Source organism: Phoenix dactylifera, chromosome 8, assembly GCF_009389715.1.
Source record: "Phoenix dactylifera cultivar Barhee BC4 chromosome 8, palm_55x_up_171113_PBpolish2nd_filt_p, whole genome shotgun sequence".
Classification (NCBI taxonomy): Eukaryota; Viridiplantae; Streptophyta; class Magnoliopsida; order Arecales; family Arecaceae; genus Phoenix; species Phoenix dactylifera.
In genome coordinates this window covers 16,641,480-16,781,818 of record NC_052399.1, presented here as the reverse complement: position 1 = coordinate 16,781,818, position 140,339 = coordinate 16,641,480, and the positions used below count along the sequence as shown (strand labels likewise).

Here is a 140,339-nt window from a genome sequence, read left to right as displayed (position 1 = left end):
GATGGCTGCATCACCTCAAATACACAGACTATGAAGATGTAAACAGAAATTATTTAAGTGATCTGTTGCCATTACAAGTTTTCCTCCATTCTTGTAAATGTCATTCCAATATTTCTTTTGACTTCTTTTCTAGTATTTACATACCCAATTCTTGTAAATCTAATCAAATTTTATGATATGTGTATGTGTATATCTCTACTATATAGGGAATAAATTTTGAAAATTGGGAATATTCCTTCCATAATCTGTTTGCTATTTTTTTGACTTCAAAAATACTCTTCCACTTTTTTCTAGACTATCTATACAATCCTCGCTATATACAAATAATGAAACAAAATTTAAATTTTGGTTTTAGACAAATAAAGAAATTTGACCTAATAACAGTCATAGCAATAAACAAATAAAAAAAATCAAAAATCTCAGTTTTCAACAAAATAAGGGAAAAAAAATAAAAAAGAAACAGTTATAAACATGCAAGGAAAGGATCGTACCAAAACAAATCATGATAGAGAACAAACTAGGAAAAATCGAAAGATACCAATTTTCTTTTTGGTATATTAATAAAATACTTTCTTTTTGGTGAGGTCATACAAAAAATTCCTTTCCTTGTTATTCTCCCATTGGCATTTTGTGAGAATGAATAGATAAAAAATTAAAATTATGTTGTAAGAAATTAGAGAAAATAACATAATAAATACTTATGGGAGTAAATAAATTAGAAAAAATAGAAATACCAGCTGTAGGTGGATAAGAAATATTTAGCTGCAGTATTTATGAGAGTAGATAAATATAGAAAAGTACAAAAAAGTCTGCAAAGAAATAAGAGAAAAATCTAATTATGTTTAATTTATGGATAGTATGATTCAAAGTTTTGAATTGTTTTCCCTCAAGCATGCATTTCATGTGCCATATACTTGTATATGTATGTATATATATTAAATATATTTGATCTTTGTCTTTCTGCCAAACGGCATCATCATGCACATATAGGACTGTGAAAGATTACTCTAGATGGTTCTGAATGCTGGGCTGCATTCTTTTTTCTTTCCCTTTTCTGTTTCAGAGAAAACAAAAATTTAACTGGTACTGCTCGCTATGCAAGTTGCAACACTCATTTGGGCATAGGTAAGTGATGACCTATCAAATGGTTATGACAGTATGATTAATTTTTCTTATCTGACTTACTCTAGCCTTTTGCAATTAGAACAAAGCCGTCGGGATGATTTGGAGTCTCTTGGTTATGTTCTTCTGTATTTTCTGAGAGGAAGGTACATCATTCCCAAAGATATCATTTTGTTATAATATTCCAAGAATAAAGTTGTTACTTATTTCTTAGTTCTTAAAAATCTTCTTGAAACTCAGGAATGGAACACCGGCAATTTTGAAAGTTATTATTTCTAGCTGTTTTCTTTTACATTTAGCTTGACATGTCCTGTTCTATTGTGGATAGAAGATCTTCATGTGTATATAATTAAGACAAATGAATAATGTTCATTGTTTTTTTGAGACTGTTTTTGATAGTCTTCCAGTCCAGTTATATTAGTGATAGTGGTTTTAAGTGATTTTACCTCTTTGTTGTCAAAAATGGAAAACAATATTGTCTTGTTATGTCAAAATAGTAATTATTGTCCCATGAATGCGTGCTAAAATCATTCTTGGAGCGCTCCATTTTCACTGTATTGTAACATTACTTTCCATCTGGTATCTCTGCCAACAGTGTAAGCTTACTTTTTAAGAATTTTTTTATGCATGTTGCTGTTTTTTTTATTGTTGTCTGATTTTCTTGCTGTTCTAATTGACTTGTTATATTATTATTGTATGAAGTCTTCCATGGCAGGGTCTAAAAGCCGCGACCAAAAAGCAGAAATACGATAAGATATGCGAGAAAAAGCTTTCAACTCCTATTGAGGTTTGTATTGACCACTTATATTTTTTTATTATATAAACCATAAAATTCGAGATGATATCTTGATGTATTGATCAAATGAGCTTTTCATAGGTTCTATGCAAGTCTCATCCAGTTGAGTTTGCATCCTACTTTCATTACTGTCATTCATTGACATTTGATCAACGACCTGATTATGGATTCCTGAAGCGCCTATTCCGGGATTTGTTTAGTCGTGAAGGTATGGCTTGACAAATCTTTTTATCATGGCAATTCGTGTTCTGAAACTCTTTCTTTTTATTTCTTCAGTTCTTTGTTTTGATGAATAGTATCCAACTTTGGATTTACTTTGCTTGCTTTTTCTTGGTCATTTTGATATATGATATTTTATTTGTAAATGAAAAGATGCATGCAAGAACTAATTAAATTAAGGGATATGGAAAGGAGTCTGCGTTTGTGAGTCATTTTCCTTAACTGGTATAGGATTCACAGTGTGAGATGCAAGTCTTGAAATTTTTATTTTCCTTGGGATCCATCTTGCATATTATGTTCTGGATCATAAATTGTATGGGATTTATCACCCACGTGTAATTGTGCCATGGTCTACTGAAACATTTGCCCTATTAGTTTGATTGAAATTGTTATTTCCTCTCATTTATGACAGGTTACGAGTTTGATTATATCTTCGACTGGACCATTTTGAAATACCAGCAGTCGCAAAGAACAAAAGCTCAGCCTCGATTTTCGGTTTGTATGCTAATCTCACTAGGGATTCATCTGTACAGCATCTGCTTCCCTTATATTTCTTTTTTACTTTTTCCTTGCTGGGGAACATTGTTCATTCACCTTAAATTTTACGAGCTAGTGTTCCTTTTTCCCCATGTTATTGTTAGGCTGACACTGTGCTTATCCACGAAGCAATTAATGTTGAAACCATCTAGCTTTCTTTCAATGTTAACAAAATATGCATGTATTTTTCAATCTTTCCTTGTAGTTGTCATGGTTGAGATGCCACTCTATGTTGGTACTGACTAAGTTTGATGTATAAAATGGCAGCCAGCCTCTGGTGGAATGACTAGCCGAGCAATCCCGATGGATGTCGACAAACATCAAGGTTGCCTCTATTTGCATGAAAGCTTCTAATTTACATATAGTACACCAGTGCAATATAAATGGAAGTGGTTTGACAATGATGATCATCAATAACTGATAGCAATGTGTTAGGAAATGTTCTTATTGTGAATATATATCTGTCATCTTTTGGGGTGAAAATTGCACAAATCTATAGTGTAGCATGGAGTTACTTGGTAAATAATGACCAATTTGATGTTTGAAGAATTTTGCCATCTTCAATTGAGCTCCTGTGTGTGAGACATGTCCTTCCAAATTAATTTGAGTTTAGCAATAGCAATAATTTATAACATAGAAAGTGCTCCCGTACGACGCGGTTCGGCTCGTACCGAGCCGATCCGGTGGGGAACTGGGTCGGTTCATCTATTAAATTCGGTTCCGGCCCTGAACTGGCCGGAACAGGTTCCGAACCGATTGGAACTGGCCGCAAAAGGCCGGAACTGTTCGAAACCGGCCGGTTCCGTTCGAACTCGGTACTGTATCGACCGGTACGGTCCCAGTACCGGTTCGGCGGACCTTGGTCTGGATAGGTTTCAGGAATAAAAAAAGTGGTCAATGCAGATTTAGTGAGATGTTTTTTCTATTCTTCCCTATGTTTGATCTGAGGAAAAAATATTGTAATGGTCGGTTACCGGATCATGCAAGAATGTCATCATAACAAATTACAAGTAATTGAGGATGTGAAATACATGTTTTAGGGAAAAAATGATAAACAGTACATAAATATAGACATTGTTATTATTTGAATTATTCCTCTTAAAATTATGATGTATTTATGTTGGATGCAAACAACAAAAATAAATTGAACGTATAAAGCTGTACGTATGACAAAAGTATAATGATTTGAGAATCAGTTGTGATATCTGGGTGTTCTGATTGGAACAAAGGGAGAGAACAAAGCATATCTTAGGTAAAAGTTGGACGCTCAAAATGGTATGTTGCACAAATTCAAAAATCCTGTTGTTTTAAAATACTATAGATATACATATCTAGTTCCATTTACTTTCATATGTGATTTATCAACCATCAATGCAGTTGGTCCTACATTTATGTTCAAAAAAAATGTAGACCAATATTTTCTAATCCTTAAAGGACTCTGAATCAACATTTTTAATCCAAAGGCTATGCAAATGGGTCTTATCAACTAAGTGATAAAGATTTTCTGAAATAATTTAGTGGGGACATACATCTTGGTGAAACGACTAATTACGAGTTTTTCTAGGCAGTACTACCTGGATTCTCATGTTCTTCCCAAGGTTGTTGAGTTGACTTGAACCTAATCTTGATTAGGGAATTAGAAACATCGTTCTGGACATACTCTTGAAAGACCTTGTTCAACCTCTGTTTACAAATGGATGGTTTTCTAAAAGAACAGCTACTTATGGTTGCGTTAGAAATTTTGTTAAACTGCTTGCTGTCAATGTATTCTTATTCACAATGTGACAGATACTATATTAAAGTTTTCACAAGGTAGTTTTTACTTTTTTAAAAAATTCATGAATGTTAAGAAATTTTGCATTTCTCTACTCCATGGTAGTAACATTTTTGTCTTGGTCAACTGCTCCAATTTAATGTGTAAATGATGTCGCTCATCCAGATGAAAATACAGAGCGCATTGGACCAAGTAATGCAGCACGTCCCACAGTTCGAATGCAGTTCAAATCACCAGCTGATAATAATCTGATTTCCGACAATCAGCGGCTTGAGAAGATGGTAAGTAATAAAGTTATCCATTTTCACAGCTTTGAATTTTTCTGTGAATGTTCAGAAAATAAATGAGTGTCACTCATTTATTTTTATTAGTTTAAAAAGGGCCTTAGTAGTAGTGTCATCATAATGTGCATATTAATTTGAAACTAGCACTGATTTACTAATTACCCTTGCTAAATTGATTAAGTATCCTAAATATAAAAAGGTAACAAATTCCATAAATTTACTTGAAAATTACAAATTATATAAATGGGAAATATTCATGCTGCCATTCACACCATTGACTTTTAGCATGTTTTCATATTCCTTATCATAAAGTTGCAGTCATTGTCTAAAATCACCATCTTGTTGTGTTAAGCCTTATTTTTTGTTTGGTATATGCTGTTTTGTGAATGAAGGTTTTAACAATCCCTTCTACTCGTTGAGGTTTCTCTGGCTCTGATAATATGCTAATTGGAGCTTAGTTTTTTTTAAAAGAAGCAAGCACTTCTTAAATTCCTTCAGCTGGTTAAAAATTAATTTGTGCTTGCCAGACAAAGAGCAAACATAAATTTTCTCAACCTTCTATGGAAGTACAATTTTGAAATTGTACTTCAGCGATTGTTATGGGAAATCTGAAGTGTATGTTAGCTGGACATGTTTTTCCATCTTAAATTATTCCATTGGTATTAAGACTTCATATGAAGAAGAATCTGGTTCTCTCCAGCTTCCTTGGAAGACAGAACGACATTTGATTTGCAATTTCAAAGAGAGATTTTTTGAGAAATTGGTGGAGATCATAAACAATACCAAAGAAACCATCTTAGTTGGGTCTCACTTTTCTACATGTAAGTATGAAGGTAAACTTTGAATAAGGGTGTAAGAGTGACATTTCATGTATGAACAAACCTTATTCCAATTTTTCTTTTTTTGTATTATTATGTTCCTAAGAGATTTCTGTTACCAACTAATAGATCTGTTTTGCATCTTAATCTTCTTTCATCTTGGGCCAAAACTGGTGTTTTTTGTGGTTGGGCCACCTTGTTCTTGTTTTTTATGCTCTTTGCTGTTGTTATTACCACTCTGGTTAACTAGTTAATGCGGACTTGTAATGGTAAGCATATTGATTTGACTGGAATTTTCTCTTATCATGGTCTTTGAATTTCAAGTTTCTTGCATAATAACTGGCCTGCACTTCTTGTTAAGTTTTTAAAAGTGATTGGAATTTATCTGTTTCAGAGAGTGGGAACAAGTGCTGAAAAAGCGCAGATGCCATCTACATCATTTTCTCTTCCAGGTGCTTCAAAGAGAAATGTTCTAAGCTCAAAACAATCTGGGCCAGCTGATACTTCACACCTAGGTCAGGGTTTGGGAAGCAACTTTGGTTCATCCAGCAGTTGGATTCCTACATTGCAGCGAAATGCTTCAGCCAAATGATTGGTAAGCTAGTATGCCTATCTGTTCACACAGAAGTATTATGCCTTGTATATAAATAACTTCGTCTAGTTGAGCCTGTTCTTGTTGGGTATTCAGGGGCTGATTCAGACAGGAAGGATCTGAAAAACAGTTTACATGTGCTGTTGAAGGTTGCGGCAAAGTCATTATTGCTCAAGTCACTTTCTGGATATCTGGATGCATACTGTATTTTTATTAAGGTGACTACAGACACATTGGATGATGCTAAATGCTGGTTTTCACAAAGCATGGTTGCTGTTGTGTTGAATACTACAACAGTTGACTCGCATTGGTCTAGCATTTTATCATTCCATTTAAGCTGGATAACATGTGAAATGTCTTTTTTCATTATCTTGTTAGTAGATTATATGGTTTTCATTGTGCTTGCTGTATGGATGTGTTGTAACAATTTCGGCTTCGTGGAGCTCATTGGTGCTGGGTTCTGTCAATTTGTATAATTTTGTGTTGCTGTATTCTTTGGTTCAAAACCCTGGACAGTCATCTGAAATAGTTTTAGCATTAGGTACTCAAGTTGCTCGGGATGTGAATAGAGCATCATAATCTAGTTTTCAGGTGCCAGTCTTCTATTCTTTTGTGTAAGAGGCTTTTATCAAGTAGCAGTACATCTTTACCTGTAAGTCGGTTACCACTATCTAGTCTTCTTCAGGTAGAGGTTTCAATTGTGAATTTTACACAATTTATTTCTCTATGAATTAACTTACAGGTGGTGGCTCATCTACTATGTTTTCTACTCTCCAGAGGACGATGCTGTAATGGTTGAAAAGCAGGAGATAGTTTTGAAGATCTCCAGATGGACTGAACGTGTATTATGTAGAGATCTGGCTTCTTTGGTAGCGCACCGTTCTCCCTGCACTATAATGAGCCAATCTTGATAATTCTCTGCAAATTCTGTGCATAGTTCTGCAGATTGAGAAATGTCATAGAATTCCATGCATTTCTGAAAGATCGCCATGGGGGATGAATGATAGTGATCAGGAAAGATTTTCTTGCTAGAAAAAAGATAAGTGAGAAAAGAAGCTAATGATTTGAAGGATTCTGTTCATAAATATCTTTCAAAATGGTCCAGAGAATTGAGGTTCTGCCAGATTTTGCTTTTGTGGAAGCATAATCATTTAGTCTCAGACGAGTCTTCAGGTGTGCCTGAAATTCATATAATTAAAATACTTTAATCTTGAACATATCAAACTCATATAATTAAAATGCTTTAATCTTGAACATATCAAACATGTTCTGTGGAGTTGGAATGCTATATATAATATATCCGTCATTTAATATCTCAACTTTTGTTTGAGGCTGTTGGCTCTCCACTCCAAGGGTTTTTTGCATGAGGGATGCTTGGGGTAGTTTCTTGTTTGCCTTGATTTTGTAGGTCTGTTCGTGACTCTTTTTATTCACCTCCTTTATTCTTGTCTCTGATGGTATGTGACAGCTGCTTGTCAAATTGCTAGTCAGTACTTTCTGATATTTTCTCTTTTGTATGCCAGAAGTTTGTGATGCATTATAAGGTTTTGTATAGTGATAAGTGATTAAAAAAGTTAGTGTCTGATTATGCAACCGTATTTACAGCTCTAAATATTTGTGTTGGAAAAGGTATAAATGCAGAACTGTGAATGCTGTGTGTGTGTTGCTGTAAATAAATACTACAATTATCAATGATTGTATTATTCGGCTGTCTTCTTTGCATGTGAACACGGTAGATAAGTAATTAGAAAAGGGTACTTATCTAATTATGCAGCAGCACTACTTTTCCAAGACATTGTGTTTGGAAAAGGCGTAAATTCAGACTTGTGGATGTGTGATGCTTCGAGGAAAATGCTGCAATAGTTTGATGATCACGTGGTTCTGCTGTCTTCTTTGCATGTGAACTTACCAGGTTCCTAGTTATTTGGTTTGAAGTTTGAATTCTAACATTATATATCCGTTCAACTGGTTTTACAAAGAGTTCAATTAACGTATTTCAGATTTATTACTTCTAAATCAGTTGTTGAATTTTGTGAATGTCAAATTGGGATTATCCTTCTATTATCATGCTGATGGATACGTATTCCTATGATAAATTTTCTTCACCAGCAAGCCAGAGACATTGTATATGTGCTTTTTATGCGTCCCATGTTTTGTCTATATGGCAGAGATGTTGCTAATTTATAATGATGTGACTTTAACTTGCTACTTTTTCACAATTATGAGGTCTAACATAACCCTAGGAGAGGTAAGTCAAAAACAATTATGAAGGTAGATATAAGCAGGTCTGCAGGGCTGTAGTATTTGTCTATCTTTTAAAGTTGGGCCATCTCATCGTAATGTATGCTCCCCCCCCCTCCCTTGTTGGAACTTAATACTAAAAATAGTAATAGTGCTAAAAATAGTAATATTGTTAATAATAGTAATACTACGAATGATAGTAATAGTAAAAATATTAGTAATGGTACTATAATACTAGGAATAGTAATGGTACTAAAAAGTAGTAATTTTTTTAAAAGTACTAATAGCACCAATAGTAGTAATAGTATTAATAGTATTAATATTACTAATAATAGTAATCATACTATAATATTGAAAATAGTAATAGTATTAAAAATAGCAATAGTACTGATAATACTAGTAATAGTAATAGTACCAAAAGTAGTAATAGTAATAAAAGTAGTAATAGCTCCAATAGTAGTAATACTGCTCATGGTAGTAAGAGCACCAATAGTAGTAATATTTCTAATAGTAATGGTAGTACTAAAAATAGTAATACTACTAAAAATAGTATTATTACTGCAATAGTAATGTGACCAATAATAGTCATACTACTAAAAATAGTAATATTACCAAAATAGTTATATTTATCTAACATAGTTATATTATAAAAATAGTGATATGATCCAACATAGTAATATCACCAAAAATAGTAATTTTATTAAAAGTAGTAATAATACTCACAATAGTCATAGTACCAAAAATAGCATACTACCAAAAATAGCAATATTACTCAAAACAGCAATATTATGAAAAATAGTAATGTGACTAAAAATAATAATATTACCAAAAATAATAATATTACCGAAAATAGTACTATTATCAGAAAATAACAATATTACTAAACATAGCAATATCACCAAAAATAGTAATGGGTGGTAAAAGAAGTAATGTTACTAAAATAGTAATATTATCAGAAATAATAATATTAATTAAAAATAGCAATATCACGAAAAATAGAAATATTACAGAAAATAGCTATATTATCAAAAAAAGCAACATCACCAAAAATAGTAATATTACTAAAAGTAGTAATAATACTCAAAATAGCTATAGTATCAAAAATAACAACATTACCAAAAATAGCAATATTGCCAAAAATAGTAATGGTGCTAAAATAGTAATATTACAAAATAGCATTATTACCAAAAATAGTAATATTGCCAAAAATAGCAATATTACTAAACATAGCATTATTACCAAAAATAGCAATATTACCAAAAATAGTAATGGTGGTAAAATGTAGTAATGTTACTTAAAATAGTATTGTTACTAAAAATAGTAATGTTACAAAAATAGTAATATTATCAGAAAATAACAATATTACTAAAAATAGCAATATCACCAAAAATAGTAATGGGTGGTGTTGCTGGTGGTCCAAACCGAGAACGATTGGCACAGCGGTGTGAACGGGGTTCCGTTTGAGTTGCCTTGGTTGGTGTTGATTGCGCTCCACCTTCCACCGGTAAACCTGCAAGCAAGCCTCGCACCACCACTGGGGTAGTGGGGGCCCTCCGACGATCAAGTCAGAGGAGATTGGAGGAGAAGGAGAGATAACTGTAGCAAGTAAGAGAATGCACTGGAAGTTCTTGCGTACCTCCCCCCTTCTCCCCCCAGCCGCATATATACCAGGCTGGGGGGTCCTTCTGGGGGGTTGGTCATCGTGTGGCACGATGGAGTTGCCACTGACATGGCTGTTACAGGGCGTCGTGGGGTAGCGCTGGGTACGGCCATGACAGGGCGTAGTGGAGCTCCGCTTTGTACGGCTGTTACAGGAGATCGTGGAGCAGCGCCGGATACGACCGTTGCAGGGAGTAGTGGAGCAGAGGGTCGCGGCGTGCTTCAGGGGAACAGCCTGTCGTTGTCGAGAGATTGCCGACTCGGGGTCGGATTGCTGGATCAAGGGGCAGCCGACTCGGGGTCGGGCTGCGAGGCCGAAGATATCCGACTCGGAGTCGGGTTACTGGATCAAGGGGCAGCCGACTCGGGGTCGGGCTGCGAGGCCGAAGATATCCGACTCGGAGTCGGGTTACTGGATCAAGGGGCAGCCGACTCGGGGTCGGGCTGCGAGGCCGAAGATATCCGACTCGGAGTCGGGTTACTGGATCAAGGGGCAGCCGACTCGGGGTCGGGCTGCGAGGCCGAAGATATCCGACTCGGGGTCGGGTTACTGGATCAAGGGGCAGCTGTAATCTTCTAGGGCGCGCGTGCCGGTCACGTGGGGCATGGTGGCTGAGTTCCCCCGTAACAGTAGCCCCCCACTTCCGAGCCTGGAACCAGAAGGGGAACGGGTGAAGGAAGTGATGCTTCGAGATTGTCGCCATCCCTCGGAGAGGCGCGCGCGCTTCGAGCTCCCCGCCTTCTTTATGGCGTATGGCGGTTGTTGCTGACCTGGCAGTCTGAGGATTTCGGCGGACATCCTTCCTTAATGGCGTCGATTCGCCTTTAGGGCGCGAGCGACCCTTCGACAGCCAGGCGTCCTCTGGCGTCACCGAGGTGTCACCCACCTTTCCGCCTATTTAGCCGAGGGTCCTCCTCCGTCCGCCTTTCTCTTTACAGACATCTTCGAGTTTCTCCTTTGCGCTGCCGTCGTTGCCGTCGGACTGTTCGCTTGCTCCTCCTTTGACGCTCTCGGAGCCGTTCTTCCTTCTCTCCCGGTGAGTTGCCCCATTCTTCTACTTAGGGCTCTCCATACTTTCTCCTTTTGTACTAGTGTACTCCAGTCGTTCTGGTCCTTTCCCCCTTCTTGACCCTGTCCTGACCGTAGATTCACTGGCCATTAGGTATGGGCGAAGTGAGAGCTGACCGCATTAAGTCGGAGTTGGTCGCCGAAGACCTAGATGGGTTCGTGGCTCGATACCACCTTCCCGAGGCCTGCAATGTTACGCTCCCGGGGCCTGAGGAGAGGATGTCCCATCCTCCTCCAGGGAAGGTCGCCATTAACGAGGGCATTCTTCAGGCCGGGTTCCGTTTTCCCCCCTCGGACTTAGTCGTTCAGGTGCTTCGGGGTTTAAGAGTGGCGCCGACGCAACTGGTGCCGAACTCGTGGCGCGCCCTAACAGCCTTCCAAGTTCTCTGCCGCATGCACGAGGTCCCCGCCACCCTGAATGTCTTTTGGGAATGCTATAGCCTGAGTGGCCACCCCCAGGACAAAGGGTGGTGGTGCTTTGCGGCGCGGCGAGGGTGCGGCCTCGTCAAGGAGGCTCCTTCCTCCATTCATGGCTGGAAGGAGCGTTTCTTTTTCATTGATGTGAATCCCTCTTGGGGAATCAGGGCGACCTGGGAGACGCCGATGAAGTCCCCGATCGGCCTATCGAGGCTGTCGAGGGAGGAATCCAATGGCGTCGCCGTCTTGAGGGAGTTGGTTGCCAAGGGCCGGCTCCCCCCGGTGGCCCGCCTTATTTCCGAGGATACCTTGGTGAATGTCGGTCTGAGCTCGGTCCCCGCCGACCGTGAGCCCGCCACCATTTCTTTTTTGACTCTTTCGTCTCGTTCTTCGGTTTCTCAGCCTCCGACCATCTCGTCCTTGTTGCAGAGATTGACGACGTCATGCGGTCGGACAAGAGACCGGCTGTTGGTAGGTCGTCCCTGCTGGAAGCGGTCCGGAGGAAGAAACGACCTCCTCCGAGCGGGGCCCCACCGGCGAAGAAGTCCCGCAAGGAGGAGACTCCGACGCCGACCAACGAGTCCGGGCCCACCGATCAGGGGGACGTCGCGGGCGCGGACCGGCAGCTGACGCTGTATCAGCCCTCCGATGGTGAGACTGCCGCTATTCCAGAGGTATCATCCGAGCCCGCTCGAGACGGACGGGTCGGACGTGATCGGTCCCCAGCCCGGCCTTCGACTCGGTCGGCTCCGGATGATACGAGGAGGGATGCGCCGAGGCCTCAGCCGAGCGGGACCCTGTCAATTCCTGGAGCGACCCCCGCCCCGAGCACGATCAGCAGGACTCTTCCCCAGGCGATGGATAAGGGTAAGGCTGCAGAACCATCGTCCGGCTCCGGGGAGAAGTCGGGGTCGGCCTTCACTTCCGACGGCGCCCGAAACCTTATCGAAACGGTGCTGCTGGAGAAGGACCGTAGGCGGGTCCGGGAGATGAGGGTCCCTGACGTCGGGGCTGCCAGCTGCGTCTGTCTTATGTCGGTGAGTGTTCTTCTGGCCGCTTTTCATCATTTATTGGCTCTGTTGATCTCCGCCTGACGCCCTTATTTTTCCTATCTCTTAGCTCGCCCAGTATATGATCCGTCTGGAGGAGTGCTATAAGGAACAGGCGGGGCTTCTGGCGAAGGCCGAGGACCGACTGAAAGCAATGGAAGAGGGAGGCCAAGCTGCGGCGGGGAGGACGACCGGAGATCTCGAGGCGAGGCTCCGGGAGGCCGAAGAGCGGGCACTCGGCTTCGCCACCCTCGAGAAGCAACTGTTGGAGGCTCAGGAGCAACTCAAGATTGCCTCGGGTCTCGAGGGCGAGATCAAGAAGGCGGAGGAGCGGGCCGAGAAGCAGTCTCGGAAGGCTGCGGATTATCGAGAAAGGTGGGAGAAGGCCCAGCGGTCTGCCGACAACGCCCGCAACCGAACCCGGTCTCTTGAGGTCAAACTGGGCGAATTGGAGTCGGCCCTGGAGAAGTCCCGCGCGAACGACCAAGAGCTTCGTTCGCGCCTGGAGGAAGCTGAGGCCGCCCGCACTGCTGCCGAGGCGAAGCACAAGGAGGCTCAGGCTAATCTGCTGAGAGTCTCCTCCGAGGCTGACGACCGGATTGTGGCGAAGGTCCTGGAGGCTAAAGCTCAGATTACGGAGCGAGCAGAGGCGGCGCTGGCCGAGAGGAGTGCGGAGATCGGGCGTCAGGCGGTGCAGGCTTATCGTCAGTCCGCCGAGTTCACCCGTGACATGTCGGAGGCGGTACGGGCCTATCGTCAGTCTGACGAGTTCGTCCGTGACATGTCGGACGCAGGGTCCGACTCCTTTGTTTTAGGCTTCGAGGAAGGCCTGGCAAGGGTGTCAGCTAAGTACCCCGAAGTTGACTTGAGTGGGATCTCCCTTCTCGACTCTTCTCCGGCGCCATTGCCTGCTGACTCTCCAACCGCCTCCCTACCTCCTGCAGACGTGCCCGTCGTTCCCGACCCGGAGGTTCCTCCAAGCTGACCTTCTGTACCCTCCGTTGTCCTTTTCTTTGTATGTCGGCGTTTTGCCAAGTTGTATGGGTCTCGGCCCTGAAACAACGAAAGTTAATGCAAGTTGAATGTTTCTTCATCTCGCTTTCGTCCTTTTTCTTTTTAACTCTTGGTAGCATCTCGCCGACTCCTGACTCTTGAAGTTCTTCCGGCGCTAGGCCAGGCATCCGAGGGTTAGGCCTCAGGAAATTCTTCCGGCGCTAAGCCAGGCATCCGAGGGTTAGGCCTCAGGAAATTCTTCCGGCGCTAGGCCAGGCATCCGAGGGTTAGGCCTCAGGAAATTCTTCCGGCGCTAGGCCAGGCATCCGAGGGTTAGGCCTCAGGAAATTCTTCCGGCGCTAGGCCAGGCATCCGAGGGTTAGGCCTCAGGAAATTCTTCCGGCACTAGGCCAGGCATCCGAGGGTTAGGCCTCAGGAAATTCTTCCGGCACTAGGCCAGGCATCCGAGGGCTAGGCCTCAGGAAATTCCGCTCGTTGGTCGGCCAAGGCTGGCGCAAGCCGAGGCGACCGGTCGGGGCTTCAGGCTAGTCTGCTCCCGGGATGATCATCGGGTTAGCCTGGCATCCGAGGGCCGAGCCTCGGGAAATTCCGCTCGTTGGTCGGCCAAGGCTGGCGCAAGCCGAGGCGACCGGTCGGGGCTTCAGGCTAGTCTGCTCCCGGGATGATCATCGGGTTAGCCTGGCATCCGAGGGCCCAGCCTCGGGAAATTCCGCTCGTTGGTCGGCCAAGGCTGGCGCAAGCCGAGGCGACCGGTCGGGGCTTCAGGCTAGTCTGCTCCCGGGATGATCATCGGGTTAGCCTGGCATCCGAGGGTTGTCAAGCCTCGGGAAATTCCGCTCGTTGGTCGGCCAAGGCTGGCGCAAGCCGAGGCGACCGGTCGGGGCTTCAGGCTAGTCTGCTCCCGGGATGATCATCGGGTTAGCCTGGCATCCGAGGGTTGTCAAGCCTCGGGAAATTCCGCTCGTTGGTCGGCCAAGGCTGGCGCAAGCCGAGGCGACCGGTCGGGGCTTCAGGCTAGTCTGCTCCCGGGATGATCATCGGGTTAGCCTGGCATCCGAGGGCCGAGCCTCGGAAAATTCCGCTCGTTGGTCGGCCAAGGCTGGCGCAAGCCGAGGCGACCGGTCGGGGCTTCAGGCTAGTCTGCTCCCGGGATGATCATCGGGTTAGCCTGGCATCCGAGGGCCGAGCCTCGGGAAATTCCGCTCGTTGGTCGCGCGCCTGTCGCTTGCCGCTCGACGGGGTTTCTCCGTGACAAGCTGCGATCGTGTTTCTCCTCCTCTCCAAGCATCGCTTGGGGAACACCAGAAGGGCATTAAATGCTAATTGAGGCGTTACCTGGGAAATCGGATCGCCTGTTGCTGCTTCAAGGAGTGTCAGTTAAGCGGCCGCGATACGCGCGTTCTTCGAGGCGGATGCGGCCTGGGCGCGAGCGGAGATACGTGGACCTAGGGGTACACGCCACCCGGAGTGTCCTGCACAAAGAATGCGACTAAGGAGAATGACGCTTAGGAAATCGCGGGAAGATACGCCTCGAGAGCTGGAACGGCTCCGGATTCGATGCGCCCGCATTTATTGGAGCCACCCGCATCAGGACGACCGGGGGGCCACAGTTCGGCTATAAATATAGGTGCAGGTACGGTGGAGCCTGCCAAGCTGGAGTTGTTCAGGTTGCCATGGATCGTGGACCTCCTCTCCGGCGCGTGGCTGAGAGACCCCTGCTGGAGGAACGGGAGGCGCGCCCTTCACGACTTCCGCCAACTAGCCGTTTCATCTGGGATCAACAAGGAGGTTCTCCCCGGCGGAACTCCGCTCTAGGCGTTTCATCCGGGATCACGTCTCCCCTCCTTGAAGTTCGGCCTCCCGATTGAGCTCCGCACCAGGCGCCTGATCCGGGACAGCGCCTCCATATGCTCTTCTCCCTTGGATTCCTTCTCTCCCCTAACACTGGGGAGGACCGGAATATCCCTTGGAGGTGGCGTTCCCCTGGAGGCAGCGGGAGCTTCGTCTGCGGCGGCTCCTTGTCTTTTTCGTGAGACGCCGATGGCACCTCCGGTTGGAAGCACCCACTTCCGGCGGGATTGCAGCCGCTTCAGATGGAGGTTTCGGGATCCCAGATCTTCAGCCCCTCGGAGTCTCCACCTCTTCTTTACTTTCTTTACACCCTAATTCCCCTCTGGGAATTCCTTGTAATCATACGAGCACGCCATTGTAACCAAAAATTATTGAAATGAAAAGTGTTGTACATTTTTGAACTGTCTTTCTGGCATTGTCGTTCTACTGGTAATACATCCGCAGGTTAGCGGAATTCAAGCTCCTTGGAATTTCTCGACCATCTAGGGCCTCCAACTGGTAGGAGCCAGGTCGGTTTACCCAGCGAACCCTATACGGGCCTTCCCAATTTGGCGCTAGCTTCCCACCTTCCGCAGGTTGAGATGCTTTAGCTCGCCTTAGCACCAGATCTCCGATTCTGAAAAGCTTCGGTCGGACCTTGGAGTCGTAATATCGGGCCACCCTCCGTTGATACATCGCCATCCGAACCTGCGCCATTTTCCTCGCTTCTTCCAAGAGATCCAGGTTCCCTCGGAGTTGCTCCGAATTGGCCTCGGGTCGGTGCGCGGCCACCCGAGGTGAGGGGAGTCCGAGCTCCACGGGGACAACGGCTTCCGTGCCATAGGTTAGGCTGAAAGGCGTCTCCCCGGTAGGGGTCCGATGCGTGGTCCGATACGCCCAAAGGACATTCTCGAGCTCTTCGACCCAAGCTTGCCCCGTCCGACCGATTCGCACTTTGATTCCTTGGAGGATTGTCCGATTCGTGACCTCGGCCTCGCCATTGGTTTGGGGATGCGACACAGATGTGAACCGATGCTCGATCCCGAACTCCTCGCAGAAGTCACGGAAATGCTTGTTGTCGAATTGTCGACCATTATCCGAGATGAGGACCCGAGGTACCCCAAATCGGACGATGATGTTCTTTTTCACGAACTTCCGGACTTGCGCCTCCGTGATAGTGGCCAGCGGCTCTGCCTCCACCCACTTGGTGAAGTAGTCGATTGCAACAATCAAAAATTTCCGCTGAGCTGAAGCGACGGGGAATGGTCCGAGGATATCCATTCCCCACTGGGCGAAGGGCCAGGGTGCAGTGATTGGTGCCAAGGGGACAGAAGGGACTCTCTGGACGTTGGCGTGGCGCTGGCAGGCGTCGCATTTCCGTACATGATCCTTTGAGTCCTCCAACAAGGTAGGCCAATAATAGCCTTGCCTCATGATCTTGTGCGCCAAGGACCTAGCCCCCAAGTGTGATCCGCAAACGCCTTCGTGGACTTCGCCGAGAACGTAGGCCGCTTCCGAGGGGCGGAGGCATCTTAAGAGGGGGGCGGTGAACGAGGTCCGATACAGCCTCCCTTCATGGAGTACGTAGTGGGCGGACTTCTTGACAAGTCGCCGAGCTTGATCTTCGTCTTCAGGGAGGATCCCTTCGGCGAGGTAGGCGACGAGCGGGTCCATCCAAGACGGCTCCGGATCCATCGCCATCACAGCTCCAGCCTCGCCGATGCTCGGGGCATCCAGGGTCTCCAGGTAGATCGCCCTCGACAAGTTGTGCGCGTCCGCGCCCACTAAGCGGGACAACCTGTCGGCCCTGGCATTTTCACTTCTTGGGACCTGCTGGATGTCGACACTGCCGAGGTCGGGAATGAGTGCTTGCACCTTCCGGACGTAATTCTGCATGGTCGGGTTCCGGGCCTCGAACTCCCCATGGACCTGCCCGACCACCAGCTGAGAGTCGGTGAAGACCTTCAGGCGCCGGATGCCGAGCTCCTTGGTGAGTTTGAGTCCCGTGACTAGGGCCTCGTACTCCGCCTCGTTGTTGGTCACCGGAAATCCGAACCTCAAGGCATACTCGGCTATCACTCCATCAGGACTGGTAAGGACCAGCCCGGCCCCTCCACCTTCTGGGTTCGACGATCCATCGATGTGAAGCGTCCAGATCGGGAGGTCGAGGCTGGGCATTTCCGGCGGTCTAGGTTCCACCTCCTGCATCGTGCACTCAGCGAGGAAGTCTGCGAGCACCTGGGCCTTGATGGCGGGTCGAGGCTGATAGCGGATGTCGAACTCACCAAGTTCTATTGCCCACTTCACCAGCCGTCCCGCATTCTCAGGATTACTGAGGATCTGTCGTAGTGGTTGATCGGTTAAGATGGTGACAGAATGGGCCTGGAAATAGGGGCGAAGCCTCCTGGTCGCGGTCAGCAGCGCGAAGGCGATCTTTTCAGCCTTCGTATACCGCGTCTCGGCATCCCGTAGGACCCGGCTGATGTAGTACACAGGCTTCTGGAGCTTTGCCTCTTCCCGAACCAGTACCGCACTGACTGCGGTTGGGGAGACCGCCAGATAGAGGTAGAGCATCTCCCCTCCTTGCGGCTTGGACAGCAGGGGAGGAGACGCCAAGTATTCTTTGAGCTGGTCGAACGCTGCTTGACATTCGGCCGTCCAGAGGAAGTCTTTCGGGCGTTTCAACACCTTGAAAAAAGGTTGGCAGCGTTCGGCCGACTTTGCCACAAATCGTCCGAGCGCGGCGACCCTCCCAGCGAGCTCCTGAACCTCCTTCACTTTGGTCGGAGGGGACATATCTTGGATGGCCTTGATTTTGTCCGGGTTGGCTTCGATCCCCCGCTGTTTGACAATGAAACCGAGGAACCTCCCGGCCGAAGCGCCAAAGGCGCACTTCGCTGGGTTCAGCTTCATGCGAAACTTCCGCAGGGTGGCGAAAGTCTCCTCCAGATCTGCGATGTGCTGGTCTGCATGGCGGCTCTTCACCAGCATATCGTCCACGTACACCTCCATGTTCCGGCCGATTTGCTCTTTGAAGATTTTGTTGACGAGGCGCTGGTAAGTGGCGCCAGCATTCTTCAGACCGAAGGGCATTACCTTGTAACAGTACAGCCCCCGGTCTGTTATAAAGGCAGTTTTCTCCTCGTCCTGTGGAGCCATCATTATCTGGTTGTAGCCGGAGAAGGCGTCCATGAAAGACAGCAGCTGATATCCGGAAGTCGCGTCGACCAGTTGGTCTATCCGCGGAAGCGGAAAGCTATCCTTGGGGCATGCCTTGTTCAGGTCGGTGTAGTCGACGCACATCCTCCACTTTCCGCTCGCCTTCCGGATAAGTACGACGTTTGCCAGCCATTCGGGGTAGCTGACCTCCCTTATGAATCCTGCCTCCAAGAGCTTGTCTACCTCCTGATCGACCACTCGGATCCGATCCGGGGCACAGTGTCTCTTCTTCTGTTTTACCGGTCGGTGGGTCGGGTCGACGTTGAGGGCGTGAGAAATGACCTCCGAGTCGATCCCAGGTACATCGGCCGCCGACCAGGCAAACACATCGACATTGGCCCGGAGGAATTCCACCAACCGGGCCCGAGCTCCCGGGTCGAGATTGGCGCCAACCCGGATCGTCTTGTCCGGGTGACCTTCCTCGAGGGGAACTTCGATCACACCCTCGGCCGGCTCCCCGTGCCGCAAGGCCACCTCGTCTCTGGCGTCGAGGGACTCGACGCTTAAGGCTTCTACGGGCTTCTTCCCTTTGAGAGTTACTAGGAAACATTGCCTTGCGGTCGGTTGGTTACCTCGGACCTCTCCAATCCCGGCCGCCGTGGAAAACCGCATGAGCAAGTGGTACGTAGAGACCACCGCGCGAAGGGCGTTCAGCCCGGGTCGTCCGAGGATAGCGTTGTAGGCCGAGGGAATACGGACGACCAAGAACCCGAGCCGCACCGTGGCTTCTGCGGGTGCAACGCCCGCAGTCACAGGCAGCTCAACGACACCTTCGGCCGAGATAGCGTCTCCAGTGAATCCTATGAGGGGGGTGGATGTTTTGTGCAACAATTGTCGAGACAAGCTCATCTTTTGGAAGGCCTCGTAAAACAAAATATCAGCTGAGCTTCCACTATCCACAAGAACGCGCCTTACATCATAGTTCGCCATAGTGAGGGAGATCACCATGGCGTCATCGTGGGGGGTCTGAACCCCCTTTACATCTTCATCACAAAAAGTGATTACATTTCCGACCCTCTGCCTCTTAGCGACGACTGTTGCTCCGGACGCCTCAGTCGAGCCCCCTGCATTCCTTTCGGGTCGGGGGCAGCCCCCAGTGATGGTGTGGATCACGCCCGCGACGGGTCGATTCTGCTCCCGAGGCTCCTGAGGGGCCGGGTCGGCCGGACGCGGGTCTGCGGGGGGACGTCGGTCGTTCACATATCGACCGAGACACCCTCGGCGGATGAGAGCCTCGATCTCGTCCCGAAGCTGGAAGCAGTCTTCGGTGTCGTGGCCGTGGTCCCGGTGGTACTCACAGTACGCCCGAGAGGGCCTCCTCCCAGGGATCTTCTTCATCTGTCTCGGGACCGGGAGGTTCTCCCGCCTCTTGATCTCCATGAGGATCTGGGCCCGGGGAGTTAGGAGAGGAGTGTACCGGTTGAAACGTCGGGGCAGAGAATGAGGGCGTGGGGCACCGTGGTTCCTCGCCGGCGACGGGCTTCTGCGCCGACGCTGGGGCGTCGGGCTCCTCCTCTGGGGTGCCTCTTTTCGCCTTTTCTTCCCGAGCTTTGGAGGGATCTCAGCGGCCTCCTTGCTCCGGTGGGCGGCCGCTTCCTCGGCGTCGGCATACTGGTTCGCCCGGGACAACAGCTCCGGGAAACTCCGCGGCAGGCGTTTGTCCAAGGAGAAGGTGAGTCTGCCCTTTCGGAAGCCACGCTTCAGGGCTGAAAGAGCCACCTCCTGGCTCAGGTTCCGGACTTCCAGGGTGGCCTTGTTGAAGCGGGTAAGATAATCCCGCAGGCTTTCTCCCTCGTTTTGCCGGACATCAAAGAGGGAGTCAGAGACCAGTCGCCGCCGGCTACTGACGGCGAAATGGGTGATGAAGAGGCGAGTAAACTGGTCGAAGGACTGGATTGAGTTAGCCTCCAGGCCGGCGAACCACGCCCTTGCCGGGCCACGGAGAGTCGCCGGGAAGGCCTTGCAGAGGAGAGGATCTGATGCTCCGTGGAGGAGCATAAGGGTCCTGAAACTCTCGACGTGATCTCGCGGGTCCGCCGCCCCGCGTAGGGCTCGATCGCCGGCATTTTGAACCCCGGCGGATTTGGGGTCCGCAGGATCCTCGAGGCAAGCGCCGGCTGGGAGGAGATCTCCAAATCGGCGAAGGGATCTTTGGAGTGGCCCTTCAGGACCTGGAGTTGCCTGTGGAGATCGTCCACCCGCCGGTCCAGGGAGCGCGACCGGTGGGTGGAAGACAAGGAGCGGCGTGAGGGGGATCGACTGGAGCGCGGGTTCCTGGAGGACTGGGGGGTCTGGGAACGCGCCCGGGCCCGCCTCTCGTACCCCGCGCAGCTCCGATGGGAAGGTCCCGGCAGGATGGACCGTGCTCGAGAATCTTCCTCGCGCCGGCGCTCTTCCCCATAGGAGAGGAAGGAGCGCGGGTTGAGGAGGACAGGTGAGCGCTCAGGGAGCAGCGGCTCCTGGGCCCGCTGCGGCGCCCGAGACATCACACCCTGCAGGTTCTGCACTGCCTCCGCGAGGGTGCGAACCTGCTGGGCTAACTGGTCGAACCGAGCGGCTTCGACCATCTGAATGGGAGGTGGAACGGTGGAGTGTTGCTGAGAATGTGTTGGAGACGCAGCGGCCTCCCGGCCGGAGGCGCGAGAGGCCCCGCGACCGGAGGCATTGGAAGCTCCACGACCACCTCGCCGTGCCATTACGATCGCTCTGAGATTCGTCCCTTCCTCTAGCGCCAACTGTTGCTGGTGGTCCAAACCGAGAACGATTGGCACAGCGGTGTGAACGGGGTTCCGTTTGAGTTGCCTTGGTTGGTGTTGATTGCGCTCCACCTTCCACCGGTAAACCTGCAAGCAAGCCTCGCACCACCACTGGGGTAGTGGGGGCCCTCCGACGATCAAGTCAGAGGAGATTGGAGGAGAAGGAGAGATAACTGTAGCAAGTAAGAGAATGCACTGGAAGTTCTTGCTTACCTCCCCCCTTCTCCCCCCAGCCGTATATATACCAGGCTGGGGGGTCCTTCTGGGGGGTTGGTCATCGTGTGGCACGATGGAGTTGCCACTGACATGGCCGTTACAGGGCGTCGTGGGGTAGCGCTGGGTACGGCCATGACAGAGCGTAGTGGAGCTCCGCTTTGTACGGCTGTTACAGGAGATCGTGGAGCAGCGCCGGATACGACCGTTGCAGGGAGTAGTGGAGCAGAGGGTCGCGGCGTGCTTCAGGGGAACAGCCTGTCGTTGTCGAGAGATTGCCGACTCGGGGTCGGATTGCTGGATCAAGGGGCAGCCGACTCGGGGTCGGGCTGCGAGGCCGAAGATATCCGACTCGGAGTCGGGCTACTGGATCAAGGGGCAGCCGACTCGGGGTCGGGCTGCGAGGCCGAAGATATCCGACTCGGGGTCGGGTTACTGGATCAAGGGGCAGCCGACTCGGGGTCGGGCTGCGAGGCCGAAGATATCTGACTCGGGGTCGGGTTACTGGATCAAGGGGCAGCCGACTCGGGGTCGGGCTGCGAGGCCGAAGATATCCGACTCGGAGTCGGGTTACTGGATCAAGGGGCAGCCGACTCGGGGTCGGGCTGCGAGGCCGAAGATATCCGACTCGGAGTCGGGTTACTGGATCAAGGGGCAGCCGACTCGGGGTCGGGCTGCGAGGCCGAAGATATCCGACTCGGGGTCGGGTTACTGGATCAAGGGGCAGCTGTAATCTTCTAGGGCGCGCGTGCCGGTCACGTGGGGCATGGTGGCTGAGTTCCCCCGTAACAGTAGCCCCCCACTTCCGAGCCTGGAACCAGAAGGGGAACGGGTGAAGGAAGTGATGCTTCGAGATTGTCGCCATCCCTCGGAGAGGCGCGCGCGCTTCGAGCTCCCCGCCTTCTTTATGGCGTATGGCGGTTGTTGCTGACCTGGCAGTCTGAGGATTTCGGCGGACATCCTTCCTTAATGGCGTCGATTCGCCTTTAGGGCGCGAGCGACCCTTCGACAGCCAGGCGTCACCGAGGTGTCACCCACCTTTCCGCCTATTTAGCCGAGAGTCCTCCTCCGTCCGCCTTTCTCTTTACAGACATCTTCGAGTTTCTTCTTTGCGCTGCCGTCGTTGCCGTCGGACTGTTCGCTTGCTCCTCCTTTGACGCTCTCGGAGCCGTTCTTCCTTCTCTCCCGGTGAGTTGCCCCATTCTTCTACTTAGGGCTCTCCATACTTTCTCCTTTTGTACTAGTGTACTCCAGTCGTTCTGGTCCTTTCCCCCTTCTTGACCCTGTCCTGACCGTAGATTCACTGGCCATTAGGTATGGGCGAAGTGAGAGCTGACCGCATTAAGTCGGAGTTGGTCGCCGAAGACCTAGATGGGTTCGTGGCTCGATACCACCTTCCCGAGGCCTGCAATGTTACGCTCCCGGGGCCTGAGGAGAGGATGTCCCATCCTCCTCCAGGGAAGGTCGCCATTAACGAGGGCATTCTTCAGGCCGGGTTCCGTTTTTCCCCCTCGGACTTAGTCGTTCAGGTGCTTCGGGGTTTAAGAGTGGCGCCGACGCAACTGGTGCCGAACTCGTGGCGCGCCCTAACAGCCTTCCAAGTTCTCTGCCGCATGCACGAGGTCCCCGCCACCCTGAATGTCTTTTGGGAATGCTATAGCCTGAGTGGCCACCCCCAGGACAAAGGGTGGTGGTGCTTTGCGGCGCGGCGAGGGTGCGGCCTCGTCAAGGAGGCTCCTTCCTCCATTCATGGCTGGAAGGAGCGTTTCTTTTTCATTGATGTGGATCCCTCTTGGGGAATCAGGGCGACCTGGGAGACGCCGATGAAGTCCCCGATCGGCCTATCGAGGCTGTCGAGGGAGGAATCCAATGGCGTCGCCGTCTTGAGGGAGTTGGTTGCCAAGGGCCGGCTCCCCCCGGTGGCCCGCCTTATTTCCGAGAATACCTTGGTGAATGTCGGTCTGAGCTCGGTCCCCGCCGACCGTGAGCCCGCCACCATTTCTTTTTTGACTCTTTCGTCTCGTTCTTCGGTGTCTCAGCCTCCGACCATCTCGTCCTTGTTGCAGAGATTGACGACGTCATGCGGTCGGACAAGAGACCGGCTGTTGGTAGGTCGTCCCTGCTGGAAGCGGTCCGGAGGAAGAAACGACCTCCTCCGAGCGGGGCCCCACCGGCGAAGAAGTCCCGCAAGGAGGAGACTCCGACGCCGACCAACGAGTCCAGGCCCACCAAAAATAGTAATATTATCAGAAGTAATAATATTAATTAAAAATAGCAATATCACGAAAATAGAAATATTACAGAAAATAGCTATATTATCAAAAAAGCAACATCACCAAAAATAGTAATATTACTAAAAGTAGTAATAATACTAAAAATAGCTATAGTATCAAAAATAACAACAGTATAAAAAATAGCAATATTGCCAAAAATAGTAATGGTGCTAAAAATAGTAATATTACAAAATAGCATTATTACGAAAATAGCAATCTTGCCAAAAATAGCAATGTTACCAATAATAGCAATGTTACCAAAACAGCAATATTACCAAAAATAGCATGATTACCAAAAATAGCATTATTACCAAAAATAGTAATGGTGGTAAAAAGTGGTAATGTTACTTAAAATAGTATTGTTACTAAAAATAGTAATGTTACAAAAATAGTAATGTTATCAGAAATAATAATATTACTAAAAATAGCAATATTACAAAAAAACAGTAATATTACCAAAAAAAATAGTAATGGTGGTAATAGTGGTAATACTACGGAATAGTAGTAATAGTACTAAATATAATAACCTTACTAAAAAACCTTACGGAGTGGTAGTAATAATAACCTTGCTACATAAAAAAAAACACAATGCTATGCTTCTTGGGTAGTTTTCTTTGCATCTTTGCTTGGTCCATTCAAACATCCAGACTGTTTTTTTCTTTCCTCCTGATTGCCTCGGTAATAACCTACAATCTGGATGTAAAGCCTGGGTGTGTGGTACCATGACCATCTCTCTCTTACCCTGTGTTTATTTATAGGCAGATTATTGATGACTGCCATTCATCAAATAATCCCCCCTTTTATGTTGTCACGTGCAATACATGTGCTGATTTTCAGTGGCTTGTTTGATGAAAATATCTAATTCTTATTTTTCTTTTGCATCGGTTAATGTATGTTTGTTTGATGCTAGTCCTCGCGCTGTATTAGAGTGTGGAATTTCCAAGGATTTGGATGCCCCATTGTCTTCATTGTGTCTGCAGTAATTAGAAAAAAGCATAACTGTGGTTTTAGATGGTTGGAAGTGATGTGCTATTTAGCAGAGAGTTTTTTTTTTTTCCTTCTTATATTCTTCGATTTTGGATTTCTTTGGCAACCTAAACTAATATGGGTACTGAATTTATTATTTCTTGAGTTATAGTGATTGAGGCCCTGTTTGGGAGAGCTTTTGGAGGGCCAAAAAGCACTTTCTGGCCCTCCAAAAGTACTTTTAGCTAAAAAAGAGTGTTTGGTAAATTTTTCGAAAAGCTGTTTCAGCTTTTGCGGGAAGCTGAAAACAGCTTTTGGGGGGAAGCTCCAATTTGGAGCTTTTCCAAAATGCTATTTTCAGCTTTTTCGGAAAGCTGTATTTTTGACCAAAATACCCCCATTTTAAAAAAAAAATTCCACCAAAAAACCTTTCTCTCACCGTCTCTTCCTCTCCCACCCAACCCCACTCCCTCTCCCCTGCCGCCGCACCCTCTCCCTCTGCCCCGCCATCGCACCCCCTCCCTCTCCCCTGCCCCCATGGTGGGGAGGTGCCGAAGAAGAGGAAGACAGGTCGTCTTCCCTTTTCCGCGGCCGCCGCCGGCGACGACCCGTCCCAGAAAGGGGCGGTGCCGAAGAACAGGAAGAAGAAGGGGCCGAAGAAGAAGGAGGTCCCACGGTGGGAGGGGCCGAAGAATAGGAAGAAGGGGGTTCCTGCGGCCGCCGGCGGTCACGACCCGCCCCCTTCCCGCATCCGCCACGGCCCGCCCGGCGCTGACGGCCTCACGGGAGGAGGGCACTTCCCACGGGGCCAGCCGCGGGCGCCCCCGGCCGCGGCCCGGTCCCCTCCCGCGGCCGCCGCCGGCCCCGACCTGGCACCCTCCCGCGGCCGCGGCGGCCTGGCCCCCTTCCGGTGCCGCCGGCCGCACGGGAGGAGAAGAAAGAAGAACAGAGGAGAGGAAGGAAGGAGAAGAAGAGAAGAAAAAAATATTATGTTATACTATAAATATTAATTTTATATCTTTATTATTATATTATACTATAAATATTATATTATATTACATTACATTATAATATATTAATATGTTATTTTTAATAATTTAATATTATGTTAGATTATGAAAAATTAATTTATACTAATAATTATAATATTTTATACCTTTATTATTGTATTATACTATAAATATAATATATATTACATTATATCATAATACATTAATATGTTATGTTAAATAATTTAATATTATGTTATATTACCAAATATTAATTTACTCTAATAATTATATTACTATTATGCTATATTATAATAATATTATTTTATATTACAATAATATTATACTATATCGTATATTTATGTACTAATATATGTTATATTTTATTATGTTCTGTTGTATAATACTATGAAATGTCCTTTATGGTAATTTTGTCATACAAAAGTACTTTCTTAGTTTGTTTACCAAACACAAAACAAAGTACCACAGCACTTTACGAATGTAGTTACCAAACAGCAAACAGTTTTTTATAATAACTCTACTTCAGACAGCTCTACTTCCAACAGCTCTACTGCCAACAGCTCCCCCAAACAGGGCCTGAGTCAGTAGTTGTTAAGTCTGAAACCAAGACAATTATTAATTCAAGATTCCCTAGTTGAGTCTCTAATTTGATCTGACTAGGTTGTCTTCCGGTGAGAACCTGATTCTGTAGGCCTCGCCACGGAACTGTTCGATTTAAACCAGTTGTACCTAGTGTTTTTTTTCCTTTTTTTTTTATTGACGTATTAGCCTATTAGGTGGTGGTTAACTAAGAGAGGCTCCAGTTACATCCTCTCCGGGTTTTATCTTTGAAGAGGCCAAAAAATAGAAAAGAACCGAGCTCATTTGGGTGAGACTCCGCCCATGCATATGATTCGCCTGGGGCCTCCCCCCGGTGACAGTCTAATCTGCCACGCAATTGGCTTCCAAAAGCATGTAACAGGGAACTTGTCCTCAATAACAATGTTAAAAATATAAAAATATATAAATAAATCTACGTCATTCTATAAATAACATAGCATCAGAGCAGAGGTCCTAAGTTCGAACTTTGTCTCCACACTTCTTAACTCCGTTATTAAAAAAATTTACATGATGGGCTTACCAATTTAAGAGGGGGAGTGTAGGAAAGTATACAAATATATAAATAAATTTGAGCTTAAGCTTTTAAAAAAAATGGTGATTTCAACAAACAGCTGAGTCTGGTGATTGGCACTGGCCATAATCAGAGTTTAGTTGTCACTCTCCAAACATACATTTGTATCAACTCTTTCTTTCTTTCTTTCTTATTTTTTTGATATGATATAAGCTCTTTCTTTAGCAACCGTCCGTGATTGCATCACATTGAGCAAAAGCTTGTCACGAAGAGCACAAGCTTCTGCTGCCACAGCCGATGTGGCGTAAACTGGGACCTCTTTAACAGCCAACGAACAAATACCGCAATCCCAGAAACCTGTTCCGTAGAAACAAAAGTATCCAAAGCAGGGACCTGCCATTTCATCGATTTATCCTCGGAAGACTAGCATGGAGAGACCTGGAATTGATAATAATCTATCATCATTACCCAAGCTTTATGAAAGAGGGGAAGAAGAAACATTCTCGAACATTACCCAAAAGCTAGATTTCTATATTTGATGTAGTTAATGTTTAAATAGATATAGGTTTGTCATTTCCTTTTATGTTATATTTTTATCTAACTTCTTGTATTATTAAGTCTTAGCAACCTTGATTCAAGTTTTGGGAAGAATGCTATATATCTTATATTTTCTTAATTTTTTACCTAATTTTGAAATATTTTTAGTGGACTTTGGAGTCCTATATTAGGTAGAGTTATTGAATCTCGGGCAAAAAATGCTATATGCTGTGAAGTTGTGTTTTTAAGTGATTTTTATGTATCTTTATATAAAATTTAAATGTATCATTATATAAAATTAATTAAAAATATGAATCTTACATTTGAATCAGGACTTGTTTCAATGGTGATGTTCTTATGCTTAGTAAAGAACTGATCTAGGTTTGAATCTTATGCAGCGCATCACTAAGTATTGAGGCCTGGATAAATATGGTGGAGATGAGTCTCCCTCCCTTTCTCTCCAAAAAAAAATAAATCTAAAAAGTATTTTTTTTGTCACAATGTTGAGTACTTTTAAAATACTAGAAGTGGGTGGCAGGCGAGTGCTTTATCTATGATGGGCAGAGTCACTCTTGTGCGGTTTGTTCTCAGTTCGATTCCGATTTATCTTCTGTCCAATATTATTGTGCCTCTTGCAGCGCTGAGGACTATAAAGCATCTGTTCAGGAGCTTCATATGGGGTTGGCAAGGGGGAGCGAGCGGCGTTCACCTGCTGGTGTTGGATGTGATCTGGCAGCCAACTCGTAACGGGAGGTTCGGTGTTCACTCTTTGATCAAGTAGCAAGAGGTTCTTGCTACCAGACATGCGGTCAGATATCTCCTACAACTAGAGAGCCTCCGGGGTACTCTGATGAGGCTTATCCAGGCCAAGTATGGAGCTTCGGCCGGTGTGCCCGTCTTTCACACTATGCGTCATAGCTCCTTCATCTGGAGAGAGATCCGCGCTCGTGCCCCATCGGTTTTTTCTGTGATCAGATGGGAGATGGGGACGGGCATGCTATTGACGTCCTGGAGGACAAATGGTTTTCTGAGCAGCCGTTAAGTGGGTGGCCCTCCTTGATTGACCCGAGGTGTCTGGATGGATGCAGAGTCTGTGATCTGATCATCCCAGGAGAGAGAAGGTGGAATGAGGGTCTCATTCGATAAGCTTTTGGAGAGTTGCTAGCTGAGAGAGTCGTGGCACTTCCGATACCCCCATGGGAGGCAGTGGACAAAAGGATTTGGAGTGGGACTGGGAAGTCGAAAGTGAACACCCGAGACTTACATGGCCTGGCTACAAGGGCTTCGATTCGACAGATTAATGGAAGCTGGATCTAAAGGTTGCGCATCCATCCCCATGTCGCCCTGTTCATCTAGAAGGTAACATGGGGGTGTCTGCCAACTAGAGGTGTGCTGGCCGATAGAGGTGTAAGAGTCTCCTTAGCTTGCGAGGTATATTCGGATGTGGAGGAGTCTATCTGTCATGTTCTTCTTAGATGCTTGCAGGTGGCCTAGATTTAGAGGTGCACTATGGTCTTCCCCGGCTCTTGACAGGATATGTCATCCATCAATTGAGGATTTTCTTGGCTTTTTGAAGAAATCCTCACAGAGGCCCAGCACCATGAAGTAGGGGATCAGATGTGCCTACCTGGTCTATCACATATGGCTAGATAGGAATTCTCGGATCTTCGAGGACAAAAGGGTGCACCCGAGGATAATGGTGGACAGGGCATTACTTTATACTGCAAAGATCATAAGTACCATTGGAGTGTTTTCTTTTGTGATAACTAGGGATATCTAGGACTTCCACTTAGTTTTTACAGTTATCAGGGTTGCTTTTGTCTCCTAGGAGTTCCCACACCCTAGTTTTCTTAAGGTGAACTTCAATGGCAGTGTTGTTGAGAGAAAAGATAGTGAGAGAGTGGGCTTTGTTATCAGATACCACAATGCCAGACTTGTGGCGACCGGAGGTGGCGGATCTTCGACACTATTGTTAGTGGAGTAAAGCTTAGAGCTGCGTGGGAGTGCATCACCTATACGAGGGTTGTTCTGGATACGGTCTGCATTCACCTTGAAGAGGATCAGCTATGGTGATCGAGTGGGTTCGAGACCGTCACAACGATGTTGGCGGGCAGTCGTTGCTTCACGACATATTAAGACTATTGAGAAGCTGTGGCTCCTTCCGAGCTACTCATGTCTACCGGGAGGCGAACAATGTTGCCGACTGGATCGCCTCCTTTGTAGCTCATCATTTTAGAGAGTTTTTTTGGGAGAACCAAGCGTCTGCTTCTTCTCTTTGCCAGCTTCTCTTTTATGATTTTGTTGGCTGCACTCATGCACGTTTTGTGTGAGGTGTCATTGTATCAAAAAAAAAATACTAGAAGTTTTTATCAATAAGTAATCTTATTTTTTTAATTAATTATTGATTCGAGTTCTTCATGCAACTTGGATGTCCATTTTTTATTAAAAATATTGCTTTATAGTTTTTAAGAATTTATGAATAGGCATCCACAAGATGTCGGGAGTTTTGTGTTAATCAATTGGTTATTTCAAAGTAGTAACTTTCTTCTTCAATGATATTTTTTTCTTCTAGTTATTCCTGGGAAAAACTAGGTTCAATCAGACCCTTGAGCTCTGGAAGTCAAAAGAGACAATCTACAGCATCTGGATTCAATCCAACTTTGAATGATCAACATGAACAAAGTAATTGCATTTATTGTTTCAACTCGAATCTTGCAAATGACATAGGTTCAGGGCTGCAAACGAAGTGCTTGGTCAGGGTGAGCTCAAGCCAGATCACTCTTAATATTTTAGCAACAATGGACAATGCAAAAGTAGGCTAGTGATGGTAGGATTTTGTATGGTTTACTACAGGCCTTAACCTACAGGATTAGACATAAATGCAATGATGACAAGGGACCGAGCATGTTCGGTGCTCCTGCATTAAAGTTGCAGAACTCTACTACAATAACCAAAGCTACTCTCTCTGTGCTTAGGAAAGTGGACATTGCACCAAGAACCGAGAAAGCCGGTTGGCAGCACAGCATGATTTGGTACCTTCCACCTGTGTTCTTTGTTATAGAATATGGATTGCAGATAGTACTCCATAAATGGATGCTAAAGTGTGCATACTTGGGACACAACTCTCATTGCTGAGTAAGAGTATCATATAAATGCCACCGCCTTGTGAAAACTAGAAGAAAGTAGGGCATACTAATCATGGCCTAGTAGTGCTAATACTTCATTTCTTGCAGTCCCACTTAGACTCTAGTCCAATATATGCATTGGAAACTATTTCATTCGGATGCTCGGTTATGTTCTCATCCTTGACAAGGGAAAAGGAAAAGAAGCCTTACACTGGTTAGCAATCATGGTGTAGGAGTAGTGCAGATACTTTATTATGTTCTCATCCCACTAATAGGACATTCCAAATCTTTTTGCAATCATGCACATTTGCATTAAAATGGTATACAAAATGCTCGAATATGCTAGAACTGATAGCCATGCATGATCATGTGATGTCTATACAAATAACGCCGACCAATGAGTGGGATTATGAGATGGCAACCTGTACGAGTATGGATTCTAGCCCTCATGCACTTGTAGGACATCCAAAAAAAAGAAGGGCCATGGCTTAGCCCCCAAGAGGTTTTGCTGTAGCCAAATGGAGCAGAAGCTTGACCGAGATGTACCTCCGAATGCAGCATAACCACAGCAACAATGAATTCGACTTTAGGTCTCTGGCACAAGCAATAAGAGCTCTCGATGTAGTTGGTTAATGAGCTAGAATGAATATCATGCCTCGATTTTGATTTTCTATCAAGCAAATAGCACACTGAGCGATTAGTTTCTACACACCTCTCTCTGTCTGTGCGTGTATGTGTTTGTGTGTATAGCTCTAAAATCCACAAGCAAATACAGCTGCAGGCCACCACCAGCTTGTGGATTGGATGCTCTAATGTGCCATCATCACAATTTCAAATTGAGGCATGGGAACAGACCTTAGGAGGCTGGAAGCACTGCTCTTGTGCTCCTCTAAATATTAGAATAGAGCATTCGTGTGCAAGACCATACAATTTGGATCTGCAGGTCCAGCAAACCAACAAATGATGGCGCACGCCGCTCAGGAAACTGGACCGAGCTCTTTAGCGGTTAAAAAAGGGTACATAAAGGGAGGGCCGGCAGACGGGCTTCAGCACCCACTCACCGCACGACCCAGCATATAATACTCCTCACTCCTCCATGCTTTCATCAGTCTCCGCTCATAAAAACCAAGTATTCGCTTCCCACACCCTCGTGCTTGTTCTCAACTTTGTGTTACAGTTTCAATCCGAGGGTGCAGATATAGGAGCATTTAAGCTGGTCGAAAGCCATGGATAGATGTGCATATCTTCGCCAGCATCTTCTCGAGTGCCCATCACAGCAGCTGGAGAACATCGAAGAGGAAGGCCCCTCCATATGCTGGCATTCGTCATCGCTGCGGGCTCCCGAGACTCCTACAGAGACCATGGAGTTCCTCGCAAGGTCATGGAGCCTATCTGCCATGGAGATCTCGAAAGCCCTTGCGATGCTCGAGAGTAAAGATCCTTCGGACTCCCCCTCATGCATGGAGAAACCAAACCATCGCTCCCCAGCTCGGCACTCAGCTGAGAACGTTCCAAGTGCACCCACGGTCACGGAAGACGAAAGTTCAGCAGAAAAACCGAATGTTACGCCACAAGCGCCGACCGAAGCAGTTGGCATCGGCCATCCCATTTCTCCACGAGATCATCATATCGATCTCAAGGTACACTAGCTAGCTAGCTAGCTTCTCGAGCTCTTCGAGCTGAAGTGAACTTCCTCATTTTTTTTCATTTTTAACTCTGTCCGAGGACATCCAGCTTCTTAGAGGATTGCCACCGCGAGGGAAAACGATGGGTGGATGGCTGAAGGATCACAAGGAGAAGAGAAGGGCAGAAGCTCGAACCCGCAATGCCGAAGTGTACGCCGCAACTTCGGTGGCAGGGGTAGCGGCTGCGGTTGCTGCTGTCGTAGCCAGCGCCGTCTTCTCGCCTGACGGGTCGAAGACCAGCTCTGGTTCAAAGATTACTGCAGCCATTGCTTCTGCTGCAGCACTGGTGGCATCGCACTGCGTGGAGATTGCTCGAGCATTTGGGGCCAGTCATGAGCAGATCTTAGCCGTCATCCACTCTGCCGTTACTGCACAAACTAGCGGAGATGTCATGGCGTTGACCGCTGGAGCTGCCACAGGTATGTTTTCTTCGAGCAAGTTTGCTCGCTCGCTCTAGGGTTTGATGCAGGATCGATCTAAACAAATAAATATAACCAGCAAGTCTTGCCCAAGCTCAAACTTAGAGATCAAAACATTAGTACTTGAGTAAGTTCGCTCGCTCGCTCAAACTTAGAAATATCATCCAATCACTTTGAAGAAGATGATATATGCTGCTTCTTTTATCTTGGCATCATCAAAAAATGATGCCAAAAACAGCTTACGCAGTTTAAACTTTCAAGTTAAGTCATTTGCATAATAACAAACAACTTAGTATTCTCTGAAATAATGTTTTAGTCCAGTATAGTGCACTAGTATGGTATGCACCCAGCAAACGAACGTTTGAAAATCCATGAATAGTTACTCATAAGCATCGCATAAGAGACCGGTAATGCAAGAACTGCAACTCTCAGGCATAATCTCTTTTAATGCAGCCTTAAGGGGAGCAGCAACACTGAGGGCAAGGCTATATAAGGAAATACAGAGTGCAGCATTAGCAGGAGAAAAGAACGAAACAGAGGGATCAGCTTTGACTTTCGTTTCCAGAGGGGGGGATCTTCTTAAACGTACAAGAAAAGGTACATATTTTCAAAGAGAGAAGCATATCCACAATTTATCTTTGCCTCAGCTCGCCGGTGCCTTCTGAAAATATTAGGACATCTATATTTTGTAGGACCTCGAACAGACACATAACCATCAGAAAACAACAAAAGGATTAAATTTACCTGAAAATGTGCCTATGTACTCTATCCAGACACTGGAGCAAGCTGCAAGAATTAAATACATACACAACTCATACAGTCTCCAAAAAAAAAAAAAATCATAAAACAATTTCGTATTAAATTAGTGCCAGGCTTAGTAGCAGAGACTAAATGGACTCTTTGGCAGGTATTCTTCATTGGAAGCAAGTGTCAGCATACATAAACTCTAGTTGGCAGGTAAAACAGGATATACCAAAAGGTTGATAATTATATCATTGGTATTGCTTTAGACCTATCTATATTATTTTTTTATTAAACAAATTACAGGTGATTGTTAAGATGAAAAGCACACATATGGCTGGAACCTTCGTGAAGAAGAAAAAGAGTAAGATCAGTAGGATGGTTATACCTAGTGCTTCGGATAGTCCAGTACGTGAAACTAAGTGTTGTTGTTCTTTCAGGTGTTGTTCTTGATGTCTGCTCAAATATCCCAGCATGGCCCGGCAGAGAATTAGAAGATAGCAGCCATCAAAGAGCTTACTTCGGAGTCAAAACACCCGAAAGGATAATTGAATTTGAATGCAAAAACAAACATGACCAACAGATCTGGATTGAAGGCATACGCCTAATGTTAAATTGTCATGCCAACATGAATGTAACCGTGTCAATTTAATAAGCAGCACCAGTACAATAAACATGAGTTGGAGCCAAACTAGATTGATATGATGAATAAATTAAAATTGCATCAAAAGGAATCTCACATCTACACCGCGCTATATTAGGTGACACATGTTACTTGCTATCACTAACAGGGTAGGTTGAATGGCTTATCTACAAACTGAACCGGGCAAAGGCCACATTAAGTGATAGGAGGTCAGATATTCCTTGACAAACTCCGCACTAGAAATTTAGGCATGATGATCGGTTCACTCCAGTTCCTTGGCAAAATCTATGTTGTCGACAAAGACCTGCAGAAGAAAAACAATTTGAATCCATGTCTCACTAGACATTATTCAAGCAGTGATTACTGCATGATTCTACTAATACATTCACAGCAGATAAACAACATGATGCCAAGATGTTAAATTGGAACAGAAAAAATGATAAAAAGCAGAAGAATTGGGGGATTTTAAAGAAATCAACAAATGAAATTATTTGGTTTCTGTTAGACAGTGGCTTATCATCACATAGAAATGTTTAGAGCAACTTCATGGTTCCTGTGAAACATCATGTGCTATGTACATCTCATACACTTGATACAAAATAATATAATTGGCCCCGTGATGCAAGATACTCTAGGAGTTGACCTAGTGAACAAAATAAAATATTAGCAAAAGCAATCAATAGCCTACCAAGAGAAAAAAAAGTTGAATGAAAAAGCCAAGTCAACATGGTTTGGCTGGGCTCTAGTACTTAGCTTGGAATTATCTTTTGGCATTTTCCTTAGTCAAGGTAGCCAGTTACCTATAGACAAATGCTGCCATAAGAGTGCAGCATTGTTAAAATTAATTATTCACATAAACAAAGACTGAAATGCAGTTTCAATATTCTTGCTAAAAGAGTTATTACCATGGTTCTAATTCACAACATTTATAAACAACGGCCATCATATTTGTTTCACAACCATTAATTAACATGGTCACAGCAGCAGTTCTTACATTGTCATTGTTTCAAAATTTTGATACAAATTTTTGAAATCTAGTTCAACATTATTCTAAACAAAAAATAAATATTCAAATCATGGTCTGTCGTACCGGTACGTACCGGTCCGGCCTGGGACCGGTACCGGATCAACGTGGAATCCGATATCGGTAGTTTATTGTTGGAGAACCGGTACGGAACTGGTACGGAACCGGTCCGGGCCGCCACCGGTACGCCGACCGGTACCGGTACGACGGACCTTGATTCAAATAATACTTATTGCATTGTTATGTCATTGCTATAGGCTGTTATATGCAGTTAGAGTGGCTACAAATTACTGTTCTAACTGAAGTAATTACTTTGGGAGACCCTGAAAGTTATCTCAGTGGTCATACCTCCCCGCTCACTGGCCGGAGGTGCTGGGTTCAAACCCTGAGTACTGTATTCTCAAGAATCCAGCCCAAGTAATTTTCATATATGGGTGGGATTTCCACCGAGTAAAAATCCTGGGTTCAATTTCAGACCAGACCAGGTACTTAAACTACAGGTGGGGCTTCCCAGATGGGACTCTCTCCTAATTGGACAGGGAGGGGGAGGTGGGGCTGGGGGTTGGCTACACTATGATCCATTATATCAGTTCGAAACAGCACTGGGAGCCTATGACAAGGCCATCATACCAACAGAGAAGAGAAGAAATATGGTTGGAACTTGGAACTCTAGGCCTTCCTTATAGGTGCACCTTGATCAGACTACCGAACAGCCAACTCATCTACAATATTCCCTTCCATGATTAGAGAAGGGAAGAGGGCAGAGATCTAGCCAAGCTGCCTCATAGAGAACGTGACTAATAATTGAAAACATTGGATTGAGGAATTAGTAATGTGTGTGCTCACGTCACCAATGTTCTTTTGTTGTCCAATAACATCCAGGCCAGGTGAAAATGCAATGGCATGGAGAAATTTTTTTGAACTGTGTGATATAAGACATAAGACAAAGTGTAGGTAAAAACCAACTTATCACATAAATAGGACTTTTCTGGAGAACTGTAGCCAGTAAAATCCTTTTAAAGCCAAATGCATCAAAAACAAAGTAAAAAGCTGATACCATACCGTTTTCCAACCATCAGGATCCAAGCAGGCAGTGATCTTTGTGTTAATGCCAGGTAAAGGGCCTGGTTCACGAGTAATTTTTCCCCCATACAATTTTATTGCTTCTGCAGTTTTATAAACATCATCTGTACCTATTGCAATCTGACAGGATACCAAAAGTTATTCTCCATCGAGTGTAATTAGGTAAAAATGCACAATGAATTAATATACAAAGACAACTGTAACCATACAGAGAAAATTTGTGATCAAAGTCACAAAAACAGTATCACTGAGCTATCAATGGTAACACGTCACAACTGGAAAATAAACATTACCTGTGCATAGGCATTTCCTTTGTCATATTCTTTAACCCCGTAGTTGTACATCAACTCCAGCACTGCATTTTTATCTTCAGGACCATATCCCATCATTGCTATAGTATACTGAAAATAGGTACAAGCAAATATCAATCACAAAGGTTGACATGATCCATAACTAATGGGTCAGAAAAAGAAGTATATGCTAATAAATAAATATACCGAGGATCACAGAGACAAAGTATTATTTTAAGATAAATTAAAAAACATAAAAGAGAAGATTAAAAGGATGATATTGATACAAAATAGATAGCGAGAGTATCTGCATCACATAAAATAACCTAGACAACAGTTTAGGCTAGGAAGTTATCAGGATATCAATAAATTCAAAGTTACAGATTAATAGTGGATATAGTTTCAGCCAATGATAGTTAGATCAATGAAAGAAAGTATGTTATCAACGCTGTTGAACAAGACTCCAAGCAAGTTGGAAAAGAATGTACAGAATGCTGAAGATTAAGAAACAAAAAGAAGCATTGAGGACTACATAAATAAAAAGGATGATACTGACATAAAATAGATTGTAAGAGTGTGTACTTGACATAAAACAACTTATATAAATGAAATGGCATGATGCATACCCAATATGGCATTGGAAGACGAAGAATCCATGAATACACACACTAATCCACCAATGCACCCATGCCCCAAAGAAGAGGAAGCAAAAAAAAAAAGCATACATCTGAAAGGAAAATCAAATCCACAACTTCCATTATGAGCAACTAGATTGATCAATAATTGATATCGCTGACAAATAATATGTCAGTCCTGACAGAATTTTATATAGATGACATGCGCAAACTAGATCATATATAGCTGGTGCACAAATTAAGAAGATATGCGGTGAATAAAGAGAGTTACCTTGTCCTCAGGATTGTCTTGTTTGTGTAGAAGCTCCATACCAAATGCCTGTTTAAAAGTGATCATGGATTTACAACTTGACAAAGTTGAATCAACAAAACTTGATGACAATTGCAAATATGTCTATACAAAATAACCTGAATTCCTCATGGACCAACCAACCTTCTCATAGAAGTTTATAGCACGATCAAGGTCTCCTACACGAAGCATTAATTGACAAAAGGGTTCTGGTGTAGGGCCCCTTTCCAAAAGCTCAAACTTATAACCATCAGGATCTTCAATAGAGGCAACCAGAGTTTTGCCCCCTTTTAAAGAGCTAGGTTCCCTGGTCACCTTTCCTCCCTTGGCTTTTATAAGATCCACCGTCTTGGCAACCTATTATAAAAGATCAACCAAATATGATGACATGTTCTTGTAAATATTATTCTATCTACATATAAACAAACAGATACTTGAAATCCTACTGATATGATATTATTTGTATTCATATTGAAAGACTTGTTGTAACCTATTGATCCAATAAAAAAGAAAATCTTTAAGAGTGCCTCAACATTATGAACAGGGATTAAAATATTCAATATTCATGCATTTCAGCAAGGCACATCAAGAAGGCAGATGAACTTGAACACTTTAATCAGTGTATTTTCATTTTGCATATAGTAATTGCATGGATAAAGCTTAGAGTTTATAAGCTAAAACTATTGATATGATATAATAAGCAAGGCATAGCTAAGATCTATTGGTGTATAGACTCTAGATGAATAAAAGATAGATTTTGATGTTAAAACCTGCCAACTTTTAGTTATGAAATCTATATCAGAATTTCATCATTTTTTCTCTTGTATAATTTGTTCTCTTCATAGATTTGCATATCACTTTTCTCCAAGTTTTCAGCACAGCAAAACATGATATTGGATGAACATTTAGACACTGAAAAAAAAAACAAGCATAAAGCATGATAACACATTAATTTTAATTGAATATAGATTTTAATGGGCATGGACTAACAGAAAATCTAAATCAAGGAAAGAGGTAAAATTTATGGTGGAAATCTGTTCATCAAAGTTTGCCATTTCATTTGATGCCACATCCAATGGAATTGAAACAACTCAAGTGTCCTGATCAACATAACTACGAAGACTTTGTCTAACCAGCAAAGAATAAAATGTAAAATAAAATTTTATTTGGCATCACTGATCTAACATCTACTAAGCCCATATGAGTTTGAAGTTATCTATTTCATATTAAGGCTCCTCCATGATTTATAACACAATGTTCTCATTAAATGATCATATTTTAAATTAATTGGTCTATGGACTTCTAATTTCAGTTCTAAAGAACTCCATTACATGAACATCCATATCAGTGTCAACGCAAAACACAAGTAGAAGGATTCATATTTTCTAGACCTCAAAATGAAAAGGAGGATTCAGGGATTTGGCTGCATATATACATGTCCATACAAAGAAGTGTTTCTAATTTGCAAAATTGCAAGTGCAATAGTTAAAAAAGTGCAAGTTCATAACATGGTAAAACCCATATATAAAACGTGATAAACTACTTGTAGTATCTCTAGATCATATTTCTATCGAGTATGTAAGTCAAACTCTTTTACAAGTTGAAGTGGCCAGAGCAACCTAGCAGAATGTCACAATGCAACTTATGGATGAGGCATTAGCAATACTGACTTCAAGAGTATTTAAGAAGTAGTCCATGAAACAAAAGTGACACTGGATAATACACATAGCCATGAAACGTCTGCTAGCTAGAAAATACGAACTCCAAATTGGACTACATTCTGATCAATGAAATATCAATCCTTATGGGAGTAAAACAATAGGTTGATCAAGGTTGTAAGCAGGAAGAATTGTCAACTCAAGATGTGTCTTTATTTGATATCCAATCTTAAGCTTAAAAGCAAGTATATACTCCTACAAGAACATAAACCACTTGGCATGGTGCTTCAACCTGTATTTGGAATTTAGATAAAGCAAAACTTCTGAGTCAAAATTGAATAAGAACTATCTTTGTAGCAACTCATGCCTCTAGTGTTTTAAATCTTAAGCTGAGTTTGGGCATATGAAGGCAATTCTAGGCTTGAAGCAATATCGAGGCCAGTGTGTGTATTCCTAAGCGGCGGTTAAGCATAACCTAGCTTGAACCAAGCATGGTCAGTTGGTTTAGTATTAACCAATCCACTCATCTTTCCCTAGAGTTACAAAATGCTCCACAAGAACCGTTGATTATAGCATATAATGATTTCTTAGTATTTACATACAACTCCATGCTGTCGAGAACATTCAAGACTTCAGCATATAGATCTTTACACTGGTAATTCATCGAGCCATCTGAAAATATGACCTTCAATCACCCTTATGTGAAAGGTTTCTCTCTTGCATTTTGCTGTCTTTTACTTTTCCTTTTTTGATGAACATGTGTGTTCTGGTTCTGGCACCTCAAGTTATTTGGTTTCATAGCCATTAATGCTCTAGTATCAAATATTAGAATACAACACAACAGAATGATCATTTTACCTCTCATTTTCCATTATAATTTTCAGATCTGATGGTATTTAGGTCACAGGCTCTCATATTAATGCTCAAATGGCTAACATAAAAGCTGAAAGAAGGAGCCACATGATAATTTTTGTTTATCTAATTTATGCATGTCAACAGTAAAAGGTAGTATATATAGGTCACCAGTTTTACATGGACATGGATACGAGAAAAGGATTCGGACACATTTCCAAGTGCCTGACTCAGAAAGAGGGAAAAAGAGAAATATGGGGACACAAAGGATAACATATACATTTAATTAAATTATATATTTATACCTTTATCTATTTATATATTAAAAAAAGTTAAAAAGATATTGTTTATTGAGTTCTTTCAATATATATGTTTCTCATTCAAAGTTTCCAATTAACTTAAGGATATTAGCAAAACAATATTTTACAAAGTTATGTCAAAACCTTCATAACAAATCTTGAAAAAGTACAAGTACTCACTCCTAATATCAAATCAGAGCATCAAACTCATTGTTGGAAGAGTTCAGCTCACTCATTGTTAGAGGAGTTCAACGAGATCTTCCAATCTTTAAAGTGGCAACCAACGAACTTCATAAATATCCACGTATTCCATATGTATCTGACTTGAATACATATCCAACACAAATTTTTGGTGTTAGACGTGAGCGTCCAGTTAATGTTGCAGGCAGCTATAGATATTTTGGGGGGATTTAGTGAATAACCCTTTGCAAAGAGCCAATTAATCATCTTCAGGGTTTCACAATTATACTCTATATAATTAAATGTCTGTGAGTTAGCATGTATATAACGACAAATAAGCAAGCTCATTTAGCAGCATATTTTTGGTAGGTGTATGTGAAGCTTCAAGTAACAGGCAGAGATTTACATTAGGCATCGTAAGTATGCCAAAGTTTCACTATGGCCCCTCATCAACAACCACATATGATAACATATATTTTAATATCTAAGAAGTAATAGCCAAATTGAACTCAAGCATCCCTAGTAGATGTCACACAAATAAGCCCGAGTTGAGAAAAGTCAAGAGATGATAGGTGATGGCTTGAAAAGGTGCACATGTTGTTTCGCCTTTCATGAGCTTAAAAAGAAGACTAGAGTGGTACTTTCTCTTGCTTTTATGCCAAAACATATGTTAACCAGAATTATTCAATCTTCATTGATACTACTACATGTTTGGTTGTAATATATAATCAATAATCTCATACATCTTACAAATATTTCTATTTTATGAATTATTATAGTGGTTAGTAGATGCAAAATGTTGTATTTGCATTGTTTTAGATGTGTTGTACTCATATACTACATGAGAGGGCTAAAGCTAACTGCGATAGTCGGCGGCAGGGCTGCTGTTCCTGCTTCTAATATCCCATTGCTTTTTGCAAGCCATCTAATTCTAGTTCTAGAAGATTTTGGTGTCAAAACATGGAAACATCATTATATGGGCCACCACAAAAAGTTTAAATTCATAAAGTGAACAGATGATGTACCCTCTAGTATTGCATGGACATGGACAAAGGATTCAGACATTTGAACATGTATATAAGCATCTGATTAGGCAACAGGGAAAGATAAAGGGAGACGTGGTGGGAAAAAATATATGTTTAATTTATTTTTAATTTGATAATATTGCATGTTAGGAAGGGTTGGGTCATTCAAAATTGTTGGCTACTGGACTGGATCCAAGTCATTCTTGTCTATTTAGCTGGGCCCAGGTTTGTTTTCATTTTACTATAGCTTAAGGATTTCTATAGATGTATGACTGAGGACTAAGTAAAAGATTACCAAGATTTTGATGCCTTCTGATTTATTTCACTTCCCTTCCTCTTTGAATCCTTTCAAGTTTCAACAGCAGTGGACTGCACTGACTATAATGAGAGAGCAAGAGCAGCTAGCCAATTGTCGTGTCACAGCGATGGCAGACTTCACAGCTTGGTGAAGTTCCCAAAGTAAGTACCTAGCCTTCTCACTCCCTCGTGGCATCATGATGCAGTGGGCTTCACAGCAAGGTGGCATTCTTGTGGTAAGTACCTCAGCTCTTCACCCCCCTCCCTCTGCTATCTATCCATCTTTCCTTTCTCTCTCACCTTACTCTTCACCTTATCACACCCACCAACCCATTGCCCCTCTTTCTCACTACTCTCACCCGAATTGACTAGTGTTGACTTGTCTTTTTGGATCCATACTCACAAATCTTAGTTAAAATTGCCTGCAGATCACATTAAATGAACAGAGAGGTACTTTCATTATATGCATCCATCAAACTATTGTTGTAGCCATTGATTGTCAATCAACCACCGCATATGTCTCCAATCCCCAGAATAAGAGTCAGAATCGCATAGTAGGCTTAAAGTCAATATCAAATCTACCAATAATTATCAGACTTAAGTGAGTTACACAATAACCCTCAACTGGTGAAATTTTGTTCTTTTTTTTGCTAAAAGTGAAATCTTGTTCTTGCCTGCCTTTTTTACTGTTCTTCATGTCCGATTAAGCGCATCCAACACCTGAGACCAGTATCTAGTGATCCTTTTGCACCTGTTTCATCATCTCCTCGGGCCTGCCTTTTTTACTGTTCTTCATGTCCGATTAAGGGCATCCAACACCTGAGACCAGTATCTAGTGATCCTTTTGCACCTGTTTCATCATCTCCTCGGACGTTAAAAGCTACCAAGGCTTCAGTTTTGCATAGTCTCACTCTTCACAATCATGAACTGGGTTTACCTCCGAATCCAAACCAATTGTGTTATGTTGTGCCCAATCAGGAGCTAGGTTTTCTTATCCTTCCTCCCTCTCTAGTTGTGCAAGTTTTCCTCTTTCCTTCATATTTCTCTTCATGTTCCCTAAAATTATTTCCCCCCCCCCCACCCTTGACTTATAACATAAATATAATTAACCTTGATAATTTTGACTAATCTTTTTATTTTTCCATCTCCGAACTTTTGGGTGTTTGAAACTTGATTCTTGGACATATCGGTGTGCAAGTTTTCCTCTTTCCTTCATATTTCTCTTCATGTTCCCTAAAATTATTTTCCCCCACCACCCTTGATTTATAACATGAGTATTATTAACCTTAGTATTATGACTAATCTTTTCATTTTTCTTATTTTTCCATCTACAAACTTTTGAGTGTTTGAACGTTGCTTCTTGGACATATCCCCTAATTGCGTCTCCTTAATTACCATCATCCACTTCCTCATTGTCTTCCAACATTCTCTTTTAAAGTCACATTTTCCTTTAAAGTCTCTAGAGTTCTCTTATTTTGTCTCTCAACTACAAGTCTATCAAGCATATCACACTTCAAGTATCTACCAGATAGTTATCAATGATTAACGATCTAGGTTTAAGGGATGCATCAGACATTTCATTCTATCATATCATAAGGGTGTTATCAAGTTCATAGCATACATTATTTGTACAAGTATTGGATTCATACTATATGACAAGACCATGGCCTGTTGTAGTTGTATGTATAGGATTATTACCAACATTAGAGTTCTTTTAAGCCATTCAAGTCAATTCCACATACATCACAATAACACCAATTAGTTACAAAAATATAAATTAGTTACTAAAATATATATATGTACATATACATAAGTTAGTCAGACATGCTATTATCTAAACTTGCAGTAAGAGTGATTATAAACTATAAAGTTATCCGGATGCACCATATTCGTTAATCAATATTTCACAAATAATTTCGATATACACAGAGTTATTTGCAATTGAGATTTTTTTTTCTTAAAAGAAGACCTATAGTTAACAAGCACAAGGACATATAATATGAAGGCATCAATAGTAACATAATCGGTGAGGCACAAAGTACAAATACTGAAAAAAACAAAACCCGATAGTGTATAATGATTTTTATGTGGATCTCAATTCAATCATTCAAAGAGAAATGGATATAACAGAAGTTCAGGATTGCATGCAAACATACATGCATGCCCAAAATCCACTAACAGGATTACAGTGTATAAATTTATGGGAACAGAATCTTACATCCTCCACTGCAATACCGAAGTGACCAAAACCAGTTCCAATATCATACTTGTCAACCCCATAATCTACCAATATTGTAACAAGCAGAATTTTAATCAGATAACGCATAGATATACAGTTGTGCAGAATCAAATAAACAGAAAGGTGATAGGCAATGAACTATTAGAGTACAAAAAAAGAAAGAAGAAAAAGAGGAGGAAGAAGAAGAAGACAAAGAAAGAAAGGATTCCTATATAAGAAAAAAATGTCTAAAGGCATCATTAACACTTTAAAGTAGCATGACATCATGAAGATATAACAGAGGTAGCTTACTGTAAGTGAGTTCAACGACAAAATGTGAGTCTTCAGGCCCATATCCAAGAAAAGCATTTGTGTATCTTTCCTCAGGAATGTCACGTTTTCGCAGCAACTTCATTCCCAAGCACTCTGTATAGAACCTGCACCAATCAGGCAGACAAATTTAGCAGAAGCCATCTGCCTGTACATTAAATACATGATCTTCATGGTACAGAGGTATAATTCAGAAAAGGGAAGGATACTTTATGGTCTTGTCCAAGTCCCCAACACGATAAACAACATGAAGAAGCCTCCTCTTGTCCTTTTTCACCCACTCTAAGGCCTCTTCTTGACTAACAGTGGTGCTTGCTTGTGTCGTCATATTTCCAGCAGCACTGGCCTCTATGCCACTCGCTTTTCTTATCAACTTAGAAGGTTTTATTCCAAATAACTGCCCGTGATGCATAGCTGTGCAATCACGGCCAGAAGAGTCAATGGATCAGGGACCAGTAAAGAAGGTAATATAAAAGACTAAGAGCTCCTTCTCTTCAACTTGCCATATAGTTGTTCAAAAAAAATTCAAGAAAGTAATAAAAACCAATGAAATAAATAAATAAATAAACAGAGTAGATATATAGATACACAGAGCACATGACTTCCAAGTGTGTGTATATATATACATATATATATAATAAGCTAATACTGGATTCAGACAATAAAGAAAAGTTAGGGGCCTGTCTGGTACTGTTCTTGTTTTTGTGTTCTGGCTTCTCTACAAATTAGAGAAATATCTCGTTGAGGTTGATGTTGAAGATGGCATTTGCACAGAACTTCTGCTATTACTTGCTTCTATTTTGATTCCTTTGGTAAACAACAAAAGTTTGCTGCCAATAGCTCTAAAGATTTTACAAACAATTTGAAAAAACGAATGGGTTACATCACATGTCTTTTGGTCTAGTTTATTTTTCTTCTTGTGGTTTGAAAACAAAAACAGAAAACAAAAGCAATACCCAACAGGCGCTAGAAGATCTGTTCTTGTGTTTCGGATGAACTTTTAGATTCACCCCAACTTCAAATTTAGTCAAAGATTATCAACAAGCACCTATTCAGTTCATTCAGTTCAGTTAACAGATCCACTGGAACCAATTAGACTTGCAAAAGCTGCATTACTTTCTGTATAATATACCTCCCTGCTCTAAAGAAATTGCACATTAAATTCAGTAACCAGTAAATAAAAAATAAACCACGGGTCGAGCTATATCTAACTGTCACTGACGATTCATGTAAAACCCATATATATAATACTAAAAGATGTAACTTTCGCAAGAAAAAGGACAGGATGGATGATCGGATCAGTAGTTCTTGTTTACTAATCAGTCACAGAGAGCAAATTTACATCTTACAAATTCCAAAACAAATCGAAACGCCTCAAAACCCTAGAAAAACCATAGCATCGAGCGAATGGAGTCTCATTACATCCTGACCAAGTCGCAAGACCCAAACGATCGCTCACGGATCAGTTGAGGATTTTTAAAGAAAAAGGATCGAAATCGTTCAAGAATCCGCCGGGAAGATTAAGAGGCGATGAGAAAAGCGAATAAGGTGAAGAGTTCTGCAAAAGAATTCCGGTGGGATGGAGGCTTCACCGCTTCCGAGATGGGACAGAGCAAGGCGGCGGAAGGGAGCGGAGTGGAGGCCGAGGCGGGCGTTGGAGGCGAGCCGGACGGCGGCGGAGAAGGGGGAGGGGGGCCGTAGGCCGGCGAGCTGGAGGGAGTAGGAGGCGGCCATCGGGAGGATCCTTGCCATTGGCCGGGGCTACCGGCTTTTTGATTCTCGCTGGGCTGCGTTTGCTTCGCGTTTGCGTCTCTTGCTGCCGCTCGCGGCGATCGAATCCCTCGCCCACTCTATCCGAGCTCCCGGAGCTGTCACGTGTGTGGAGGCCCGCCTCGGCCCGGTCCATTTGACCGGGCCCAGCCTAGCCAGCTGTGGGCGTATCAGCCGTGGAAGCGTATCAGCCGATGAAGACTTCTGATCGCGGGGATGAGTCTTCCTCCTTTCCACTCAGCTATCTCGGCCACGATGAGGAGTTCTAAAGTTGCGGGGACCCTATGGACTCCTCTAAGAGAGTGAGCCTCTCACCACCGAGTGCCATAGCCCTTTCTCCTCTTTTTCTCTCTTCAAACTCAAGGCATTCCATCATTGGGATTGTCGGAAATCAGGGCTGCCACACATCATTGGAGCTAAGGTAATGCCTTAGCCTTTTTTTCTCTTTCTTTCTTTTTCTTCCGATGATTAGGATTCATGGCCGCTGACCAAAAAATCGGGTGGAAACTGCTTGGAGAAAAGAATCTTCTGTTTTGCTCTGTTTCACCTCCTTCTCCCTTTTTCCAACCATCATCGCCGTTGGCGTTCGTCGCCGAGAGCCTCGGCCCCAAGCCGGAGCCAAAACCCCAGCCGCCGGCAAGTGGGCTAGGATCTGAGAACAACCGAGCCAATAAATTTCCTTCTCAACCTTATTTTTAGTTTAATTTTTAGACGGTCGACCATCGTCGGTGGTCGCCCGCTACTTTATGTCTCCATCGCCTGCTGCCACCTGTCAAAACTAACCACGCACTTGCTTCCAAGAATGAAGAAAGAAAGAAGAAGAAGAGAAGAGAGAGAAAGAGCCATCCCTCTCTTCCTTCTCTCTCATCTCTCTATTTCTCTCTCTAAAAAGATCCATGGACCTATGAACTGAATTCTATCTCCCGGTTTTATGGACCCAAGTGGAACCCTACAAAGAGGCCCTAAATTGCCCTACTGCCTCGACTGTCTACTAGACCAATCACCTCAATTTTGCTGAGTATTCCTAAAATTCATTGATGATGAATCCTATCAAATGATCTTGGCCTTAATGTAGTCCATGCCCCATGATTTATTGATCGAGTTGCTTAGACCTAACTGCCTGGAGCCGTCGAACAATGTCACTCGACCAACCGCCTCCTTTTCTTATTGTTTTAATTCGATTAAAATCATCTAACAGAAATTAATTTCACTTTTAATGTTTTTAAATAGGTGTAGCAGATTTGCCTAGTGAAGTTTGACGGTCTAAGACAGTAGAAGTAGGTAAATCTTATACTCATTATTTTTCAAATGATTATGTTTTTAGTGCATAAATTTTGCTTGTGGATATATTATGCTTTTCTTAAAATTATGGATTGGCATAGGTGCTATGAAAATCATGCTTTCTTATAAAAAAAAGGTTTTATGGATGTTTTAATGAAAATAGCTTTATTATGAAATATGAATTTGATCATTTAATATATGTATTTTTCATCTATTTATATATATGTTTTAAGAAAAAAAATATAAATTTTCTAAAGAAACCGAGATAGCTATATATGATTCTTAGAATTGAAAAAATCGACATTCCCTCATGGAATTATTAATCATCCCCTTATTTCGATGTTGGTGGGTAGTGAGCTATTGGTTGAGTGCTTCCTATCCAAATGGATAAATTCCCCTTGCTGGTCTCGCTCAACGAAGAAAGAGAGGTGCAGCTCTCGCCAAGAGTTCGAGCAAGCAAAGTGATGGAAGATTCTATCCCGGACAAATGGTTCTCTTCCCCTCCTACCCAATATGAGGAGAAGTGTAGTTTCGATCCGACAAGTCCACCCGCATCTATGCATAGTCATTCCAGGTCCACGCATGTTGGAGATAGTTGTTATAAAATTGATGGAACCTAAAATGGATGAAACACCTGATAGATGAGGACTAGAAATTGCTGAATCAACTGCTCCTCCAGAATGGCTGGTAATACCACTTAAGGGCGGATAGACCGTCCACCCAGTGCCGGTACCCACTTCTACTAAGGATGTGCTCTTTCCCTTTTCTGATTAGGAACTCTCACCGACTCTCTCTTTTGCTCACGAGAGATACTTGACTTTAGATTGGATGTCGTACTTTCCTTTATAAAGGATGTCCTACTTCTATTTAATATTTCACCGAACCCTACTTCACTCAATCAATCTCCTAATCTTAATCCTACCGCCCTTACTACAACTAAACCACCCCGGAGCTAGCATTTATACGAACACAGGCCCCACCAACAGGTATAAAGTTGGCAACAAACGTGGGCCTATCACGGGTATATATTGACCGTAGCACGAATATCTATGAGCAATATTTTGAACTATGATATGGCTATATAGCAGAATGATGATTTATGAATTTATTCGCAAAATGAATTTAGAACCATGTTTACGAAATATGAATGATTTACGTATGCAAGATTGCCTCTATGACTTTTTTAATATACTATAATATGAAATACTTTATTTTGTATTATTTATTATTTTTCTTAAAAGGTGCGTTGATATGAAAAAATTTATGCTTAATTCGGTAAGGTAGAGCAAGCTTTATCTCACTGTGTCTCTCATTTATCTTTATTTTTATTTTTCTCTCTCCATACGAATAGGGTGATATGAACAACGAATTGCTCAGGCTTAGAGTTTGCGCTAGCAATCTTGGCGATTTTGTAGAAGAATTTTAGTATTTTAATTGACTATGAAATTTATAGTTAATGATTTTCTAAATATTGAGGATTATGAGTTTGATCTTTATGTTTGGATTTAGACGTTCTGAACCAGTATTGGTTGCATTTAATAGATAACAAAAGTAGATTTTTATTTATTATATTTTATTTGAGATGAATTTGGAAGTTAATTAAGAAGTTTGGCTTCATGTTATCATGGGTGTACCTCTTGGTAGCACGGCCAAGTCATGTTCTAGATTTAGGTTGTGACAATATGGCATCAGAGCAATAGGTTTGATCATGGGTAGAAAATTAAGCTTGGGGTTATGATTCATTGGGATAGGTATAGGACGAGTATACAAAAGAGTTGGTTTAGATTAGAGTTGTGCAGCAAAAGTATGATGGAATGTTAGATGAAAAAAGTAAAGAACATTAAATCTTGAGAACGAAATTCTTTTAAGGGAGAAAGAATGCGAAGGCACGCCTAAGTTCGGCTTATTTGACTGGCTCAAGCTTGGCCGGAGGGCGTACCGCAGACTTCTGAGCCGTGACAACGTGAAGGGTCCAAAGACAGTCCCCCAAAGGAAGGAATCGCCCCTGCATTCTAGAAAGAGCATAATTATTATGTAACGAAAGGTTCCCCCCAAGACAATGGGTTCCATTTCTTGTTCAATTGATTGTTACGTGGTCACGTCAAGACATAACCATAGCACGGCAATTTTTACTTGGCCCGACTAAAATTTATGTAAACTGGATAATTCCTTAACCTTGTCCTTTTCGAGCCCCATCAAGGCAAGTACCGAAAAAAGCCCTACAATAAAGAAGGTCTTAATCATCAAGCCCTTTTTTTTTTTGGTGCACATCATCAAGCCCTTTTTGGTTTTTTTATTGGTGCACATCATCAAGCCCTTAGCCCATACTCATGGGGCTCGTTTGGTTCGCGGGAAGCATTTTCCTTCCTAGGAATATGATTCCTGGGAAACAAATTCCTAGGAAGAGGATGCCTAGGAAAGTATTTTTGGCATGTTTGGTTGACCATGGGAAAGTGACAAATTTCCAAGGTGCTTATGTTTGGTTGGCCATCCACTTTCCTAGGAAAGTTATATATAATTCCTATTATGCCCTTAATAAAAATTAGATTTTTAATGCCTCTTTAATGCTTCTTTAATGCTGAAGGGACTTTTTGGGAAAAAGTAAAAATAGAGTGATTCCCGCCTCATGGGAAAGTAACTTTCCCATGTTTCTCATGGGAAAGACTTTCCCATGAAATGTGGGAATCACATTCCCATGGGAATATAACTTTCCCTTCTCTCTCCTTTGAAAACTCCAACCAAACAAGAGGCATCTCATTACTTTCCCGTTGACCACACTTTCCCCCCTTCTTTTCCCGCGAACCAAACGAGCCCATGATGTCTCTCGGGGTTCATTGGGGCACGGTCCTCGCGAAATGATTTTGTGCATGCATACCTTTGCATTAGGGGCTCGTTTGGTTCGCAGAAAAAAATAAGGGAGAAAAGTATGATCAATCGAAAAGTAATAAGATGCCTCTTATTTGATTGGAGTTTTTCAAAAAGAGAGATGAGAAAGTTGTATTCCCATAGAAATATGATTCCCACATTTCAGGCTTGTTTGGTTCGCGGAAAAAAAAAGAGAGAAAAGTGTGGTCAACGGGAAAGTAATAAGATGCCTCTTGTTTGGTTGGAGTTTTCAAAGGAGAGAGACGGAAAAGTTGTATTCTTATGAGAATATGATTCCCATATTTCATGGAAAAGTCTTCCCATGAGAAATATGGAAAAGTTACTTTCCCTCATACGGAAATCACTCTATTTTTATTCTTTCCCAAAAAGGCCCTTCAGCATTAAAGAAGTATTAAAGAGGCATTAAAAATTTATTTTTTATTAAGGGTATAATAGAAATTATACATAACTTTTTCAAAAAAGTGAATGGTCAACCAAACATAAGCACTTTGAAAATTTGTCATTTTCCCATGATCAACCAAACATGCTAAAAATACTTTTTTAGACATCCTCTTCTTAGGAATCTGCTTCCCAAAAATCATATTTTTAGAAGGAAAAATACTTCCTGGGAACCAAACGAGCCCTTCATGGAAAAGTCTTTCCCATGAGAAACATGGAAAAGTTACTTTTCCATGAGGCGGAAATCGCTCCATCTTTATTTTTTCTCAAAAAAATCCTTTAGCATTAAAGAGATATTAAAGACCTAATTTTTATTAAGGATATAATATGAATTATACATAACTTTCTTAGGAAAGTGGATAGTCAACCAAATACAAGCACTCTGGAAATCTATCATTTTTCCATGTTTAACCAAACATGCCAAAAGTACATTTCCATACATTCTCTTTCTAGAAATTTTCTTCCCAAAAATTATATTCTTAGGAGAAAAAATGCTACCCGTGAACCAAACGAGCCCTAGATCTTTTTAGTTTTAAGTTGAGAAGTAGGAGTTGCACTCACTTTGGAATTTCCTAGTAAACGCATGGTTGCCTTGGTAACTTCCCACGTTATCAAGTATGATGACCTAGGACCAAAGGAGTGAGCAAGGGAGTGGGAGAGTACAGGATCCAAGACCCAATTCTAGTAGAGTTTTAAAAAAGATATTTTTTTTTTTAGATCCTGTTTGAATATCTTTAAGAGATTGTATTGAAAATTCTGTAGAAAAAAAAGCTTTGGATCCCACCCAGATTCGGTTCAAATTCAGTTTCGACTCAGATCCAACCCGATCTGACTCGACATAAATGATCTGAGTTCAAAATTATAGTTGTAGGCCCGATCCGATCCGATCCGATTTTCAATTGGGTCGGATCTAAGTTTAAAATTACGGCAAACCGAATTGGGTCGGGTCACTCAAGATCCGACTCGATCCATTTGGCCGGATATTGGACACCTATTTAAACAGTCCTACTATGCGCACGTCATCCCGGCCGCGCGCTGCTCTTTCTTGGGGTCGCACGTGCCCACCACTCGGTGTCACGGCGAGAAAGAAGAGCAGGGGCAGCCGTTCGTTTAGCGGGCTGTCGCCTCCGGATACAGATGATCGCTCGCAGCTCCTTCTCAAGGTAATGCCTCTCAAGACGAAACCCTAGTTCTTCGACCTTTCTATCTCCTCCTCGCTCTCCCCCCCCCCCCCCCCCCCCCCCCCCCCCCCCCCCCCCCCAACTCTCTCTAAAATTTATCTTTGTCGTTATTTGGCCTTTTGCTTCGAATCACAGGAAGGTTTCCTCGGTTGGTTTTCTTGATTTTTCATTACTACTACATTCTTTCTAAAATTTCCACAGAGTCGATTGTCTGTTGAAGCTTGTATGCGCCCCAACTGTTCTTTCTAATCCTTTGTGCCGTCTTCAAGTCCCTACCTTTCAGGTTTCGAGCTCTGATTTCTTCTTCTTTTTCTTTGGTTCGATTCTTTTCTTTTTCTGTCTCGGTTTAGTTCTTTTATCAAAGTTGGTTATATTTGCTCATTTTATTGATTATTCTTTTAGTTTGTTAAACCACGGCGGACAAATTTGCTGCTTAAGTGGAAATTTCCGTAAATTTACTTGTAAACATGTTTTTTCAATTCTCGAATTATCTGTAAATAAAGGAAGAAAACGAGACCCTAGAACTAGCTGTTCGAGAAGAAAAAAAAAACTATGACTTATAATTATTCCCTTAGAATTGGTTTCTTTGCTGTAAAGGTCAGAATGACTGTTTTCGGTTTCTTGAATTATGTATAAAGAAAGAAACAAACAAAAAAAAAACTAGAATGAGGTGTTCAATAATAAAAAGAAACTATGAGTTCTACCTGTTACCATAAACGGGTTTCTTTAATGTAATGGTTTCTTTAACTGTGTTCTCTTTCTTGAATTATCTATAAAGAAAGAAAAAGAATCCATAGAATGAACTGTTCAAGAAGAAAAAGAAACTTTGAATTATAACTGTTACCCTAAAATTGGATTCTTTTCCATAAACATTTGAGTTTGCTATTCACCAGTGGACTATCTATTATATAGTTGTTTGTTACTCATTGTTGGAGAGTAGTTCACTGAAGGAAACTCCTGTGGAGAAATTTTGATTCTGTACCTAATAGGGGTGGATATGCGGTGAAGATTCTACCGTTCATTATTACTATAAGTATCTATATAAAATCTTTATGTAATTGTCTTAATATCAGGACTTCATGATCTTTTGATTGGTACAAACCTAAGGGTATCAATTTACCGGTAAGATAATTACGTTTGGCTCCTGTTGTGCTTGATGTAGAGATACATATAAATTGATGGGTTGATGATCAATTCTGATACCAAAAAAAAAGTTAAATCTACTAGCACTAGATATATTTATCTTTATTTATAAGGCTAGATACTCTTAAGTTCTTGTGTTATCACAACTATAAGACGAGGCTGAGTCTCCTATGCTTGCTTCTTTGTATAGACTTCATGCTGCGAAGGTTCTGTGGTTTGATTTGTCAAAGTCATTTGCATATTTATTCATGAGGAACATGACTCTTGCAAATCTTTATTAAATGTGTATGTTTAATAAGCAGTTTTTGACGGAGCTCCTTGCTAGAATATAGTCTTTATAATAATTTCAAGACCTTTGCAAGGTATGCATGACTAAAATGATGATCGACAAGGAGAAACATGAGTTCTCATAGGTGCTTCTGTGAACTAATTTGACGGTTTAACTTGTGCTATTCATTTTACACGCAACATAAATCATTATGACATGCCTAACTTTATCTTGATGTGATAAGCTATTGCCAAATTTCAAATGGTGAGAAAATCCTAAATCTTTTTCTAGTAATCAGACTCTCGATGGCAAAGGCTCAGATTGACAAGCACAGTGGCACAAGTTCAAATCCTAGGGAAGCCACTTTGTGTAGAAAAATATCAAAGGTTAGGTCTAGCCTTAGTCTACCCCTCCAAGGAATTCAGATCGCTAAGGTCATAATTGGGCTATAGGAATCAGATGCTTGACAAATGGAACTATACTTTTGCCATACTGATGCTTGAAATTGCTTAATTCCTGTCTCAGAGACTGACACCACATTCAAATTTATGGACTATTGTCTGTTTGTTATATCCATGTTATCTATAATATTATATCCAAAACCCTTGTCCATCAGCCTCACAGTCTCTGTAGATGATCTCTATAAGGTAAATTATTCTGGTTTCAGGTTGATATTAGTGATTACACTATACAGTGAACCTTGTAAATTTTTACTATAGTCTTTACTCTGTACACTAAATATCCCCAAACACATCTATCTCAATATTTTTGTTCTGCCATGTCATTTTTGTTTATCGATACCTTCTTAACCCCTATAGTTCGGTGCATACAACATTGTTGGCCTTATCGTGACTTTATTAAAGTGGCTTTAGAAAATGTTTTTGGAATTTTTCAGCATGAACATAAGTTCTCTTGATTGTGTATGTTAATTCTATTTGATATAATACATATTTGATTCATGGATGAGAAACCATGAGTCTTACATGAAACAATCTAAGACTAGACTAATTTCACCCGATCGAAGATATCCATTGTAGCCTTTTGGGTTGGTTCAGCCAGCAGATGGACTGAAATTGTTCAGGAGAAATGACAAAATTCCAGAGCCTTTTCTTTTCAAACTTTTTGATTATTGACTTAGTCTAGAACTCTAGTTGCTATATTCTAGTGCAATTGAGGTTTCATCTAAAATGTTTTTTGATGACAGTTCCTAAGTTAACTATTTCAGGGTTTTCACCATGATCACAGTTTAAATTGTGTTATGAAAGTGGGTGGGGCCAAGGATAGGTCAAATATGATGGGACAACACAAGAAGCAGAAAGCAACTATGCCTGTATGGAGGCCAATCTCCACGCAGTCAGGTTTCTTTTACATTTTGAATTCATTTTCATTATCCTTATTTAGGGTCTATATTTACATGGACAGTCTGTAGTCCTTTCCTAATAAACTACCTTGTTCTTCACTTATTATATATTGACCAGTTGTTACTTTTGCTGTTGTTTATGGCCTGGATATTGAGCTTCCTACCTTGACCTAGCAAGGCCAAATCAACTAGATAACTGAGAATGGTTGCAATTATTGTTATAATATTTGTGATATAGGTATATATTTCTACTTGTTCAACAACTTCACTGTTTCTGCAGAAAAAAATTGCTATTACCAAAACTACCTAGCCAGTCGAGCTGACAAATTCTATTGTATTTTTGGAATTTCTTTGTTTAAAAGGATGTGGTTGTATCAGGTTTTTATTTCTGGACCATTTTAAGACAGGATGCATTTACTACGTAATTCATTTTTTAAATATTTAAAGAACCATTTCATACCTGTAATTCATTTCCTTGATAAATCATGCTCTGTAAGAATCCTATACATTCCTTTCTGGTCAGAGATGTAATATCATAAACTATCTCTTTTACCTTGTGGCTTACTGTTGTTTTTAGCTCGTGAAGTTTTGTTCAACAAGTGCTCTGGTAATAACATATAGAACTCAGAAATAGCACATATGCTCATACCCACTGCTGAAATGACATTAGAGGCTTAGACATCTTACTGGTTCAGCTGAAGTGATCTGTATGATGCTTCAAAATGTTAGGTCCTTGTGTGTAAAGGGTTCTTCTGGAGGCCTCTGCTAATTATTGTTCTCCGTCATCAATTTTTCAAAAAAAAAGTCCATTCATTAAGTTCACAAAAAATGTTTTAGGATTGCAAATCTTTTTTCATTAACCAGCATATTGAGTTCAAAAAGCTAAATTTTATGGGTTTTGGGTTTGCGTATATCTGTTCCACATAATACATGATCAGATAAACAAGGCGTCCAGTTTACTTAACTGTAAAAGGCTACTAGTGCATTTGCTTATTTTCGTGTACATTTACTCTGTCATTTTTATGACAAATTTCATTTAATATAATATACAGGACACTCCCTGTATCCAATTGCAATTTTGGATATTTGTTTTTGTTTTTTGTCATTTCAGTTTTAATGTAGAAACTGTAAGTATGAGTAGTCGAAAAGTAAACTCAGGAAGAATCTATATGATGCGGTTGATTGTAGTGAAAGGTCTGATGTTCGATGCGAAGTCCATGAAATGTATAATAATGTGTCCTCCTGTATGGCTGATATTCAAAATGTTAGTGAGGTTGAACCAATTTCTGGCATGCCAACATCTCTAACTCAAAGTGCTTGTGTGGTAAATAAGTCAATCTGAATTTATAGGAGGAAAATAATCTATTTTACTTTCATGTAAGGTAGAGAATGCACCAGGGAGTTGTGGCTGTGAAACTGACTCCAAGTCTAATGAGGTGAGATGCCAGAAAGAAGTTATGGAGGAAACTTTACAGGAATCAAGCTCCAACAAGTATGCAGAGTTCGCTTGTGGAGTTGAGAAATATTCTATCTCTGTTGAGGTTTGTTTGTGCAAATATCATTCACAAGCTTTGCAGGAAAGCTTAAGTTTCGTTTTTGGTATCTTGTGCATAATTATACCGGCATATTTTGCCTGGGATATGTCTGCAAGGTTTTATTTATCCAGGATCAAATTATCTTTGAATGATGATTTACTTATGCATCCAATCGGCGGAACATAACTGTCTATATGGATTAGCAATGAGGCCTGATTCCAGTAATCGTAAAAAAGAGCTAGTAATGGATTATGAACTTCAAACTAGGCTAAGTTCCAAGAGCATTTGATGCTACTTTTTTATGAGCTTTGTGATCTCGAATGAAAAAGCCAAATTTACCTGTAAAGCATAGTGCGTTACAGATCCTGCATAGCATCTATTGGTGTTTTAGTCCTTTTTAGTGACATGCCTTTGTTGCATCTATTTTGTGGTGATTTCTGTGAAATCCCTCACTCTTGGTTCTGGTGATGATCTAATTCTCTATCTATGCAACCTTTTTGGGAAGCCATTATTACAACTATGATACAGATTCTCTAGGCTCTTGGCCAATTCTTGTTTGAACTTCCCATACAATTTGAATTATTTGCCCACAATGCCCTTCCTTGCCTTTTGTTGAACATCTTTGGCTGTCTGCAATGCATTGTCTAATTATACACTCCATATTGATGCCAAAAATAGTATTCTTTTTTATCTGTAGTCATATATGCATCAATCTCAATTATTGCCTAATAATTTTTGATTATGCAACATAACTGAAATATTATTAGGTTCCCCTTAACTTTCATTTGCATTCTGTGATCACAATGCTAAATCACATTGCAAATTTGTTGGCCTTTTTTATCTTCATATCATGTCTTCATCTATCTCTGCATTTTTCATATAATAGATTCTAGGTGAAGAAATTAATCAATGGAGTATATTCATATCTATCTGTTTGAGTAGGGTTCATCTGTTTTATCCCATTAAAATTTGATTCCATGTGACATTTCTTCAATATATCTTTGGACACTTATTCTCCAAATTTATCAAGCTTAAGCATCCACCAGAGTTCTTGTATTAGAAATTAACATCGTGCCATGACTAATACTCCCTTAAATGCCTATGTTAGAACATAATACCAAACATTGTAATCAATTTGATTTTGATTTTACTTATATAATACTAATATTTGCATGATTACTTGGTATAAAACTAATAGTCCCTTAGTACTTGCTGGTCTTAACTTAATCTCCAATGTCAATATAATACTAATATAGGTTATACATATGCTGACTATCAGATGCTTATTCTCCAAACTTATCAACCTTTGCATTCACCAGTTTTCTTGTATTAGAAACTAACACAACATAACAAATAGTCCCTTATATGCCAATGTTAGAATCTGATTCTTGTATTAACACTATCACCAATTTGATTTTGAAATAAGTCATATATTGGTAGTATCACTTGTATAGCTTATTGTAAAACTGGTAAACACTACTATTATGATTAAGCATAAAGGACAAGTATTTCTCATATATTTGGGTTCGCTTTGCAGGTCATGCTTCGGAATTTATTCAGTTCTTGCATACGAGTGTTCTACTGTCACCCCTTCATCTTTTGTTATCCCTAAACCTTTAGTATCTTATTTATGGTCTTCCTCGTCACATCGTTTTTGTTCCTATACTGTGTTTAACCTATCTCAGTCCAACTGTCTTGCATTTCCTAAATTCGCTACTCCAAAATCTGTAATCTTCGATATTCTTTAATCTTTAAAATATGCCAGTAATATTAATTAATGATTAATAACCATATAGAAGGCTTATCTATAGGCTTAGACTAGTCATAGGAAAACTTCCAGGACCTGTTGGATTGTACTATATTCAATTAGTGGGAACCCATGTAAATAGGGTTACTTTTATATGTTGAAGTTAACAATATAACTTCACAGACTTTTTTCTTGAACATTTTAACAAATAAGTTCTACTTGTTTCTGTTAAAATGTTCAGTGAAAAGGATTTCTCTCTCTCTCTCTCTTTTTTTTACTTTACCAATTGTCACTTCAAGAATTCTGACTACAATTGGGTTCATTTGATTTGCTTCATTCAGATTGCTTTGATCTGTCCGATTATCGTATCGTGTTATGAAGTTTCATGTTTGCCTATGTGGCAGTTGTATCCCAAATTAAGCACCGGCATTTTGCTATTGCTTTTGCTATGATATGTGACTTACTAGCTTATATAGGATTTACTTTGATATTTTCCATGATATAAACTCATTGCTTATCTTTGGATTTTTATCCGCAGGTAGATTCTTCTTTGATTCATTTCATAAAAGGAAAAGGGTATAGCTCAACAATGTTATTTTCTTTTTTCAAGAAAATTATTGTTTTTGAGAATGCTTTCGCTCCAAATCTGTACATTTGAAAATATATGATTGTTATAGAACATGAACTCTCAAAGTATTCTGCTTTCAGGGGCTCTGTGCAAACACAAATTGAGGGAGAGTTGGCAGTGAAAATTATATTCCCATCATCAAAGGAGGACAATTGTATTGGTAAGGATGTAAACCTTTACTATCTCGACTACAATGCAAATAATTGCATAAGGGTTTTGTTATACGCTTCATGATTTTTGGAGATTTAAATCACATGGAGTCCTCTGAACTTCCTTTCAACTTAATACATCAATTATATTTTTTTGAATTATTTTTAGAAAACTTACAATTGAACAATATTTATGTCATTTTCAGATTTTAGACCAACATTTTATTCTCATTATCTTCATCATTAATAATCCTACACTCTTTAAGTAAAAGGGTCATACCTAATAAATTGATCTATGACGATGTGAAGGGGCTCAATTTTTGATTACTTAAGCAACTTATGATTATTAGGGGGAGTATACCAAATATATGTAGCCTCAAACATTAATTAAACTTGCGATGCGCGTTATATCCTACGAACCATGGATACTTCAAATCACACATCATGTCCGTATCAAATACATATTTGATACTGATTTTTGTTAGATATGTATCTGACACTTGTATTAAGTATCCTATTTTCAGAATTAAAATAAACACTCAGGTTATTTCTTGGGTACACTTTAGATACTTTTTGGGAACCTCCAAAAACGATAAAGAGGGTCAATTTTGTAGTTTATGCTATTAATTTAAAATATAAAATATGGATACGATCTATGGATTTGAATGATAGCTAAATAATGACTTTGTAAAATTCATGCTATCATATAAAATGTGAACTATATTATTTTGGTAGCCCACTATGGTTTATAGATTCTTTTTTACATACATATATATATTTTTTGTATGTATGTATTATGTACATCTGCTGTATATATATTCCTTGATTTATAGCTGTATTGTATCCTACTTTTGCAAGATTTAATGTTTTGGCATTATCTGTATCATGTTGTATCCACATCTCATATCCGTGTCCATGCTTCATAGGTTTCTTCTCATTATGTAGCACCAGCATCTAGTACATGCCATGCACGCGAGAGTGCATATTTATATAATATTATGTATGTCTTTATATGTGTATATCTGTATATACGTATACACACATATTTTATATATATGTGTATATATACATAGATGTACATATACATACATGTATATGTATATTGAAAATCTTAAAATATGAACGATTATGATCTGTTTATTATTTTGTTTTAGAAAGTTCAATTTATTAAAAAATAAAATTAAATCCATTGAGATGTTTAAAAAAACTAATGATTTTTAAGATAGAAAGAAAATTAGGATTCATAGTAGAAACTGAAAAAGAAAAATGCAATACATGAGATGCATGGATAATTTAGCCCCCTCTAGCATCTTTTAGTGAGGCATGGCATTGATGGAGTCCAGTTTCAGCATGTCATGGAGTTCCATTATATATAGGGATTTTTTATATTTTAGAAAGATGCAAATTTTAAGTCTGCTGAGAAGTTTAGAAAAGTCAATTTCTAGGATAGAAAGAAAACGAAGATTCATGGCGAAGGAGCAATATGTGGAATGTGCGGATGTTTCCCCCCTTTCTCTAGTGTATTTAAGGTGCGGGTCCATAACGGCTTCATCTACGGAGTCCAGTCTTTTTCTTTTATTTATTTAAGATGCGGACCCCACATTGGCTTCACCTGTGGAGTCCGGCTTTGTGCAGCCAACTCTAGAAGTTCTCATTATATATAGAGATAGGCAAAAAATTTGTTGAAAGAAGCCACTAAACTAGTGAAACTTTGAAACTATGAGGTATACCCAATGTTAGATGCTATTACAGGGAAACAAGCTCAGCTAATACCAATTCCATTTGAGAAAAGCTTATAAACCGGGTCATCTTACAGGTTTGTACAGTTCTTCTTGATAGAATACCACGACATCCTGGTCTCTAGATGTTAGATTTGGCATTTCATCCATCAAATTTTAGTTTGGGATTACCCAGTTGGATCAAAGGTTAAAATGGGCCACCTAGCCCATTTTGTCATATTTAGGTCATACAACTCAAGCATTGATTGCATGAATGCATAGTATTGTAGCTGTTTTCTTAAGTAACCGGATCCCTCATGTACTTTCAGTGAACATATCGATAGTTGATTGACATACTTGATATATGAGGCCAAGATTTCTCTACTTTTCTTGAAATGGATTCAACTTTAATATGCTTTGTTACTCTTGAAATTCCTGTACCTAATTATCATAAAACAATGTTGCTAGCGGTTTGATCCAGATTCTTATCTAGTTAATAAAGCTTTCGATCATGACTTAGTAGTTGCATGTGATTTTTTGGTTTGGTATGTAGTCTTTGCACTTACACGAGCAACAATATTTTGCATTTTTCTCTTCCAAGATACTTAACCAAGAGTTCAAACCTACTCATTAGAGCTACCGACATCTAAGCGGGCCACTATATATCAGGACCCATGTGGGGGCGTGTCTAGACCCACATTGGTTGTTGTTGGATATTTAAACAGGGCCAAGGATTGTAAATAATAACTTCTGGCTAACCTTTATGGGTAAGGTCCTGGGCCATAGCACATGGTATCATAGGGGACTTGGCGCATAATCCATATGGACAGGGGGACACTATAGCATGGGCCTTGTTGGGCTGTTCATAAGCCGATCATAGTGATTATGATTGGTCTTTATGATTTAGCTGCGCAAGGACACTAGCGTTAAATTGGAAGAGTGTGTTGTAGGTACGTGTTTAGTTCTACACTGGCTGTGCCATGGGAAGATTGCAGGTTCTGATATAAGGCTAAGGATCCCAAAATAATAACTTTTGGCTAGCCTTTTTGGATGAGGTCTTTAGTTGTTACACTTTTGCACCTGCTAGCCATCTGATCCTCACAGAGGGTCAATTTAGGTGGCCGGTTCCTTGGTGCGACAACATAGGGACCGCCTAAGCCTAGGCAGCTACTTGTCCCAAGTGGCTATCATCTTAACAGGATAATAATTTCATTATCCATCTTGGTGTTTGTTAGCCTTGGCTACTAAAATTTTGCTTTGCATCATCTTGCATATAGAGAAATCTAATGTGACGTATAACCAACTTTGTGAAATTATTGGACAGAACAAATCAAGATTAATTGTCCTTGTGTAACTTTGTGTCATATATCATCAGATTTTAAATATTGAGATAAAATATTAAAATATTTAGAGAATTCATATTTTTTGAGCATCTGAGTTATGTTTTATTGGCAATATTTTCTTCTTCAGTTCATGCACTATCCAGTTTTTTCTTTATTTGATTTTGTCCATGTCTATCATATGAGTTGTGAAGGTTCTTGATACGCAGTTTATCAAATGAATAAAGAGTTTGGTGTTGATTTTGCATATCAAATAGAATGATTTGGTATTTTTAATGATATAAGATTACTTATTACTTTTTTATATTAGCTTTTGCTTCACAAGGTAAAATGATACTAATAAGACACTTTCTGTAGTTATTGAAGGCAATTCTGTCGAAAGCGTGACTAAAGCATCAGAAAAAATTGCAACTATAGTTGAAGAGGTAGGTTTCCTATTAAATATGAATTACATAAACAAAAGCTTTGCTTGATTGCATTAAAAATACAATCTAGGTCAGATTTTAAATTCTGTCATATAGTCTCTTTTGTCAGTTGTCATAATTTTCCAATTATATCTATGATTTTTATTTTTTATTTTTTAAGCTTTCTTTAATTGTGTTCCATACTATCATATTGAACCTATTATTTGTTAAAGTAAACAATGTTTATATAATTGCTTTGATTGTTGTGGAGTCAGATTTTATGAAAGATTAAGACTAGTGCAAGGATCTTTCAGAGAAGTAGTTGCCACTAGAAGCATCAAAAATCAAGGCAATTTTTATTGAAATTGATGGAAAAAAATTACATCGAAGATGAATTTGAATCTATACACGGCCCAAAATAATGTTCTTTGGGATGTTTTAGAGTTGTTTTCAGCGCTTAAGACATAGCTTCCATCATTTCTGTTTCAATTATGTTTTTTGTATTTTATTGAAAAACAATTTTGTCTTCGGTATTTTAACCACCAATGGCTGGATACATAAAGTTGGGCCATGTGTGATAGTAATAATTATGGCATTTGGGCCACTATTTTGAATGTTTCCAGCATTGTTCTGGTCATGTATTTTAGTATTTTTGTTGTAAAACTTTTAAGGATTCAGCCACTCGCCTAAAAGCCTAAAAACAAGCCTTTTGGTTCAAGGCTTGCCGATACAGGGCCAGGACCCAATAGTGATATTTGAAACCTTGCTTGGAGCGTGGTGTACTGTGGTCGTAATGTGCAACTAATGTCATAACGACATAGGAATATTCCTTATATATACTTGGCTAGTGTACTTGCTAAAATGGTTTTTGTATTAAATGTATATTGAGCTAATCTCCTTGGTGAATTTGAAGCATTTCATGCTATCTACCTACTTTTATTTTCATAATAATGAAAATGACTGCAAGTCAGGTGCCTCAACCCGATACGGCAGCCCCACCATAAAAAAACACAAAAACACTAGCTTTCTTGCATGTAGCACCTTCAACCAGCCCCCCTTGCACATTGTGTTCCATCATATGTAGCCTCTATGAACTTGTAGCATCACCAGAATACCTTCATTTGAGGCAGTGCTTTCTAGTCCAAACTTTTGCTTAAAAGTATTAATGCTGTTTTACCAGCCTAGTTTTGCTTATTAGAACTTCAAGAAAATGACTCAGGGGTTACCAGTATGCACATGCATCCAAATCATTTTAATATAAGTTTGCTCTAAGAATAGCCAAAGGAGATTATGACATTGGGATGATCAAGCACCTCTCTTGCACTCCTGTTGAGTGCTCAGATTTAAGGTTCCATTTAGCTTATCGAGCAGCCTATGGACATTGCCTTAATTGACATGTATTGGATTGCTATAACCTAGAATTTTGCTAGCCCTTAGTAAAGTTAGAAGAAACTAAAAATATGCCATGAATAAATAACCAGAGCTATATAAAGCATATTCCATAATAGAAGTATGTATCTCTCCAAATATTAATTATCACTCTAAGGCTGCAGTCAACCACTCATTTGAGCACCTATGTTAGATCACCTTTTTAGAAGGGCAGAATAGGTGTTTTTGAAAAGTTGGTATATAATACATGCTTCACCTTTTGTCTTCCTAACCCATATACCCCACTTAACCCAGGAATAATTTGCTCCTGTGAAAAGGTGGAATAATTTAACCCTTCCTTTTCCCTTCGAACTCACTCCATTTAACCCAGCTAATCTGAATTTTTCACTTTTGAACCAAATGCAGCCTAAGTATTCCGAACTCCGATTGCAATTAGGACATATGTTGAAACAACCTCTAACAAATGCTTTCTATGGCATTATGAAGAAATTTATGTTATTGTCTGTTGGATCTTGAAAACAATGGAGCACATCTGAACCCACATATCTATGTGCATGCTTATATTTTTATTTTCTCATGAACATACATATATGGTATGCTAAACCGGCATGTACCGGCCTGTTCAGCCTGGACTGGTCCGGTCCCTGACCGGTCTAGTTCAAGCATGAAAAATGATTCCGGCCCGACCGGTACAAGCCCGGTATCGGTGCGAATCAGACCGGTTCGCACCGGTACTCGCCCTTGGGGCAGTGCGCCTGTGCGGGCGCGAGCTAGGAACGGCGCCCGCGCGCGGTTCCTGGCGCGATTCTCCGCGGGCGCGCGTCCGCGTGCGTATTTCCGCTCGCGCTACGTGTTGGCCGGTTCGGTACCGGTTTGAACCGAAACTATACCGGCCCAGTAGGCAACCAGTACGCCTACCGATACCAATACAACGTACCTTGCATACATATATACAGATAGAAAATAATATGAATGTCTATATAGATTAAGGATTTTAAGTGTTTATGGCACGAGGAGTGCCGAACAATGCCTAGCATGGCATATACCATAGATTGGTGTTCCAAAACTCCTGCTTTGTTGTCATCCCTGTGCTGAAACAAAAATAGGTACCTTAAAGCCCTTATGGTTCAGCATCAAGTGGCACTTGAGTTATCATTTGGCACTGTTTCATGCCAACTAGCTGGCTGATATCTAGCAGCTTGCAAAACTGGCCTGGCATGGAACACAAGATATACATATAAGACAGAGCTACTATACAAATAGGATGAATGGGAGATATTTGTATTTTGTTTACGCCAGTCGTATTACTTAAATGTGCTTACTTTTATTTCCATTACCTTCAAAAGGCAATGACATTCTTGCTGCCTAATGAGGCATTATGTGCACCTGAAAAAGTTAATATCATGGATTTATCATGAGACAATATTGCCCTATTAAATTGCAAGAGTGCACTTGTCACTTTCAAGTACATGGGAATAAAGGAAGCATATTTAGGTAATTTATTTAGGTAATTTGGGTGGTTTGTTATATGCTATTTCATTTATTTATACACGTTGATGCTATCTCTGTGATTGTGGGTGTGAATTTGTTTAATTGGAATGCATAATGATATTCTTTTTCACATCATTTATTAATTTTCTCATGCTTCTACCAATACCTGCTATCTTTTTTTTGCCATGATTTCCAGGCAGTGAAAAGCCCACGGCTTGATTACTCTCACTTTATATCACTTCCACTGGCTATTCATCCAGAACTGGTAGAGAAGTTAAACCATTTTCAGAATTCGATCTTGGGGGATGCTCCTTCTAGCCAAGATGATAATCTAGAAAGTGCTGCAGACAAAGAGGAGGATGAGGAGAAACAGTCAGAAAGTCCAAGTGTTGCCGTTAATCTTGAAGTCCAAGATGAAAAGGAACATAAAAGAGTGAAGACAGATACTGTAGACTCCAAGTCAAATGTTCAAACTTCCATTTTGTCAGGTATTGTGGCAATTTTAACGCTTGAGTAATTGCAGCCACTATCAAGTTGTTTACTATTAAACTTCACTTCAGGGGAAGGCTTTGCATGTCATTTTAAAGAAAAGAGCTTTACAGATTATGGGAATCTTGTATGCTTTGATGCCTAACATGGAAGGGATCAATTCAGCGCTTGATAATCTTCCAACCCAGTTCACTTGAAAAGATACTGGATGTGGAGTAACTGTTGTTTAAACATATCTGATCTGCTTAAACAGAGACTTGACTTTGTTGATTTTAAGTTGGCCTACGCAGAGATATGATCCACGGGCATTTGTTTCATCAACATATATGAATTGATCTGTCCCTGAGTGCCGCCATTGCTTTTTGTTCTGCTCTAGATTGGGATTTCTTTGCTCTGAATGAATCTGTCAGGCTGTTGAGTTTAACTTCTTATCTGCTTTTATGAGCATGTTTTTGTCAGTATATGTTGTTTGAACTCTGAATGAAAGGGCATTTGTTTGGACGTGTTATATCCTTGAAGATTTATCAGAAATTCTTCTCAGTAGATCAAATTTAACATCACAACTTCCCTGTCGGACTTGTGTATTTTCTTAACAGGGTTTCTCTGCAGTTTGACTAAAGCATAGAAGCAGAACTCTCTGCAGCTTATATAAATGTAGTAGAAAATGCCCTTTTTTGTACATATTCAGTTCTTGTACTTGTCATCAGACTCATTTTCTATGGTATTTAGATCTGTTTATGATATGCCCATGCTGTACTTTCCATTTCCATTTTTCTTTAATGTTTGAGACATTTGATTGCTTTAATTGTGCCATTACAGATTTGGGCATTGACAGATCCATATTTATCAAACCAAGAACATTTCACTTAACTGTTCTTATGCTGAAGCTGTGGAACAAGGACCGTGTTGCTGCAGCTACTGAGGTTCTGCAGGTGATGACCGTTTCTGAAGAGGCAGGTTTCTTGGTGTGTGGCCTACCTGAGTAATACACTATCTTTTCCGTTGCAGGGAATATCTTCAAAAGTAAAAGATGCCCTGGACAATCGACCTGTCGTTATAGGACTCAAAGGGTTGGTAAGCTTTTCTCCCTATTTTTCCCTATTTCCGGCACTTGCTACACTCTAATTATTTCAAAGATGATAAACTGCTGGTTTAAGCCCCAGAAACTTATTCCTTGATATAGTGCTTTTTAACGCTGCTAATGAATATCTTGTGATTTGATTTGCATGCCGAAGTTATATTGTTGCAGACATCCAAATCAGTGGCCCTTCCACCTATGCTGATTATCGCTGCTACCTGTAAATCAATTGGGACCGTTCTAGATTGTGAAGTTTCTTTTTGAATATGATTTTTAAGAGGCTAAAAATATATGAAAGGATGATATGAAAAATGTGAGAATCAAAGTGGGAAGTGTTAGCTATGAAAATCGTTTGTGAATTGCAAACCCAGAACTTGTTTTCATTTAATGATGATTATACACCTGAGGCAGTTGAGGTTATGTCATTTTTCATATACTGCCCCATTCCTACAATCATTTTCTTTTGCTTTCCTGCAAGACAAATGCCAACCGTAAATAAATTGTTACAGAAATACTTATCATGTTTTGAAGTCCTTTATTGAGGATTTTGGCTTCTTGGCTTTAAGAGCAATTGAATCAGAGAAAATTAAGGGAGATCTTGATTGCAGCTCAGTTCTCAAAAGATATGGTGAATTTTTATGGGATATGGTGAATTTTCATGGGCTGACTGATTTTAAATAGTAAAAGTTCTCAGTTCAACTGGCTATTACTATATAGTTGCAGTGGCCATAGCAATGTGCACTTGTATGGGCAACAGTTTGATCTTGAGGACATTAATCAATGAGATAAAAATAAGGTGCATGATCATGTGAGGATGATTCCGTCTAGGATAATCCATGTTTCAATGTGGTTCTTAAGAATAAAACATGCTGAACAACTTCTGAAATAAATCAACCTCACTAATATTAGGTAAAAATTACCAAGACATTTGATTTTAAATTTGAAGAATTTTAATTATATTGATATATTTTGCTATTGATCAGTATCATTGCTGTATATAGATAGATGTGTCCTGCAGGCCAGAGATCGTTGCATTATTATACGTTCAGTATTGGTGAATGCTTGATGAAATCTTTATTTGTCAGCAAGATTGTCTAGATGCAATTTCAAGCATAAAGTGCTTTGTCAGCCTCTCTCCAGTTTGAAGAGGCACATGGCACATTTCCTATATTAGACCATAAACTGTCCAAAACCCATCACTTGTTTGACTTATAAAACAAATTTAAAGCAAAATAGTTTGATCGCAGACATGCATGAGAGGTTCGCCAGCTAAGGCCCGTGTTGTTTATGCTCCTGTTACGGAAATTGGTGGAGAGGGACGCTTGCTACGTGCTTGCCGTATCCAAAAAACATTTACATTTAATTTTTTAAACATCTTAATTATCCAGTTACCTGAGTGTGAATAGTAGTCAATGACCTTCTCATGCTAAGAAGGTATTCCTTGACACTTAATTTCAACAGAAGTCATGATCGATGCTTATGTTGAAGCAGGACTTGTTCTTGAAAAGGATGCTCATCAAACATTGAAGGTGAAGTTTAAACATGTCTTATTTTCATCTCTTACATCTTCCCTGTGCATATTTAGTGTCAACATTGTTATGTCTTGACCTATGATTATGATTCCTTGTGGTGCCATTGCTTGGGTAAATATTTCTTGGTTTACTTGAATCTGTTCTTGCTACACTTGACTTGGATGCCATCTTAAACTCTTTTGATGTCACACTTTTGGAACTCACAGTAATTCAATTTATTGTGACATCAAATTCTGAGTAAGGTGTTGTTATAAACACATAATTTACATGCATTTATGTAATCATGCATGTAATGTTTGTATGTATGTATGTATATGTGTTCCTGCTCATGCTAGATCAGGAGCTAGGAGCTTTATGAGATTTTTTTTTCTGTATTTGTCTGTCTTAAGAAATGCATCAAGCTCAAGCTTTCACAGAAAAATCATATCATTGATCTTTGTGAAAGCTCAACGCTACAGATGCAATATATTTGATTTTCTTTGATGCATGACTATTTATGCAACACTAGCAAATGACTTCTAATTGCTGCAATTCGTTATCTGTTTGGACCAGTTCATTATAGTATTGGCAAGCTAAGCTTGTGCAGTTATCATCTGCAGATGGGCTTGTTTATAGCCATTTTTTCATCAGTGCATTTATAACCAATAAATTGCATTTTATACCTTGAAACATTTAATGCTCCCATATAGGTTAAGAGAGTGAGCATTGTGTAGGTCTCCTTTTGTGATATGTATTAGAAGACCACCAAGAATAAGTTTTTGCAAAACTCTGCATCTTTTGCTACTAATGAAACTGCTTCATACCTTACTGAATTGCAGCTGCACGCCACCTTGATGAATGTGAGGCACAGGAAGAGGTGCTTTTTTTGCAACATTATCTTATTATAATTGTATTGCCAGAGGCATTAAACTAATGTTTCTAAAACTGGAGATGCTTTAATTCAGGAAGAGGACTAGAAGACATGATTCCTTTGATGCACGGCACATCTTCAAGGTTCATGGCTCAAAAGATTGGGGTGAGTATCTCATCCGAGAAGTGCATCTTTCTCAGAGGTTCAAATTTGATGAAAGTGGATATTATCATTGCTGTGCATCGATTCCTTTACCCGAGAACATGCAGACTGAATGAGTTCCACCTTCTCGGTTCATATATTCAGGTATGCTTAGATGGTTTATGCTATCTGTGCATCAGATGTTTGTTCCATGCAAAATTCCAGCTGTTTTATTATACTTTCTGGTTACTTTGTCTGGAAGAAAAAAGATTGTGTAATTTATCAGTAAGTTTTCTACTGACATGGCATTGTGGATGATGAATATTTCACTTTTATTTTTCTCATTTACGTAATACGAGTCTATATACCTGTACTATCATCACACAATAATTTAAATATGATAAGGTGGTAAGAGGCAGGACTGGTTATATTTTCTATTTTAGCCATCTAAGTAGTTTTGAGCTGTTTGCATGTATAGATTGCATTGCATTATAAAAATGTTGTTATGTATAAGGATGCATCAGATTCAGATTTCAGGGCACTCGTGGAAGCCAGATCATTAGGTTTTCAGAAGTTACTGTCTTGTCTTTTGAGACCAGCCTGTTGGGCTGGCAGCCAACAAAACTCCAGCATCACCTATGGGATTTTGGCAGGAGAAACGTGCTCTTGAATTTTTGGGATCAACTGGAGGTTGAATCAAATGTTAGATGTTACTGCCCCTATATGTACCAAGGCTGGGTGGTTGAATCATAGATGTTCTCATTATTAGCAAGGCCAGTGAACTGTTGATGGAATCTTCTTTTTGGTGGCTGGGAGACGCAAGAGGTGGAATCAAAGCCTCTGACAAAGGATTTTATGAAGCATATTTCAGTTTTTTGTGTGTGTGTGTGTGTGTGTGTGTGTGTTGTGACGTGGATGGTTCACTATTTTTAACAATGCATGAGTGGGACGCCATATAAGATGTGTGTGTGTGTGTGTGTGTGTGTGTGTGTGTGTGTGTGTGTATATATATTCCCAAGATGCATGTCCCACCGAACACGGAAAAAGAAGGCGCAGAAGCAGCATGCTTTCGGTCATCGCACGAACTCGGGTCTGCACGGAGCGATGCAAATAAAATGATGCGATCTGATGTTACTCTGACTAATCTATCAGGCCTCGTCAGCTCAGGATGCTTTCGGTTGTTTAAAGTGGGATTGTTGTAGGTATAGGACCACCCTCGTCAAAGACCCCTGAGAGGGGATGGATACCTGCGAGATCCCAAGCAAGCTTTAAGCAAATTTAGACTGATCTGCTGCCATCTTTTTGTCTTTACCAAAACGCATAAAATGTACTCGAATTTCTTTTGAGCATCATAGAGGAAAAAAATGTTTCCGCTTGCAGAATGGCATTAGTAAGGAATTGGACTTTATTTTGTTTTACTCTGCACGTGAAACTACCTAGTGGCCTAACACGACCTAACAATTTGAGAGAGCCATGGAAAGTATCCTTGCTTAGGGTGCTTCATTTGCATTTCCAAAAGGTCTCAATACATTTTTCCTCTTTGAGGTGACACCAGCTGAATTATTCGAATGCACGGATACTATTTTCCATGCAGGGGCTAGATTCGTCACCCTTTTTTTTTTTTTTTGGTGTGACATAATCAATCTCATCCATTTGCCTGTATCAGGCCACTCTTTTTTTTTGTATTTAATAAGATGGCTACCGAGACGCATGGCAATCAACACAATAAAAGATCACATCCTAGCGCATTCATAGCATCGTCGCCACTGGAACGATGAATCACTGTTTTATTTTGGGTGATAGCACAAGGTTCGCGCGACGTGCAACAACATGGCAACTATGGTTAGTCGGGCTCGACTGCTCTCATTCTCATGGAAGTATACTATTTATTGTCTAAATTCCTAGTCATATTCATCTTATAAATATATATTCTCTCGGAATCTGCCACTCCATACTTGCATACAGCTGTCTAGAGACAAAAAAGACAAGGGAGGAGTGCCTCTTCTAAGAAAAGAAAAGGAAGGGCATGCATCTATCAGTAGACCACACGTGGGAGCTTCTACTCTCCACCGGTTCTTTTCATGTGGTAAAGGACATAAAAGCGTCCCATGATCGGACCGTGCAGAGAAAGCAGAAGGCCAACAAAAAGTCTCACCCGGAATTGGATGAGGCTGGGCGGGACGGGGAGAGAGAGAAGTTTTGAGGCTGAGAACGTAAACATCATGAGGAGCTCGGAAGTCATCAAAATAAATAGCAGGCCGGCAGGAGAATTTATGCCTGTGGTGCATCATACCGTTGATTGAGGCGGGACCGCCGATCTGATGGCTGGCAGTGACCCGCGATAAACTGATATGGGGACGTTGAGGGCTGGGGTGAGGTGCGGTTATTGTTAAGTCGGTACGGGAAATCTATTGTTGCCTTTTGTGGATTCCCACTGCTCCTCCTTGAGATCGTTGGCGAATTCTTTGATCTGGGCTACTTTTATTGGAAGTCCGTGATCCAAAAAGAAAATTCCATCCTTATCCACTGTAAGTGATTTTTCTCAGTATATTTGTTCTTTCCTTGTACTGGTGGATAGGACGTGAGAGCTTTAAAAAGGTGTGTTGGCGAATTCTTTTGGTAGAATTTGCGGAAAGTGGTGGTGGTGGTTTTGGGGAAGCTGATGAATTTTGTATGCTTGGGATTTAAGCTATACCTAGAATTTTAAGAAGCTCGTGGGGGAAAGCTGATCTTTTTGGGGCCAGTTTTCTTGTCGAGTTGATCAAGATGATGCTGGGGATTTCTTGGAGTTGAATAGGTGAAATATGTCCCGTCTTACTGAGTTTTTACTGAATTTTGATGAAATGTTGGGAGATTTTTGGATCTGGGTTCAGTCTCAATTGTGTCAGTGCGCTGTGCTTCTTGTTGTGAATTGGTTTTCTTAGCGCTTTACAGAAGATGTGAATTGGATTCCTTTGAAAATTTTTGCCGATTTCGTAGTTGGTATCAATAGAAAAAATTTCTCAAGTTTGTAGGAGTTGTATTTAGCATAACAAAAAAATAATTTGGATACTAACTTTGATGAACTGGTTTGCTTCGTTGGGATCTTAGAAATCTGTATGTAAATCTTGCTGTTGGCAGATGCTGTTTGAGTTTGTAAATTTGGAAACATCGATACCTCGAAATCCTGGAAGAGGCACAGGGTCAACAGTTCTGTACCTCTAAGAAATCAGTGGTGCGGGGGAAATTTCCTTTTGATTATGGCAGCCAGGATTTGCTTCTTTCTGTAAACCGTAGTCAGAATTGAGTTTGTGAAGCCAGATTGTTGAAGTGGAGACGATTTATGAGTGTTCTTGCAACTCGGGCCTTTCTTTGCTTGTCCATTGGGTTTGTCGACTGATGGGGTGTTTGTATTCAAAGGGCTGCATTGGGCAAGTACCTGACTCCCCAACAGAATACAGGGGGAACGGAAGCAGAAGGGGAGTCGCAGATTCTGGTCTTTCTCCTGTTTTGTCAGATGGACTGGAAGAAGATGATCAAGTGCAACAATTGGGTATAACAAGGGATTCAGATGTGGGTATCAATCGTCTCTCGAGGGTTTCATCGCAGTTCCTTCCTCCGGAAGGGTCAAGGACAGTCAGGGTTCCATCAGGGAACTATGATTTGCGATACTCCTTCCTATCTCAACGAGGATATTATCCAGAGGCACTGGATAAGCAGAACCAAGATAGTTTCTGCATTTACACCCCATTTGGGACTAATCCTAATGATCACTTCTTTGGTGTGTTTGATGGGCATGGGGAGTATGGAGCTCAGTGCTCACAATTTGTGAAGCGAAAATTATGTGAGAACTTGCTCGGGAACAGTCGGTTTCATCTTGATGCTGTTGAGGCTTGCAATGCTGCTTTCTTAACAACAAATTCACAGCTGCACTCTGATAGCTTGGATGATACAATGAGCGGGACCACTGCGATAACCATATTGGTAAGGGGTAGAACAATCTATGTTGCAAATGCAGGTGATTCTAGGGCTGTGATCGCAGAGAAGAGAGGGAAGGATATTGCGGCCGTGGACCTCTCTATTGATCAGACTCCTTTTCGAACTGATGAACTTGAAAGGGTCAAACATTGTGGAGCGAGGGTGCTGACTTTGGATCAGATAGAGGGGCTAAAGAACCCAGATGTGCAGTGCTGGGGTACTGAAGAAGGTGATGATGGTGATCCTCCAAGACTCTGGGTGCAGAGTGGGATGTATCCAGGGACGGCATTCACACGGAGTATTGGAGATTCTATTGCTGAATCTATTGGCGTTGTTGGAGTTCCTGAAATATTTGTTATGGAGCTCAGTTCTAATCATCCATTCTTTGTGATTGCAAGTGATGGGGTTTTTGAGTTTCTCTCCAGCCAAACTGTGGTTGACATGGTAAGCAGTTCCTTGTATGCCCTGTTTACTCCTAATTTTTTTAATTCACCTAATGTTACAGTTTATGGGTCCATGTTATTACCATGATCAATATATACTTCCGTCAATGGATTCTAACACTAACATAACTTGGTATAGTTATTAAAAATATATAACCAAAATTAGCTTGTTTTAGATGAGAAGCTTATCCACATAATTTTGTTTCCACAGGATAGAAGGTATGCAAACTCTAAGTTGGTCATCTATTAGCACCTGGAATATTGCACCTCTTTCAGTCAAACAAAAAAAAAGCCCAACTGCTTTATGACAACTGACAATAAATTTGTGTAGTATCATTTAACTTTGGAACATCAGGTTAGAATAGTGGCGATAATTGGTTTCATAAGGAAAAGTACAAACAAATGTTTGTAGAATGAAGTATGAGTTATATGTACTGCTTGTCCCAGAGAAGTACAGTGAGGATGGAATGAAAAGCATAGCAGACATAAGCGAAGCTACAGTGAGGATGGAATGAAAAGCATAGCAGACATAAGCGAAGCCTTGGTTGGAAAACTGGAAGTTCTTCTAGTGCATGATGTCATGCCTATAAGTTTCAATAAAGAAAAGTGTAAGACAACACTGACGCATGCAACGTTATATGCTTTAGAAGGAGGTTTATGCATGCGATTGAGAATCATAGATATGCGAATGTTAAGATTGGTAAAGTGATGATGGATAGGCTGAGGACATATGTCAGAGGAAACAAAATACATATCCCGAACAAGGAGAAAATGGCTGCGAACCGAAAAAACAAAAAAGATAGCATGGGCATCTACAATGAGGATCTGAGGAAAGGGTAAGAAAAGAGAGGGAAGACCTTTGATGACATGGTTTTGTTTTGTGAGAACAAAAAGGATTTAAGAAATCTTGCAGTGTCAATGGATGCCACCTTTAAATTTAATAGGAATGGTTTGGTGGGGATTGGTGAAGATTCATACATATGCTTTATAAAATAGTGTAGAGAGGTTCGTAAAGTCAACTCCAAATGTGGCTCTCAGTGGACATATACATGTTTTGGACCTCTTTTAACCTTTTTTCAAATAAATCATATGCTTCTGGATGAATCCACCATAGCTCTACTCTAAACTTTCGATCCTAAAATCTGAACTACCAAAACAGGTAATATCATAATTCCAAAATTTGATTTATCTACTTAGCCATACGTTTAATTTTCAAATGTTATATAAAACTTCTTGTTTATTTCTGAGGTGATGGAAACATTGCGAAAACCAATCTATGGACCAACACTTTTGGTTTACAATTTGGGCCTTCTCTTGGTTGCTTGCATGGAAGTTATTTTTTTTCCAAAAAATTTGTAAGCCACTCAATGATATGACATGAAATATGTATGATATATGCTTTAGCAAAGAATCTGTTCTAGAATATAATTGTGATCACCTGAATTTCCAGCATGAAAAATAATTATGGGACCTGATTAATAATTAGTGAGACTAGATATTTTCCCTATTTGTTGAATACTATCCCTTGCATTTGATTTTTCTCCAAGGTGAACTATTTCACTTGCCTCTCTCTCTCTCTTCCCTGCTCTCCTGTTCTAATTTAGTCGCTGTGCTTTCAGGTTGCTAAGTTCAAGGATCCTCGTGATGCATGCACTGCAATTGTTGCTGAATCCTATCGCCTTTGGCTACAGTACGAAACTCGTACAGATGACATTACAATCATAGTTGTGCATATTAATGGGCTAACTGATGTACGAGCTTGTCTTGCATCATCATCATCATCATCATCATTATTATTATTATTATTATTGACTCATACCCTTTCTTGTCGACAGACAACTTTCTTCACCCTCTAGTAATTTCTTGTTTCCTTTCCAGATGGAATCTATTCAAAATATTCCAGATGTGCCTGTAAGACCATTGCAACAAATTGTGGAGGTGACAGGATCCGAATCTCCATCCACCGTAAGCTGGAACTCCAGGAATCATCATGCAAGGCATGATTTATCACTTGCACGATTGAAAGCCATTGAGAGTTCCCTCGAGAATGGTCATGCTTGGATTCCACCCGCTCCATCCCATAGGAAGACATGGGAAGAAGAAGTAAATACGTAATTTATATGTCTTCATATCTGCAAAAGATTTGTATTAGTTCATTTCGAGGGAAGTTTCTCCTATCTGGAAGTGTTTGTCTGTCACTAAGTGGTCATAATAATGTTTGATGATATTCAGGCACATATTGAGCGGGCATTGCATGGTCATTTTCTTTTTAGAAGGCTCACGGATTCTCAATGCCATGTTTTGCTTGATTGCATGCACAGAATTGAAGTGAAGCGTGGGGATGTAGTTGTCCAGCAGGTTGTTTCTTGTTTATTTTTATGCCATGGCGTAAAATTTTGTGATTGAAGTCATGATAAAGTAGACCTTTTTTTTTTTTGTAAAGTTGATAAATCATAATTAAACTGAGGTTACAAATGCCAAAATACAGGGTGGAGAGGCTGACTGCTTTTACGTTGTTGGAAGTGGCGAGTTTGAAGTCCTAGCAACTCAGGTGCTCATTTTAGTTTATGCATATTAGTTTTCTCAAATTATGGATTTTTTCCCCTCTAACTTACAGGCATAACGATGCACTCAAGCTTCATTTAATGCTATGGTTTACCAATTTTTCTGCAACAGAAATTGACAAGTATAGCCTGATAAACAAAAAAAATGTTTTCCTTTGTATAAAAATGGTTGTAGAATGGGAAATACCTGAAAATTAGGGTGGAAGCTTTGGCAAAAGGAAAATCAAGGATAAGCTATTTGAAACCTGCAGTGTATGAGCTGTAAAGAATGCATCATATCGACAAATGGACGCCAACAGCTAAATATACATGATTACAGCTCACCTTCTGACCTTCATATGACTGCTCAAGAGTAAATTTGACATGCTATGTGGTTTGTGTCCTTGACAAGCCCTCTCTCCACTTCTTTTTGTATAATATCAAATTAGAGAATGAATTCAGTCAATAGAGAATGAGGGGTAACTAGTGCGTGATTCATGAAACAACTGCTATCCAGTCACATAGGGAATCAAAACATATTAAGGCCATTACATTACCAGCAGTCACATCAGCATGCTCATTGTACAGTAGGAGGGTGAAACAGATAATACCAATTCCCAAGTGAATCATCTCGAGGTACTTAGCTTACTTGCTGAATGAAGTGAGGGATGATATCTTGCTTGCTCATCCAAAGAGGATAATCCCTATGCTAAACTTAGCAGCCAGTTGTGGAACAACGATGGCTGGCAATATCTTTAAAAACATGAAGGTCTTATGTAGAATTAATGGAAAAAGAAGTGTTGGGTAGTTTTTTTGCCCAAAAGGATGTGCAAAAGCTGCATGATAGATATAGGGGGAATGCTCAAAAACTGTCTTTGTTGGTCTCTAAACTTCAAATTTTATCTAGAACAACTGTCTGGTTTTTGTTAACTCGGTTTATTCACTGTCGATGTCATGATCTATATCTAGATGTAATATTTATGCTCTTGATAGAGATGTTTCAGTTATGAGAAGTTTCTGATCCTGGGAAGGGAAGGGCTTCTTCTTCTTCTTTTCTTCCTCCTTATCTGTCCATGTGCGTGGATGAGGGGGATGAAAGTTTAACTTCCCATTTTTACTTTGTAGCTTCTTCTTCTTCTTTGTCTGTTTGGGTTGGGGGGTTGAAGGTTTAACTTCTCCCTTTTAGTTTGCCCTTTTAGTGGATCGAGAGTTGCAAAATTAAGTCAAGCCATACAACTATTTAAAATCTCATCTATATATACTTGATGCCATGTAAATTTACATCCCAACAGTAAATATTCAAAAAACCTGCTAGCTTATCTGAACAAAAATTGAATTACTTAAATATAGGGTTGATATCATGTTTATCAAGTTATTAAAATTTTAATTAAAAAAAATTGTGCTTTATAATCTTAAAAAGTTAAAGACATAGGGTATATTGTTATAAATAAGTTATGACAATGATATGCTAATAAGATGAAATTTCAAGTTCAGAAATTCCTACTTGCATACGTCAGGTGCTTGCTTAACTTTTCTATCTAAAGCTAAAATTTATAATCTTTACTCAAGTGTAAAACATAATATACATGAATCTATGATTGCTTGAATATTTGATAATTCTATGGGCACGAAGTTTATTCTAGAACCCAAAAAGGCCAAAACGATTGAAATGTGATTACAAAGTCTATAAATGATAACATTATTCCGTATTGTCCAATATAGGTTTGTATCAGAAAATATCTGGATCCTATTCAATCTTGTACTGGAAGGGATGGCCACTGATGCATGTTAAATTGTAGATGTGTCAACCCCCCTATTTATTATGATGGGGGCATGGTTGGTCTTGTCCTTTATTGGCTGAAATATCACACTGGCTGACATTGGAATGCTGAAACTCGTTAATTTCACTTTGAGATTTTCACATCTGTTCAGAAAATTTTGCAAGGCTGAGCTGTAACAAGTTGTATTACAGGAAGAGGATGGGAAGGAAGTGACCAAGGTTCTGCATCGCTATACAGCTGAGAAACTGTCATCCTTTGGGGAACTATCATTAATGTGAGATATATTTCTTCTTCATGAAGTTTGGTTAGTACACATTAACCATACATTTCCATGTTACATGGGCCCTACTAACACCTTTTCTTTCATGCACCAGCAATGCATCTTAATTTATTGTAAATGTCAGGGACAACAAAAGAAATGCTAGAGGAAAAATTTGAAAAACTAGATAAGTACGTGGAAAAACTTTTGCCAGATCCATTTCAACCGTTTACACAAAAATTTCTAAGTAAGAATTTTTGTATACTTATTCGATTTCAATGAATTAGTACACCAATGAGCATTTTGACAACCTTGCATGTGTTTTTATATAAGCTACAATATTCACATGTTAAGAAATATAGGTAGGAGCTTGAAAGTAAGCTAATGCACTTTAAAAATATAACTCAAACAAACCCCCACATATTAGAAAAAGCTATTTATGGTTCTTTTAACCAAAAAAAAAAAAAAAACTTAAAGATATATAATAACAATACCCAGTCCTAGATGGAAGTTGAATATATACATTCACATTTTCATGTGTGGCGTGCCAAGAATTGTAACAAAAAGGCCCTATAATATCCTAATAGATAAAATATAGGTAATATGGAAATAAAGACAAAACAGATCTTGATGTGCTTCTGTATATGCTTTAAACAAACAGCTCTTTAAATAAATGAGTAAATAGTGAAGGCCCAAACAACCAAAATGGAACTGCAAAACAAAGACATGGTATTTTGGTTGGACTCTTAGAATAGGCATGTTTCAGTATTTGAAGGAAATTTCTTGATTGATAAAAATTATTTTTAAACAGAAAGAAAAATGGAACTTTAAATGAAAGGTCCCTTCACATCTTAAGTAAAAAAGAACAAAGGGGCTGGGACATGGATAGAAAATGAGTTTGGAATGGTTGTGTTTTCAGTAACCTAGAGATAGCTTTGATACACTAGATAGTAGATGACAAAAGACCAAGTCAGTTATATTAGCTTTTGCATAGCTCAATTCATATTGCCAAAAAGATCGGTCAATTACCAGACGGATTTGTGTATGCTCAAGGCAATCCCTGTTTTCACCTTAGCGCATGACATTTCTGGGATGTTGTGGACTTTATTTCAAGGAATCATCCAGTTTAAACCATGCATCTTTCTGTTAGGATCTGAGAAAACTGTTGCACATTATATTGTGTGCCTAATGGTTCTTTGGTTCCTTTCTGTAAACAGGTATAATAAACCACTTCAGGCATCTGTTCATGCAGTGACTGATGGAACCCTCTGGGCCTTAAAGCGTGAAGATTTTCGAGGGATACTAATGTCAGAGTTTTCCAATTTATCATTGCTGAAGTTGCTCAGATCAGTAGAGCTTTTCTCAAGACTGACAATTCTACAGCTGAGTCACATTGCTGATCATCTCATGGAAATCACTTTCTCAGATGGACAAATAATAATTGATAAGGTGCCAGCTGTGCACCCTTTGCCTAGAATCATTTTCTTCTTGAAAAATTATTCTTCTCTCTAAGGCTTTGAAAGCATTCTTTTTGTTTTCCTTGTCATTTGTCAGATGTCAAAGTTTATACATACATCCTATATATGTAGTCATGTATGTCATGATTCATACCCTGTAGCTTTCCATGTTCTATGTGCCTATGTTAAGTCCGTTTTTCAGTGCATGTTACTGCCTATTTTAAGGGCGGTGGAGTTATGGTGACTAGCTAGGGAGCATGTAATGTTCGTCATTCTTGACCACTTTTCTTAGTCATGTTCATCTGTTTTGCAGAATAACTGTCTCTCTGCATTGTATATTATTCAAAAGGGTCGGGTGAGGCTAACTTATAAACCAGAAGTAGTAAGTCCAAATATCTGCAGTTTTTTGTCTGCTCATCTTGCACAAGGAATTCACAGTCAAGAGCAGGACGAGCATGTGGTGGATATGACAGAGGGAAGTTATTTCGGCGAATGGACACTTCTTGGTGAGCATATTAGCTTGTTAAGGGCAGTTTCTGTTGGTGATGTGGTGTGTGCAGTTATTACAAAGGAGTATTTTGATTCAGCCATCAGGCCTTTGTTAAATTTTTCGCAGGACAATTGCAAGTATGTCATGATCTGGCATTGAAATATCTTATAGTTGACATTCAATACATGCATGCGTGCATATACCTAACCTATGTATGTATGCATGTGCATTTATGCTGTTTCTTTTAGTGCAATGTACTGAATTGCATTAATGCTTGCAGGTTGAAAGATTCTCTAGGTTCTTCTAAGGAAAGCACTGTAAATACTGGTGCTGCAATGCCCATGAAGGTTCAGTTCTCTGATTTGGTATGGGGTTAGTGCCTCCATTGTATTTCTCAGGACTACATCTACATATTTATGTAAATTAAGGTTTAGGAATGGAAACTGAAATTTGGTATTGACATGATGCACAGGAATGGAGAATGGGCATTTATGCGACTGATTGTAGTGAAATTGGTCTTGTCTTTGTAAAAAGTTCTGGTAGGTATATGATTTTTTTTGTACTTACTATACCATTTAAATAGTTGAATATAAGCATTCCCTTTACTTCCATGAAGAATATACTAATTTTAGATATACTGTTCGTTTGTTATGCTATTGAAATTCATATAAATATTCATTGTACATGAAGTAATTGAAAATTTTCATTCACTGTAATTATTTCTTTCAGAAAATATGCGAAGCTTAAAAAGGTTTTCTAAAAAGAGAATCAAAGATCTTGGAAAAGAGGCACAGGTCTCGAAGGAGAAAGATCTAATGAAGAGTTTGAGCCCATCAGCTTGTGTGCCACAAGTTATATGCACTTGTGCTGATCAATCATATGTTGGGATTTTGCTTAACTGTTGCCTTGCCTGTTCATTAGCTTCAATAATCCACACACCCCTAGATGAACTCTCTGCGCGATTCTGTGCTGCTTCTATTGTTGTTGCTTTAGAAGAACTTCACAAGGTCAGGCACCTTTTTCCTCTGATGAATTGTATAATTTTTTCTAAAAAAAAATTATTCACTTTCTGTTTTACTGACACCTAGTTTATATATCAGAATTCTATCCTTTATAGAGGTGTTTCACCAGAGGTTCTGATGTTTGATCGATCAGGGCATCTGCAGGTGAACCTCTTAATGTACTTTTAGCTAAGCCACTTTCTTTAGTTTCTCTTTAGAGAACTACTACATCATGTCTCTCACCGACACATGCTTATTTGCTGTAGCTGGTAGACTTCAGATTTGCAAAGAAGTTACTTGGTGAAAGAACTTTCACTGTATGTGGAATAGCGGAATCTTTAGCCCCAGAAATAGTCCTAGGGAAAGGACATGGATTTGCTGTTGACTGGTACGGTTGCTTCTGAACAAGCTGTATTCTCTGCCTAGTTTGATACGTTTAAACCATTTAAGAGCTCTGTACTGTGCTAATCTGAAAGATATGGAATCACAAAAGTGGATAATTCAGAGTTGGTTATGAATGTATAAAATAAAACATCTAGCTCACAAATTTATGCCTGAATCCTGCTATCATCTATCCTCTTTGTTTCATTTTTTTAAAATCTGACCTGTTATCTACTACAACTGATGTAAACTTTGTCACTATGTCATGGGGCATATGCATTCTAAGTTTTAAGAGCCACTATCCAAAGTTCCTGATAGATGCCATTTCATTGCAAAGGAATGAGATCTTATTTTTTACTTTACTTTTTTTTTGAGTTCTATTTTGATGAAACTGGACTATTAACAGGGGCAAAGCTAGACTGCTAATTTGCAATACATCAGTTTAGCATTAGAATAAGACAAACTTCAATAAACTATTATTTCAATATTTCATCAAAAAAAAAAAAAACTGTTTCAATATTCAAGGACATGGAAGCTTCTTTTTTTTTTTTTTGTGGGAGGGGTGGGGGGGGTCCTGAAAGTTGAGAAAAGGTCTCTCGAGCCAGGTTTCTAAGATTCAAGTCTATGGGAAAGCTAGGATTAGGCTAAGAGGTGCTGGTACTTCCCTCCAAAGCACGAAGAAGAAACTGCCATATGACACTGTTCTTTTAAAGTTTATACTTGCAAGCAAAGGGGTTATCTTACTGGCATCTTATGGGAAGATCACACAAGGATATTTTCTTAAACAATACTTGGGTTCTTTTGAAGATGGGAGTTTTTGTTCTAGAATACATTAAGCTTTTTCGGTGGGGACTTTAGGGGTATTCAGGTTGTATTAATTTTGCTTGGGTCTGTGGAAGAATTAGTTGACCATCCTCAATGATTTTGGTGGGTTAATTTCACATGTGATATCTGCTGGTGATAATGGAGGTATTTGGAAACATGAGGTAGCTTTCGAGAACTAGAGGATTGTGATTCTTGTCTGAAGAACAAGATTTGGATATTCATTTAGCCAATCAGGTCAGCCAAACAATTTAGTGAGAGGTATCTTTTACACTCACCAAGAAGTGCATCATCACATTTAGTGCTTGGGATGTTTCTTGGTTCCTCAGGTGAATTTCCTACTCAAGTAAACCTCTTATGCTTTTTAGAAATAGTGATCATAATAAAAAGGAAGATCAGTTTGCAAACAAAGTACTCTAATATTTACTTTTAAACATTCTTAATTTCCTAATCCCGACCTCTATGACTACAAGTACATTCTGGGGTTCTGATTAAGATGAGTGCCAGGCCATAGTTAACATCAATTCCACGGTAAAATCTTACTAAAACAATTGTATATATTCCCAAAAGCAGTATGTTTATGCTATGACATTATACACCATGCTTTGTATGAAATGAGAGATACAATGATGTGATGATATGATATTTTAAATCAAAAAATTGAATGCATTTGAAAACAGTAGATACATCAAAGAGTGGGAAAAAATGATGAACTGAGAATTGTTTCATCCGATGCATGCTCTCTTCTCACATAATCAGGTGGGCTTTGGGAGTCTTGATCTATTTTATGCTCCAAGCTGAAATGCCATTTGGGTCATGGAGAGATACAGAACTAGAGACATTTGCAAAGATTGCCAAAGGACAGCTGACTCTTCCCCAGACCTTCAGCCTAGAAGCGGTTGACCTCATCACCAAGGTTTTCTCCCATCTTGCAGCATGTGTAGTGCGAGTTTTCTGTACTGAATTTATTTAGTGCATGGTTTATAACTGTACAAGCTTACTAGTTTCTCCACTTAATTTCACCAGTTACTTGAAGTTGATGAAAATGCACGACTTGGAAGCCAAGGGCCTGATTCCATCAAAAATCATTCATGGTTTGGTGATCTTGACTGGAAGCGAATTGCTGATGGCACATTTCCGATACCACAGGGAATTACTTCTCGTATTGATGTGTACTTGGAAAATCATGCAGAAGACATCACCATGCCTGCCTCCTCCTCATCTCAAGATCTAGCTGATGTCGACACCCCAGAATGGGTGGAGGATTGGTGATATCTTCAGAAGATATCTTTGCAGGATGGAGGAGAATATCAGGTGAAACTTTTGTTCTCACAAGCAAGTTTCACTCTGCAGTGATCATTATTTGGTGGTCGGCCTGAAACCTCTTGGTGTCTCCCTGATGAATTTAGCTTATGCCTCTTTATCATCTACAAATGTATAACTGATAGAGGTAGAAAATGGAGAGGAGTTCCTCGCCAGCGTATCTTATGCAACTTAATTATTGGAAAGCACCACTTCATCGTGGATGATGTCATATGATTGGTTCTCCGGAATAGCTCTTTAGCATGGTTTTGACAAAGATGGTGCTTGCTGGAGTTTGGATTGAGCACACTGCATGTCCTGTCACATAGCCGAGTTCAAAGGTGAGTAGTGAATTCTTTCATATGCAAATCTTTACTCGAATGTATTGTTTCTCAATTGCAACAAATATCTCTAGATGCTTGTTACAAAATGGCGTACCTGGAGCTTACAAGCCTCATTTATTGTTATATTTTTGATACATTAATTTTAATATATATATATATATATATATATATATATATATATATATATATATATATATATATATATATATATATATATATATTCAAGCATATGAGTGGAACTGCGTATAGTTTGTAATATTGCATGTACCGTCGAGAATCCAATTCATCGTGTATATTCTTTGCACCATTATTTAAGAGTGAAGACTCATTGCAGTTTGTGGGTGCTACTGATTCATTCATCAGTATTGGATTGTTATGATGAAAAAATCAAAAACATAAAGAAGAGATATTGAATTTTGATGCTCATTTTGTAGATCAGGGTTCTCGTGTAAGATTTGCTGAATGAGGTGTTTGTGTCACATATGCTTGCTTATAGCAAAAGCAAATTTGCCGCTCGTGCGAGACAAATGAGTCAACTCATGCTTTCTCGGTCAACTGCCAGGCTTTTGACCGTCCAGTCCCACGAGCCTTCGTAGAGGAGGCCCTCGGCGTGGTAGCAGGCGGCGCAGGTGATGGTATCGGGATGCTGGTGGGATTTTTTGGGCAGAATCTTGTAGTAGTCAGCGGCAGGGTGGGGAGCTTCTTGGATATCAGAGCCGGTCCGGGACGGAGGCAGAGACGGACCGGACGCCGACCCGGTGGTTCATATTAACTAGGCGTATGTTGGTTCTCGTGGTTGGGGCATGTTTGGCTAAATTCACACAAAAAGCACCATCACTTGGAAAAGTCAAAAGTACCGAAAAGTTAATGAAGTTCCATAATTCTTCAAAAATTTTGTTACGTTGCGAGTCATCTTTTGAAATGATTGCAGCTTTTTGTATAAAGCGAGAGCTAATTTGCGGCACTAAAGCATGCCATGTTGGGAACAATTTGGATCTTCTCATAAGCTGGATGGAGGAATTGCAGACGATCCTTGCAAATTTCGCCCTAATTGGTCCTCATGAGAGTACATTTACGGGGCTGTTGGATTCCATTCTATGCTCCTAAGAAAGCTTACCTGCATTATAGGTTAATTAGGGGCATGAGAGTGCAGTAGGTGATTCCTTTAGTCTGTGTTCGAGCAAGATGAAATTAGTCGAAATTAGACCGCTTTTGTTGTGACCAGCTAGTGTAGCCTAGCAGTTGGTACCTGGCTCTTTGCTGGGTAAGTCATGATCAGAAAGTGTCATGCAATTTTGCTGGTGGTTTCAACAAACAAGAATTGTGAAAAGTTGTTCATGGTAGATTTACAGAGATGTTATTCTTTAGGATTCCCTCAAAAACTGGACTAATAAATGAGGATGAACTTGTTCGTCTTTGTGGAAACCAGATGGTTGATGGTTTCATGAGAGGCAATCAAATGCCGGCTCTTGGTAGGTATGGTGTCAAATAATCGAAAAAATTTCGATTACATGCTGCAATAAATACTACTCTAAATACTTATGTTTTCCTTCTAATGTGGCATTTGTAAGACTTCTCAAGGCTTCCCTGCAGACTCTGCGAGTGCCCAGACTCATGGTTGGTGTGCTTACCATTCTAATACTACTTAGGCAAGTACATTGGTATAAAAGGAACAGCTGATGGGTCTTTTAGGAATCTTATTCAGATTCTTTTGTAACCAATCAAACTCCGCCACATAGCCACGTCGCTTGCATCCTCGCAGCTTTACTTGCAGGTGATTTATTGTCCCTGAAATATGATTAATTTCAACGTTGTTCTTCCAATTCAAACTTTGTCCACTTCATAAGAATGTGGGCTTGCCTTTGGTTGTTTCCCGGGATAGCACTACAGGCACCAACAGATTCCTACAAATCCAAATGGAAAAGCTCCTCGGGAACAAATTATAAGGTCATTACACTTCCACCTTTGCGTTGGTGATCACGGATGATAGAAGGTGCTTGTTTTCCAGTATTTTTCTGTGCTGAAGAATCTGGACTTTCTCTAATGGAAGCTTGCGGGTGCAGAATACTACTACAAAAAAAAAATCGCACGTCAGGTTTATCCGCATCTGGACCACTTCCAGTTCCTTCTGCCTTCAGTTTCCATAGAACAAGATGCCAGGCATCTTTGGATGCCTGAGGAATAATACAAAAAGGATATCCTTCATTTTTCTCACCAATAAACAGGATTGACTTAAAAAACCATGAGAAATTAACAAGCTTTTATTTGTTAATTTTTTTTTAATTCCAGCATGAGAAACAAACCTCACCAACCTCTCCAATCAGTAATGGACGATTCCCTCTAATCCTCTTCATGCCTTTCTCTGTCGGCCATGTCAACTTCCCATCATCCTCTCTCCATTCCTTTCAGATTCCAACCAGCCATATGAATCGAACCAAGTAACAAATGGGTGGTTTGACTGTGTGGCTTCTAAAACACCTTTTCTTGAAAAATCGTCGACACCAAACTCTTCCTTTGATTAGTTCCTTCAGTTAATGAGTAGAGCACTGGAAATGGAGTGACAATTTGCTGACCAATTATTTCCCAAGAAAATGTGAAGAGAGAAATCGTCGACCGGGCTGACTGCTTGACCCAACGGGTTGGTTTCAAGAAGAAAACCGAAGCTCCGGTTCCCGGTTCAATGATCTCTCCACCTTTGAATTATAGCTTCCAAGATGTCACACAACTATCATAACCTATACCTTGGACTGTAATGAGGACATGGTAGTTCCCTGGTCCCACCATGCCAGAAACAACATGGTTGGTCGGTCTTGTGGGACCCACGAATCATTGATGAGCTTCCCGACGCTTCCATCAAATGCATGTTAATTACAGCTAGGATGCTAATATTGGATAATTTCATTCCCCATCCACTCTACTCCATTACATGCACCCCGGTTCAAATTCCTGAGCCCACCGGACGTGTATAAATATATCCACTCAACTTGCCGGAAGTTCTTGGTATTCACCAATAACCTCTCCTCCCTCCCTCAAGTCTCATTGAAGCAATTGGCTCCGAGGTCTAATGGCTGGGATTGCCTTTGGCCGCTGGGATGACTCCTTCAGCGTTAATTCCCTGAAGGCCTACCTCGCCGAGTTCATATCGACCCTTCTCTTCGTCTTTGCCGGGGTTGGATCAGCCATAGCTTACAGCTAACTATCCTCTCTCTCTTTCTCTCTCTCTCTCTCTCTCTCTCTCTGATTCATCTACTGCAGTCTACTACTTTTGAGTCACCAATAAGCTCACAATTTATTGGTTTTGCTGCAGACAAGTTGACATCAGGTTCAGCTCTTGATCCCACCGGACTCGTCGCGGTGGCTATCTGCCACGGTTTTGCACTCTTCGTGGCCGTGTCGATCGCCGCTAACATCTCCGGTGGACATGTCAACCCGGCGGTCACCTTTGGATTGGCTCTCGGGGGACAAATCACTATTCTCACCGGCATCTTGTATTGGATCGCACAATTGCTTGGTGCTATCGTGGGAGCTTTTCTCATTAAACTGGTCACCGGAATGGTTAGTTTAAGCTTTGTTACCTTCACGATCTCAATGAATTTCTGATAGATCTACCATCTTTTCATCTAAAAAAATTAAAAGGGTTTAAGCTTCATTAATTATTATTACTATGAAGTTGGAACAAGCAGGCCAAGTTATCATGGTAGGCCTACGTGAAGCCCATTTATGGCCCAAATAATCTAAATCTATTGGAGCTAACTTCTTCGGCTATTTGATGTTGCTAGGCTACTCCTACCCATGGCCTGGCAGCAGGAGTGGGAGCCGTTGAGGGAGTGGTGATGGAGATAGTCACCACCTTCGCGCTCGTGTACACCGTCTACGCGACCGCCGCTGACCCGAAGAAGGGCTCGCTTGGCACCATTGCTCCAATCGCCATTGGTTTCATCGTGGGTGCTAACATCCTCGCAGCAGGCCCATTCTCGGGTGGATCCATGAACCCAGCCCGGTCCTTTGGGCCCGCGGTTGCTAGCGGCGACTTCACCGACAACTGGATCTACTGGGTCGGCCCCCTTGTTGGCGGTGGGCTGGCCGGCCTGCTCTACACCTATGCGTTCATGTGCTCGGACCATGCGCCGGTCGCCAGCAGCGAGTACTGAGGCCACCTCCATGATGAGGCCTTTGGGAGTACATCCGTTGGGTCGTCGAGTCACTTTGGTTCGTTTTGTTTTGTGATTAGCTGTAAAGCTGGGAGACTTTTGATGTTGTTTCACGGTTTGTAGCGTGATGGATGTGGAGCCGCTGCTTTATTTATTGGTGTCAGCTTTTCTGTTGAACTGTTCAACCTCATCTCTTTTTTTTTTATAACTCGATCCTCCTTTTCTCGATTGCTCCCTGTGGGTATTGTGATGGCAAAATACGCTGCTATGGCCAAGACTTGCAAGTTGTCAATGCAACCTTGTTTAATATTTATAAATATTGATATTTTGACCTCGGTTTCAACCCACCTTCTTGACTTTGAAATATCCGAGGTGAATAACTTTTGTAAAAACTAGATAACACTCTACTCGTGCTAATAAAAACCAGCAATTATTGAGACATTGCATTTAATGCATGATCAGCATAATTACCACTGCATGTTGCTTGCATAGAACGGTTATCATGTTGTAAACGTGGTGTCAACTGTTACCAAGGTATGTTACGCCAAATCAGATAACGGATATGTTTTCTACCCTATATAAAAGTGTGGCTCAGGGATTCTCAAGCAAGTTTATTTTGGAGATTCTACTCTATAGATTTTCTCCCTTTCGCACTATTGCTTGAGTATTCTGACTTAAGCATCAGAGGGTCCTCCACCAAAAACTTTTTGACAAGTAGACTTCTTGCATATTAGCCTTCAAGGCGACCAGTTCTTCCCCACCTTGGTCTCCTCCTACCTCACTCAGTTTGGTTCTTACCGACCTCAAAGCAAGTTGAGTAGTGTCTCGGTCTCACCTTAGAATTTAGCGGCAACAGATACTGCAATAAGATAAGAAAACTAGCTGCTATGGTGAAGACTTGCAAGATGTTAATGCGGTATTATTTAATCATGTAAATGCATGTGTCATCAACTTCATGCATGCAGCTCCGAGTAAGGTTATCAACAGGAGGGTTGGCTTGGGCAGTTCTGACCTAGAGGAAAACCTAGTGCGGGTCAAGCCCGCGGTAGATAACCTCAGAGCACGTATGAATTGGTTAGGGCTGGAAATGGGCTCAGGCCAAGCTGACTTCGGGTCGGCCTTCTGGTTAGGCCCGAAAAAGTCCAGACCGAGTTTAGGTTTAAATGTAAAGCTCATTTATTTTTGGGCTAGCCTCGAGTATTTCATTGGCCCGACTCGATCCTGGGTCCAACAAGGACCAAAATGGAACCCGAATTCAGGCTCGAATTTTTGTATATTGTTGTTTAGCTGAGAATGATGTATCATATATCATTTACTTGTGTTATAAGAGAGAGTCCAATTTTCAACTAGCTTGTTTACTTGTGAAGCAATATTGTAAAATATTAAACTTCAATAAGTTGTGGTCGGATCTATTTTTGGCCTAAATGAATAATTCAGGCTAGCTCAATCGAGTTCGGGCCGGGCCCGAGCCTGAGCTTGGGTCGGGCTTGGGCCTAGATTATTTAAAATTTTTCGAGCTTAAGCCAGCTTAAAGTTCAAAAAAAAATCGAGCCAGGTTCGAGTACAGGGATGCCCTGGCCCAGCCTAGCCCACTTCCAGCCCTAAAGTTGGTGCATGCTCGAGCTTGAGATGTATTAACCCTGTATGAGGCCCAACCCAGTCCATTGATACCCTGAGGTGCAGGGGGGTAATGATTCATTTAGGTTGGTTGAATGTGGAAACGAAGAACTTGGAGGATTAGAACATCAATGAAGTTGTATGATCCAAGCTTAGAGCTTCAATCGGTATAAAAATGAATTATGTACAACCAGGAAGGTGGTGTTAAATGTTGTTTCTCTTCTTAAGTTTCTGCCATTTGGTGTGTATTGGCTCCGACAGCCAACAAATGTCCATAAAAAATTTGGCCAAAAAGAAATGACGAAAGCTTGTAATTTATGAAGACAGACATTACCAGGACAAGCAAGAAGTTGAATGTGAACTTTGCTAACCCTTGATGTTGATGATTCTTAAAATTAAGGCATATAGCAAACTCTATTTATTGTGGTAAGTATGACCTTCATTCGTTTAATAGGAACATTGTTTTAGATTAAGGGCTCGTTTGGTTCGCGGGAAGTATTTTCCCTCCTAGGAATATGATTCCTGGGAATCAGATTCCTAGGAAGAGGATACCTACAAAAGTACTTTTGGCATGTTTGGTTAACCATGGAAAAGTGACAATTTTCCAAAGTGCTTATGTTTGGTTGACCATCCACTTTCCTAGGAAAGTTATGTATAATTCATATTATGCCCTTAATAAAAATTAGTTCTTTAATGCCTTTTTAATGCTTTTTTAATGCTGAAGGGTCTTTTTGGAAAAAAATAAAAAAGGAGTGATTCCCACCTCATGGGAAAGTAACTTTCCCATGTTTCTCATGGGAAAGTAACTTTCCCATGTTTCTCATGGGAAAGACTTTCCCATGAAATGTGGGAATCATATTCCCATGGGAATACAACTTTCCCATCTCTCTCCTTTGAAAACTCCAACCAAACAAGAGGCATTTTATTACTTTCCCGTTGACCACACTTTCCCCCCTCCTTTTCCTGCGAACCAAACGAGCCCTAAAGAGAAAATCCCATCCATATTCTCCATTGGCCTATCAAAATCTGCCTTATGCTTAAGTTTAACCATATCTAAATTGGATGTAATTTAGATCCGTCACAAAGTGAAAATTAAGTTCCCATTTTTTATCCAATTCCGTATGCAGTAGACTTTGGGATAACAGTGTCGTCATGTATTATAGAATGCACGACAAATTTATGAGATATGGCATTTTTGAAAGTTCAACATACTTGGAACTTTTTCAGAGATTAGATGCAGTTACTAATTCATAATCCGATGTGTGCAGAATAAAAATTTATTCTCAATTTTATGAAATTTTTTATGAAAACATTTCATTTACTTCTCTTCCATAAAAATTTCAATTTCTGAAAATGTACCCTTTTTGGCCTAAGTCTTCTTCTTTCGATCAATTCAACCTCTGATAAAAAATATGGATGTTGGTTCTATTTTATCTCTCGAACAAGTTTAGCGATCAGCATAAGAGCTTTATTGTCCCAATAGAGAAAAAATATATATAATTAGCTTTTAAAAAAATTTCAAATAAATAATTTCAACAAATTTTTTTAATCTCTTATTTTACTATATTCAACTTTATGTATTTCTCTATCCGTGGAATTCATTGAATGTGCAGAATTAAATATGGCTATAATACAGTTTTTGTTATTTGAATCAACATCTATTCTAAGAGGAATATTTTTATATGGAGCTAACAATATATAAATTATATTTATAGCTCCAGAATGGTGAGAGAGACAAATAGTCTAATGCGGCTACTATGAAATATTTACTAGAGGCGGCATTTCTGAATCTCCAAATCTACTGGATGTGGTAAAACATAAATTGTAGTCTATCTTAATCGATTATATATCTTATTTATAATTATATCATTTTTTTTAGAGGGAACTAATGAGCGGTCTTGATAAAACGAAAGAGGCTTAAGGATCGGAAATTAAACTTAGTAAAGTTATTGTACTAAAAATTTAGGACGGGTCAATGGAGACTTTTTGTTTTACTCGGATCTTTGGGAGGGTGGGAAATTAATTTTTTTATATGTATATACACGGATGGAAAGGATGAGGAATAAAACGCCCAGTCAAGGACGAAGGCAGCTTGGCATATCGTCTAGACTTTGAACGCAGAAGTCTCCTCCTAATAACATATTTCTCCATCCCTACGCGTCCAACAGCTCGGCCTCATCCAATGTTGGGGGGAATAAAGTTTCCCCCCAAATGACATAAATGCCCCAGAGAAGCCGTACAACCTCCGACCCCGGACAGCAGAAGTCGGCGTCCGACCTCGGAACGCTCGGCCACGAGACGACCGACCCCGAGACCTCCGACCTAAGAGAAACCCCGATGTCCGAGGACCGTACTCTAACATCCCTCCGGCATTTATTGCGCATGGCCGCTGTAATCTTCCGGCACACTCAACAATAAATGCGGATCTCCGGCTTACTCCACCATTAATACGGATCTCCGGCTTACTCCACCATTAATGCGGATCTCCGGCTTACTCCATAATAAATGCGCGTGGCTCCTGACATCTACGGATCCCCAGCTCTCCATGGCAAATCGACCCAGCAGGGTCTAGTCGACTATGATAAGTCTCTGATCTCGGCCATACCGCCAACATCAGTGCAATGATTCGCCTGACCGAGCACCGACCTGAACAACATGCCGAGCCATACTACGGCCTCTCCCTGTTACATCACAGGTAAACCGACCCCCGCATATAAAAGGGAGCCTTGGCCTCTCAAGAGGAGGGAACATTGGTACCCCCAAAAATTCACTGTTTATCTTCCTTCTCCATACTATTTGCCCCCCTCACTGACTTGACCGTCGGAGGGCCGGCGCCGGAAAACCCGGCCACCGGTTCGTGTGCAGGCACCCAGACAGAGGACGCCGCCCGCCGACGGACCACCGCCCCGCCGTGAAAACTCACATCCGCTCCCTCTCTTCGACCGAAGATTGCCCCCGGGTCCAATTTCCAGCAACAGTTGGCGCTAGAGGAAGGGACCGAGTAGCAGTCATGAAGTTGAGAAGTAAGGGAGCCTCTAACATCTCCCGGCGTCCCCCGCAAAGTCCTGGACACTCCGTCCAGAATTCTCCAACTCCAGCTGATCCAGTTCCTCAGGTCCAGCCGGAACAGTTTAACGCCCTGGTGCAGCAAGTCCAGGCCCTGGCCGCCGTCGTTCAAGGTCTACGGCGCGAGGAGGCTTTACCCTCACTTCCCCCGCAGGCCCAGGCCCCGCCGGAGTGTCTCCCCAACGGCCCGGTTCTCCCCAGCCAAAATTTGCATGGCTCCTCCAGAGCCAACAATGGAGAACGAGCTTCTCCCCAGAGAGAGTCACCGGGAGAAGGTTTCGACCGGAGACCCCAACTCTCTGAGGCGGAGTCAGCCCCGGACCGCCGTGGGCTGGCGCAAACCACAGCGACAATCCCACGGGTGGGGGAGCTTGACCGAAAAGTTGAGCATCTGGAGCGCCAGATCGCGGCACTCCACAGCAAGAAGGCAAGACAGGAAGGGGACCTTGAGTTCACTACCAAGTCCCCCTTCTCCCGCCAGATCGAGGACGAGCCGGTTCCCGCGAGGTTCAAAATGCCTCAGGTGGAGCCCTACAGCGGAATCACCGACCCCCTTGACCACCTGGAGAGTTATCGGGCCCTCATGGCCCTACAAGGGTCCTCGGAGGCCATACTCTGCAAGGCCTTCCCAGCAACCCTCCGAGGGACCGCCCGGCTTTGGTTTTCCGGACTGAAGCCGAACACGGTGTCCTCTTTTGAGCAGCTCGGCAGGCAGTTCGCCACCAACTTTGCTGCCAGCCGGCGCCAGCGACGGACATCAGACTCCCTCCTGGACATCAAGCAGAAGGAGGGGGAGTCCCTCAAAGAGTACCTGGACCGCTTTACCGCCGCCACATGGGAGGTTCGCGAGCTAGACCAGTCGATAGCCATGTCGGCTTTGAAGACTGGGGTTCGCTCTTACCGATTCCTCTTCTCCATCGAGAAAAGCTTCCCGGCCGACTTCACCGAAATGCTGGCCCGAGCCCGGAAGTACGCCAAGGCCGAGGAGGCAGTCGCCTCCAGGCGGGGAGCAATTGAGCCCGCCTCGAAGAAACAGAAGAAACGCCGCGAGGAATGCGGCCGACAAAGGAGCCGGTCGCCCCGCAGAGAGAAAAATCTCCCCAGACTGAGGAGTCCGCCCCGTCAGCAGGGGCGACCTCAGCAGAGGACACCTCCTCGTCCGAGGTCTCCACCACGGCCCCGGATGTACCAGGCGAGGTACGAGAACTATACACCCGTTAATGCTCCCCGGGCCGAGATCCTGATGGAAATTGAGGGTCGGGACTTCTTCCGACCCCCGCCTCCTATGCGAGACACGGGATTCCCCCGAAATACCAGGAAGTATTGCCGCTTCCACCGAGACCGTGGGCACGACACGGAGGACTGCTTCCAACTCCGGGACGAGATAGAAGCGCTCATCCGACGGGGAGTACTCAACCGGTTCGTGAGGAATCGACCTGAGGAAAGAAGGCCGGCGGAGAATGTCGCACCAACCGAAAATCCAGGCGACAACAGGCCCATCGCCGGCACCATCAACATGATCGGGCGGGCCTCGGCAGGAACGGCCGCCCAGGGAACACCCCCGAAGCGCCCACGTACCGATGAAGTCATCTCGTTCTCGGACGAGGACTTAGAAGGGGTCGAGACCCCTCACGATGACGCTGTGGTCATCTCAATGATTGTAAATAGGTTTGATGTAAAGCGTGTCCTAGTTGACAATGGAAGTTCAGCCAACATTTTGTACTACCACGCCTACCAAAAAATGGGGTTGACAGAAGGACATCTCCGGAGAATCAGTGCCCCGCTAGTCGGGTTTACCGGAGATGCGGTCTCGGTTGAAGGTGAGGCTAGCTTCCTTGTCACAGTTGGCCTCGCCCCCCGGGAGAGCACTGTAAGGATGGACTTCCTGGTGGTCCGTCTGCCCTCGGTCTACAACGCCATCCTTGGGCGCCCAGGGTTAAACACCCTTCGAGCCGTGGTTTCAACTCGCCATTTACTCATGCGGTTCCCCACCGACCAAGGAGTAGGCGAGGTCCGCGGAGACCAACTGGTCGCCAAGCAATGCTACATGGCGGCCCACACAGTGAAACAACCAGCTGAGGCGCCAGACCGCCCGACGCGCCCTTCACTCCCCATAGAAACCCTCGATGCGAGGGACACCCCCTGGAAGAAGCAAGTAGAGCCCGGTGAGCTCCTTATTCAAATCCCACTACGAGAAAATTTTCCCGAGCTAACCGTGCAGGTCGGCTCCGGCCTCGGCGCCCATGAGAGGGATCGCCTCGTCAGCTTCCTGCGGGATAATGCCGATGTCTTCGCCTGGTCGCCCGCGGACGTGCCAGGAATTGACCCTGAGGTCATGGTCCACCGACTTCAGGTGAAACCAACCAGCAAGCCTGTAAAGCAGAAGAAAAGAGGCTCCGCCCCCGAGCGACAACGAGCTGCGGCCGAGGAGGTGGACAAACTCCTCGGAGCCGGCTTCATCCGGGAGGTCTCCTACCCGGACTGGCTCGCCAACATAGTCCTCGTAAAGAAGGCCAACGGAAAATGGCGTATGTGTGTGGACTACACCGACCTGAACGAGACCTGCCCAAAAGACAGTTTCCCCCTCCCGAGCATCGACCAACTCGTCGACTCCACCTCGGGACACCAACTGCTAACTTTTATGGACGCCTTTTCAGGATACAATCAAATCCGAATGGCGCCAGAAGACGAGGAGAAGACGGCCTTCATCACCGACAAGGGCACCTACTGCTATAAGGTGATGCCCTTTGGCCTGAAAAACGCTGGGGCCACCTATCAGAGGCTGGTCAGCCAGATTTTTAAAGACCAGATCGGCCGGAACATGGAAGTCTACGTGGACGACATGTTGGTGAAGAGCCGAGCGGCGGAACACCACATAGCCGATCTCGACGAGACGTTCGCCAAGCTCAGAAAATATCAAATGAAACTCAATCCGGCGAAGTGCGCGTTTGGGGTCACCTCGGGCAAGTTCCTGGGTTTCATAGTGACCCAGCGCGGAATTGAGGCCAACCCGGAGAAAATCCGGGCACTGCAAGAGATGTCGCCTCCAAAGACAGTTAAGGAGGTGCAGCGGCTCGCGGGGCGGGTAGCCGCCCTGGGAAGGTTCGTCTCTCGGTCGGCCGAGCGTTGCCTCCCCTTCTTCAAGAGCCTCAAACGGCCGAAAGATTTCCGGTGGACAGAAGAATGCCAGCAGGCCTTTGAAGAGCTTCGGAGCCTTCTGGCTTCTCCCCCGCTGCTCACCAAGCCCCGGAAAGGCGAGGTCCTTTACTTATATCTGGCCGTCTCCCCAGCCGCAGTGAGCTCAGTTCTCATCCGGGAAGAGGACAAGCTCCAAAAGCCGGTCTATTACACCAGCCGGGTTCTCAGGGATGCCGAGACCCGATATTCTAAACTTGAGAAGACCATCTTCGCTCTCATCATCTCGGCTCGGAGACTCAGGCCTTACTTCCAAGCCCACACGATAGCTATATTGACCGACCAGCCCATGAAGCAAATATTGCAGAGGTCGGATCGTGCGGGGAGGGTCGCCAAATGGGCGGTCGAGCTCGAAAAATTCGACCTCGAATATCGGCCCAGGCCGGCTATCAAAGCTCAGATACTCGCCGACTTCATCGTGGAGTGCACCCTTCCGGACGACCCCGAGCTGCCATCTGAGTCCGTGGAGGAGACCCCGAAGCAGCCATGGGTCCTGCACTCGGATGGGTCTTCGACCCCGGGGGGCAGCGGGGCCGGACTTATCCTCACCAGTCCAGATGGAGTGGTGGCTGAGCAAGCTCTGCGCCTCGAGTTCCCGGCCTCGAACAATGAGGCCGAGTATGAGGCTCTCATCGCCGGGCTCAAGCTGGCGAGAGAACTAAAAGTGGGAGATCTGACGGCCTTCAGCGACTCCCAGTTGGTGGTGAACCAGGTCCAAGGAGATTTTGAAGCTAAAGGGCCATCCATGCAAAAGTATCTCCAAAAGGTGCGGGAACTCACATCTGCCCTGAATTCTTTTAATATTCGGTACATTCCCAGAGCGGAAAACCTCAGGGCAGACCAGCTATCCAAACTGGCCACCTCCCGCATGAGCGAGCTTCCCAAGGGAACAGAGCTCGAGTATCTTCAGACCCCCAGCACGGAGGAACCCGAGCCTACCATGTACGTCGACTCCGAGCCAAGTTGGATCGATGGGCTCATCTGCTACCTTCAGGACGGAACCCTACCTCATGACGAGACGGAGGCTCGTCGAATCAAGCGCCAGGCTCCCCGGTATGTCTTGTACGAGAATAAACTCTATCGACAATCATTTACTTCTCCCCTTCTCAGATGCCTCCGCCCCTCCGAGGCGGACTACGCCCTCCGAGAGGTCCATGAAGGGATCTGCGGAAATCACCTAGGGGGTCGAGCCTTGGCCCATAAGATCCTGCGGCAGGGATACTACTGGCCCACACTCCAGAAGGACGCAACAGATTTCGTCCGCAAGTGCGATCGGTGCCAACGAAACGCCAATATCCAGCGCCGACCTTCAGCCCTGCTGACCTCCATCATCGCCCCCTGGCCGTTTGCCCAATGGGGGATCGACATCCTGGGGCCCTTTCCCCTGGCCACCGGACAGAGAAAGTTCCTGGTCGTCTCCATCGACTACTTCACCAAATGGGTCGAGGCCGAACCCGTTGCCCGGATCACCGAGCAGAAGATGCGGGACTTCGTGTGGAAGTCCATAATCTGCAGATTCGGACTACCCCGTATCCTTATATCTGACAATGGTCGACAATTTGACAATGTTCATTTCAGGGAATTTTGCTCTGAACTCGGCATTGATCACCGTTTCACCTCGGTCGCTCACCCCCAGACAAACGGGGAAACTGAGGTAACTAACCGAACTATTTTGCAGGGACTTAAAGCTAGGCTTAATCGGTCCAAAGGACAGTGGGTCGAGGACTTGTACAATGTCCTTTGGGCGTACCGGACCACGTTCCGACTACCCACGGGAGAGACCCCCTTCAACCTAGCATACGGCACTGAGGCCGTCATCCCGTTGGAAATCGGCCTGCCTTCTCCCAGAGTGGAGCATTACGACCCCGACACCAACTCTTCCCAGCTAAGGAGCAACTTGGACCTTGTCGAAGAAACGAGAGAGATCGCCCGGGTTCGCATGGCGAGATACCAACAGCGAACAGCCCAATACTACAACTCCAGAGTCAAGCCCAAGCTCTTCAAAGTAGGGGACCTCGTCCTCAGGAGAGCCGAGGCTTCTCAACCGACCGAGCAAGGAAAGCTCGCCCCAAATTGGGAAGGGCCGTATCAAATCGCCCGGGTACAACGACCAGGGGCGTACAAATTGAAGTCCCTGGAGAGGACTCTGATCCCACGAAGCTGGAACTCCGAGAATCTACGGATGTATTACCAATGAAACCCTAAGGGTTCAAAACAATCAGGACAATGGACTCAGCTCCTTTTTCTGCAAATATTTCTCTCACCTTGATAGCTGTAATCCTCTTTTAATATTGGGTCGTCTGTGATCCTCAGATTCCCCGGCCAAAATCGGGATGCCTCGAGGCTCGACCGTAGAGTCCCAAACTCCCTCGACCTCGGGAAGAATCGCAAGACGATGAGACGTGGAATGGAGCAGGATTCCTCGACTTAGGCCGAGATGCCCCGAGTGTCGACAGTGCGTGCCCAGACCCCTCGACACTTCGGGAAGACGGGGTAGTACCTTCGCGGCCCCCCGTGGCGCTCATCACCAACAACGGGGTAGTACCTTCGCGGCCCCCCGTAGCGCCCCCTCGACTAAGGTCGGGATGCCCCGAGGGTCGACCGTAGAGAACCAGACTCCCTCGACCTCGGAAAGGCGCCGTGAGGGGTGGAAAGGGTGGCTCCACCTGGGGCGCCACGAAGTGGACCCCCAGGAGCGGTCGACGATCCCCGATCCCCGAAGCGAGCGATCCCTCGACTAAGGTCGAGATGCCCCGAGTGTCGACAGTGCGTGCCCAGACCCCTCGACACTTCGGGAAGACGGGGTAGTACCTTCGCGGCCCCCCGTGGCGCTCATCACCAACAACGGGGTAGTACCTTCGCGGCCCCCCGTAGCGCCCCCTCGACTAAGGTCGGGATGCCCCGAGGGTCGACCGTAGAGAACCAGACTCCCTCGACCTCAGGAAGGCGCCGTGAGGGGTGGAAAGGGTGGCTCCACCTGGGGCGCCACGAAGTGGACCCCCAGGAGCGGTCGACGATCCCCGATCCCCGAAGCGAGCGATCCCTCGACTAAGGTCGAGATGCCCCGAGTGTCGACAGTGCGTACCCAGACCCCTCGACACTTCGGGAAGACGGGGTAGTACCTTCGCGGCCCCCCGTGGCGCTCATCACCAACAACGGGGTAGTACCTTCGCGGCCCCCCGTAGCGCCCCCTCGACTAAGGTCGGGATGCCCCGAGGGTCGACCGTAGAGAACCAGACTCCCTCGACCTCGGAAAGGCGCCATGAGGGGTGGAAAGGGCGGCTCCACCTGGGGCGCCACGAAGTGGACCCCCAGGAGCGGTCGACGATCCCCGATCCCCGAAGCGAGCGATCCCTCGACTAAGGTCGAGATGCCCCGAGTGTCGACAGTGCGTGCCCAGACCCCTCGACACTTCGGGAAGACGGGGTAGTACCTTCGCGGCCCCCCGTGGCGCTCATCACCAACAACGGGATAGTACCTTCGCGGCCCCCCGTAGCGCCCCCTCGACTAAGGTCGGGATGCCCCGAGGGTCGACCGTAGAGAATCAGACTCCCTCGACTTCGGGAGGTACCACAGGTCAGCAAAGCGTCCGCAGACCCGCCGACCTGACACAAGACCCCTCGACCAAGGTTGAGGTGCCCCGAGGTCCGACCACAGGGTCTCAAACTCCCTCGACCTCGCAAAGAGCTACAAATCAATAAAGTCTCCCCAAGCCCTCTCAACCTCGGCGGGTGCTGTCGGGTCCGTGAGAAGCCCGAGCCCCCTTAAAGTCAAAAATGACTCCGCAGGTCGACGAGGAAGGGAAGCAGCCTACTCCACCATGCGAAGCATAACTCTGAGAATGAAAGAGGTACATTCAACTGGACGCCCTCCTTGTCAAATTTTATTTACATATTACTGAGCGGAATCTTAATGTTGGAGCCTTATCTCGCCCCAAAGTCGGGCCTCTCTAACGGGTCGGCTTAGGATCGACCTCCTAATTACATTATGCATGCACCGTTCGTCAAGCCTCCGAAACTGGTACAGAGGATTTCATAAATCAGTGCCCAACTCGGCTCTTCGACGTAAGCTCCTACGTCCGGCTGAAAAAGTGGTCCCGGCCACGAATGTGCCAGCCAAACGCGGGTACCAAGGCAATCTCTGGAAACCCAGCCTTGCTCACCGAAGCCTCGGCAGAGTCCGAGAACAATAACTACGAAAACCGTCGGTAATAACCTGCCTATTGGCCCGCGCTCCCTCTGAGGGGTTTGGAGTTAAGTTCGGAGACCCGACTAAACTCCCCGATTAGCGGCACGCACAGACCTAGTCCGGTCTTAGTTAAAGGGCTAAGGCCCGACCTCGACGCCTTGGGACTCCCCTAAAGGCTAAACGCAATGACCTCCACGACTCCCAAATCCGAGCTATAGGACTTAGAGAAATTTTCTAAAAAAAACTCAAGACTCGGAGCTCCTCTTCGTCGGGATGACTGGAACCCGAGAAGGCTAAGACGTAGCCCGGGAAGAAGGACAACTTTGTTAAGCAGCCCGGAAATTAAAATGCAAAGCTAGGCCATCGAGGCGGTTCGCTAAGGCCCTGGCCTCGGTCATGACAACAGAGGGAAAGATGAACACGGAATGGCAAAAATACTTTCTCATTAACAAAGGGCCGGAAGGCCAATTACAAAATTGGAAGTCGGCCGCTCAAGGGCCGACCCCGGATACAATGAAAAGAAAAGAAAAATATGCTAAGTCCTAAGCGGCGGGAGCCACATCCGGGGGGTCGTCCGGCACATTGATGACCTCAAGACCTTCCTCCGGAACAGGCTCGGGGTCGGGAGCAGGCGCTTCGGGCACCACCTCCGGGACAGCGTCCGTCTCGGCCGCCAGAGCCACCTCCATGACACCGTCCGCCTCGGCTACCCCCGTCGAAGGCTCGGCGGGGTCTTGCTCATATATTCCCGCCTCGGATGTCAGGATGGTGGGAAGGGCTCGCACGTCGGACCCCCAGCCCCGGTCCTCCCTCGGACGGACCGTCGAGAAGTCGTACTGAGGGCAGTACAGGCGCACCTGCTCACGGAAGTTCTCGAAGCCTCGAAGGAAACCGTCGACCGTCTCCTCCTCCAACATGTCGCGGAACTCTTGCGACTCTTTGAAGAGCTCCACGGCGTGCTCGGCTCGTTCGAGAGCCCTCCTCTCCCGGGCCTCAAGTTGCTCGAGTCGGAGGCGAAGGGCCCTCTCCTCATACTCGAGGGCCGTAAAATGATCCTGGCGATTCAAGAAGCATGATGATACGAGCCCCATCATTAGCTCACCGAATAAAGCAGCCTCGAGACGAGGGCGCATATCTCACCATGAAGACTCCGGAAAGCACAAGGGGGCGGGCGAGACCTTCCCCCCAACCTTAGTGACAGATTTTACTTCCCACGTCCGAGCCCCACAAGCCGCTCGAACTCGGAAGTCGGGGGGTAGTGTTGGGGGAAATAAAGTTTCCCCCCAAATGACATAAATGCCCCAGAGAAGCCGTACAACCTCCGACCCCGGACAGCAGAAGTCGGCGTCCGACCTTGGAACGCTCGGCCACGAGACGACCGACCCCGAGACCTCCGACCTAAGAGAAACCCCGATGTCCGAGGACCGTACTCTAACATCCCTCCGGCATTTATTGCGCATGGCCGCTGTAATCTTCCGGCACACTCAACAATAAATGCGGATCTCCGGCTTACTCCACCATTAATACGGATCTCCGGCTTACTCCACCATTAATGCGGATCTCCGGCTTACTCCATAATAAATGCGCGTGGCTCCTGACATCTACGGATCCCCAGCTCTCCACGGCAAATCGACCCAGCAGGGTCTAGTCGACTATGATAAGTCTCTGATTTCGGCCATACCGCCAACATCAGTGCAATGATTCGCCTGACCGAGCACCGACCTGAACAACATGCCAAGCCATACTACGGCCTCTCCCTGTTACATCACAGGTAAACCGACCCTCGCATATAAAAGGGAGCCTTGGCCTCTCAAGAGGAGGGAACATTGGTACCCCCAAAAATTCACTGTTTATCTTCCTTCTCCATACTATTTGCCCCCCTCACTGACTTGACCGTCGGAGGGCCGGCGCCGGAAAACCCGGCCACCGGTTCGTGTGCAGGCACCCAGACAGAGGACGCCGCCCGCCGACGGACCACCGCCCCGCCGTGAGAACTCACATCCGCTCCCTCTCTTCGACCGAAGATTGCCCCCGGGTCCAATTTCCAGCAACATCCAATATTTCCGATCCGTCCATCCTCCACCTCCGCTATCTAGTACGTGTGGTAGCCGGACCTCTCCGAGCTCTCTAAATCAGAGTTGTAACTAGACCCCGAGCTCCCCTCAGTCTTGATCCCGCGTAGCTCCTCCACCCGGCTGGTGCTACTCTCTGGAGTTACTCTGCTGCTTCTCCCTTTCTCCTCGATCTTCCTCTTCCACTCCCACTTCCTCAGCCAATGCATCGCCAGCATCACCCCTAAGCCCACCAACATCGACCCCACCCCGCCTCCACCCACAGTCACCACCGTCACCAGCAGCCATGTCATCCCCCTTCCCTTTGGCACCACCACCCACGTCGCCGCCACATACGCTGCCGCCATGAACGTCACCGCCACCCACATGGCCTTGTGGGTCACCACCAGCAGCCTCATCATCGACCTCCGCCGGAAGGGGATGATGCTCACGAGCACGGTCACGATCCCCAGCGACACGAAGAGCGCGACGTCGTTGCTGACCTTGAACACTTTAAATGCCGGCGACCTCGCGGCCGTGGCCTTCCCGACCCATGGTCCGTCCGGGCCGTAGACCCCACCCGGCGGGGATATGCCGGCCGAGAAGGCAACAGTGGCGATGAGGACCGCAACGATGGTTATTGTGTTGCGGGCGTTGCGCAGGCCCTCGTTGTGGAGATCCAGCCGCCTTTCCTTCCTGCGCTGGCGCCGACGGGCTGGAGAGTCGGGGTGCTTCTTCTTCCGTGCCAAGTTCCACGGCGACCTAGCCGGATGTCTGCTTACAACTTTCTTTTGCGTCTCCGGCGATGAGCCCGGTGGGAGCTCCACAGCCCGCTTGGCCCCCACGCTCTGTAGTATGGCGACGAGCTGCAGCGCTCCGGAGCTGTTGGTACTGTTGGTGGTGATGATGTCGAGGGCGGTGAGGCCGCTGCGGTTGACGGCGTTGGCGTTTACCTCAGACCTGGCGGCCAGGTACTTCACCATCTGGACTCGGCCAAGGGAGATAGCTTTTAAACGCCTTCATCATAGCACCAAAGCTAGCGAAGGTCTCCATTAATTTGTTATAGGAACAGATGAGTCGAGATGTCCTTACCATGGTCAATTTGGCCAAGGTGGCGAGGTGAAGGACGGTGTTGCCGTTGCGGTCGGGGAGGTTGATGAGCTCGGCGATGTCGAAGTTCTCCATCAGGCACCGCAGAGCATCATACCGGTTGTTCTTCACCCCAAGGTGGAGGACCGACTCGCCTTGTTTGGTCAGCAACCGAGCGGATTCACGGCAGGTGGAGAGGATCTCGTGGAGGATCGCGACGGAGCCTTTGATGGTAGCTAGGTGGAGGGGAGTCCTGCCGTCCTCATCCACGGCATTGCAGAGGTCCGAGTCGATCCTTAAGAACTCCCGGGTGGCCTCCAGATAGCCCTTGCTAGAGGCTATGTGGAGAGGAGTCATGCCGTGCTTGTCGGCTGCACTGCAGAGGCTTGGATCGACCCTTAGGAATTCTCGGATGACCTCCAAGCGACCCTTGCTTGAGGCCAGGTGAATTGGATAGCACCCTCGCCCATCTCTCTTCCAAACAAAATCCGGCCTAACTCTTAAAATTTCTCGAACAATCTCTGTCACACAATTCCAGTGTAATCAAGTTGCAATCAATCCATGATTAATTAAAAACAATATATATATGACACTAATTAATATTTACCTATGTGGCCGTCCGTTGCTGCAACGTGTAAAGAAGTGGACGAGCCATCCTCGTCGGAGGCCAGCAGCCATGGCATGTCCAAGAGAAACGTGGCCACGGGCAAGTGGCCTCGGCTGCAGGCGACAAAGAGCGCGCTCCGGTGGTCGCAGTCAAGCCTATAAGCAACCATTGGGTCGGCGTCCAACAAAGCCTTGCACACCTCGAGGTGGCCCTCGCGGCTGGCATCATGCAACGGCGTCTCTGACTCGGCATTTTCCGACGTGACCAGCTCGGGCCGTAGCCTTATGAGCTCCGAGACCAACCCTATGTGGCCCAACCTTGAGGCAACGTGCAAAGGGGTGTTGAGGGATGGAATGATCCTTTGCTCGAGAACGTGTTCGTCCTCTCGAGCGAGCTCGAGGAGGGCCGGGACGTCTCCGGTTAGTGATGCTTTGTAAAGCTTGGGATCCATAGGTTAAGAGGGGTAGGTTTCTGAGGGTAGGTGACACTGCTACCGGTGAAATGGGGTTGGTTTCAGGCCAAGGATGTTATACTTATATATATAGACTACCTTCTTCGAAGCAAAGAAGGGGGAAATGGGGTGGGGGTGGGTGGAGAGAAGGGGCCGCGGGTTGACGTGCGCTCCGACTTTTGGCCATAAGTTAACCTCCATGCATGAAGCTTCCTTTGCGGCAAGTCCATGCAATTGCAGCCTCGTTGAAGCTTCCCCGTCCAGATTCCATGTTCATCTATGGGCCCCTTTTTATTATTAAAATAACAATAGCCTCCGTGTGAACTATATGGTTTCTTGGTTATTCATGTGCTTCATTTTAGTGGTATATATCCATCATGGGGCCACCTTTTGGTCCAGAAACTAGAAATATTGGACCAACCGCGAAGTGCAGCAAAGTAAAGACAATAACTGGACCTTGACAATTTCTGCGCCTTTTAATTTTAGAGTTTGGCGCATAAAGTTGGCTATTTTGCTGTGTGAATAACGGAGTATAACGAACATGATGTGGTTTCGTAACGGAAACTTTTCTAGTTTGGTTTTACCACTTCATTAAGGTTTTATTGAAAGTTACCAAAAACATGAAGGGTTTTTCTTTCTTTTGTGTAAAGCCGGATATATACCAATCTAGAGGAAATACATCGGTGTGAATCAGAAAGTAAAATATAAAAAAAAACAAAAGAAATATTTGACAATACAATCCACAAAGTAGTTTTAGTATGATTAACTCTATGTATTGCAGCACTATTAGAAATTCTTGTAAGGAAGTAGAGGAGAAGCCATTCTCCGACGATCATGTATTAATAGATAAAAAGCCTTAAAATGGTGGAGTTGATAACCACCTAATTACTGTCAACAATTTTCCCTCAATAATAATGTGGAAAGCCTGTACGTGCTTTGCTGCATACATTAATCCTTTCCATGCAGCCGATAACTCGACCAAAGAAATTGTTGTTTCAAAAAGTTTAACTCCATCAAATGCCACTAATGTGCCACTTAGACATCTAATAACAAAATTGGTCTTTCCATACTCATCTTTATTCTAAACACTCCTATTGGAGCTAACCTTGAGGAAGCAAGAGAATAGTGGCTCCCAAGAGAAATAAATCAGTCAAGAAGATGCAAAATTTGCAGAGTAGGAATCATAGATTTCACCTGCTATCAAAAAATCCTTTAAGGTGGTTGTACAAACAAATTCCTGAGTTAGCGAAGTAGCTTTCATCAAAATTAATTTGAGACTACAAAGAACTTTCTAGAATATACGATCATTCCTTGCCAACCAAATTCAATCAGCAATATAAGACATCAAAATCACCTCATATCTTCGGATTCTACTAAAAGATTTTTCTTTAATTCTCTGAACAAACTCGTCTTAAAAAAATAATAGTATATTAGCTGCATCAATAAGAGAAGCATGTCGCCAAATCTGTCACTATTGCTGGAAATTGGACCCGGGGGTGACCGCGGACCGAGAAAGAGGGGCTCCGGCTGTGATGCGGCGACGGACGGCTGTCTTCGGTGGACCTGGAAGAAGCCTGTGGCCGGAGGTTCCGGCGCAGGCCCTCCGATGCTTAAGTCGGAGAGGGACTTTAAATGGAGAGAAATAGTGTAGAGATGCTTTTTTCGCCAAGGGAGAAGAAGATCCCCCCTTAGAGCTCCCTTTCTCTTTTTATAGGAGGGGGTGTGGTGGTTCCCTACAATCGGGTGTGATTGTGCGAATAAATGAGTTACCTTAAACGGCCTGAGATTTCGGGCTAGCTGGCGATCCGTTGAGATTGTGTAAATTCAAACGTTGACAGCCGTTGAGGAGGAGATTGCAAGATTTAATCCCGGACATGGAGGACTTGATTTTTGGTGGAGTGGGGGTCGGTTTCTCCCTTTGACTGGGTCTTTCTTGGCCTTGAGGTTGATCAGGCTTAACTCAACCGAGACCATGCCTGCCGAGGTCATGCCGAGATCGAGGTCGTGAGCTCTGGGGTCGTCGGTGCCGAGATCGAGTGCGCTGAGGTCGGGCGCTCTGAGGTCATGACTGCTGAGAGCATGTTCGCCATCGTCACGTTCGTCACCAGACTTCAGTGATTTGACTATGTGCTCCGAGTGTTCTATTTTTCCCTCAACAGTCACCATTCTACAAATCAGAATAATATGAGCGGTAGGTTCTTTAACACTTAGACAAATGCCGTAATGATTCGAAATGTGTAACCCACACCGGAATAAGAAGCCATGGCAAGAGAGCCTATTCTCTGCAATCTTCTACAAAAAAAAAAACAATGCAATTCCTAAATGAACATCAATCTTCCAAATCCAGCTAAAATTATGTGTTGACCTTTTGGCATCAAGAATTTCCTGACACAAGCGGATTTCTTCTTCTACAAGTAATGAAGCATGGCACAGAGTAAACTTTACGTGGCAGGGCACAGGAACTTTCCTGAATTGGCCTTTTTTAAGCTTGGAACTTTCGCTGTTGACTCACCAGTCACCACCAATTTATACAGGTCAATTAACAAATGATGATTTAATAGATAAGTCTTGGGCACCTAGGATTCACGTGAGAGATTTATAAGTAATTGTGGAAAAGTATATAAAATTCCTAGTCCAAGTTACTGCTTTACCTTGGGGAGTTTGAGTACACGAGCTAGGCTAAAAGGTTATTGATTTGGAATAATAGAAACGACCTGATTCCACCAGTAATACTGCCGAGGTAAAACCTATCACTCTACCAGTAAATGGATCCTTAACAAAGGCTGCAATTGGATCGAGTTACTCCAGGATTAGACCTTGTCCGACTCATATATTTGGAGACCCATAGATCTGGTTAAAATCAACAACCGAAACCAATTTAAAAACCAGTTTGGATTTGTGTTCGATCTGACTTGGACATGTTCCAGTCTTATCGAAAAATCTGAATTTTTTTTTTTTATGTAAAGGGAGGTCTAGACCACTATGGTTTTATTGATAAGCAATACGTAATACGGCATTCAGAAGAGCTTTGCGTAGTCAAGTTTCCATCAATTTAAATGGCTGACCACCTGACCACGTAAAAGGAAGAAACTTCTATAGAATGTGCTGTACTTTTTCAATAGGAGGGAAGGAACTCTTATGGCTTCATGTCTGACTGTCTGTCCTTTCATCATTGACTCCTCCCAACTCTTCCTTTCATTCTCTGAAATATTCTCGCAGGCCAACTTCCCGGATCATTTCCACTACGTTTGCTTGGAGATTACACTCATCAGTACGTACTTCGCGTCCAGCTTCCAAGCATCATTAAATATTTTTGGGGCAGTCTTGCTGGGGACTCGGCTTCGTATTCGAAAATTCGCTTATCCAAAAATCTGATTATATAGAAGCATTTTCCCTTCGCAATATTTTTCCCAATACATCCAATAAACCCCGCTCATTTAAACTAATTCCTTTCTGTTCATTTCAACGACCCCATCTCCTCCAATCTTTTTTTACTTAATATATTGCATATTCGTTGTTTTTAATAAATTTTTATTCATACTATTTTCAAGTATATTAATATATATTTCAAAAAATATAGTTAGAAATTTGTATGTTACAATAATCAATTACTTGGATGAAACTAAAAGTTTTTAATAAAAAAACATATTTAAATTATTTTTAAATTTTATTTAAAAGTTTCAATAATTTTATATTTGATTATAAATTATTATATTTTTTAGCTATAAAAGAATGCTAAATACTTAACCTAAACTGCGGAACCAACTAGGCCTTGACTTCGACCTGAATATTTTGGATTCAGTCCAATCCATATATTACCTTGGCATGATTGAATAACCCGTTAGGTCTAATGGACCTAACATGACTTGATCAACTAGTGCATTAGTCTGTGTTTAAAATCAAAATCCGAATGCTCCAATCCGATCCGACCAATTACAGACCTAGCCTCTAGACTCTAGAGATATCTTGGATGATAGAAGTTTGATGATATTTTTTATGCATCATAAAGCAAACTCTACTTTTCAAAAAAAAAAAAAAAGTAAAGCAACTCCTCGCAAATGGCCTGGATGCAGGCCAGAGATTTTTTTTTTTTAAAAAAATTTTTCTGGCAAAGGCAGCCTAGATTTGCATGGCCGATAAAGATTTAAATCTTTATCACGTCCTTCAATATTTGGACGTCACGCAAGTAGGCTTTTTGAGGATTTGCGTTCCACCCAGCAGCCATTTAAAATGGTGATGATAGAGAATATATAGATAAAATAAAGGAGTATTTTGCAATTCTAATCGTGAAGTATAAAGGTTGCAGGTGGCGGCATAAACAAAGGACAAGTACCATCACCTTGTATCACAGGGAAGAATACGAAGGAACGTAACTATAAAAAGGGAACACAGCATGTTATCGTAGCAAGGTCCGAATACCATGGATGATCTATTAAATTAATAAAACTGAAGTATGTAGATGGCGTTGGAGATGAATGTCAGCTTGCTCAATTTAAGATTACATCATAGGGTCCATGTATAAGACTGTGAGATCTTCTGGTGAACTTTTTAGAGGGCAATAAACCAGCAAATTGGGCTGCTAACGGGGAAGAGGTCTTGGTGAAACTTTTGTTTGAGAAGGGAGGGAGTTTGGTGTAATAAAGTAGTGCAACTGACTTCTTGCCTGAGGATAACTTTAGTTGTTGTCACCAGCCATGATCGCTAATTCAGTTGAAGACTTGGAATATATATTAGGACAATCTTATTACCCAGAGGTCTTCTTCAAACTAATTTGCCGGCTCTATTTGAGAAGAAAATTCTCATTCAATTAGTTATGCTCAGCAGCTTCAACAAGATCTAAAGATTCTTGCTGCCTTAAACTCTAAAAAGAAAGCCGCTTTACATTTGATTCTAGTTGCCTAAAGGGCGCAATGCGTCCTCTATTTTTGGATCTTGCAAAGAGAAAATTAGGTGTCAGTAGATATTATATTTACATATGGATTTTTGCGTCGTTACATTCTATGTAGGATTAGGAATACATCGTAAGTAGACCTGCTTTTAACATATCTATCGTTATTTGGATACCATATTCACTTCTTTAGGTTTTTATTGAATTGAGAAATAGGTTTGATTGTACGTTTTTTTTTTTTTTAATGCATTCTTGATGTGAATATTTCAAAACAAAATTTTGGCGAACATTAAGTTAGTATAACCTTGACATATAATCCAATAATTAAATAGATAACTGTAATGAAATATAAAATAAGATGATTCCGTACTTACCTTTTTGAAAGGAATGGTTTGGTACTTAATTTTACATGAATTTATAAGGAGGGTTGGCGAGATGATTGTGTTTTGTTTGTTTGAGAAAGAAGATGATCGTGTAATGATTTTTGACTAATCATGTTTTCAGCTACAATATCATCATAGACCATCCACTGAGGTTTGGCATTAATAGAGCTCTTGTAAACCGTAAGTAACCTCTAATCCTCATTCTTTTCAAATGAAAGATGATCATTTGAATTATCATAACGAGGAACTATTCATCAAATCTGCAGTCTTATGCAATATGGCAATAATGGAAGATCAAAAATTGGAGTTATGCCTTGTTTTAGGGATGCAGAATCTACTTGTTGGCTAAATGTAAAGAACTGTTGCAGTATCCGCATCATCAACTCCTTTGAAGATGGAGATGAGGTCTAAATTCACAATCTAAAGATAAACTTCATCAATTTGATAAAATATTGTGCAAATAGATTGTCGTGGGAGGCCTTCGAACATTAGGATCAGTAATTCCCAGTCCTGATCATAAGGTTGAGAAAGCCCGGTGGTATCAAAGAGCTTCTCTGCACCAAGATGAGGATTGGGATGGCTCTGATCCTTGTATGGATGGGAATTCTCTTTTCCCAACCCCCTACGAGCGGAGACTCAACATGAAAACTGGAGCAGTGAAAGAAGGATACCTGACAAGGGGAGATGTTGCAATGTCTTTCCCAGTGATTAATAAACGCTTCGGGTATTAGAAACAAGTTATGGATTCTTTGGAAAGCTCTAAAGAAGGTAATTTACAACTAGACCTACTTTCATAATAACTATTTTGCTTGAAACTTTTGTTACAAACACATCCTTCTGCTCAGCAACTGAAGGTTTTGGGTTCAACTCTAAGACTGGTGTATGTCCAAAAATCTAATCCTCGATAATCATAGTATAGATGGATCCACCGTCCCTTCTCTAAAAAATATGTTATTACAAAAACAATTAGTAAACCAATGTTCAAATACAAGATGTTTGCAAATCTGTACTTTGATGAGCAAGACAAGGTAAAGAAAATTTTTAAGCTAAAATTTAATATTTTTTCCTTTTTTTGGAATTCTGTTGTTATAACACACACACACACACATATTATTTGTGTGTATGCATTTCAAGAGAATAAAGAGATTACAAGAGTTGAGTATCATGTTCTAGAAGATGACTACTTTTGCTCTGGCGTTCAATTTGTTTAGAAGATGGCATTGATGAAGATGATGGATGGCTTATTTGTTATGTCCATCAAGTGAAGGCAAATGCTTCCAAGGTGCCAGTCAGAATGCACTTTTTATAAACAAGGAACATATAAAGCAGATAGATATTTTTTTCCTATGATCCTGATGATTTTTTTTCTTTTTCTTGCATTGCAGGTGTACATAATTGAAGCAAAGAAATTTACAGAGAAGCCAGTGTCGAAAGTAACCTTACCCCAGAGGGTGCCTTATGATTTCCATCGCATTTTCTTATGTCAATAAAATCATCTGAGTAGAAAACTGCTCCAAAAGGTTCTTACTTTCTAATCTTGTCTATCAATCATTTCCAAACGTCACTGTAATAGAGCTTATTAAATTGTTATAATGAATATTGCCTGCTTCAGGATACAGTGGTGATAGGCTTCCTAACAACTTGCAAGATACTAGTTAAACAAAGATGAAAGAAATTGATGAGGTCCCCCATAACATAATACAGGTTGGTCAAGCAAGAAGATCTCCTTCTCTAGGCAATTGATGGGGAAAAAAGTAAGGCCAAGTTATTTGCAAACTGGTATCTGATTAACTTGTCAACTAGAAAAAATTTGGATCATACTTTAGGATGATGAATAATAAGGATAAGGCACTAGAGGTTTACAGCTTCCTGTTACACTTGTGTCGGGGTTTCACAGCAATTATTGGTCAAAAACATTGGGAACCAGAAGTAATCAGCGCCTTTGTGCTAAATTGTTCTGGTTAGATAAAATTCCATGTCCATCAGGTTACTGAATTACATCCCTTAAGACAACAAGTAACATAAATAACATAAAAAATGATATCAAATTCATGTAGACATTTCCAATTATGAGACAATTGCCAGCAATAAGAAGCTCAAACATGCAATAGGCAACACTTCTCCCAGAAAAAGGAATTTTAAACCAAAAGGAGTGCAGAAGTCTAGCACAATCTCACTTGTGGATGAAGTATTACACATCCCAAAATGACGATACACAATTACTGGCTCTTTTCTTCTGCTTTTTTTGGCTGTAAAAGAAGCATAATATTAGCAATAATTCTTAGGAAAAGAACAAAATGAATGAAAAAAATCTAAAGTTACTTTAACAAAATTAGTTTAAATAACACCAAAAATAATGGCAGAATTAAAATTGCTTGAACAGGTAAATGAATAATCTGGGTGAAATTTTTACATCTGGCAGACTATAGAATGAGACAGCATCTAGACATGCTCGATGAAGAACATATAACTGAGATATTCTTTAAGTGATATGTTTGGGGCTTGATTAATCAGGAAACACAAAATTTGATGGAGCTAGGCTTTGCTTTTTCATTTGAATCCCAAGTACAAATGCTGAAATGGATGCACTTGGTCCCCCTTACTGCTCAATTTGCTGCATACCGTCATCAATTATGGTAAGCAACTCTGCATACTTTATATGCTATCTATTCTGATGAAAACTAAACTAGCTGCTTCAGTGATGCCCAACCAGCGACAGGATTATAGAAGACAAGAGAAATTCTGATTAAATAGAGTCTGAAGAAACATCACAGGATTTCAAGACAGACACAAGGATGTAGAGAGCACAATTCACCTGCTTTTCATGAGAACCTTTTTCTTGCTAATATTAAAACAACTCTGTTAATTTATTATTGACCAAACTGGAAACAGCTATCACCTTATCAAACATAATATAGACCAACGTGAGATCAATAACATAATATTGCAGTATAATACATAAACGAGTTACTTTGAAATTTTTAGATTCCACTAGCCTAACATAAGAGCTATCGAAGCTCCAAGTGATGCATTCAATGTGGTTAAACCTTACATTTTTCATAACCTTTTGTTCTCAGCACATGCCAGTATTCTCTTTCTTGATCTTACACTGTAATTGTTTAGGTATCCCTCTTGAATATTCTTAACTCGAAGATGTACATTCAAGCTCATTCTCTGATACCAAGATATGAAGAGACCACCCTCTACTCCCTCATAAAAGTATTGGGAGATGTATGCTAACTGCTAAGTCACTAACCATTTTTCTGTTCAATTTAAAAGAAGATCTAGTTGACAAGCCGCTTACCGAACATATTGTGAAGCCTCCAAGCCTGTGAGATCTCCATTCCTACATTTTCTAAAAACTGACACATGACAAATACCATTTTTCTTGAACCTCCGTCAAGAACAGGTGATCAAATTCCAGATATTTTTGCATTTTCCTTCCATAGGTAGTTCAACACATCAGACTTTAATATCGAGAAATATATATTTAAGGCAGCACAACTGGTTCCTGCGCCACACCAGGTTAGCTGGTCTCACTCAAAGGGGCTGTGAAATTTGTGAAAATAACAAGTATACTTCTACTGTTCTCTGGTTAATTTTCTATATTCCATCAAAATCCATGGCTTAAGGAATCTGAGAAATAATAAAACAAGTTATAGAGAATATGAACTTGAGAATCCCACCTCAAACTAGGATGAAATCAGCACCTTGTCAAATTTCTGATAACAAACTACAAAGGAATTACAAAACTAGTTAATTGAGGACTACTGGCAAAAGTTCTTTTAAAAGAGAAGCTACTTTGTACCAAAAAAAGAGAAGCTACTAACTTGGAGAAATTTGATCAATGCATTTGTATTATTTATATATCCATCTTAATAACGCTAACCAAAAAGCAAGGAAACGTTTTAATTTTTTAAGTAGGGACTCTGCAAACTGTCACACATTTTCATTCATATGAATATTCCATTAACCATTAAACATTTTTTTACAATTTTCTCTCTCCAAAAAATTGATAGAAATATAGATGTCTTCTTATAACAAGCAGACTTTTTCCTTTCAAATATTATTAGATGTCATGCATAGGCTTATTAGCTGAGGGAAGCTTCAAACGCTGTCATACCTCGCCATTAGCTAACAATTTTATCCATCACCTTTTTGTTAAGGTTCTTTTCTTTTTTCCTGTTCCACATTACGACATGTTAAAGCTTCGTACACCACAGGAAAGGGTAACAAGTGAACGGCGGGCAAAACAAATAGCCACACCATGTATTCGATGATATGCCTCAACGACGGAAGGTAAGAAAAAGACTGCGACGCCCGTATTTACCTTGATTCCCGGGAAGCTCTGGTGGAGCTCGTCCTCAGGGATGACGACAGGCCATGGCTCGCCGGCGTCGCGGAACATCTGCTCGGTCTCGAGAAGCTGGCCGCGGTCGAGGATGCGCTGGCGGATGGTCTGGGCCGGGGTGGAGGCAGCGTCGATGGCCTCCTCGACGCCGTTGATATAGGTGACGACGACCTGCGGTGGGTGGTCGTCGGTGCGGCGGTGCAGCTCGACCTGGCACGCCGGGTTCGTCTCCTTGGCCTTGCGCGCGTTGCACTGCGCCAGCAGCTCCATGCACGCCGTCTTCCGCGGGTCCAGCGGATTGCACTCGATCCGCACCTTCGACAAAAACCTCAGCATCCTTGCTCTTCTCTTCTCTTCCCCCCGGTTCTCTCTCAAGAATGACTCGAGGGCTGGAAGATTGGAATTCTAGCCTGCGTCTAGGGCGAGAGAAGCATGGAGCTGGCGCACCAGACGCCTCTCCCTATTTTTTCAGTGGGCATGATATATCAGCCGTCGGATTGGCTGAGATAAAATCTCCCTCTTATAACTAGTGAGATGAAGAAGATAAAATATGATATTCCTAAGTGAGTGAGAGATGCACGGATCTATGTTATACCAATAATGTGGCACATGCGGATACATGTACAGCAGGATTAGAAGAGATAAAAACAAATTTGTAAGAGTTTGGGTATATGTAGCATCTTTTAGTCAAAACCTTATTAAAAGAATATGAAAATATATAGGCAAGACAATCTAAAAGCTCATGCATATGGAAAAAAAATCAAATAATTTCATAAATTTCAATGTTCTTAGGTGTGCTCTATTTTACTGGGATGATGAGGAATTGGGATTAGGAGTTTTAAGGAGTTTATGTAAATATTTTTCTTGAAAATAGGTCATGACGAAAGTCGTTGGATGATTGGTCTAACTTCTATAAAAATGTATTATGAGATTTGGGTTGAGAGTTTCCGCTTCAGTTGCCATGATACTTTTAACTAAATCTAATGGTTACAATTGCTTGTTTACAAAATCGTGGTTATTTGTTGACCAAAATTATTGAAGGAATTTTTGAGTATATAAAAATTTCACATCGAACATTCTCACGCTTATATAGTTTTAGGATAAATAATAGTTATAATGCATGTACAGATTTATACAATAGAAAATTTCTGTATAAAAAGTTCTAACTAGAATCTAAAACTAAAAAAAGCATATAAATGATTTATTCATTTTTTAAAAGTAAATGGTAGTTGATTATAAATGGTATCATGAATACTATATCTGTGGATAATTTAGCTGAGAATATAATTGTATGAGATAGTAATTTAACTAGGTTGCAGCTTTATTGTTAATTTTTTTTTAACTAAAAACTTTATCTTTTAACTTTGATGTTAGGTAAGTCTATTGCTGCAATAAAATACTTGATGATGATTTAACACAATATTGTTGTGAAATTAACCATCCATACTTGAGCTTAGCCCAACTCTAATATTTCTAATTCCAACAATTCAGTCAAGTTGCAATCTATTGTCAAATCTTTAAGCATGAGTACATTCTTTTGATTTGGACCCCATTTAAGTTATATATGGTTGAACGCTACAAGACATTCGATCAAAAAAAAAAAAAAAGGCTACAAGACATATTATAAATTTTTGGATTAGTCTAATTAACTAATATTTAAAATCAAATGCAATGCAATCTATTACTAGATCAAGGCTTTTCTAACGCAACAATATTACCTAATTTTAAGCCGACGGTGACCAATGACATGAATCCAAAGATTGGATCATGTTTTTTAATCAAAAAAAAGAAAGAAATTAGCAAAGAAGTGGGAACAATCCCTAATGGGTCAAGCTAATCTATGTAAAACTTCCTTATGCTTATACTCTATAGATCACAAACCCCCTTCATATCCTATGCGTCATTTGTGGAGTACCTTTTGAAATCAATTAAGGATTGTAATCAAATTTTGTGTATGGGATGAAGTTAGTGAAGTCCAACATTATCTCTCGCCAATATTCTAACCTCTGAAAAATACTTATCTATCCAAGGGAATTAGTAACTCACCAATTTATTTTTGAGTTCATATAAAATTTTTCAATTTTAGAAAATAGTTTGGGCATTTTGTACCACTGTCATAGTTTGGCTATCTATACCACTCTATTAGCCATCATTTGATCTAATCATTATCTCTAACATGCCTAGATAATTTTGATACGAAGTTACTTTGAGATTCTTAATTATCAATTTCTCTTGTAACATATTTATATTACAAAACTCCATTTGTTACAAGCTATTATTGGTATTTCAATTTGCAACAACTACTTCCTTGATTATGTATTTGAATCCCACGTCGCGATAATAGATTCATATGAGAACTTGGAGTTTCTATTCAAAGAAACAGATTAAACTTAAAAGGTGTGGCTATGACTTGATATTTCTAAGAGGGAGGTGGGTTGCGGCATAAGTTGCTAAGACGATCCATGGAGATTGGGATTTGGACGGAATATTTGAAAATTAGATGCATATTTTAGTTTAGGTGCTCTCACGGGAGAGATAGGCGAAAATAGGGATTTAGACTCGTTATAGGTGGCACTAAATTAAGGGGAACATAATTTTTGAAAGGTAGAGACAGGAAGATAATTCTGAAAGATTTTCTGGGACAAACTCTAAAGAGTTTGCTCAACAAATTACAATTTCATAAACTAAATCTAATAGTCTTATTTTATTTTTTAACAAAATATTTCTTCGCATTTTCCATATATAATATCAAATATTAAAAATATTATTTATTTATTTATTTATATCCATCGAAATTGAGCCAAGCTCGAGCAAGCTAAGCATATATTATGCTTTGAATTAAGAATTATACCTCAAGATTGTGAACTAGTCAATGAGCATATATAGAGTTAAATTTTGATCAACTATCAGCAACTCACAAAAGGCTCCTTTTGCTATCTCATTTAGGGCCGAGGTGATGGTAATCATTTGATGCATACACTTTTGCTTGCAAATACTCTTTTTGTACAAAGGTGTCTTCTTGTAATGCGATTATTTGCTATATAAGTAGGCAATAATCAGCAATTACAAAGACCAACGTCCCAGTTATTGGTGTAGGATGAAGTCAATTCGCCCCTCTTTTCTTTCGGCTAAAAAGGTAGGCTAGAGTATCTCAAAAATACAATTTTTACAAGAAATAAATGGAGCCAGGTGTACGACAATGGGAGTAGCGATATTACCTGCTCAAAGTCGGCAAAAGTTGCACACTTGGACCGACATTCTAGGTCCGTTCACTAATCACCGCTCTCGATCCGCAACGGACCCAAGAAAACCCAATCCTCAAATTCTGTCGCTTGCTCCCCTTCCGTTACTCGGCTCGGTGGCTTTCCCTCTCGTGCCCCAATCCCCTCCTTTAAACCCCCCAAACCCTTAAAATTAGAGGCAGCTCCCGTTATCACGCAGTATGCCGCAAATCTCCTCCAGCCTTAGACTGCTCCTCCCCTCCTCGTCTCCGCTCTCCAAGAATCCCTTCTCTCGCTTCTTCTTCGCCACCTCTGTCCTCTCCAAGCCCGGAACTCCCCTTAAACCTCACTTCCCTCTCACCTCCGTGCTCTCCTATTCCGGTAGGAGGGGAAGAAGGGCCAGCGGCAGCGGCGGCGGTGTCCTCCACCCGAGGAGAGGCAGGAGTACTACCAGGGAAGAACGGGGCGGCGGCGGCGGCGGCGGCGGCGGCGTGCTACCCCAGAGGAGAGGCAACAGTACGTTGAGGGAAGAAAGGGGTAGGGAGAGAGCGCTGGAGATGGAAGAGAAGGAAGGAATGGGGTTCAACAAGAGGAGGGCGGAGGGGAGGGACAAGAGCGGCAAACCCAAGACTCTCCAGATCAAGACGCGGAAGCTGAATCCTGTCAACACCATCTGTTACGTTCAGGTGGGGATTGCTTTCAATCTTTTCTTGTTCTTAGGATTTTCTTCTCGCGGCTTCTTGAAATCTTGGGAATCCATTTTTATAGTCCGTCCAAATTTCCTATTTTGAATCTCGTATCTTGTTAAAATTTAAACAAAAAGGAATTAAAAGGTTGGATTTTGGTAAAAAGATCCAAACTTTCCTGGATTTTGCTTGTTGATAATGATATGATATCGTAGCAAAAGGAATTAAAAAGTTTCGATTCTGGTAAAGAGAATATTCAAATTTGGCCTTGGATTTGTTTGTTATAATGATTTTGCAACACAGGTCTTTGCACAAAGTTGAACATCTTAAATTTCTCCAGATCTCCAAATTCTTTATGTCTTTTATCCTTTTCCTGATCAAAAGAAAACCTTTTTTGAAAGTTAGGGCTGCGAAATTTTCACTGCCATGGGTTTTTCTTTCTGGCTTCTTCCTTTCTTTTTTCCCCCCTTCTCTGTTTCTTACGTTTTTTACTTCCCATCTTTAATTATTCTCAGACACCATGTTCGAATGACTTGTTTGAGTTCTCTTCTTTATATGTTTGTAGTTGAAAATTTATTGATGTACTGGTTTCTGGGCCATCATATCTCAGGTAATTGTTTCATATTTTCATCTATTCTTGCTCTGCATGTAATATTTTTTGGGCTGGATTAAGGCTTCTTTTTTTGGTAGGCTACACTAAATTTCAAGATTGTATTAATGGTTTTGAAATCAGAGATCCTGTATTGTAATCATTTTGCAGTTGTTATGGTTTTAGATAATGCAGAATCAGTTTACTGTGAATTGACTTATCTCCTTCTTTGTTTTGGATTTTGTTCTGCAGATTTTGGGGACGGGAATGGACACACAGGACACCTCACCATCAGTTTTGCTGTTCTTTGATAAACAGAGATTTATTTTTAATGCTGGTGAGGTATGTTTGGCTAAAGTGAAGCATCCATTCTTTTATTCCAGCTATCTTTACTTTTAGTTGCAATTTTTTTTAAGGCTTCTTGAAGAATGTAGATGAAGTGGGGTTTCATTATACCATATCATTGTAATTTCCGCAATGAAAATTACATAATTTTTTTAGAAATGCATTTTTTAGCAATCCAATATATTCAGTGTCTCAGTGATTGGTGTAAAAAAGTTACAACAAGACGTCAAATTTTATGGTAAATTAATTGAGGTCAATTGATGATTCGAAGCATTCAGGACTACTGTGTTTCTTAATTGATTGGGTTGCTGATAATTAGTTGAGGGCCTTTCTTCATTGGGTTTAAACTTGGGCTTGCTTGGTAGCAATTGAGAAGGTTGGAGGTATAACTCAGCCAAAAGAAAGGTGGTGATGCGTGAGGTGATACTGGATTTGGGAGCTAAATCATGGAATTGGATGTGGTATGATATATGAGAAAATGAAGATACATTTACTAGGTTTCTTTTCATGGACTACCTGTCATTATTTTGTGAAATATTATCTTGAGAGTAGAAATGATGATCATCTACTCCTCAGATATGCAGTAACTGCCTTTCAGTCTGTTGACCTGACAACCTAGTCTTTACTAGTATGATGGGATCATGTTAAGTTCCTCCCATCAGAAACACAAATTTGTTTTCCTTCATCAAAAAGTGCAAATCCCTTCCACTGTGATTCTTCCTTTCTCCTTGGACTAAACTAAGCTTGCAGGTCATGCAATCAAGGGAACAAGTAAATTCCAAAACTGACTAGGCCATTTGATCATCCAATAGAGATTCAATCGGACATCCCACCCTCAGGGCGTCTGATATAAATGGCACACATGTGGCATACATTGGCAGGTTTTAATCCGGCTCACATTATGTATATTGAGGCAGGATGTATGGTGGACACTATATTGGAGGACCAAAAAAATTGAACAAGCACTGCTACCACCCCACCGCGCTGGTTAATGGTCTAGGGTGGATTGCATTGACATAATTGCAATGCCATTGTTTTGTAATATAACACTTTTAACTAGCCACCAATCCTTCCAAATCTGTCACAGTTCATCTTCATTGTCCGCCCAAAAATCATGGCAATTGAAGCTTGAAGGAGATAAGATAGGTTGCAGTAGAAAGAATAGAGAAAGCAGAAATCAGTGCATTGGACGCTCTGCTTGTTCATAATATATTTATATGTGTCAATATGTATTTTTATGTGTGTTTGCACAAATTGTACATACACAGAGACACGCATATACATAGAGACGAAATCTTGGAGCAGTTCCCTAGTTTGGTCATCCATTATGTGAACAGGCTTAAAAGCGAGTCTTGAGGTGGAGGTTGGGCTGTGGGTGGCGGAGTGGCGGGTGGGGTTAATTGGTTTGGAATTCATCTCAGGCTTCGTCACCAATTATATATTGGGAGAATTAGGAATACCTTGTTTCGAATTATATACCTATCTGGGATCTTCAGTTGCAGTTGACATCTTTATTTTATAAACCATACCATGTTCTTCACCATATCCACAATACCACTTGTAAAATTGGGTTTCTTGCTGTTATCATTCTGCTTACTGTCTTGAGTTTTAAGACAAATTTCTTTTATGCACATTTTTATCTCTCTTGATATGGATGTTTCTAGTTCAACATTATCATCCCAGGATGTCTGCATGAAGACATAATCACCTGTATCATGCTTTTCATTAGCTATTGGCTTGTCTCTTCTTCTGCTCCTTGGGACTTGACTGTCTTCTCTAGTGCACTTGGCATTTATTGTTGACTCATCTGCTGCCTAGAGAATTATAGCATCTTCTGCCTACAGCATCTCATTACCTTTATACAACTGTTAATTGTTATTTGCAACTTCACTGGCTAATCAACGTGCTTCCCTAGAGGTTTGTCTTTGCTAGCCAAAGAACTTTGTTGCTAGCTTGTATCATCAGCCCCTTTAGCTTGAGTTCTTCAGTGCTGAGTTCATCATATTAAGAAATTTCCTAGATATATGCACTGCAGTTCAAAAATCTATACCTAGGTGGGCTCCATTGCATAATGACTACCAATTTGCCTCAGTTTCTTTCTTGATGATGATATCTCAACTGGCTCATGCTCTAGGGTTGTACTTCCTTATCTTTTCAAATGCATCATCATGCATGTGAATGCTTCTAATGGTCTTGGATTCTCAAACATCTGCTTGCCTCATCTTTCAAACTCCACCACTAGTGACACTTATGTTTATATCTTGATTGTTGTCAAAACTACTTGGGTTGTGAAGCTTTCAGGGATGGATAATGCAGTAGCCTATTTTATGCACAAAATCATTATAATGTTGATATTTACAGTATTTTCTCATATGTATAATCTTGCAAATAAATTTTCAGCATATAACTGGATAGGCAAGAGTGAATAATGTATAAAAATTAGGCTTCTAGAATTTTGGGGGCTAAGTCTGAAGATAAAATCTTTTCCTTTTTTCATGATATTTTATGCAGAAGTACTGAAATATCCTCTCCACCTAAAATGCATAATCTATCTTGAGATATTGATTACTGTCGACTTCTCAGTAAAATGTCAAAGAGGCATTTAGTTTTCCATTTTTTAACTTTAAATTCATCTGGTTTCAGGGGTTGCAGCGTTTCTGCACCGAGCACAAGATAAAGTTATCAAAGGTATGGGATCTCTGAGAGGTCATATAATTTTTCTTTTCTCCATTTTTCTCCTTTTTGACTCTGTTTTCGTCATGTCACTTGGCCATGGTTTATTTTTACCAACTTCGTTTCTTCTGTTTTATATTTCTCTGCATCCTCCTGTATTTACCAAGATGTTGCTTGACTTGTTGTGGTCATAGCCATGGCTTTTTACATTTTCAGAACAAATTTTGATTGGGTTCTCCCCTTCCCTCAGATTGATCACATGTTTGTGACTCGAGTGTGCTCAGAAACTGCAGGTGGACTTCCAGGCAAGTGATTGTTATACTTAGAATTGTAGTTAAATTTTCTTTTACGAGTTTATAAGTGATTGAGAATATATGTAACTGAACATATTGTGACTAAGAAGGTCAAATAGAAGATGCTGCCCTCTTAATCTCTGATCTCTAGCTCTTACTTATACCTTAAAATAGAAAATGCATAAATGTTGGTTTGTTTTCACTTGTATGTAGGTCTTCTGCTTACTTTAGCAGGCATTGGAGAGGAAGGAATGTCGGTAAGTAATAGGATAATTTTCCTCCCTTCTGCTTGAAAATTGATTCATTTTCATATTCACATATAAATGTCTTCGACTTAAGAGATTTTTAAAATAAAATATGGTTTTCTTTTGCTTTTTGTATTTTAGATCAATATATGGGGTCCTTCTGATCTTAACTATTTAGTTGATGCAATGCGATCTTTCATCCCAAATGCTGCCATGGTTCACACACACAGCTTTGGAGCGACACAAGGTGGTATAACTAACTTTTCAGGTCCGGAAGTTGGGAAATCCACAGATCCTATTGTTCTTATCGACGATGAAGTGGTCCGGATATCTGCTATTCCGTTGAGGCCAAGATCTTCAAAAAATACTATGGTCAGTTTTAATGTTCCAAATTTGATTTGGTTGGTGAAGCGAACACAAGTGAGTTAACAGATTGGAATGCTCCATGTTTACAGAGCTTGGACAGTGAAACGGGATCAGCACTAAAGCCTGGTGAGATTGCTGTGATCTATGCATGCGAACTGCCAGAAATAAAGGGAAAATTTGACCCAGATAAAGCTGCATCTCTTGGGTTGAGACCTGGACCAAAATATCGTGAACTACAACTTGGGAACTCGGTCATGTCAGATCGCCTCAACATTATGGTCGGTCATTTGAGCATTTTAATCTTTTGAAAGCTTTCAGTTCCGCTTTTACCAAAGAAAAAAGCTTTTGGTTCGGTAAAACTTTCTTGAAGAACACTTGTGGTCTCATGTTTCCATGTAGTAAATAATATTATTTTTTTCTCGATATTGTTAATCCCCCTTATGAAGAACATATTTTCCTTAGGTTTTAGCCCTTATTCTGTAGAAAATTGCTACTTCTTTCTAAATTTCTTGCAACATTTGCTACTTCCACTTTTCAGTTGACCTAGAATATATTTTCTCCCCCTCTAAGCTCACATATAAGTGTTACAAAGTTTTGCTTATTTGCCATGTTTTGTAGGTTCATCCAAGTGATGTTCTTGGGCCTTCATCCCCTGGTCCCATTGTACTTCTGGTGGACTGCCCTACACCACTTCATATCTATGAACTGTTGTCCATACAGTCTCTTAATCCTTATTACACGGATTCTGCTGATCGGCCAAGAGAGCATTTAAAAACTGTAAATTGTATAATTCACCTGGGTCCATCTTCTGTGACAAGGAGTATAGATTATCAGAGGTGGATGAAAAGATTTGGTGGTGCACAACATATCATGGCAGGACATGAAATGTGAGATTTGCTTGATATTAGTCCTTTATGCCTATCAATTGTCAAAATATAACACAAACATCCAGTTGTGAATTGCTTGTGCATTATCTATCTTTATCAATTTCACATTAATGGTCTGGTCGGAAATAATAGGTTGAGGATTGATCTGTGATAATGGAGTAAGCATAGTCTAGTTTTATAGCCATAAACATAACCAAGAAGCCTTGTTTGAGTTATATGCTGCAGGTTTTATGTATCTTTATTCGCCATTTATCCCTATTAAGGATTGACTCAAGCATTACTGCAAGCATTTCCAAATCCTTTCTACCACTTTCATCTCCATGGTAGATTAGACTGTTCCATTTTTGCTAGCTCTTTGACATAAATTTGAGCAGTACTCTCTGCATGCAATGTCAAATCATCATGGATCATGCCCATGCCAGCCCAAAAATCTTTTGTATAAGGGTAGATATTAAGTAAAAGATGAATCTTTTACGAGTTCAAAGTGATAATGTTTAAGGGGTTTCTATTGCATGTTGAAGTAAAACCATAAGCATCTGTCTTTCTCTTTTTTAAATGTAGTTTTCTAACATCATTCCCATGTGTCATACAGTTGAGTCTGATTCGTGGTTTTCATCTTGGTCAAGATATCGCTTTGTAGGCACTCACCTATGCAACACACACATGTATATAATTACACAAATGTGTATTTATGCATGTGTGCTTACATGTATGTGTCTGTCTGCTTGTATGTGTATATAAAGTATAGATCAGCATCATCATATCGGGTAGTACAAAGTGATAAATACTCAGATATTGGTGGATATGATACAAATATATCGGCCAAGATATTTTAGTCCTTTTTTGACTATCCTATAATGGGTTTTTAATTTCTATACTAAATTTAAATTCAATGCCTAATTTGGTAGTTAATCTTTTTTTTTTTCCTATCTTGACCAATATCTCATTATCTTTGTTGTTATATATTGACCGAGATATTGAGATCTTTTATTTCCTTTCAAATCTCTACTTTTGCATATTGGCTGAGATAAACTGATATCTGTGTTCATTGCAAAATTGGTCGCCCACTGAGATGGCTGAGAAATTGGCCTGTAAAATTTTTGGGTGGACCAATTTGCTACCACAGATGATGTAATGTCTAGTCATGTGTTGTCTTGCTGAATAATGCTAGAGTTGATGCGTCAAGGGGCATCAGTGATCTTCAGAAATTGAAACAAAAAATAAACTGGAAAGGATTTCCAGCCATACTTCAGCAACTAAACTTTCTGGTTTCAACTCCTTTTAATTATTCTTAAAAAAATGTGCAAAACATTTGTTTTGCTTTTTTTTTTTTTTGCTTATAGAAACTATATGAAGTATGTTTTCGACTATTATAGCTGAAGCACTATAATGGTTCTTACAGATTTGTTGCTCAACTAATAAATGGTATGTACGTTAAATATGGATATAAATTTGCAGGAATATATGAACAGGGGGTACAGCTTAGCATTCCTGGTATTGTAGACAACTATAGTTTAAGAGGTAATGTGTAAAATAGTTGTTAGAGAATTGGGGCTATGTTTTAGCATTTTGACCAATTCAACACGTGTACTGGGATATCAATCATTATATAATAAAGAAAAGGTGCATTTATTTTAAACTGATTCTCTCACTTTTAGGCATTTATTATCCATATTTTGACCTACTCGTCTAGTTGAGTAATCGCAGGATGGTCTTATAATTAGGTAAATTTGCATATGATGACTATGTGTAGCATTTGCAATGCTCTCAAGTAATCGAGACTAGACATTAAAACATTTAAATATATTTTTTTAGTATTTGCATGACAGGCCCTTAAAATGGTCGGTCATTTCTTGTTAGGTTCTTATTCTTAAGTTTCTTTATTTCTCTGCAGAAGAAATATGGAAATACCAATCCTAAAATCAAGTTCAAGAATTTCATCCCAGCTTAACTACTTGTGCCCTCAGTTTTTTCCTGCTCCTGGATTTTGGTCTCTTCATCAGATCAATAACTTCTCTTTTGAGTCGAATGAATCATGTGAGGTTTGTTCAAAATGCTTAATAAAAGGCATAACCTTTGAGGTCCAAATTATTGTTTGCTTTCAAGTTTCAACATTTTGAAATTTTAATCAGTTGTTTTTCTTACCAGGATTCTTCAACTCTGTGTGAAAGCATTTCAGCTGAAAATCTTCTTAAGGTAAGAAATTGGCTGCTTCAATTTATATTGGTTAGCCAGATTTGTGGTTATAGATTGATGCTATATGTAAAGGTAATACACGAGACATAGTGTAAGACTATCTGATCCATGTTTTCTGTATACCTTAATAAAATTTGTTTTATGCGACGGTGTTTCCTTACTTCATAACTGTTTTTGTGATGTGACTTCTCCATGATTTATGTTGGGTATTCATTAGTACCGATCAATTATGTAGTCAAGAAACTAGTCGACAGTGCGAGATGTACTGTGCTGTTTCTTAAGATAAACAAGATATTATATATCTACTATTTACATCAGGCAGCTTCCAATTGCAGTCAGTCTGTCACCTGATAAACCAGCAGCCATTGAGTGGGATGTCTTATTTCAAACTGTTAGCTCCTTATCTTTTATGACCTAATTCTTCATATCACATAAAAAATATTTTAAATCGTTTTATAACTGAAGGATGTTTTGATATCTGATTTTGCTCTGCATGTTTCTTTATCAGTTAAATAATTCATGAATTAAATGCCATGGTAAAATCCAAGCATAATGTACTATAGCAAAGTGGGTATACTGACACATTAAATTATGCAAAAGATAGCATGTGTACTTTCTCATATGTGCTTCTTCTCTCTATAACAAGTTGTTAAATGCCTCCCATCTTTTACCAAACAAAAGTGCTTCATTTTTTAAACTGATACTGCTTTTGTCTCTAATTTTATCTTTCTTAGTCGTTCACTAATTTCCCAATCTGTCAGTATTTGATATTATAGTTTTGTTAGAATGATCAAGAATATTGCTGGAGAACGTAACACAAATATGACCATCACCTGTGAAAGGTTAAAATTATATGTTTGATGTCATCCATCCTTTTGATTTGTGTTTCAGTTTCATTTGCGTCCTTACTCGCAACTGGGGTTGGACAGATCTGTTATTCCATGCTCGCTAAATTACAAAGAGATTGTGGATGAGCTTCTTTCAGAAATTCCTGAAATTGCAGATGTTTCAAAATGTATTAGTCAGTTTTGGCAGAGTCCTTTAGAAAGTAAGCATATGATGCCTCAAAAGGATGAAAACATAATTATGGTGGAAGAACCATGGATGAATGAAAATTCATTGATTTCAAAGCAAGGGGCGGGTGCATCTAAAAAGGACCTTCCTTGTTTAAGTGACAGCTGGACAGAGATGCTTAAGCACAATCCTGATATTCCAGCCTGTTTGGAAAATGTGACCAGGGAGGACATGGAAATCATTCTTTTGGGTACAGGTTCATCACAGCCTTCGAAGTATCGCAATGTCAGCTCAATTTTTGTTAATCTTTTCTCAAGAGGAAGTTTGCTTCTTGATTGTGGTGAAGGAACTTTGGCTCAGCTGAAAAGAAGGTTTGTTTTATCTTTCAGCAAAAATGGTTATTTGCGGTATTTCTCTTCTTCCTGGTTTTATAGAATAATACTATCGAATCTTTTTGACATTTCAGATTTGGTGTTAAAGGTGCTGATGAAGCAGTCAAAAGTTTAAAATTTATTTGGATTTCTCATATTCATGCTGATCACCACACTGGTCTAGCCAGAATACTTGCCTTGCGGTGTCAGTTGTTAAAGGGTGTACCTCATGAACCCTTACTTGTGATTGGGCCAAGACCGCTGAAGAGATTTCTGGATGCATATTCTAGACTTGAAGATCTTGACATGCAGTTCCTGGATTGCAGGCACACTACAGAAGCTTCAATGGATGCCTTTCTTAACTCTCGTGATTCAGCAGAAGATTGCTCTTCTGAGCATTCAGACAACAGCATTAACAGGAATGTGGGGGTAGAGACTGTTACAACTCGTCGGTTGGAAACTAATTTATTTGCTCAGAGCAGTCAAACGCAAAGCTATTGGAAAAGACCTGGGAGTCCAGTTGATGCTGTCATGGCTCTGCCAGTTTTAATGAGATTGAAGGAAGTGCTCCCTGCGGCAGGTTTGGAAGCTCTTTACAGTGTCCCTGTTGTACACTGCCCACAGGCATTTGGTGTTGTTTTAAAGGCTACCGAGAGGGTAAACAGTGTTGGAAAAGTTATTCCTGGCTGGAAACTTGTATATTCTGGTGATACGAGGCCCTGCCAAGCTCTAATAGATGCCTCCCACGGTGCAACAGTTCTGATACATGAGGTGAGTAGCTTTGCCATATTATACATGTTATTGTTTGCCTTGTGTTGTGGTTGTCAAGGTTAACCTTGGTAACAGGTATGGTTTCAATCCCAAGCAGAACTAAACATACCATTTTAGAAATAAATGCATGGGCAAAAAAAATAAAACATACAAAAGATCATGAAGATTTTAATTTGGGAAAAAGGAAAACATATCTGGGACTGTATATAATTTAAGAATGAAAGCATGGAGCAAAGAGAAAAAGGAAAGTCATGTAGCTTTTAGTTTGTGGAAAAGAAGAAATGATTTCTGGTACCATATCTAAGATTAATAATGTTTGAGTAGTTGTTTTGTAAAAGGGTTTGTGATCAGAGATCATATTATGCAACTTATAGCAAGATTAAAGACATTCTAGATCTTAGAACAACAACATATGTAATACTTCAAATATTCCCGAGGTCGGGTTACTTTAAAGTAAAGACCGCTGAGGTGTTACAGAATAGTTAACATCATACTGTGCAAACAACTTAATTTTAAGAGAATTGCTGTAAGCACGTATTTACCTTATTTAATACCTGCATTTTTGTACCCTCTCAAATTCTGAGGTGGCCCTAGAGGCTCCCTGTTTACCTTTTTTAGTTTTGATAAGCTAATTTGAGCTCCTTTGCAGGCAACATTTGAGGACAGTATGGGAGATGAAGCGATAGCAAGGAACCATAGCACAACAGGGGAAGCTGTTGGAGTGGGTACGTCAGCGGATGCCTACCGCATCATTCTCACTCATTTTAGCCAGAGATATCCAAAAATCCCAGTTTTTGATGAGAACCACATGCACAAAACATGTATTGCTTTTGACCTAATGAGCGTTAATTTAGCAGATTTGCCTGTGCTTCCAAAGGTTCTTCCATACCTCAAAGTCCTCTTTAGAAATGAAATCATAGTTGATGAATCTGATGATGTTCAGGAATCTGTTTTGTACTAATAAATTGAATGTGTGTTCTGTATTCATTGTTTGGAAAATTTGATTTTTATATTTTTTCATGATAAGTCTGGCTGCAACTTTGCATTGTTTGTAACAATTTAAAATGATTCTATATTAAAAGAATAAAGCAACATAAATGTTTTAACTCAAAAGTTCTTTGAATTTTCAGATAAGTCCTCTGCATGCCTTGGTGATCTTATTTTTGTGTGCTAAGATATTGGTCAACTTTGCATTGAACTCGATATGCATTGCTATGTACAATAATCCTGTTGCAATGTTTTAACTTTATGGACATAGGCCTCGCTAACTTTGCTTGAGTAATGGTATGTGCTGTCCCTTAGTACTGTATGTTAACTTTGTTTCCTCTTGCTATTGCACTGGATTCTTTCAGATTTATGTTGGATTGCTCGCTCTGGCTTACTCTTCTGCTAGAACTCAGCATGACTTTCGGCTTCAGTGGCCTTTTGGATGTTTAATAACTGTCTTACGTTATGGGCATGTGGGATGTTGTGGTTGCTACGTGTCATGTATGGAAGGATCATTTTATTAGGGGGCATCAAATGTTGGGCATGTGTCTGTGCGCGTGCGAACATGTGTACATGCCACCACAGCATGCGGCCGATAAGAGGTGAAGAACTTGATAAAGTTCATCTGGAGCCGTCACCTCATATCTCTATGGGTCTATGGTCCTTTTAGCTGTGCTATCTCCTCAAAACATCCTTCGTTTTTATTTTACTGTAACATATGTTACCATTGGTTACTGTATTGGTCCGAACTGCACGATACAAAGCATGCCATACCATATCGATTCGATACCGATATCTAGTACGGATGGTGTACTGAAACTCGATATGTTAGAAAAATTTCGTACCATGCTATATCAATACTATGCTAGTATGGCATCGGTATAGAGTTTGGTATCGAGACGGATAAAGCAAATATGCCTTTTGATGCATATGTTTGAGTCTGTTTTACCTGTTTATCTTAGGGTTATGACATGAGTATTTTAAACTCTGTAATCTTAGTAATATCGGTTAGTTATTGGTATCAGGATGAACAAAGAAGCATTGGTAAAAGCTGAAGATTTTTTTTTTTAAATGCTTGCAGTATATCAATGTCCTGGCTGATATATGATAGGCTGCCGTCAAAATGCCATTTAATATAGGGAAAAAGAGGGTTTGATTATCATGTAATGTGTTATGTATTAATTAATACTTAGCAATCAAAAAACTGTAATAAGTCATTAAAAGGAAAAAATATATCAGATGATATTGCTAATATTGTAACTATTATGCAGGGTACATCAATTTCCAACAATTGTGATTGATGAATCATAATTCCAGTTTTCCACCACGATAAGAACCAACGCAAGCTCTTCGTTCTATTGGTAATTATTTATAAGCGGTTGTGTTTTGTCTGTAACGTTCACTTTCAAAGAAAACCTGCCAAATGCACCAAAAGAAATCCGTCCGACAAGGCTCAGGGGTACCAAATGTACCAAAAGAGGTCCGTTCCTACAGTGGCAAGTTGAGCAACCAGACTGATCCCCGAATAATCCATCGCCTACTGTAATTGTTTTCAAGAGCTCCAAAAGTTGGTCATCAAGCTAAATATGCAGTATTGATCAACAAATATGCTTATCTGCAGCATGACTTCTGATCGAATATATGGATTGCAGGACATGATGTAGATGAGGGTGATCTATGATCAAACATGAGTAGTAGCATCGAATCTACAATGTTCTCTCAGAAACGCTCAGCAATCATTTTCGATGGCCTTTACATGGTGTCCCGATGTTGATCGTGATGCTCGTGAGATACCTTGTGTGCAAACTAGAGACATTTTGGTGTATTGGATGGGTAACTCATATACAAGACAGCATAATTCAGCAGGAAATTGTGTGATTATTGACAGTTCAATTCTAATTTCTCCATCAAACAACGCAGAGAAGCTTACCCTGCCTTCAAATACCCCTGCCATTGACTGAAGACTTGAACTCTCCGCTCTGTTTAATAAAACACTAATCCAACCAAAAACTTCCCTTGTGGTATCGCAGTACTACTCAAAGTCTTGATACACGAATGGCTGGGGTTGGATCTTTCGCGCGAAAGACGGGGGATTCACGTTCCTTGGCGCAAATCACCGTTGGATCGCGCAAAGTACGCTTCTAGATCCGTTCATGCGGATGAATGGAGGAGATCTGTGCGGGGCGCCATCCAACGGTCGATTCCGCGAAAGAAGATCGATCATTCTTTGATACAAACCGAACCCGTATGTACGCGACTCGCACAATTTTTGCACCTCGGTCCGTCGGTCGGTTGGCACACGCGTACGCTCTCTTCTTGTATACCAATTTCTAATTCTATGCTTCTCCCAAAAAAAAATATCATCTTTGTACCTTCAGTTCTCCTTCCTTCCAGTTTCCGCCAGAGATCAAAATCTCTGGCCCTCGTCCTCTTCCGTCCTCCCGATCGATTAATTCCTCTCTTTTCTCGCAGAGATCGAAATACTAGGGTTTCCCGTCAAGTTTTTTCCTTGAATATCGTATAATTTTAACTTTAGGGTTGGTTCGCTGATTTCGAGCGGCGATCCGGGGATTTGGGGATCATACCATTTGAGAGCTTCCGTCAAGATCGAATATATATTTTTTTTTTGTTTGGTTTTTAGCCGGATGCGCGCGGTGCAGTGATAGCTCGTTTCTTTAGGGTTTCGAGTCGATTTGAGGAGTTTGTAGCGATTTAATATTGTTGTATTTGATTGTTGGATATGGATTCGAGCCGGAGAGCTGTGGAAGCGTACTGGAGATCTCGCATGGTTGATGGAGTGACGACGGACGAAGATAAGGTCTCCCCCGTCTACAAGTTAGAGGAGATCTGTGAGCTTCTGAGGAGCTCTCCTGCGGGCATCGTCAAGGAGGTGTCGGATTATATTCTCAAACGGCTTGATCACAAGAGCCCCATCGTGAAGCAGAAGGTATAGATTTGATGTCACCCTTCTCTGATTAGTTTTGGTTGGAAAATCCAAATTTCTATGTTGTTATTAGCGAACTCCATATCTTCGAAGATCAACATTCTAAATTCTAAAAGTTTATCTTGGGGTTGTACCAGAAGAACGAAAAAAAAAAGAATCTTGTGACAATTCATGTTTTAGGTTGATACTTTGGAACTCTCATCGTAAGTTCATAACAGCAAGAGTTTTAATAATTTAGTGATATGCGCTTTATCATTCACTCATGCAACAGCTTGTCTTAATTTTTGGAAGCAATTTTTGAACATTAAGACTGTCTTTTTCATTGTTCTGAAGCCATGTCACACAATTTTTCGGTATGCTACATTATCAGCAAAATAATAAATCAGAGAATAGTAAATGATGTGTAACACACCCAGTATTTCTCTAGGAAAGATGAGTCTGTTTGATGTTGGAAATTTATAATGATAGTAGTTACTGATTCTGTTTATGTTCATTGCAAGGCATTGCGGCTTATCAAGTATGCAGTGGGAAAGTCAGGCAATGAGTTTCGTAGGGAAATGCAACGACACTCAGCAGCTATCCGACAGCTTTTTCATTATAAGGGCCAGTTGGATCCCCTTAAAGGAGATGCCCCAAGTAAGGCTGTCCGCGACACTGCTCATGAGGCAATCCAAGCTATTTTTGCTACTGATGACAACAAGTCAGCAGCACCAGTAGAAGGTCTTAACAAGCGCATCCAAGGCTTTGGTAATACAAATTTTGAGATGCCAACAGAAGATAAGAAGTCTTTTCTCAGTGAAGTGGTGGAACTCGGTAGTGCCTCCATCAAGCAGGGACTAAGCACCATTGCTGCTGCCCATGGGATAAGGAAAGTCGACAACGGGAATTACAGGAGCCCAAATTTGCGGTGGTCTCTAACAACAGAAGGAGGTAGCCTTGATAAATATGAAGGTGACGAGCACCACAGGGCAAGCTGGACATCTTCTGGAGTCTCAAAAAATGTGGCTTCTGGAACATGGAGCCCGGATTCAAGAATGACCATAGCAGGGACAGCAACACATGAGGTTACTGGTTCAAGTCTCTCAGGGGTTAAAAGTCGTGAGGAGAGGCATTTGGAGACTATTGTCACTTCTGGAGGTGTTCGTCTGCAGCCGACTCGTGATGCTCTTCAGGCTTTTCTTACTGAGGCATGGAAACTGGATGCAGTGTCTCTGAGTCATGCACTCGAGATGAAGCTCCAATCTCATTTGTGGCAGGCATGCTGTCTTCATCCTTTGCTTGTACCTAGTTTGCTTACTAATTATTGCATGATAAGTGCTGAATATATGTTTGTTTGTACGTATGTATGACGGATGGATCGAGTCTTTTCATATAATTCTGGCTTCAGTGTGGTGCACTTCTGTGTTGATGTTTTCCTTCACCTACATCCTGACATAGCATTATGTTCTATCCAGTTGTATTTAATATTTTATGATGGTATAGTATCTTTGTGTTGGGGATTTGAAACCTGGGTGGTGTAAATGAAAACCATCTTATGTATTAAATAGGATATGAAGCACACTTGATAGTTTATCTTGAAATACTATTTTGGAGAGTGCATGTTTTCTTGACTTCATTTACAGGAGATTTTGATGGAATCCTACATTGTCTAACTCACTTGAACAACATTGAACTTGGTTACTGTCAGTTTGACCAATCAAAGTAAATAATATGGTGATTTAAAATCCTTTATATCAACTTGCTCAAATCTAATCCCCATTGTGCTGGCAAGGTTTCAGAGTGCATATGTTTTCACTCTAGTATTGAATTTTGAGAATTTATGATTGCCACAGTGAGGGTGTACTTATGTGAGCACTTACTATTTTCAAAGCCAAGGTTAAAAAATTTATAGTTTGAATAAGATTACAATTCCTGTTCAACTGAAACGAGTTTTTGCCTGTTGGCTCTTTGCAGAGCATGCAAGAAACATGGTGCCAGGTTGATGTTACAACTTAATTTATTGTATGTGCCATTTTTCACATCAAAGCTTCCATTTCTATTTTCATTGTAAAATTTTCTTTGTTGGCCCTGTTTTATGAACCTGCAGTCATATCTGTCAGAATGATTAATGATAGATTTTCACGAAACTGATCTGATTTTTACATGAATAAGTTGATTTCACTATATATAATTACCTTTATTGGTTCACTTCTGCACATTTGGCTTTTCTTGGCACATTATAAAGATGGCATATGTTCCAATATTTATAATAATGGGGAAAATGAATGTCTATGTGTGGTATGTTTTTTGAATATCAAAAGCATCCTCTTCCTGTATACATGCACATTGCACATGCACAGAGACATGGTATGCCGTGCTGTACCGAACCGGATGGTACTGGACGTATCGTACCGTACTAGTTTGGTACTGATACTGGTACCGGTACTGGTGGTGTACCGACAATTAGTACGCCAAAAAAACTGCGTACCGTATCGTACCGACACTATACTAGTGCGACACCGGTACAGAGTCCGGTATCGAGATAGCAAACCTTGCACAGAGATAAACAATGATGAGTTCATTTAGTAAAGAAAGATTTGCATCCAAGTGTTAAACTTAATTTGGTTTTGTCAGGTCCGGATGAAGGCTATCTGTGTACTAGAAGCAATTTTGAGGAAAAAGGACGATGAGCATTTTTCTATTATAGCATCTTATTTTAGTGAAAACAGAGATTCTGTGGTCAGATGTTCTGAGTTACCTCAAGTTTCTTTGAGGGAAAAGGCGATGAAGGTAAGCCACATTTTTATGCTTAATTATGTTTTATTATCTGAAAGCAGAAATTTCCTCTCTCCCATTTTAATGGCTTCCTGTTATTTGTATCTCTCTTCCTCAGCTCCTATTGGAGGTTCTTACTTCCAAACTCATGCTTACTCAATTTTTTTCCATCTAGAAACTTACTACTCAAGAATCAATGATTTTAAAAGAGGGTAGGAGGTAAACTTTGTGAACTTGGAAATTACACTTTAAATGAAATTTTCAAATTTCATATTTTAAGATTTCCCCCCAGTTTTCGGAAACAAAACTAGAGGTCCATCTTTATAAAATCAAATCAGATTTGTTAACTAGGTACATGCTTGAACATAAAGTACATTTGTACACACTGCTTCCTGTTTTCATGCATAACCACTAAGTTCTATTTAGTGAAGCATTTTTTGTTTCCTAAAAGCAACCTATCTCAAGGACATTTGTTTCCTCAATTTAATTCATGTACCTCTTAGACCTTAAGATTATCTCCTTTCACATGTTCTGGCAATTTGCAATCCATAGCGTTCTATGTCTCTAATTATGAGGGGAATTGCTTTTTTTATCCTTGCGAGTTTAGAGTTTGGTTTCAAAGCTCATCATTCTAAATGAAACCCTGTGTACTTTAGCTAATTGGAATTCAACAATACCGCAAAGCATTAGTAAATCCGAAAACAAGATTTGCTATACCGGTGGGTACCAGTGCATACCGACCGTACCATACTGATATCGAACCGGTATGCGGTACGGAGGGCGTACTGGCACTTGATACGCCGAACCGGATACTGTGTTGGATGTTACGATAATGTAATAGAATGATACCAGTACAGGGTCTAGTATCAAGACAGCAAACTTTGTCTGAAAACTTTATCGAAATACTCGAAACACCATGAAAAATCAGGAAAATATTTTGAAAATTATGGATGTTTCAGCATTAGATTGTATCAGTTTTATTTTTTTTGTTCTTTAAGATAGGCAGATATGTATGCTACATATGAAGCAGATAGAAAGATATGCCTACTTCAATTGTAACATTTAAAGGCCAGCCCTCCAATATGATGGAATTTTGATTTATTGCTCTTACTATAATTGGCCCTCTTGAAGCTGTACAAGAGCCAAAAAAATTGTGCTTTTCCCTTTAGTCACCTCTTGCAGTCTGTCAAGGTCCTATTACATTATCATTCCTGTTGTGTGATAATCATTTTAAAACTTGTATTTAGGTTCAAGTAACTGTCAAGGTCCTAGGGCAGTCTGCACTTAGAATGCCATAAGTATGCCTGGCAGTCGATACTAGCATGCATGATGCATGAGTGTGCGCATACTATGCATGTACTAAATTGATTACTAGATGGTGCCATCTTATTTTTGCTCAAGTAAGTTTTGTTAGTGATTATGCTGGAAAAAGGTTGTTTATGTGGGGATTAGTCATTAAGTTTTGTTAGTGATTATACTGGAAAAAGGTTGTTTATGTGGGGATTAGTCATTGGCTCATTTGGTAAGACTGCTTATTTTATTCTGTTTGAGGAAATATGAAGAATGATCCATGACAATCTGATTACAGCATTGTTCTGCTTGTACCTAATGCCAGACAATTGATATTAGCTTCTGTATTTCATGAATAATCCCCCCAACCTTCCCACACCAAAAAAAAACAGTAAAAGAGAAAACTCATGCTCACAAGCCAGTGAATGATTTGGAATGGATCATTTAGTTACAGATAATAGGTGGAGATCTAAAATTGTCAAATTTCACGCAATATGGTTATACCTTGCATGAGGAACTCCCTGACCATTTAGAAAAACTGCTTGTCTGAGATCTTACACATCCTTTTGTCATCATGTGAGCTGCATGGAGCAAAGCCAAATGCAGAGCGAGACAGTTGTATAGTATTTCATCTGTGTTATCTGATTTTTGGAATACATCTACTATGAAATTAATCTGAAGGCATACCTTCCGGTCAGGCGTTGACTTGGATAGGTTGTTGACCATAAAGAAAAGCAAAAAGATATGCCATCTTGACTTATAACTTTGAAAAGATTTATGCTTATGCCACTAAACAAGTTAACATAGAAGAGAGGGAGGGATATTTATTGCAAAAAGGTTCACATTTATGACATTCAACTCAAAAGGGGGGGGGGGGAGGGGAGGGTGGGGGAGAGAGAGAGAGAGAGATAACCTGAATAACTTAAACTGTTCCCAAGTCAATTTTCAGTAATTCCGTTTGTTAGGTTGGCCTGTGTTGCTCTCATTTGTAGCCTTATTGTGGCATCTCGATGGGCTCCACTCGCATCAGCTATGCTTGACATGAGGTCAAGGTGGTGTCAGCTAGCCTAGAGCTGATCAAAACCCAGGCCGGGCCGGGCTCTACAGCAGAAATTAGGCCCGATGGCTATGCCCAGGCCCGGCCCGGCCCGACTGTCGGGATTAAATTTTTGTCCAGGCCCGACCCGACTTTATAAATCTGGTTCTAGGCCCGTCTAGCCCGGCCCGACCCGACAGGCCCGATTTTTTCTTTATTTGGAATCTGGAAATGGGCCAGAATGGCCTGACCAGGCCCGACCCGATTTTTTTTTTTGTTGGGCCGCTTTTCTTGCCCAGGTTCGACCCATGGGCCTTTTTTTAATGCCCAAGCCCGAAAAATTCCGGGCTGGGCGGCCCGTAATCAGCTCTGAGCTAGCCCTTTTTACATAGCTCTTTTGATCCCCCTTTGATTGTTTTTGTGTTTTCAATTTGGTTATTTTTAAACAGCAAAAGAAGTGCAAGAACTTGTTTGGCAGCGAATTACTAGCTTTAGACGTATGTTATATGTAAGACAATCTTAGGTTGTAGGACTGGATGGCTTGCTATCTTCACACTATACAAACAATGTTCTATATCTTCTGCTATTAGTTCTACAATTCTGACAGGTTGTATTGTTTTGCTTTTATTTAGGTCTTAAGTCTTCTAGATGGGGAGCAGACTAATGGAGCAGGGAATGCAGGGGAGCCATCAGATGCAAAAGCTACCCCTGCACCTATGGTTCAGATGCCTGACTTAATTGATACAGGTGATCCAGATGATCGTGGAAATGAAGCTTCCATTCAGAAGCAGGGGGACCAAAGCACTGGGAAGCTAACATTGCCCCCTCCTCTGGTTGACGATCTTTTTGGAGGTGACCTTATTTCTGGACTAGGTACCACTGAGGTTAAAAATGAGGAGGATCCATTTGCAGATGTATCATTTCATGTCACTGAAGACAAGGAGCATGATGATCTTTTCTCTGGACTGACAGTGGATGACAAGAAATCCAATATTGAACTCAAAACGCCTGCTGATAATAAGTCCGAATTGCTCGATGTTTTTGGTGCCAACTCTGGGCAGCTTCTGCAGGATACAGGAGCAGATAAAAAGAATGTGAATGATTTGATGGCTGGTCTAACTCTCAATGGAATGGCCCAAGATAACAAACAACTTGGACCTTCTGGAGCATCTGGAGGTGCCTTTCCAGGAGTAACTTTCTTAGATGGTGGCAGTCAAGCAGGCCAGCTGCCTACCAATGGAGCATTTAATGGTATCCTTGGTTCAAATACCTTGTATGCTCAGGCTCCCATGCAGCATGGCATGCCTCCAAACAATATGTTTAATCCAGCTTTTGCTGCCCAGCCAATGAATTATGGCGCAATGGGATCTTTCATTGCTCAGCAGCAATTACTATTTCAAAACCTTGGGAATCTCAATTCTGGATTTGGGGGCATGGCTGGAAATGCCAATGGAGGTTATTCTTCACCGCTCCCTGATTTCTTTCAGCTTTCAAATAATTCAGTTCAAAGCCATGGTCCGATCATGAACAGCTCGAAGAAAGAGGAGACTAAAGCTTTCGATTTTATATCGGTATGATTCTCCCATGTGTGTGCTTAAGAAGTCAACTGTTGAAGATTCCATGTTCTAGGATGTTACTGTGATTAATCGAGGACTTCCATGTTAGATTTATTCTTCACTGCTGAAAATTTGAGCACACGAGAGAAATATGATGCTTGCACAGTCAAACTAGTATCAGACAAGCAGTTTCTACCACATATTGAAAAATAAAAGGGTGAATAAGTCATATTTTGTCGCATAAAACTTTCTGGTCTATAACACAAACACCTTTCTTTCATTCATTCAGTAGGTTTTTTCCGCTGAGAATATCACAAATACCTGCCTGAATGTCAGAGATTTAGTCATATAAGAACCCAAAGTCATGCAATATTAGCTTCAGTTAGCCAACCCCAAATAGTGGGGAAAAAGGTAGATGGCTATGCTCATTAGCTTCAGTTCTGCAGAGTCAGTCCAGCATGGAAAAACTGTGTCAAGTTTGCATGTATCATGTGGTCGCAACTAATAATTTGTGCCATTAGATCCATATGAACAATCTATCCAGCAAATCGATAAGCTAAATCCTAGATATGAATGTATAGACTAGCATCCTTGTTAATTGGGTTTGATATGTGCCATGCACTTACTATAGAAGTGCTGCTAAATTCAAATTCATTGTATATTTGCAAGCTTCCTTTCAGTTTCCAGATCTAGTATCATGTATCTCCTGATTGATCCTCATGTTTCTGAAAATGCTACATTGGCAAAAGTTAATGCTATCATTCTTCTTATGGCCTGTAAATGTGGATCGCATACCTGTGTGACTAGTTAAGTAATGTTCTTGCTGATCTTTGTTGTTAGAATTCTGTTTATTTATAGTAGTACTCGGACTAATTTCATTACTGGGCGATCCATTTCATCCTTGCGAAAGATAACAATATGACTGCTGCACAATAATGCTCAACAATATGACTGCTGTGCAATAATGCTTTTTTTCCTCCTTTGGCAGGATCATATTGCAGCAGCCCGTGATTCAAAGAGAGTTCTTTGAAGCTTTTAACAGCACATGTTTTACCGTCAAAAAGGATCAAAACTGGTTTGGTGCTTAATGGAAGCGCCTTTAGTCATTCTTTTGCAATAATGACATTTGTGCCTCAAGCTGCATGAGCTATACTTCCCCTTGCCAATTTCCATAGTGTGTTGTTAGGTATATAGTTGAAACTGCTCAGGTGTTGTAGAGAGGATGGTTCTAGGTTGCTGTATTTAACTGTGAAATTTAAGCCAGATGTGCAGTTTGCTGTGTCTCTTCAATAAATACTGTTTGGGGCTTTGTTTGTCACTTATGTCGATTGCATTTTTATCTTATATAATCAGCATGCGGGTGAAATGAACCTGAGAATTGGATTTTTTTCTCTCTTTTTTTTTGTCCCCTTCCCTTTTCTTCTCTCTTTATTGTTTATAAATGTCTCATTTTTCATGATTCAAACAGATCGTAGAGGGCTGACTGCTCGTTGGTTTCCATGATGCTGCATAAAATTCTTCAATTCTCCTGCTCCACAGGTCATCGTTATCTACTCCTAAATGGAGCACACCTACGTTCCTCGCTCTTTAGCATTAGATGAGGCCGTGACAATGCTTTCATCCAATGTGCATTGCCCGAGGTGAAGAATTCTATCATCTGTCTGAATAGAAGTATTTGTGGATGCCAGTTGAAGTAGTATTTTGGGCCTACGTAGCCCTGGCGTGGCAGCTTGTACTTTTAACGACTCCTTGTATTGCCCTAATTCTAGCCCTTGTCGATGAAGTAATCCGGTTCTGATAGAAATTCTTACAGTCAGAGCTTATTCCTTCATCGGCTCCCATTTTCAAACGCGCAGACCAAGAACCATTCCCATATATCCATACCATCGACATCAGAGGAGGTTCAAACCACACCCTTGCTATTATTTCGGTTCCATCGAGATCAGGCTGAAACCATGCGATGAACGCAAATCAGGCTGAAAGCATGCAATGAACGCTGAATTATGTATTAATAGATAACACACAAATAAATAAAATAAAATAAAACATAACTAAAGGGGAAGTCTTGGTCTCTACTCTCTCTTCTGTAGTCGGCGTGCATGGTGAAGCCGCCAATGTCGGTCGTTTGCTCGTCCAAGATGATGACCAGAGCTGCAGCAAACATGGCGGTTAACAACTATC

The 140,339-nt window shown here is 41.6% G+C and overlaps 10 protein-coding genes and 1 pseudogene across 31 annotated transcripts in view; 8 read left to right on the top strand and 3 right to left on the bottom strand.

Moving 5' to 3' along the window:
* LOC103702542 (casein kinase 1-like protein 4) overlaps positions 1-7,462 on the top strand; it is a 10,072-nt gene extending 2,610 nt beyond the window's left edge. Inside the window, exons 7-17 of one of the 4 annotated variants that reach the window (XM_026802795.2) lie at positions 1,064-1,125; positions 1,205-1,268; positions 1,825-1,909; positions 2,000-2,126; positions 2,550-2,632; positions 2,942-2,999; positions 4,614-4,729; positions 5,945-6,145; positions 6,239-6,360; positions 6,684-6,794; positions 6,885-7,462. In XM_026802795.2, coding sequence (XP_026658596.1) covers positions 1,064-1,125; positions 1,205-1,268; positions 1,825-1,909; positions 2,000-2,126; positions 2,550-2,632; positions 2,942-2,999; positions 4,614-4,729; positions 5,945-6,142 — 793 coding nt within the window. In that variant the 3' untranslated portion in view covers positions 6,143-6,145; positions 6,239-6,360; positions 6,684-6,794; positions 6,885-7,462. Of the gene's footprint in view, positions 1-1,063; positions 1,126-1,204; positions 1,269-1,824; positions 1,910-1,999; positions 2,127-2,549; positions 2,633-2,941; positions 3,000-4,613; positions 4,730-5,944; positions 6,146-6,238; positions 6,828-6,884 lie in introns of all 4 variants that reach the window. The other 3 variants (XM_026802797.2, XM_026802794.2, XM_026802796.2) reach the window with 3 other exon arrangements.
* A 24,001-nt stretch (positions 7,463-31,463) lies between these two features.
* Positions 31,464-34,167, top strand: LOC103702540 (VAN3-binding protein). 2 transcript variants are annotated; one of them, XM_039129075.1, is made up of 6 exons: positions 31,464-32,271; positions 32,366-32,735; positions 33,189-33,332; positions 33,643-33,692; positions 33,783-33,849; positions 33,917-34,167. In XM_039129075.1, exons 1-6 carry the CDS (start codon positions 31,858-31,860, stop codon positions 34,126-34,128), a joined length of 1,257 nt encoding a protein of 418 aa, XP_038985003.1. In that variant the 5' UTR covers positions 31,464-31,857; the 3' UTR covers positions 34,129-34,167. The 2 variants fall into 2 exon arrangements, with proteins under 2 accessions (XP_038985003.1, XP_038985004.1); XM_039129076.1 differs by having other exon boundaries at positions 31,470-32,271; positions 33,783-33,840.
* Positions 34,050-46,142, bottom strand: LOC103702541 (probable lactoylglutathione lyase, chloroplastic). Its single transcript, XM_008785014.4, has 9 exons — positions 45,892-46,142; positions 44,509-44,713; positions 44,282-44,406; positions 43,970-44,034; positions 37,585-37,797; positions 37,423-37,470; positions 36,520-36,627; positions 36,206-36,346; positions 34,050-34,423 (listed from the first exon to the last, which is right to left on the bottom strand). The coding sequence occupies exons 1-9, from the start codon at positions 46,049-46,051 to the stop codon at positions 34,382-34,384; spliced, it is 1,107 nt and encodes a 368-aa protein (XP_008783236.2). The 5' UTR covers positions 46,052-46,142; the 3' UTR covers positions 34,050-34,381.
* A 5,558-nt stretch (positions 46,143-51,700) lies between these two features.
* LOC103699499 (activating signal cointegrator 1 complex subunit 1-like) lies at positions 51,701-69,554 on the top strand. 7 transcript variants are annotated; one of them, XM_039129068.1, is made up of 14 exons: positions 51,701-51,837; positions 52,057-52,138; positions 54,492-54,624; positions 56,013-56,167; positions 58,447-58,484; positions 58,617-58,696; positions 62,101-62,168; positions 65,224-65,515; positions 66,336-66,448; positions 66,525-66,590; positions 67,842-67,932; positions 68,056-68,123; positions 68,945-68,982; positions 69,071-69,554. In XM_039129068.1, exons 1-14 carry the CDS (start codon positions 51,812-51,814, stop codon positions 69,252-69,254), a joined length of 1,434 nt encoding a protein of 477 aa, XP_038984996.1. In that variant the 5' UTR covers positions 51,701-51,811; the 3' UTR covers positions 69,255-69,554. The 7 variants fall into 7 exon arrangements, with proteins under 7 accessions (XP_038984996.1, XP_038984997.1, XP_038984999.1 ...); XM_039129072.1 differs by having other exon boundaries at positions 51,726-51,837; positions 54,512-54,624; XM_039129069.1 differs by lacking the exon at positions 52,057-52,138 and having other exon boundaries at positions 54,512-54,624.
* Positions 69,555-71,081: 1,527 nt separating this feature from the next.
* On the top strand, positions 71,082-84,789 carry LOC103702537 (protein phosphatase 2C and cyclic nucleotide-binding/kinase domain-containing protein). Of its 7 annotated transcripts, none has more exons than XR_003384784.2 (16): positions 71,119-73,518; positions 75,137-75,268; positions 75,396-75,620; positions 75,750-75,875; positions 76,006-76,068; positions 78,033-78,115; positions 79,318-79,549; positions 79,871-80,184; positions 80,328-80,412; positions 80,520-80,586; positions 80,777-81,054; positions 81,148-81,213; positions 81,315-81,436; positions 83,011-83,167; positions 83,278-83,894; positions 84,460-84,789. XR_003384784.2 is itself a non-coding variant. In XM_008785010.4 (16 exons), exons 2-16 carry the CDS (start codon positions 72,496-72,498, stop codon positions 83,521-83,523), a joined length of 3,219 nt encoding a protein of 1,072 aa, XP_008783232.2. In that variant the 5' UTR covers positions 71,119-71,645; positions 72,238-72,495; the 3' UTR covers positions 83,524-83,645. The 7 variants fall into 7 exon arrangements, 5 of the variants coding, with proteins under 5 accessions (XP_026658592.2, XP_026658591.2, XP_008783234.2 ...); XR_603329.4 differs by having other exon boundaries at positions 84,332-84,789; XM_008785010.4 differs by lacking the exon at positions 84,460-84,789 and having other exon boundaries at positions 71,119-71,645; positions 72,238-73,518; positions 83,278-83,645.
* Positions 84,790-86,800: 2,011 nt separating this feature from the next.
* Positions 86,801-88,379, top strand: LOC103702536 (probable aquaporin TIP2-2). Its single transcript, XM_008785006.3, has 3 exons — positions 86,801-87,088; positions 87,205-87,452; positions 87,677-88,379. The coding sequence occupies exons 1-3, from the start codon at positions 86,962-86,964 to the stop codon at positions 88,046-88,048; spliced, it is 747 nt and encodes a 248-aa protein (XP_008783228.1). The 5' UTR covers positions 86,801-86,961; the 3' UTR covers positions 88,049-88,379.
* A 13,827-nt stretch (positions 88,380-102,206) lies between these two features.
* LOC103702593 (ankyrin repeat-containing protein ITN1) lies at positions 102,207-104,341 on the bottom strand. Its single transcript, XM_039129597.1, has 3 exons — positions 103,862-104,341; positions 103,258-103,775; positions 102,207-103,148 (listed from the first exon to the last, which is right to left on the bottom strand). The coding sequence occupies exons 1-3, from the start codon at positions 104,310-104,312 to the stop codon at positions 102,207-102,209; spliced, it is 1,911 nt and encodes a 636-aa protein (XP_038985525.1). The 5' UTR covers positions 104,313-104,341.
* A 5,101-nt stretch (positions 104,342-109,442) lies between these two features.
* On the top strand, positions 109,443-111,406 carry LOC120111600 (annotated as a pseudogene).
* A 118-nt stretch (positions 111,407-111,524) lies between these two features.
* On the bottom strand, positions 111,525-114,535 carry LOC103702535. 5 transcript variants are annotated; one of them, XM_026802786.2, is made up of 3 exons: positions 113,914-114,532; positions 113,707-113,765; positions 111,588-111,832 (listed from the first exon to the last, which is right to left on the bottom strand). In XM_026802786.2, exons 1-2 carry the CDS (start codon positions 114,268-114,270, stop codon positions 113,745-113,747), a joined length of 378 nt encoding a protein of 125 aa, XP_026658587.2. In that variant the 5' UTR covers positions 114,271-114,532; the 3' UTR covers positions 111,588-111,832; positions 113,707-113,744. The 5 variants fall into 5 exon arrangements, with proteins under 5 accessions (XP_008783225.1, XP_026658587.2, XP_026658588.1 ...); XM_026802787.2 differs by lacking the exons at positions 111,588-111,832; positions 113,707-113,765 and adding exons at positions 111,839-113,094; positions 113,270-113,316 and having other exon boundaries at positions 113,914-114,535; XM_008785003.3 differs by lacking the exon at positions 113,707-113,765 and having other exon boundaries at positions 111,525-111,832; positions 113,914-114,447.
* Positions 114,536-117,341: 2,806 nt separating this feature from the next.
* LOC103702534 (tRNase Z TRZ3, mitochondrial) lies at positions 117,342-128,698 on the top strand. 2 transcript variants are annotated; one of them, XM_008785002.4, is made up of 13 exons: positions 117,342-117,841; positions 118,683-118,772; positions 121,419-121,463; positions 121,699-121,753; positions 121,955-121,998; positions 122,128-122,358; positions 122,442-122,630; positions 122,971-123,239; positions 125,134-125,281; positions 125,388-125,435; positions 126,327-126,820; positions 126,916-127,591; positions 128,241-128,698. In XM_008785002.4, the coding sequence occupies exons 1-13, from the start codon at positions 117,377-117,379 to the stop codon at positions 128,550-128,552; spliced, it is 3,066 nt and encodes a 1,021-aa protein (XP_008783224.2). In that variant the 5' UTR covers positions 117,342-117,376; the 3' UTR covers positions 128,553-128,698. The 2 variants fall into 2 exon arrangements, with proteins under 2 accessions (XP_008783224.2, XP_038984994.1); XM_039129066.1 differs by having other exon boundaries at positions 117,795-117,841; positions 121,665-121,753.
* A 2,160-nt stretch (positions 128,699-130,858) lies between these two features.
* Positions 130,859-139,544, top strand: LOC120103769 (protein MODIFIED TRANSPORT TO THE VACUOLE 1-like). Its single transcript, XM_026802785.2, has 5 exons — positions 130,859-131,525; positions 132,023-132,778; positions 134,136-134,291; positions 137,235-138,173; positions 139,147-139,544. Exons 1-5 carry the CDS (start codon positions 131,319-131,321, stop codon positions 139,186-139,188), a joined length of 2,100 nt encoding a protein of 699 aa, XP_026658586.2. The 5' UTR covers positions 130,859-131,318; the 3' UTR covers positions 139,189-139,544.
* Positions 139,545-140,339: the final 795 nt, after the last annotated feature.

Excerpts from the sequence above, each read along its gene's own strand:
- LOC103702534 (XM_008785002.4), top strand. The coding sequence starts at position 117,377 with ATGCCGCAAATCTCCTCCAGCCTTAGACTGCTCCTCCCCTCCTCGTCT. Across the intron at positions 121,999-122,127 it reads TTGGAGAGGAAGGAATGTCG|ATCAATATATGGGGTCCTTC; the intron begins GTAAGTAATAGG and ends TTTGTATTTTAG. Across the intron at positions 126,821-126,915 it reads TTGGCTCAGCTGAAAAGAAG|ATTTGGTGTTAAAGGTGCTG; the intron begins GTTTGTTTTATC and ends TTGACATTTCAG.
- LOC103702535 (XM_026802787.2), bottom strand. The coding sequence starts at position 114,270 with ATGCTGAGGTTTTTGTCGAAGGTGCGGATCGAGTGCAATCCGCTGGAC. Across the intron at positions 113,317-113,913 it reads AGAGCTTCCCGGGAATCAAG|TTTGTTATCAGAAATTTGAC; the intron begins GTAAATACGGGC and ends ATTCCTTTGTAG.
- LOC103699499 (XM_039129068.1), top strand. The coding sequence starts at position 51,812 with ATGATCGCTCGCAGCTCCTTCTCAAG. Across the intron at positions 51,838-52,056 it reads GCTCGCAGCTCCTTCTCAAG|AGTCGATTGTCTGTTGAAGC; the intron begins GTAATGCCTCTC and ends AAATTTCCACAG. Across the intron at positions 58,485-58,616 it reads CATTTCATAAAAGGAAAAGG|GGGCTCTGTGCAAACACAAA; the intron begins GTATAGCTCAAC and ends TTCTGCTTTCAG.
- LOC103702540 (XM_039129075.1), top strand. The coding sequence starts at position 31,858 with ATGGATAGATGTGCATATCTTCGCCAGCATCTTCTCGAGTGCCCATCA. Across the intron at positions 32,272-32,365 it reads ATCATCATATCGATCTCAAG|CTTCTTAGAGGATTGCCACC; the intron begins GTACACTAGCTA and ends GAGGACATCCAG. Across the intron at positions 33,850-33,916 it reads GAAGAAAAAGAGTAAGATCA|GTGTTGTTCTTGATGTCTGC; the intron begins GTAGGATGGTTA and ends TTGTTCTTTCAG.
- LOC103702537 (XM_008785007.4), top strand. The coding sequence starts at position 72,496 with ATGGGGTGTTTGTATTCAAAGGGCTGCATTGGGCAAGTACCTGACTCC. Across the intron at positions 80,185-80,327 it reads TTTTCGCAGGACAATTGCAA|GTTGAAAGATTCTCTAGGTT; the intron begins GTATGTCATGAT and ends TAATGCTTGCAG. Across the intron at positions 81,055-81,147 it reads CTTTAGAAGAACTTCACAAG|AATTCTATCCTTTATAGAGG; the intron begins GTCAGGCACCTT and ends TTTATATATCAG.
- LOC103702593 (XM_039129597.1), bottom strand. The coding sequence starts at position 104,312 with ATGGATCCCAAGCTTTACAAAGCATCACTAACCGGAGACGTCCCGGCC. Across the intron at positions 103,776-103,861 it reads AGCAACGGACGGCCACATAG|AGATTGTTCGAGAAATTTTA; the intron begins GTAAATATTAAT and ends ATTGTGTGACAG. Across the intron at positions 103,149-103,257 it reads CCTTGGCCAAATTGACCATG|ATGGTGAAGTACCTGGCCGC; the intron begins GTAAGGACATCT and ends GGCCGAGTCCAG.
- LOC120103769 (XM_026802785.2), top strand. The coding sequence starts at position 131,319 with ATGGATTCGAGCCGGAGAGCTGTGGAAGCGTACTGGAGATCTCGCATG. Across the intron at positions 134,292-137,234 it reads TGAGGGAAAAGGCGATGAAG|GTCTTAAGTCTTCTAGATGG; the intron begins GTAAGCCACATT and ends GCTTTTATTTAG. Across the intron at positions 138,174-139,146 it reads AAGCTTTCGATTTTATATCG|GATCATATTGCAGCAGCCCG; the intron begins GTATGATTCTCC and ends CTCCTTTGGCAG.
- LOC103702536 (XM_008785006.3), top strand. The coding sequence starts at position 86,962 with ATGGCTGGGATTGCCTTTGGCCGCTGGGATGACTCCTTCAGCGTTAAT. Across the intron at positions 87,089-87,204 it reads TGGATCAGCCATAGCTTACA|ACAAGTTGACATCAGGTTCA; the intron begins GCTAACTATCCT and ends GTTTTGCTGCAG. Across the intron at positions 87,453-87,676 it reads TTAAACTGGTCACCGGAATG|GCTACTCCTACCCATGGCCT; the intron begins GTTAGTTTAAGC and ends TGATGTTGCTAG.
- LOC103702541 (XM_008785014.4), bottom strand. The coding sequence starts at position 46,051 with ATGGCAAGGATCCTCCCGATGGCCGCCTCCTACTCCCTCCAGCTCGCC. Across the intron at positions 36,628-37,422 it reads AAGACAATCCTGAGGACAAG|TATACTATAGCAATGATGGG; the intron begins GTAACTCTCTTT and ends ACCTATTTTCAG. Across the intron at positions 36,347-36,519 it reads AAGGAAATGCCTATGCACAG|ATTGCAATAGGTACAGATGA; the intron begins GTAATGTTTATT and ends GTATCCTGTCAG.